The sequence below is a fragment of the Camponotus floridanus genome, unplaced genomic scaffold (genome assembly GCF_003227725.1).
Source record: "Camponotus floridanus strain SB8 unplaced genomic scaffold, Cflo_v7.5 scaffold301, whole genome shotgun sequence".
In the NCBI taxonomy this organism is placed as follows: Eukaryota; Metazoa; Arthropoda; class Insecta; order Hymenoptera; family Formicidae; genus Camponotus; species Camponotus floridanus.
The window spans coordinates 1-126,900 of NW_020229439.1; the positions used below are offsets into that span (position 1 = coordinate 1).

The window sequence follows — 126,900 nt, forward strand, 5'->3', positions numbered from 1 at the left end:
TTTTCAGGCCAGTTATCTCCACTTCTGGCCATTCATTCTGACGACTAATTTGTTTCAATAACGATCATGCGATATTATGATCGTTTCTTAACGCACGTTATTCAGTCGTCAAAAATTGCATATATTATTATCATTATATATTATCATGCTATATATTATCATGCATAAAAGATAAAAAGCATGCATTTTAACTCTCGGTTGGCAGATTGGGTTAGAAATATCTCTATTTTATAGATTAAATATTTATCGATTAAAAACTTATATTTTTATAAAATTGTTTTTTATAAAGAACGATATATAATAGAATTTTAGAATATTTCATGTATGTCCATCATACAATTGCAATAAAAATATTATCTATCTTTATTAAAAATATTTTTCCTTTACTTTTTCACTTTAATTTTTACTCGCGTATTGTCCCGCCAACGGAGAGTTAGAAGCAATAGATTTCTTCATGCATTTATAAATCCTTTGCTTCAAAATAAAAGGTTGTCACTTACCGGCACTGATGCGCAACAGCGGAATTGATATTGAAGCTACGTTGTCTGTAACATACAAATATAAAATGCAAATTACATCAATGTTTAAAATAATTAATATTTTAAGAAATTTATTATTAGATTCATTGAATTTTATGTCCGATGTGCGCAATTATAAATAGATATATAAATATAAAATAATTTTATAATTAATTAATTTTTTCAAGTAGAACCTTTAGAAAGAATTATATAGAAAGAAATATTACAAAAATTTTCCCAATTTTTTCTTGTTTAAATCATTCACATAAATCAAATTAATAAATTAATTAATTCATTTATATACAATTAATATAAATAATAATATTCACCATCAGGTTGTTCCGCTGGTGCAGGATGCCTCTCCTAGGCCTGCTCCTCCTCTCAGATCATCTGGGTTGTTGCGTCGATCTATAACATACAAATAGAAGATCTAAATTGTAATAATGTTCAAAATAATTAATATTTTAAAAATTATTGTATGCATTGAATTTTATATCCGACGCATATAATAATAGCAGATTAATAAAATAAAATTTACTAATAATTCTTGAATAACTTTATAAAACCTTTACAAGATTATAAATTTTATATAAAAATCTTTTTCTTTAAAATTCGTATTTAAATCATATGAATAAAAAATCAAATTACGATTAATTGCTTAATTTAAATTATAATAAATATATTCAATATTTAATTTATATATATATATATATATATATATATATATAATTGCAAATAAATAAACTATTTACCAGACGGTTGCTCTGCCGAAGCTCGATGCCTCTCCTAGGCCTCCTCCTCCTCTCAGTCTTAATCGCGCGATACTTTTAGCGGCACTCCCGCACTCACGTGCGATATTTTTATATCGCTATTTTCGCACTTTTACGCGCGATACTGAACGGCATTCCCACACAATTCGATTAAAAATCTGTTTTGTCGCGCGATGTATATATTTAATATATATATACTTTAAACGGCACTCCCGGTTTCGGTACGAGCGAAAATCCCGTTTCACTTTTACAAGAGTCATCTTCGAGTCAACAGGTCGGGAATTCAACGCATCTTACCTCCGAACAAGAGTTAAGTCCGAAACGGAAGAAAACTATGGATTGATGGAATCAACGCGAATGGAGTTCACTCGACTCTTGTCCGCGCTTAATATCCTATCTCAGACGGAACAAGAGAAGGGACCCATTAACGACGATTCCAAGCAATCGATCGAATCCTAACCGATCCGTACCGAACTGGAGCCAGAAGCAGAGCGTGACCTCAATCAGCCGGACTTTTGAGCAAAAGCTCAAAATCGCGCGCCCACATACACAGTACTGGCATCCGCATGCGCGCCGGAATCACCTAAATGCCGCGTTGCACCAGGCGTGAGACAAAGATCGTTGCAGCAACGACTCAATGAACATCCCAGTTAATTGACGTCGGAAGATGACAACTCGACATATAAATGAAATTGGGATTGCGAGAAAGTCCAACGCGAAAACGCGATGACGCGATGACGCGAAAAAGCTAAACGCGAAAACGCGGTAACGAGACGCCGCCATCCGCGACACGTTGACGGCACCGACGACGCGAAAGGGTACTTAGCTTCCTCTTCAGGCTCCTTGAGATTTATTCTAAATTAAAAAATTTAAAATAAACTTCAAGGCACCATCCAAGTACTAAGCCCTCCCACCGCGACAAGGTGTACCCCGTGGGAGGGTTATATTATATATAATTTTATAAATAATATAATATATAATTAATAGATATATAATTATAAATCTTCTTTATAAAACTCAAAATAATTCATTTTGTAAAACTAATTATTACGCGTAAACTAATTATTACGCGTGAATTTGTTATTTTCATTATTGATATATATATATGCAATACATATATATGCAATATATGTATATTAATACGATTATAGTCGAAAGTTTAATATAATTGAAAGTCACGATACAATAATCGTTTAATTAATAATTAATTTAAGAATATACGACGTATTTCGCACTACGATCTTTATTGCTCGAGTGTCGCTTTATGAATGATACGAAGGCCATACGTTGTATGACTAGCGCGCTTGTTTACGTCAAGATCGAATGCCGTGTTATTGTTCGTTCGTCATATCGAAATATATTGTATTATATTTTATATTACAATATAAGGTAATATAAATATGTTAACGTATGTAGGATATTTCGATGACAAACAGATAATAATATCAATCTTGGCGTAAACAATACGTATTTTTATTATATTATATTATATTATATCATATTATATTATATTTTACATATTTTAATACAGCAAATAATTTTTCGATATTGATCGCGATCGCGTCTAGAAAAGAATTTAACGGAGCGTCTTATACTACTACTTTACTCTTTGAGTGTCATCGCGCGAATGATAATAGAACCGAACAAATTAATCCAAAAGACCGTGTTATTATTATTTTTGTACCGAAACATTTTTCAAGACTATGGCATATAAACATATAAGAATATACGACATATTTCGTACTACGATCTTTACTGCTTGAGTGTCGCTTTGTGAATGATACTAAGACCGTATGACTAGCGCGCTATTGTTTACGTCAAGATCGAACGCCGTGTTATTGTTCGTTCGTCATATCGAAATATATTGTATTATATTATATTATATTATATTTTATATTATATTATATTTTATATTATAATATAATATAATAAATACAGCAAATAATTTTTCGATATTGATCGCGATCGCGTCTAGAAAAGGATTTAACGGAGCGTCTTGTATACCACTACTTTACTCCTTGAGTGTCGACGCGCGAATAATAATAGAACCGAAAAAGTTAATCCGAAAGACCGTGTTATTATTATTTTTTTATCGAAACATTTTTCAAGACTATAGCATATAAACATTAGCGCGCTATTACGGCACCAAGGTCGGTTATTGTTTGTTCGTCATCGAAATATTTTACGTATTTTAATATATACATATATGTATATATGGAATATATTTAAGTATATAACAGTATTTTAGATTACATAGATTTTTTAATTATAGGATTATTTATTAAAAGATTGATATATGGAGTCTTTCATTATGTTTAGATTCATGATTCAATTATTTTATTGTGCGTTCTCACAATTCAAAATATTTCAATGATTGAAAAATAAAGCATCGCAGATATATTGTATTTGACTCTATAAATATCTATAAATACTAAAGAAATAATTTCTGCTCGTAAAAATCGATTTCATATCGAAATAATAATTTATTATTTTAGATTTCTGTTACTATAATTCTTAGTTGATTAAATGAATAAATTACGATTAAATGCGATAGAGAATTTTTGTCGCGATTTGTATATAGATATTAATTATGTGTTATTTATAAAAGTTAATTAATCATATAGTTATAATAAATAATTTTCGGTGTTGATCGCGATCGCATCTAGAAAAGAAATTTAACGGCGTATCATTATATTACTCATTAAAAAATATTAGACAATAACATATAAAATTATAAATAATATATATATAAATATGAATAAATATGAAATTATATAAATATGAATAAATATGAAATTATATAAATCGTTTCATAATCGGCATGCAGATATTACAAATGCTATCTGCATCTGATTTATATAATATTTCATATGTCATTGTCTAATATTTTCGAATGTGTAATAATATATATTATTACACATTAATATTAATGTCACGTTGAAGGTAGATTAAAAGATAATCCGAAACGTTCGTATTTATTGTATGTATTGTGACGAGTAATTTGAAATATACTAATAATTTGAAATATAATAATAATTAAAAGAGAAAAAATTTTTCTTGTGCTCCAGTTATCGCGCTTTTTATTGGCTCTTAGTTATCAATTGTTTAGTTAATTTTTAATTATTATTATTTGAGCCAATTTTTAATTTTAATTTTAATACTTATATTATTTAATATTTAAAATAATATTTAAAAATAAACTAGAATATTTTTTGTGTTATAATTTATTTTCAATGATGAACCGTTGTGATAAAGATCACGTAAAAATGGCGGTGACGATGGTGATGATGGATGATGTGTGATTAATATATTTTATCAAGGAATATATTAATAATTAATTATATTATTAATACAGGGAGAGAAAGACCACCCAAAACTTTAGATTTGTATTAAAAATTTAGCGTTTTGCATTATCGATACTTGTGTTACTGACGGAACAATCCAAAATAATGTTACCTACTGAAAACATTCATGAATTAGCTTCGTAGTTCATGTCCACGTTTTTATTTCAGAGGGCGTATTGCCTTTAGGAATTACCCAAGTGATCTATGATGTTTCTTATTCTTCTTTCTGATTGAAATTAATTGAGGCAAATATTTTTTTAATTAAACGGTAGTATATATTAAATTACATATAATAATGCCGATGGTGGTGATAGATAATGAGTGATTAATATATAATATAATATAATATCGGGTAATATATTTTAATAATTATACTTCTCTCTACTTGATAGATAGATAGATAGATAGATAGATAAAAAGATAGAGAGAGAGAGAGAGATCACAAAACTTATTTATATTACAAATTTATTTAATATATACAAATGTTTTGCGTTTCTTATGTTATCGACATTTCGTGTACGAGGCATGGAATATACTCCGAAATTATGTTACCTATTGAAAACATTCGTAGATTTGACTACGTAGTTCATGTTTATATTTTTTTGTTTATAGGATGCATTGCTTTCAGAGATCGCTTAAAAGCAGATTATGACAAAACAGAGTGAAAACTATGAACAATTTTGTTGTTTGTTTTATAGATTTTAAAAATGGCTTGTCGTATGCTACATATTTGTAGAGTTGTAAATAATTTGATAAAAATGTTCAATCTGTAAACAATGGTAACGCAAATGAAATATATCATTGTCTCTAAATCATTATATGTAATTAACATATAATATGTATTTAAAATTAATTTATTAATTTAATTCTAATAAAATTATGAAATTTTTTTCAGGTATATATTATTGTTTAATATTGTTTAATTTATTGCTTGTCAGTCATTCACATTTATTAAAAATAGTCACTTTATTAAATAATGTGAGAAACTCTATGTTCTTTGCGAATAGTAAGTAGAACTTTCATGGATATAGCATTTTGATAATAGTTTATATTTACAGTAGAAAATAGTTTGTATTTCACTGTGCTTTTGTTCTATAGGACCTGAAGATGAATTATGAAAGAGTATGACAAGTATCAGTAATGCAGGAAGACACAGAGGCAGAGCAAGAAGAGTAGTGAAAAGAGAGACCTAAATAAGGAGCAAATTATTGACATGGGAAAAATTCCGATACAATTTCCTGGTCTAAACACTCCTGTGTTTAGAGGAAAAAAATTAATTCAACAGCAAAAACTGTTTGTAAATCTTGAAAGAAAGCAAAAACTTATGGAATTACCACAAAGTCAGACCAGATCAATGGAAATAAAATTATCGCCATTGGAATGTGGTTGGATGAGTGTTACAATGGATGGCAGAAGCATTGAATCAGATCTTATTGGAAAAGGTTAATATTTATGCTATTATTGGATTATAATGGTTAAATCATACACATACAAAAATCATGTGATACGATGTCTATTTTCAATTTTTTTTTTGATGTTTCTAAATATTAGAATCTTATATAATTAATATCTTTGTTTTCTGCAGATACATTTGAAAGTTTTGAAACCTGGATTTTGGAAAACAAAATGATAATTTGTATGACCAGTAATTTAGCACGTAAGACTAGAATCAGTTCATTTATAGTAACTGGAAATGGAAATGGATTAGCTGGATTTGCGTTATCAAAAGCCAAAGCATCCCTAAAGACGGTTAAAAATAGGATTGGTCAAAAACTAATGTATATTCCTACATATAAGGAATATACATTACTGGTAAGAAAATAATTGTCAATACTATATAATATAAAATTTATTTCTTCTCTTTTAATATCACTTTGTATTTTTCAGTGTTACATGATTTCTTTACACAGTTTGAGAATATAAAAATATTTGTAAAGAAAATTCATGAAGGATAATGGGCTTGTTTGTCATCATGCCATAAAAGCGTGTTGCGAGATAATTGATAAAGGATATGTATGCCAAAGTACAAGGAGGAATGTAAAAGCATTCTTTATTGGTTTATTGCAACAGGTATGTATATAAAGTATTTAAAGGCATATACTTTTTATTTAATTTATATTAGAAAGAAACATTTTTTACTTATAAAAATATATATACATATATATATATATGTTAGACATAAAGCTAAAAAAAAACGTGGATTGTGTTGATTAATTAATTAATTGTTTTGTTTAATTATCAATTTATATATGTATATTATTAACAATAATTTTTTGTTTACTTAAACTGTATAAGGTTGTACATAAGAAACAATCTTTTTTATTTAGTATTTCAAGCATATTTTCATAGAACTTTAATTTAATTATTATATTATTAAAAATATTGAACAAAATAAAGAATTAAAGCTGGCTTTCTCATGGCAGATTATATCAGAAATCATACTTTAATTATTGCAATATATCATGAAACAAATCATTCTCAAAATAATGGAAATATTTGCAGAAATATCAAATATGTAATGTAAATATTTTAATTTTTTTGTATGCGATCTATTTTTTATTCTATCGATGTTTTCATAGTGATGCACCTTGAGCACTTTACTTCATATGTTTGCAATAAAAATATATTAAAGCAAATTATTTTGCAAATTTATTATTCTAATTTTTATTTAGAAAGAGTAAGATTAAAAAAGACATATGCATTTTTTTCAGATATTTCTATTGAAAAAAACGCCTTTGTAATTACCTTTGTAAAATTCCACACACAGTATCATATTGTCTACGATATATGAAAAGCTTCATCGATGAAATATGATTGAGATATAAGAAAAGTAATATAGTACTTGTAATGAATAACGTTAATGTGGAATACATAAATATTTTATATTTTAATTTCATGTAATCGAGATGAGATAAGACACTCATGATTACTTTAAAAATGTGTCCACAAATATCATGTAACTTCAATAGCTGCACATTCGTCAAATTAATCCTATTACGTTAAATGAATCACAGCAGCTTGTTTTAATTTAATCTAACCTAACCAATTATATTATATGCTCCTCATTAAAATGTGTAAAACTGTACGTTGCACATTTAATACGATTAATATACTACGTAATAAAATGTAATACACTAATAAAATAATTAAATATTATTTTTGAAAGCATGATAAAATCCAGGGAGCATACGCTTATATTTACATTCGATATCCAAAGACATTGAGAGATTAGGTTAGGTTAGGTTAGATTAGATCAAACAAATTTATCGTTTAACAGTTGGCAGCCCTACGAGATAGGCTGTGCAGCACTGCGCGCACGTACAAAATAAATTTGAAATCGCTTCTAGCATAACCATCTTCACGCGATCGACTTTATTTGAATTGCACCGAATCGAATTATGATGCCGATTTGTCCGAATGTAATTCGGGACATCGCGATGCTGTATAAGCGTCGAATGAGCACAAATTATTACGCAAATGTGATAAATCAAATCTACTCACCGGCTGTTCCACAGGCCGCTCCTCCTCGGGACAGTTCGCTCGCCTCGGGACGTCCTATTCCGATCTTGATGCACACAAATCCACATGATATCATCAACGCGAATGCGCGACACTTTATTCGGCACTCCCGATACTCGCTCGCATCCGATAATCATCATCAAGGGCGCGAATAACGCGACGCAACTTCGCTCCATCTTCGCAATGACGCCATCACTGAATATCGTTAAAAATCGCTGTCGCGCGTTTCCATCGACACACTATAAAAGTCGCGCGATCATCCTTCGACACTCTCGACGCTCGTTCACTCGCGATATTCATTTAAAAACGGTTAAAAGATGCGAAAAATGCGGACGTACGACGATCCGTGTAACTGCGTATGACTCCGATTCACGCACAAACATGGCGGCCGTATGACGCGTTTGACGTAGCAGTGACGTAGCAGTGACGAAGCAGTCACGCGCCAACATGGCGGCCGAACCAGTGCGCATTCGTTTCTGCGTATGGCCATTCCTGCGCGCAACTTTGATTTCTGAATATTGTCTACGGCTTTAATTAATAGCACATAATGATAAATATATAAAGATGGAATCAATTAATCATATTGGTCATATATGTAGACTTGCCTGAAGGAAGAGTAAAAATTGAGAGATATTTTTAATTTTTTTTTTTAATAAAAAATGGAAATGTCTATTCATAGGCTTGTTCTTCTTTTTCTCTTTTGTGCAATTTCGATTCAATATATAACGTAGAAAATTCATAGTATATTGCATTTATTTTTATATATTCACAACTATAATATTCGCGCGATCATTTTTTGACATTTACAATACTCGTGTACCTTGTTCTCGATGTTCATTTTTTAAAGGAATAAAGAGAATTATATATAAATGTAAATAAATTGTCCGAAGAGAGAAAAAATTGAAGGATATTTTTAGTTTTTTTAGTAAAGGTTGGAAATGTCTATTCATGATAGAAATGCAAAGAAAGAAAATTATTATGTTTAAAATAATAATTTCATATGAAATACAAAATTAAAAGTTACATTATAGAACTTTATTTTCTAAAAGCGTAATAAAACAATCAAATAGTAGACAGAGAAAAGACTAATTGTAAAAGAAAAATAGTTGTTAACTTAACTAAACCATTTAACTAAATTATTATCTTTTTAACTGGAATATTTAACTATTATAAATCTAACATGACATTTATTTAACTTAAATATTTCAATATTTTAATTTAAAAAATAATAATTTAGTTAAACGGTTTAGTTGAATTAACAAAAACTTTTTTTTCTCAATGTACGTGTGTGTGTGAGACATTAAAAATATACTTGGATATAAATACACTTATATTATTAAACGATTAATACATCTCGTGAGGTTTAATAAATAATTAAATTGTGTACACTGAGAAAAAAAGTTGTTAACTTAACTAAGCCATTTAACTAAATTATTATCTTTTTAATTGGAATATTTAACTATTATAAATCTAACATAACATTTATTTAACTTAAATATTTCGATATTTCAATTAAAAAAAAAATAATTTAGTTAAACGGTTTAGTCGAGTTAACAACTTTTTTTCTCAGTGTACGTGAGAGTGTGTGTGTGTGTGTGTGTGTGTGTGTGTGTGTGTGTGTGTGTGTGTGTGACTTTAAAAATATACTTGTATATAAATACAATTCTCACATACGTCACAGTATGCGTTAAATATTTCGGCAGCGAGCTAACACGTCATTCGATCTTGTGACGTCATTTGGCCTTGTGACGTAGCGCGCTATTGTTTACATACGCGACGACCTCCCCTCATTCGCACGGCGACATTCCAACGGGAGAAAGTAGCGATACGGACCGCTCCGTATTATCGAATTCTTTTCCTAAAGGTACGATCGCGATTAGATCGAAATATAATAATTCGACTATTACAAATGACAAATAATTAACTCTTATAATAAATGCAATTGTGGCGACGATAAATTCATCGAAACGCGATCTTTCATTATTGCAAATAAAAATTGAAGCGAAAGGGGCAAAAATTACAAATTTTCTCGCAATATTCTCCGATTATCGAACTTTACGAATAATAATTATTTCTTTAACATTGCGTAGAATGAAATTCGATTTCGCCCGATGTTTTAAACTTTCCTAAACTGCATGCATATATATCATATTAATTAAACGATTGCTGTATCATCAATTTACATTACTTTAATATTTTAATCTTATGATTCGCGTTATTATGCATATATTATACATCAACAAATAGAAATAGTTAATTAGTGTAAGAATCGAATGGTGCATGATTTTGGCTTCGTTTAAAAATCGAGCGAATTATTGTAATTTTTGTGTTCCTCTCTTGCAATAATAATAAAATAATAATAATATTATAAAAATACGTATCTCGTATGATTATTTTGCGATCGGGAGTGTCGTGCAAAGTGTCTCGCGACCATTTCTGTATATGACCGAAATATAATTAACTGAAATATAATTGTTTGTTCACGAGTGAATACGTGACTGCTACGAGGAAACAACAAAGGATGAAACAACAAAAGAGAAGGACATCTGGAAAAGTATCGGACAGTCAGAAAGCAGGGAGAGAGCCTGAAGCAGCCAGAGACATGCGGTGAGTAATTTATAAAAATTATTTATTATTTATTATTTATATACACTATTTTTAAAATAGATATATTGCTTATTATTTTATTATCGTTTTATTTTTCGATCATTTAAATATATAATTCGGATTGAAATGCAGTAAAACAATCGAATCGTAGATCTAAATAATTAACTTAACAAAAAGATCCATGAAAGATATATTAGTTCTTTTAATAAATAATATCGTATACTTAATCGATATAAAAATGAAATATTATCTATTTATTTCTAAATATTAAATACTATAAATTTAATAGTTACATATTTTGTAAAATTTAATTAAAAAAATCTTTAAGATATTCCAAAAGAAACGAAGAACTTTTCTCAACGTAGAAAAAGTTAATTATAAACAAATTTATATTTAATTATTATAATTAATTTGTATTTAATTTTATTGGAATTTTATTATTAATTTTATTGCATTGTCAAACTCTACGCGATCTCTGTAATGATAGCTATTCACGAAATAGGTACAGTGACATAATCAATTATTATCGAAAAGAGGCAATAATATACTTTTAAATCTAATTTAAATTTTTGATAAACGATATAAAATTTTTTTATTATGATGAGAAATCTTTATTAAAGATCATAATTGCAAATAAAAATGGAAATAACTTCACGAAGTATATTAATCGTTTAATAAATAATTAATCCGTGTGTACGTGTACGTGTGTGTGTGACTTTAAAGATGTGTGTTTAATAAATTATTAATCCGTGTGTACGTGTACGTGTGTGTGTGACTTTAAAGATGTGTGTTTAATAAATTATTAATCCGTGTGTACGTGTACGTGTGTGTGTGACTTTAAAGATGTATGTTTAATAAATTATTAATCCGTGTGTACGTGTACGTGTGTGTGTGACTTTAAAGATGTGTGTTTAATAAATAATTAATCCGTGTGTACGTGTGTGTGTGTGTGTGTGTGTGTGTGTGTGTGTGTGTGTGTGTGTGACTTTAAAGATATACTTGTATATATAAATACATTTGTATATAACTTTAAAAATATATATTTCCGTTATGTTAATTATCCGATTTTTATTCGATCGTTTTATTGCGCGTTCTAAATCAAATTATATTTAGATCAAATGATATCAGAGAGAATATTTATTTATTATATTAGAATTCTAAATGTGTGTGTGTGTGTGTGTACACATATATATTAGGATAGAAACGAAATAGAAATAGAAGAATAATCATTGCTCGTAAAGATTGCAACAAAGTAATAATTTATAATTTTGATTCCTATCGTATAATCGAGTATCGTATTTCGAGAGCAATCAACTATTTATTAATAATAAAATTGTATATAACTTACGAATATATTCCACTTATTCTGGACGTTAATATCGCGACAACGACGAATAAACTTTTCAAAAAAGTTCAATTCAACTATTTCATATATGAGACAGTTCTACCAATCACTGATACAAAAAACTCGTCAATTGACCAGTTGGTGAAACTGTTTCAGTCCTGAGTATTTTCTTAAAAGAGCTGTTGGCGCACATACATGCGTGTATTATGTTTACGCGCGTCACGCGTTCGAACGAACCTTGACATTCTCGCGGGTAAAGTCACTAGATTAACAAAGGCCGGTATTCATAATCCGGTCTTATATTTAAGATCATCTTAAGAATTCATTCAACCAATCAAATAGCTACAATGCAGCCATTGATTGGTGGAATGAGAACTTAAGATGATCTTAAATGCAAAGGTGCAATTTCATTGACGCTAAAAAGTAGCGTCAATGAAATTGCACCTTAAGACCGGACTATGAATATCGGCCTATATGTCGATGGTAACAAAGGAGCTTTCATTCCAGTTAGTTCTATAGTTCAATGCGCATGCGCGATGAATGGAGCTATATTTTAATTGGTTCGACACTCGCACAATCTCACATGCTTTATATACATCGACTGGAGTAATACTGAACAGATTGGATAGTATTTGCAAATGCAAAGCTCTGCGAAAATATGGCAAGTTCATCACGGTAAGTTATGCAAAATTATTAATATTATTTTCGAGACATTTTTATCGATGATACAATTACTGTCAAACGAGTTGCGATTTTTAGATATTATTGATATTGAACTAAAGTAAAGGTTAAGATCGTGTATAATTGTACGAGACTTTTTTTATCTGTACCAAGTGTTTTTAATTAATATAAACATAAATTAATCGCTAGATAATACTTTAGACTAAATTTCCTTATAAAACTAAAAGGCCGTATTAATATATTAATGTTTATAACTGGACGTGAGGTCTCATTCAAGAAGTTATTTATTTGTTTACATTTGCACAATCAGACATTGTTTATCTAATTCCTGATTATGTAATTGTATTTAAACAGAATATTTATATGGATTAAAAGTCTCCAATTTTTAAATTGTTTTTTTACAGACATGATACAAACAAGATTTGTTGTTATGCACATCCAGATGCCCCACTTATAGAAGATTATAGAGCAGGAGATCAGATTTGTTCAGAATGTGGATTAGTTGTGGGAGATAGGTAAAAGTGCTGCAAATAAGAGCGTAAAATTAATTACAGTCAACATTACATTCTTCTTACACTTACTTTCTTGCTTCAAAGAGTGATAGATGTAGGTTCGGAATGGAGAACATTTAGCAATGAAAAATCAGGAATAGATCCATCGCGTGTTGGTGGGCCTGAGAATCCGCTTTTGAATGGCGCTGATTTATCCACTGTGATTGGACCTGGAACAGGTGCTGCATCTTTCGATGGCTTTGGTACTGCCAAATATCAAAATCGGCGTACGGTGAGTATTTATATTTTTTTCTCTTTAATACCTTATATAATGTGTGAATATTAAATTTAGCAAAAATGTATATTTTTTAGTTGAGCAGTTCTGACAGAGCTCTCCTCAATGCATTTCGCGAGATCAACGGTATGGCGGATCGTATCAATTTGCCAAAAACCATTGTGGACAGAGCTAATACATTGTTCAAACAAGTACATGATGGCAAAAACTTGAAGGGCCGTGCGAATGACGCAATCGCTTCTGCGTGTTTGTACATTGCTTGTCGACAGGAGGGAGTGCCACGTACATTCAAAGAGATTTGTGCCGTCAGCAAGATAAGCAAGAAAGAAATCGGTCGATGTTTCAAGTTGATTCTCAAGGCCCTTGAAACCAGTGTCGATCTCATCACTACGGGCGACTTTATGTCTAGATTTTGCTCAAATCTTGGTCTTCCCAATATGGTACAAAGAGCTGCTACGCATATTGCTAGAAAAGCTGTTGAGATTGACATTGTACCAGGCAGGTCACCTATTTCAGTTGCAGCTGCAGCGATTTATATGGCATCACAGGTATGCAACCGCGTTTTATAAAAACGCGGAAATAGTATTTTATAATCTGCATTATCATGCAATATTTTGTCTTACGATAGGCTTCAGAGGACAAAAGGTCACAAAAGGAAATTGGGGATATTGCTGGCGTCGCAGACGTTACAATCCGACAATCATACAAATTAATGTATCCACATGCGAGTAAGCTGTTCCCAGAAGACTTCAGATTTGCCACACCGATCGATCAATTGCCGCAGATGTAAAATTGGAAAAGTCTCGTTTTTTTTCCTTTATTCGATCATTATATTATATTTTAAAGGAATAATTTTTTATCACAAGTAAGCAAATATAGGTGATTCAGTCATTTTATTCATAAGGCACATTCCTAAATAATTTACATAGTTCAACATTTTTTTAAGTTACAGATAATGGCAAGCTAATTTTTTTCTTTTTTTTATTCTACTTTGTTTCTCAGAAATATATATTGGTGCCTGGATAGTATATATTTAATTATTACATTCTATTATATTCTATGTGTTTTGCTATATAAAAAACATTATCTAATATTATACACGTTTCTCATATATATTATATATGATACTTTCTGTTATTTTTTCTTTTACTTGCAAATTTATAATTTATAGAGTATTTGTAAAAAAAAATGTATTATTTATCAGGAACCTTTTTTTTTTGCAACACTGTAAGTAAAGAAATTCTTATAAAATGGCCTTGCAAGATTTGAAAACTACATAATGTAGTTAATATTATTATAATTAATTATGTAATTAATGTTGTGTGTAAAGTAGTAATAACATAAGAGTAATAATAAGAAACTAATAATAGGAATAATGCAGGTAGGCCTATGTCAAATCTTTATAACATAGAACGATAATATTTTATGATCCCACTATTTTAATGATGTTAAACAAACAATTTAGTCTAATATTTGGCATCTGCCCTGTATTTTGTTTGACCTAATTATTTTCAGATAGATTTTTTAGACTGAAAAAAATAACTTGGAAGGGGTCTTAGATTTTATATACTTAATTACACAATTATATAAAAAAAATTATATTGTATACAACTTTCCATAAATGTATATAATTAATATCATTAATATAATTATGTAATTAACATATAATATGAGTGATATAATGCCTGCATATATTTGCAAGTCTGGAAAATGTATAAGAAAGAGAGAGACAAAAAGTGACAGATAAAAATGATATTATGCTTAACTTTGTTTCCGTTTAGTTTTTTATTTAACATAACATTCGGAATTTCCATACATGCAAGCATTGTTTTATCATAACTGAAAACTCAAGTATATTGTATAATAAGAGTGTATAAAATTTATTCTGTGATATATTTAAAAAGTGAAAGAAGTAAAATTATATTACAGATAATTTCCTAATTTGTCAAGATTTGAGTTTATCAAAGATGATTTCAAAGCTGTTAAATGAAGCTGTAAAGTATTTTTAAATATATACAAATTATATATATATATATATATATATATATATATATATATATAATGACTATACATCTATCAAATTACATATTAATTCCTCCCTTTGTTCTTAAATCAGTGTAATCAATTTATATTTACCTATCATCTTCTATGTATTTTATCTATTTTGTATTGCTAATAATAAGCAAATTTAATAAAGTATAATTCTGGTAAAAACTACTATTTTTATCCAATATATATTTGTTTTCTAATTGTTGAATAATGTTATATAAAGCCGTAAAGTATTTTTAAATATATAAAAATTACATATATAAATTGATTGTGTGCATTATACATATTAATATCTCCTTTATTCTTAAATCTGATATGATAAATTTATATATTATTTTCCATATATTCTACTTATTTTGTATTAATACGTGATTTTAAAATAAAATATAATTTTGATAACTCTATTTTCATTTTTCTAATATATATTTGTTTTAACTGAGAAAGCTTTTTATACAAGTATATTGCAACTTTTCGAGTATTTATCTTGTATCTTTCATAACAGAGAAGCTTTCTCTCTGATTTACACTAGTAACGCAAAGTGCACTCGTTAAGTGCACTTTATTTAACTTGAAATACGAAAAGAGTAGAAAACACAGCTGACGAGAACGGAATTTTATCTCTTTATTCACTTCTTCTTTATTCCTTCAAGACTTAAATACATATATTTATTTCACTTTAAAGTGTGAAAAAGTGTGCACTTTAGAAAAATGACATCTTTTCAGACACAATAACTTAACCTAATGTAACGATTAAGCCGCAATTAAATCTAATGCGTACGTTTTATTTTTAGTATATATTAGAAATTTTGCAATTTAAATTGATTATGTAGTTTGGCATTCTTCTATATTTATATAATTTTATATAATTTTCTATAATTAATCTATAATAATAATTTTCTATAATAATCTTATATAATTTTTTATAAGAATTGTCGATAATGTAAATTATGAATTTTTGTAAACTCTACACACTCTTAATTCAAGTTTCTGATATATTTGCAAAGGTATTTTAATAATAATTTTTTTTATCTTTTAGAAGACTGCTCATATACATATATACAAGATGAATACAATACCTCCTGTTAAACCACCGCGTGGAATTAAACCGACAAAAGAAACGGCAAGTAAATTTTGAATTGAATCATTTTCTCTTCCTATATTTATAATTGGAAAAAAGGTATATATTAGATAGGTATTTACTTGTATCTTTTATATAAATCTCATTTTATAGAGCGGTCTATTAATTTCTGTGATTCGTGCTTTATCAGCAAGTGAGACAAACGAGCAACGAGAGATTGAGAAGGCTAAATTGGAAAAAGAGTACAAACGCAGTGATCAAAGATTGGAGGAATTAGTTTCATCGCATGATCAAGATCTCATGGAAGTTATGCAAGTAAATACAGATCTGAATGCAATGAAAAATACAAATACTTGTTTTAATTGTATATTATATCACATTACATTTTGTTTCAGATATTTAGTGCATTATCTGAAAAGGTTACATCATTGCGAGAAAAAATTCATGCTGTGAAGGAGAATTTAAATGCCTGCAAGCAATTGCTGAGATGTAAACGAGAGGAATTATTGAATTTGTGGCTAGAAGGAATAGAACACAAACAGGTTCTACATCTTCTGAAGGATGTGTAAGTTATGTATGCATATATTTTACATTTTTCTTTCTCTGAAAAAGAAAAAATTTTTCTTCAATTTGGTCAATTTTAGGTCGTCAAATTCATGCGGACGTATAATATCTTTAACAGAGCCTGAGCCATTATCTAATATATTACATGATCCCTTTGCAGATCAATAAAATATGTGTGTATATATGTTATTATATTTAATGATTTAAAAATTCTAAATTTTTAATTTTAGTTGTATATAGTATATAACAATATATCAAAAATAAAATTTTTTTAATAGATTTAAATAAAATAGTACAATAATTTATATACATGTCATATAAGGAAAAATAAAAGGTATGCTTATTCTTTTTTTTTCATTACAATAAATTTATAAGCGATCAAGTTTTCGTGTACTATTTTCCTCACTTGAAATGTAAGATTTATGATAGAAAGGAAAGTAAATATTTTTATTTTATTAAAAATCTGTTCTAAAAGTCTGTTATACATTTATGTACAATGAAAAAATTACAAAGATCTCAAGTAATGAAAAGAGAAAAAAATAAAGGTAGTGTTTCCTTCTCTCTCATTCGCGCCTGCGCGGTAACAATTCAAAGACACTTCACATTCAGTTAATTTCATGTGTAGCGGCCTTTAATCTACAATTATGATAGTTTTCCAGGAAAGAAAATACAGTATAATGTCACGCAATTGGCTGTTGAATGGAGAATTTTTCAAATCCCGAAAATTTTTCCATTTAATAGCCAATCATATGACATTATATGTTTCCTGCTATAAATATATGTATATATGTATAATTTTTTCATTAAACAGAAACAAAATACTGTGCTAGACGGAAAGTTGGAGAGAAGTAGATTTATATTTAAAAAAATAAAATAAAGAAAATAGCGCCTTAAATTTTGTATTCGTAGAAATACGAATAGGTATGCAATAACGTTGGATGCCATGTTGCTTTTCAGCACTCGATGAATACCGTTCCGACATCTATATATATATATATGAGCGAGGGAGAGCGCGTCATCGCATCGTATCCCATACCTTGTACATAGTCGCCTCACGCGCGACACAAGTGCGCATCTTCCACGGGAGTTTTGTATACCATTATCTCGCCTTACGTTTTTCCGGTATCATCATCATCATGGACGAATTCAATCGCGAAGGAATGGGACACTGGCGATTACGATTCCCAGCTCAGTGCGAACGATCGTGAATCTTTTCGTACACTTTTACGTTCTTGCGTGCGACGACAGTGGCAAACGACGAGGGGAAGTGGGGGAGAGAGACGGACGGACAGCCAGAGCGGAGAGGAACGGCTTCGGGGAAACGTTACAGTGTTACGTGTTTTTCTGTGAGCCTCGTCCGTGTTGTGCTCACGCCATGACGTTGATGTGAAATCGTATCTCAATAATATCAATCCCGATGTTGGTCATAGGATCGTGCCAATGTAACTTTCATGCTTTTAACGAGGAGGAGAGAATCCGGGGCGGCGGCAATTCGTGGATACCGAAGAAAGCTTCAAACGCGTTTGAAGCTTTCGAGGTCGCATTCATGGAACTATGAACCTGGACTCGTTGTCTTTTACTTTGTCACAAATCAGTTATTTGGTTGCGAATTTGAGTAAGAAAAATTACGAGGACAGCTGTCAAGAGATATCGGTCGTAAGTACTACGCATTTATCTTCGCGTTATCATCGAGTTTCGGGGGGGAGAGAGAGAGATCTATCTCTCTTTCTCCACCTAGGATAATCCTTTTCCGCAAATCCATTTCTTCTCCCCCTCCCTCCTTCCCCGACCACCCCTCTCCCCTTGCCATCCTTCCCTCGCGCTGTTTCCTCTCCGCGAAGCTTCCGTTCCCCGCGCCCCCTTCCGCTCTTCATCGGTACACTTTGTGAGATGCGTGTGTTCATTTCGCGGCTTCCCCCGCAATTTTATCGATGCGCGATACGTAGATCGCGAGGAACACTACGTCAGCTCGCGCGGGCCTTCACGCACCGTCCCGCAGGTATTTCGAGACCGATCCTCTCTCCTGCCTCCCTCCGGTTGCTGCCTGTATATTTTTTATTTATCTTCCTCGCCAACACGTCGTTTTCGAAACACCGACTTCGGGTTTTTTTTCCTCGTCGCTTATCGACGCGCTGTGTTTACTTCCGTATTCTGCCTTAACCTCGTGTAAACAAGCTCCTTTTGTTCTCTAATCACGATACGTACATCCGGTTCTTTATCGAGCTTCTCTCGAGCCATAGTTTTTAATACGAAGCTATAGATTATTTGTAATACACTGGTCACGTTACTCAATACGTTGGTCAATTTTTATTAATTTTGATGAAAATGTATAAGACCCATTCTACAATGGGAATCATAATCGTTAATCGTAAAAAATTGAGCAGCCACAATCGATTATTTCGAAAATATATTTCAATTTAATCAATTTCCTTACGGCTAATTAGCTTAGACTAATTTTCTTAGGCTAATGACTCATTGTAGAATAGTCCTAAGACAGTGTTGCTGATTGTTATTGTTATTGAAATTGTGAAAGGTCAAAAATCTTTAAACAATTGCGCTCTAATTCTAATTCCTTTGTAGTTGGTGCAGTGGCACGGTCTAGAAGCAGACCGACATTTCTTGCGCTGTCTGATCTCGTGCGTTGACTTTTCCAAGGGCGAACAGTCAGATTCGAGCGCGAAAGATTATTTCCAAGCAAAGTTGCTGAAACAAGAGTGCAACAGCTTACTGAGCAAACCTTGTTTTATATCTAACCTGTGCTTTGCTATAGATAATCCTTTACATCATCAAAAGGTATTTATGCACGATCATATATTACTGTTATTGCACATGAATCTTACAAGATAAATGTAAACGTAATCCTTTTATATGTTTCCTTTTAGTCGCTGAATCCCTCCCCAAAGTTTTTTGTCAATTTAAAAAAAACACTCGGTTTAACTTTGGTGCAGGAAGTTGCCTTTGCGATTGCTTTACAGCATTCAGAAAATACAGAACTCCGTTTGTTAGCTTTAGAGCATACTCAGAAGCAGTTGCCTGAATTAATAAAGAATTATATAAATTCCGAAACAAGCAATAAACATCACGAAGGTGGTCTGCACGATTCTTTGCCTGAAGTCCTTCAGTTGATACTTGGACAGGTTTTTCATACCAGCAATCCTTATAATATACCTGTCGAGGCAAAGGAAAAATTTCTTCAAAACCTTCGGCGCGACTTTCCCCGTGAACTGGTACCAGTGGTGCTAGCACCATTTTTGTACCCAGGAGACGGGGAAACATCACAGTTCAAAATCGAATTCAACATGGCTGTCAATCAGATGGTAAATCGATATCCATTTATCATTAATAATTTACATTAACGTCGCAAGATATTTATACTTTTCTTATTTCAGGATAACAGTACTCTGGTAGAGTTGATTATGGAATTAGGATATAGCTTTACCAGTAATGTGGATGAATGTCGATCATCATTGGCAGGTTTAGGCGCGAGAGAAATATCGCCGACATGCGTTGCTCGCGTGTTGGCGCATATGGCACGTAGCTGTAGCAATCTTGAGGATGCTGGAGGCTTGCAATCGTTTTGGGGCAATTCGGCTGCCTCTCAGGATTCGAGTAAAGAAAAACCATCAGACAATAGTATCCCCACGACATGGAACGTCGAAGTATTTATTCAAACTTTAAAAGAAATGGTAATTGTATGCTTCATGTTGTTATGTAAGTTTAGAATGGTTATGAAATCATTTCTTGGAAACTGATTGTAACTTTAACCGAAACATAAACTTGTTTACTTTCCGGGAATTATTATCTGATAGTTCGCCAAGAAGTGAATACAAATGATAGATAAATTTTCATCTAAAGTCTTTATTTTCTATATTTATAATTTATTAAATCATAATGCAGCTACAAATCTCGTGTTTATATTTCAGCAATCTACGTTATCATGGAATGATGTTATAGTAAAATTGGACCATGCAGAGTTTATTATCAAGGATAGGCAAGGATTAAGTTTATTGATTACAGGTCTCAAATTAGGCCTCCAACATCAGGGATATCCGCCTGATAGGTTTCCTGTCGAGTTATTCTATCGACATTGGGATAATGTAGAGGGTCAATTTTCTTTGATTCAACAAATTCTTAAATGTCCAGATATATTTTGTTTCGCCGATTATCCGTATCATTCGGTAACTGTCGATGTATTGAAAGCAGCCCCTGAGAGTGATAGCAAAGAAGGCCAAACGTGGCGATCACTGAATATAGTCGAATTGCTTCTACATATGGCCGAGAGAGGCTTGTATAATTCTGTACAGGAAATATTTAAGTGGCCAGTACAACACTGCCCGGACGTGCTTGTTTTGGCGTTATTACAAATAAATCCACCGCTCACGTTATTGAGACAGGAATTGTTTACCACACTATTGCCGATTTTCCTCGGCAATCATCCAAATTCTGCTGTGATACTGCACCACGCATGGCATTCCAATAATGCTAAGATAAAGACGATAATAATGCATGCCATGGCGGATTGGTATACACGCGGTGATCATGATCAAACGAGATTATCTCGAATTCTGGATGTTGCACAAGATTTAAAGGCTCTTTCTGCTTTGCTTAATTCACAATCTTTTCCATTCGTCATTGATCTCGCTTGTTTGGCGTCTCGACGAGAATATTTGAAATTAGAAAAATGGTTGACAGATAAAATTAGAGATCACGGAGAAGTTTTTGTTGCTGCCTGCGTTAAGTTCCTGCAACGACGATGTCCTCAAGTCATGGGGCCTGGTATAAAGGAAGACCCTACAATTCCTAAAGCAAGTCAATTACCACAGGAAACGCTTACTACAATATTGGCTTGTTTGCAAGTTTGCGCTGGGTATGTTTTTTTAAAACTTGTATAATTTATCATTGTTTTAAATATGCATGACAATTAATCTTTCTATTTTCACATATTATAGAAGTGTCTCTCAAGAACTTTCGGAATTAATAATGACAATGGTGCAGCATTGCAGTTTAATGTTGAGTAAAAGTACTATGAACAGACCACCACCACCTGGAGTTTTAAGACATCGAGGATTAGAACCATTTAATCCAGCAACTTTGGGAAGTCAGGTATTTTGGGGTGTTTTCTTCTTTTAGCTATTATTTTGTTCATGTTCTTCAAAATTTTCTCCAATTTTTTTTCATTATTTGTTTTACTTAAAATATGTATTACTATATACATTAATATACATTAATGTATGACTCATATGTATGACTATATACATTAATATTATTTTTAATTAATGTTACTTTTTATAGTTATTTTCCTCGAAACAAGTGGATCCTTTGGGGAATCTTAGTTCGAGTCTCGCTACTATGGGTCTCGGCACAGGTCTCGGACCCCCAAGTAGTTCCGCATTTAATTTGCCCGGCGCTTTGGGACCTCTAGTTTCGGCACCCGGCTCTCCCTCGCGACTCATGGGACCTTCTCCGAGTCCATTTCCTATGTTGCCCTTATCCTCGCAACTACATTCGGGTCCGGTTGGTACTCAAGGACCGTCCGTGCTTCCCGGTGGTACGATAGGTGGATTGAGTCGTCTCGGACCGCCAACCGGCATCGAGAAAGCAAGGATGCCGGAAACTTCAAGTCTATTCCCAGACATGAGTACAAATGTATCCAAAGAAGTCGAGGATGAGGCAAACAGCTATTTTCAACGAATATACAATCATCCGCCGCACCCAACTTTATCGATCGACGAAGTGCTCGATATGTTAAAAAAATTTCAAGATTCTGGTATTAGACGGGAAAGAGAAGTGTTTAATTGTATGTTGCGGAATCTATTCGAGGAGTATAGATTTTTCCCTCAGTATCCAGAGAAAGAACTACAAATAACAGCGCAATTGTTCGGTGGTATTATCGAGAGAGGCCTCGTCAACAGTTATATGACTCTCGGCTTGGCGTTAAGGTTTGTTCTCGATGCGCTCAAGAAACCAGAGGGTAGCAAAATGTACTATTTCGGCATAACGGCTCTAGATCGATTCAAGAGCCGTTTGAAAGATTATCAAACCTACTGTGAACATGTTAGAACAATTCCGCATTTCAACGAATTCCCGCCGCATCTGATAGAGTACATAGAGTACGGACTGCAAGGGCAGGAACCGCCGTCGAGACCTCAAGGTCCAGTTCTTCCGAAAACTTTGGCGGCTATGTTGGCTCCGGTTACGACTCCGTACAAGACCATGACTACGACTACCATCACAACAAGCACTACACAGGCGAAACCGTCCACAACTCCGACTACATCTCTTTCGGCCAGAGTAAGTTAAATAAACAAAATTTCTCGATATGTTCTTGATATGAATATTCTATTTAATAAATTATTTCTTTTACAGCCCTCTATGCCTTCAGTCGCTAATGCAACTAATATCGATACATTGCTTGTGGCGACGGACAAAGAAGAAAAAATTACGACGCCACCAGAAGCTTTGCAGGACAAGACAGCTTTCATTTTCAATAATCTCAGTCAATTGAATCTGCAACAGAAATGCGACGAAATTCGCGAGATTGTGACGGAGGAATATTGGCCATGGATGGCGCAATATCTAGTAATGAAACGCGCCAGTATAGAATTGAATTTTCATGCCCTATACTCGAATTTTTTGGATTGTATAAAATTACCTGAAGTCAATAAAATGGTCACCAGAGAGACATTTCGAAATATCAAGGTAAATAGAGTAATGTATTCTAATATGTATTTTTGTTCTAATAAATTTTTATAATAATGATAGTTGATAAGAAATAAATGAGTCTGATAAATGAATCTAAATTGTATTCAAACTAAGGAAATAAAAAATCAACATGGCTTTCTTAGTTTATTAATAGTTGAGGATTTCATAAATTTTCCTTGTATGTTTTTATATAAATTTTATTTTTTCTTAGGTTCTCTTACGAAGCGATAAGGGAATAGCTAATTTCTCAGATCGATCGCTATTAAAGAATCTAGGACACTGGCTCGGAATGTTAACGCTCGGCAGGAATAAGCCTATTTTACAAGTATATGATTATCAATGCAAACATTATATATGTATTATATTATCTTCACACTATGTATTGTATAAAAATTATATCGAATTTTAATTCAACAGATAGATATAGACCTAAAAAGTTTACTCGTTGAAGCATATCATAAAGGCCAGCAAGAATTACTTTATGTAGTGCCCTTCGTCGCAAAAGTACTTGAAAGTTGTGCGAAAAGTCGTGTCTTTCGACCACCAAATCCCTGGACGATGGCGATTATGAATGTTTTAGCTGAACTACATCAGGAACCTGATCTGAAATTGAATTTAAAGTTCGAAATAGAAGTGCTTTGCAAGAATCTGAGCATTGATGTTGGGGTAAGAGTGCAATGTGTTTGGTTTTGCAGCAGTATATAATTCTATTCGATTCAATACATAAAATTAAAATCGAATTTTGGTTTTGTGTAGGAATTAAAACCGGTCATTTATCTGAAAGATCCCGAAAAATTGCGTAATTTAGAGTATCAGTTATCGCATCCGAATAAAAAAGTGGAACCTACTACTAATCAACAGCAACCTCAGGGGCCTATAGAGGAATTGGTCGGATCTACAACGACCAGCGGTACCGTCATCAATCCTCAAACCGCACCACCTGCGAACACAACACCCTCGTTGCCAACCGGCGGCGCACCTGAACCACGATTTAGTTATATGGATATATCTGTGACAGGCATCGCTAATATATCGCAGCACATTAGCATCAACAATCAAGTATGGAAAAGTTCTTCTGTTGATATTTTATTATTACAATTCATTTCTTAGAATTGATTTCTCTTTTTCATTCTTTTCTCTTCTTTCGAAAAAATATTTCTTTTCAAATTACAATTTAAAAATTGCATAAATTACAAATTATCTCCTTATGAGAATGTATACTATTTTATTGTATGTATTAATTTCAGTTGCCCCTATTCCAAACACATCCTCATCTGAAGCAGTTTGTTCGCCCAGCAGTTGAAAGAGCTATTCAAGAATGGATTCATCCAGTCGTCGATAGATCTATTAAAATAGCTCTTACAACTAGTGAGCAGATAGTGAGGAAGGATTTTGCATTGGATCCCGAAGAAGTGCGGATACGAACAGCTGGACGTAACATGGTGCGCAATTTAACCGCTGGCATGGCTATGATCACATGTCGTGATCAGGTAAGTTTACACAAAATATTAAAAAACTGTAACTATATATAAGAGAAACATAGTTGATCTTGAAATATGAGAGAGTGATTGAAGAAATAATTTCAAATTTAAATTTACAAATCGGTATAAAAAATTTTAATGAGATTAAAATTAATAATATTAAAATTAACCTTTAAATTAATTATAAGAAATTTGTTTAAAAAAGTTTTTCATATATATCCAGTATAGTATAACACATAAGACGTAATTAATTATAATGTTTAAATCAAATAAACTATGTAACATCTTTTCTTATCTTTTATCCTTTTGCGTATAGATTTTGGCATCCATCAGCACAAATTTAAAACAAGCCTTACTCACGGCATTGATCGGTACGACTCCACAGCAAAAGGAACTTGCTGAACAAGCTGCAAATGTAGTTGCTGCTGATAACATGGAACTCGCGTGCGCATTTGTACAAAAGACTGCTATTGAAAAAGCACTACCTGAGATGGACAAACGGCTAATGAGCGAGACGGAACTGCGAAAAATTGCACGGCAAGAAGGTCGACGATACTGTGATCCTCTCGCCAAGTATCAGGCTGAGCGAATGCCAGAACAGATCCGATTGAAAGTTGGTGGTGTAACGCCACAACAGATGGCCGTTTATGAGGAATTTGCCAGAAATATACCAGGATTTTTACCGCTTTCCGAACGGGATACCCAAGCACTCTTCATGCCGAAACCTATCAATGTAAGAACTACGCTTTTTATGTACTTTTTATATACCTTCTCAAACTAAAAAAAAATATTCTCTCGTTCTTGAACTTTTTCTCATTTTTTTTTCCTTTTAACTTCATACTTTAAAGGAAACTCCCGTCACTGCATTCACACCTAATTCAGCCGTGACAGTCGCTACGGCGCAACAAGTAGCAGCTTACGCTGCGGCAGTTAGCAATGACGAAGTGGGTGCTATGTTGGAAAAATTAGCTGCAGAAGCGGAAGTTCTTTTGGGTGCTATGGGACCTGCGGCACCTCCACCGCAACACGCTGCTCTTCATAGCCTTTTGGAATCGATCATTTTGACTAGAAGGTCAAGAGATGCCGGTGCGGCTATGACGTTATTAAAAAAAGTTAGTTATTTAAAACATATGTATAAATTTGTGATATTTAGTCAATATTCAATGATACAAGACGAGACTTATCGATGATTTATGGCTGTTCCAGGCTGTTGAAGGTTTGCTAGATGGGCCTATCATTTCTGGTGTCATCGAATCGGAGAATCTTATACAACGCTATAGAGAATTGCATTTACGTATCTTAAAGTGTCTTCAGGATCCTCGTGCGTATGGTATGCAATGGACTAATAAGCACGTGACGCGTTGTCTAACTGAATGCAGAGAAGAATTTCGATATAATTTTGAAGCCGTGGATTACCTTATAAGGTATGGTCTGAAATTCTAATTATTAATTCATATTTGGAAGATTTTAATTAATTCAGAAGACTAATTAATTATGAATGCTATTTACAGGTCTCACTTGATCAGTCTTCCTCAATATGACGTAGCTCTAGCGCAAGCTATGGAAGCAGGAAATGCTATGGCAACAGCATTTGCCATGCAATTGGTTCAACTCTATTTAATTGATGAGAGACAAGCAACTCATGTTACCGAGACCGACTTATTTCATACAATTGAAATATTGGCTCGAATGGCACATCACAGAACACCACCAGAAGGGTATTTTTATAAACATTAAATTAAAAAAAAAAAACATTTGATAGCCATGATAAGATATATTTCCATTGAAATCAGATTTATTTAAATTCTTTTTTAACATAAATATCTATCTCTTTTTTGATGTATGATAATATTTTTTTCTGCCCTTTTATTCTTTTATATTTGTTTGAATTATTTTGTTTATTATCAACGATATAAGATATTTTAAGTGAACAAAGTGCTCATTCACGCACGTACATATTGAATATCTTTATTTTTTGGATAATATTTAAATGTTATCTAAAAAGAAATTCAGAATTCCATTCTTGACCTTATATATATTTCAAAAATTTCTTCAATTACTAAATTATAATAAATTATTAGAAACAAAATCATAGTATTGTATTTTCATTTTATATTCAAACATAAGATTTATATCATTTCAGAATCTTACTCTTTAGATTGACGAGTTTAGTAGATTCATTGCGTGCCAATCATGATTCTGGTGTATTGGTGGACAGAGCTCCAGCAGGACCTACGGCACACATTCATTCTGGAATCCTGCAGGTGAGAGTAAGTAGAATGTCCAGATTATTTAATCTAAATAGATTATTGCAACAATGGTATTCTATACTTTACGTTAACAAGATTATCGGAGGTTTCTTATTTATTTAAAAACGTATCGCGTCACGATGTAACAAGCAAAGTACATTTGCATGAATATTGCAGCTTCTAATTATTCAAAATATATAGAATCTGTCTTTGTAATTATCTAAAATAATATCTCTTCATGATTCATAAAACACCGATAATCATTAACAAAAGTTACAGAATATATTTCTTTTTATCTTTTTCATGATTAATGTATATCGCTCGCGATCATTTTTACAGGCTCGCGATTTCGATGATCCACCTGGATTAATGGAAAAGACAGAGTATCTATTGCGCGAATGGGTGCAGATGCATCACAGTCCACAGCACGCACGCGATCCCACCAAAGCGTTCAGCATATTTGTGCATCAGATGAACATTCATGGAATTCTCAAAACTGATGATCTTATTACAAGATTCTTCAAGCTGAGCACGCAGATGTGTGTCGATCTCTGCTATCGCGCTCTCTCGGAAACCGCGACAGCTCCCTCAATCATGCGTGCTAAGTGCTTCCATTCGTTGGACGCATTTGTACGTCTAGTAGCGCTCTTAGTGAAACACTCGGGCGACGCCACCAACACTCACACCAAGATCAATCTCTTGAACAAAGTGCTCGGTATCGTTGCCGGAGTGTTGCTGCAAGATCACGAAATACGCGGTACGGATTTCCAGCAGTTACCGTATCACAGAATCTTCATCATGCTCTTTCTGGAACTATGCGCGCCAGAACCAGTACTGGAAGCTGTCAATTTTCAAGTATTGACGGCTTTTTGCCACACCCTGCATATTCTGCGCCCGGCAAAGGCATCCGGCTTCTGTTACGCCTGGCTGGAACTAGTTTCGCACCGAGTTTTCATAGGGCGTATGCTTGCTATTACGCCTCAGCAAAAATGCTGGGGGATGTATGCGCAACTTCTCATCGATTTATTCAAATACCTCGCGCCCTATCTTCGTAACGCGGAGCTCGCGAAGCCGGTGACAAGCCTCTACAAGGGGACACTGCGAGTGTTGTTGGTACTATTGCACGACTTTCCTGAATTTCTCTGCGACTATCACTATGGATTTTGCGACGTGATACCGCCAAACTGCATACAAATGAGGAATCTAATATTGAGTGCTTTCCCAAGAAACATGCGGCTGCCCGATCCGTTCACGCCGAATTTGAAGGTCGACATGCTTCAGGAGATAGCGCACGCCCCACGCGTTCTTACCAATTTTGCATCCACGATACAGCCGTTGACCTTCAAGAAAGAGCTCGACTCTTATCTAAAAGCTCGCGCGCCGGTTACCTTCTTGTCCGAGTTACGCAGTAATTTGCAAGTGTCACAAGAAGCCGGCGTCCGTTACAACATTCAATTGATGAATGCCCTGGTGCTCTACGTGGGTACGCAAGCAATAGCGTTCATTCGCAGCAAAGGCCACGCTCCCAATATGTCTACGATCGCACACTCCGCACACATGGACATCTTTCAAAATTTGGCGGTCGATCTCGACACCGAGGGTCGTTATTTGTTCCTGAATGCTATTGCAAATCAGCTACGGTACCCCAACAGCCACACGCATTACTTCAGCTGTACGCTTCTCTACCTATTTGCCGAAGCGAACACGGAAGCGATACAGGAGCAAATCACCAGGGTTCTCCTCGAAAGACTGATTGTTAACAGACCACATCCATGGGGTCTTCTCATCACCTTCATCGAATTGATTAAGAATCCAACTTACAAATTTTGGTCGCATGAATTTGTACATTGTGCGCCAGAAATTGAAAAGTGAGTTTTAGTTTCTTTTAAAGATTTCGAATACCGAAATAGTAATTGTTACACTCGTGAATAATAATTTCTTTTCTTTAAAATTCGACGTTTATTATTGTTTCAGATTGTTCGAATCTGTAGCTAGATCGTGTATGGTGCAGAAACAGGTGCCTACCACGGAGACGGAGATCCCGGAGTGATAGAACGTTTCACTTTACACGATCGTTATGTGTACAGCAAGATGAGAATCAATGCTGATCGAATATTGCGTGTAAAAAGTTGTTGAAGAATGCGGATAAATGTATACTATTGAATTTAATTTCTCGTGATGGATAGATATCGTACATGAGTGTGTATTGATTTACATAGTGTGTAAGTGAGACAATTATTGCGTTGATATTTTAATAAAAAGAAACTTTGACTATACAGAAAGAAGAGAAAAAAGAGAAAGAGAAGAAGCCTCTTGCATATTTCACTTAATGTGTCTTTTGAGCAATGTATTTCACATGTGTATTATATATATATATACATATATATACGACGTGTTGTGTACACGCAACGTAAAAATGTCAGTATATACATGATAAAATATGTCGTGATGAGACAAGAGTTCACACGATTAAGAAATAGTGTTCAACAAATGCAAATGCAATTGCAACAGACATTTTTCGCGTGCGCACATATACGATTAATTATGATTGTGTCTTCGAATGAATACGAATACACGTGATACATATACAGAGTAATAACATGTTGCGCGTGATGCGAAATAGGTATTTATAGGAGGAATATACATTTTAGAAGAAATAATATTGTTTAAGTGTACACATTTCAAAACCTGTGACATAGTATAAGGTATTAGTATGTACATGAATGTGATTTTTTTAAGAACAAAAATAGTTACGTATAACAAGGGATGAAAGAGAGCTGGATAACGGACCCAATGTAATTTATTTACGCGATCCTTTGTCCCGAAGAGTCTCTATTGTGATCTCTAGATCTCTCGATGTAGTGATTTTTATGAGCGATTACTCGCATTATTAAACGATTTTATTAAATCCTTTGCTATATACATCGTTTGTACATATATTTGAGACATGTTTATCGTTCGGATCACAAAGAATGCTGATCGCGCGTAGCATGATAAGCGTCTCTTTCTTTATCGGGAAACTTGGTCGGTAGATTTGGACTGTGCAAGTGACACTTTGCGGGATACATGATGCCCGCGACGTCCACCTCGTAATCGCCCGATAACACGTATTCGTTCGTCACTTCTTGCGGCTGACCTTTCGAGTCCAAATTTTGCACAAATCCAAGACATACCTATTAATATTCGTAAGATTTATTTTTTTTCATTTTGAAAAAAGAAAGATAAGACGAAGAAAAAATCTGATCTACTTGTTTTTTAAAGGTGAATCCGTAACCCGTGGTTGTTGTTAACCCACAATATTTTCCGTTTCGATAAATAGGCTCGCCCCCCCAGCTCCAAGTATCAACTTCGGGATCGTGATCGTTCAATAATAATTGCACATATTTCCGCTGAACTCCTTCTTCGCGCTGTCTCAAAAGAGCGTCTCTGCCGATGAAATCGACTCCCTTCTGCAAAATAGAAAGATCTGATTAGAATAAGAGTTTACATATACATGTTTTCTTTTTTAAATAATTAAAGATCTTTATTAGAATAATATTTACATCAAATTTCACTCTCCACGATCTTCCGCATTCCAAAGGAGTAGTAAAGGTATCCAAGTCTTGTCCCCAAAATGCATAAAACTTTTCGACGCGTAAAGCCCTCGTCGCGTAATAACCAGCGTGCTTCAATCCGTACTTCGCTCCGGCCTCTATTAACCTCGTATAAACGTGCAGGGCAAACTGAAATTATAAGATCTAATATTTCGCGTAAACTTACTTTGTAAATTGGAAAGAAAAAAAAAACTATTTTTCTTTCAATAGGAAAAATTATAATTTGTAAGAGAACAAAGATTGTATTAGTTAATAGTTTAAAGAGATGTCTCTTGTATTACTTCGTTTGGAATATAGAGAACATAGCCAAGTTCTCCGGTATGCGTTAGATTCATCGTACGGATGCCATTGGCAAGTCCAACGTCCAATTCCTAATTAAAATAGATAATAAAACAGATATAAGTAATAGATAATAAAACAGATGTAAGTTAAATAATCTTAAAGTCTCTTATTTTTAAGTTTATTACCTTAAACGTGAAGAACGGAAAGTTTTTTGGATTTAAATCCACATCTGTTAATTCGGTTAACAGTTGCCTGGTAGCCGGTCCCATTATGCAAATTGCAGTGTATGCGGATGTAACGTCAGACACGGCAACAGAACCGTCTGCCGGCAAATGCCGTTGGATCCAGTTTTTGCAACGTGTTTGTTGAATAGTCGGGGCGATCATCATATAACTAAAAAAGAATTCAGAGAGAATTTCTAAGTATATACACACTCATTGTCCTTATGCGCACACAACAATCCGATGATACAGCGAAAGGCGCTCATTAATTTTTTAATTATCAGTTGTTCTTAAAAATAAAGTTTTATAAATTTATTTTATACATCTTCGATTTATTTTATCATGTAGAATTATGGCATTCTTAATTGTATCATCAATAACAATTAGCTTGTATATAATACAAGCTTATTCATTGCAACTTACTGATTTGGTGCGATTCGAGCTAAACTACAATCATTTTCATAACCGCCCTGATGATTTTGCATACCGGTATGAATAATACTTCCTACAGGCACATCAACGTCGTTCGAGCACAAGTATTGCAATAGATCCACGACTTCCATGTCGTTCGACTATGACATATAAAGATATAAGATATTATATGAGAATACATTTCGCAAGTTTGTATTAATTAAAGCAAGTGTCTTTAAATAATAATTACCCACAAATCGATCTTCGTAAAGGAGGAATAATCACTCAGACCGATCGCTTCTCTACAAGCGGCGTATTCTCGCGCAACCGCGTCGAACCAAGGAGGCTTGCCGAAGGTATTCGTGTAAGCTATTTTGTATCTTTGAAAACCATCGGGAAACTCCAGGTCTATTTAATATACAATAGAAACGAAGTATTAATTTTTATGGAATAACCATCATGTATATGAATCTTATGACTGAATATTACCACAGTCATCGTCCAATTGGAACCAGGACGGTCTTTCGTATCCCATGACCTGACCGAAAACTGCACCCGCGTCTCTGAGCTTCGGATAAATCGGCGACATTCTCAGGTTTCTCCCGCTTTTGAACTCTTGATGCGGATATTGCAACGCGTAATGCATCCCGGGCACCTCTCGCACTCGATCGCGTAAAAATTTACGATTGTTGTGTAGTCCGAGGAAACGCGAGACGTCCAATTCATACATGTCTAGCGAAGTCGATCCGTTGATTATCAGTTCCGCCGTAGCACGGCCGACTCCGCCAGCAGCGGATATTCCGACCTTCAAAAGACAAAAGACCCATTCAAGTGAAGAATCTCGCGAAGCCAATGTGAATGATTCAATTAGCTAATTAACTAACCGTTTTCATTCCGGCAGCGATGTAATAATTACGTATTTCCGGAGCCTCTCCTACGATCCACCTGCAATCCGGGGAAAATGCTTCGGGCCCATTGCAAAGTTTCTCCAAAACAGCATTTCCCAAACTAGGAATTCGATGTAACATCTGTTCTAGCAAAATGTGAAAGTGGTCCCAATCTTCTGGTAGATATCGCTTATCTGTGCTTTCTAAAAAAAATAAATAATAAAATTTTTCAATCAGACACACATAATTACATAAAGAATATATTTATTGCTGAAAAGTCTAAATAAAATAAGTTTGTAAGTTAATTTTGTGACATTAACTTAGACAATAATAATTAATTGTTTCAGCAGAAAAAGTAAATTTACATCTAACCAGGAATCATGCCATCCTCGAATGCTGGTTTTGCAACTGGCTCGAAACCACCGCCTAATAGTCGCCCGTTATTCTCCCGAAAATAGATAAATCCATCCAAGTCACGTATAACTGGTGTCATAGGATCTAAATTAGTAATAGGTTTAGTGTGTAAATAATAATGTTCTACTGGATGAAGTGGTACCTGTGTGCAAAATGCAAATGTAATTATTTTCTACCAACAAAAAAATTTCTTTTTAATCTCTTTTGTATAAATTACACAAATACCTTTACATATGGCTCACTTAGTTTACCCACATTCCGTGCCCAAAAACCAGCACAATTTACAAAATGTTGGCATGCAATGACACCATGTGTTGTCTCCACTGCTTTTACCTGGTTACTCTGATTAATAACTTTTGTGACTGCACAATTCTCAAATACTGTAACACCTAAATACAATGAGAAATATTTAATTTAAAAGTCAAATAATATCTTTGTAAATATTTTCAATTCTGAATTTTTTATTTTTTTTAAACACAATATACCTCCTTGCTGTGCTTCTTGAATCAATGTCAAACAAATCTGATATGGATCACCGACACCATCATTCGGAATCCATAATCCTCCAACTAGATCATCAACTTGTAATAATGGACATAGATTCTGAATTTCTTCTGGCGTAACTAAGTGACATTCGATATTGCGTGACCTTAATAAAATCAAAATATAAAATCGCAGTTTATCATAGTAATTATCACATCTGCTAAAATATTTACACAGATTGTGCTTTCATTCTCCTGAATGAGATCATACGATCTCTCGTTCGTGCCAAAGAAAGACTGCCACATTGCTTCCAGCCTGTTGGGAGACCTTTATTTTCCAATTCCTTATATAAAGCAATACTGTCTTGAGCAAGTTTCACTTGTGCTAGACTAGGCTTGAAGGCCCCTACTAATCCTGACGTATGCCATGTTGTTCCACCTCCTAGTCTAAAGACAAATGTGCATAAAATAGAGAAATATATTCTTACATACATATATGAGAAAAATTATAAAAATATATATTGATTTTTTTCCAAGAGATCTTTTTATTCAAAAGAAATATATTCAGGGAGGAGAATGATTCACACCTGCCATTTTCTATCAAAACAGTCTCTGGTCCCCATCCTAAAAGAGACAAGTAATACGCCACAGCACCACCCATAACTCCACCTCCACATATGACAACTCGCGCTTCTTTAGGAAGTACATGCTCGGGGTTTTCCGATGTTGCATTAGTGAGTTTTGTGATTACTTCTGCCGTTTTATGATTACGAGATAAAACTTTGCTCTTCTGCGACGCACATCTATTGTATAATAATTTGGATTGTTTCCACATTTTTATTCATTAAGTGATGAAAAATTTGCGTGTTCCTAATATTTTATCAGTCTTCTCGAACTACAAAAGAATACGATAAATGCGTTTGCACAATTTCTGCGTAATATACATTCTATTGAATGTTTGAAGTTTTTAATCACAACAATCATAAAATAAGGTTATAGCTGCTGTCAGATGTAGCATTCGCGTGGCGCTGACATTCACCCTTCTTCCCCCCCACGTCCCTATTCACGATCCATAGATGTATCGATGTTATTTCTGTGGAAAATTTTCGATGACTCGTTTAATATCTTCTCTAGTATTTTCAATTAATTTCGAGAAAAATTATCTTCGTTTTAAAACGTAACTTTAATTTCAATCATCAATTAATTTTATATAAATTAATCATCAATTAATTTTATATAAAAATACAATTTTATAAAAATACAGAAATGAAATAAAAAAATGCAATAGTTAATATATTATTAATTATTTTTATTGTAAAATATATAGTATATCCTATAAAATATTTTTGTTATGATATAATGCTCATATGCATAACTTTTAAATTATATATTATCAAACTGACATAAAATTTTCTTCCAATATATTATCCAAACCAATGATTGCCCATACAGTCTCTAGTCCATTCTGTCTGACACACCCAGCACCAATGATAACCACATCCTGCTCTTGTACATACCATATGCATGCAGCCTCCTAGAGATAAATGATTTATTATTAGTAAATATATATAAAAAAATAGTTGAAATATTAATAGTCTTAAAAAAACTTGAGAATCTCTGTCATTTAAAACAATGTTTAAAAAATGTATACACATATTCCATATTTGTGTAAATTTATAGAATAAGACTTTTATCCAAAGTTCAATTGTGTATTTTGATGAAAAGTTAATTCTTAAAAATTAATTTAAATGTACCATCTCTTTCAGTAGGAGTTCTGCATTTTGGACAAGGTTTCGTGGATGTTTGTATTGTTTTTTTACTTGCTTCATCCCATGTAGCCTAAAAAAATAGAAGATGTATTAAACCGATTTCTAAAAAAAAGGTGTATTTTTTATGTATATAAATTTAAACTAACTTGGTTAGCTTTAAGAGGATCCACTGAATAATAATTAGAAGAAAAAACACTTGTAGATGCGTCCGACATTTGCGACTCGCATTCTCCTACATGATATCCTTGTAAACAGATTCTACAAAAAACATACTGAAAAAAATGATTAAATTAAAAAATTACAATGATCTGATTGTTAATAAATATGATTGATCAATGATAGTCATACAATTAATAATCAAATAAATAAATTACAGTTTGGAAATAATAAGATATTAATAGTTAAAAAAATTATTTTACAAATAAAAAAATAAATATAAATAAAATCTGAATTTATATGAGAAATTACAATCAAGAGAAATGTGTTCTTTCAATATAACTTCTAATATAACTTACATAATTGTTAAGGGAGATGAGATATTTTTATATGAATTTTCTTTCTGCATAAAAAGACTACTCACGCCACATCCACCAATGCACTGGATTCTGCGACATTCTCTATCATCTTCTATAGAAGGTGGTATGATACCCATTCCACAATCTGGTCTTGGACATAAAATACCACCAGCACGTAAAACATGTTCTTCTGTGCTAAATCTCTGATATCTTTCATACTATAACATATAAAATACATCATAATTAAGAAAGTCAAGTTAAAATACAATAATAGTTTATTGTACCAAACCTGTTCCACACCAAGAAGATGAAAATGATGCACTTCACGAATATAAGAATTAGGACATCCAGCAGGACATGGTAAAGTATAATATTCCTCATCAAATTCAAATCGTCGCTCGTGTAAACGTACTGTACAATATTCACGAAAGCAATCAAGACAAGTTACATGACCAGCTTCACATGGAAATACTAACACAGTTTCTCTATACAGCAGGAAATATAATAGCATTAATAAGCTTTACAACTTATCTGTTATATGTCATCATATATATCAATACCTAATATCTGTGCATGCTAGACAAGGAATATTCCTTAAATTTGGCTTTACAAGATAAAGTGGTACAGCTTCGTCGTTTTCTCCTAAACTGGGATGTTTTGCGCATTTAAAGTAAAAATGTGCATAAGAGACTTGAGACTCTGTCTCATCTTTATGCATGCTTGAGGTTACAGGACAAAAATCACTCTCGCAGTTTACAGTTATTCTTCTTGGTTGCAATACATCTGGCCAGCATTGAGGATCTCTATCAACAGTGACAGCTCCACTGCCACATCTTGCACACTTGACTCTTAGTTTACCTGCTGTCACATTTTTACATGGTGCTGAACAATATACATAAAAATGCGCTCGATTTTCCTGCTGCTCTGTCAACAGTAATAATATAGAGAAAACTAATTAATCTCTTATTACTTAAATTATTTTGTTAAATTAATATATATCATTGTCACCTTTTAGGGATAAATTTTCAAGATTTGATTCATCCAAAGATAAATCCATAAGTGTCTCGTTCATAGGTTTGCTCCCACTACTGTCATTCAAGTCAGATGTTTCAGATATAGATTCTTCTATAAGGTCTGTATTCCTCGTTTTATTAACTATTTTATGTGGTGTCCGTACTGCGTGTAAAATACTTTGTTGACCTAAATCACATTCCTATAATGTAACATAATTAGTAATTAAATACATGGATGTACAAAAATATACATGTGTATATATAAGTAAGCTCACCTCTATTATAATTGAATTATGCAGTTCTTTACCTGCAAATATGATTTTAATATCTTCTGGCGCTATACCCATCTGAGGCGCAACAATTTCCTTCAAGTTTTTTATATCCCATTTTGGATCTAATTCGACCGAGAGTGTGCTCCCTGTATTCGTTTTAATATATATGCTTAAAGAGTTCGATATCTTTCGTCTGCTGAACGACAATAATTGCAACATTCTGAGAAATACGTCTTTCACTAAATTAAACCAGAAGCTCATAATTCGTACAGCGCTATCAGCTGATCAAGTTCACTATTGTGGCAATGACATTGAAGCCATTCGTGAAGTTTGAATTCGTGATGTCAAAAATATTCGATTATATTTGACTTATTTTTTTGTAAGAGTGTTTAACGTGGCATCAATCGATTTTATCTTTTGATATTATATTCGACTTAATTAATTTTCTAGGTTAGTTTATTTGTATTCTTAAAATTCATATTTCAGGAGTCAGCTGAAAGACACATCGATGCATTTTGTATATGTGTACTTTTTCTAATACAGATGTGTGTATGCAGCCGATTTTCTGTAGTTTAAACTTATGAAAATCGAAAATTTTTTGTATTTTAATATTTCTTTCTATCTGTTCTTCTAATATGACATTCTTTCATTATTATTATTTTCATTAGCATTATTATTGTTATTCTTTATTCTTATTATTCTCTATTATTATCATTATTTCTTCTCACTTTCGCACTCTGAATTCACGTGATCACGTGGCAAACGTCAAAAATAAGAGAATTTTAGTTTAGAGAAAAGCAAATGTCAAAAGTAAGAGAGAATTTTAGTTTAGAGGAAAACAGCTGATTTAAGATAGAAGAACAGTCAGAATATAAGAAATGAAAATGAATTATAATAAAAAAAAAAATGCAAACAATTTTGCGAGTTTTTGCATATTGTCACTTCAAATGCAATTCTCTATTCATTTATAATGGTACATAAATAGTTTTTACACATATATACATATATACACATGATACTACAGTTTTATTTTAAGAAATGACGTTCTATATATACTTTACAATTCCATATACAAGGTGATTCATGACAAGTATATCATATACTCTTCGCAAGTTCGTGATCGCAAAAGTGCATATTTTTATCCGATTTTAGACTAATAAATATTAATTTCTGAAACTGGTATATATTATATTTTATCTAAATTTTCTAAACTTTAAAGAAAATATCGTATAAAAATTTTTTTTTGTCGTAATCACAATTCACGTAAAGTATAATGTCGATTTATTATGAATTATCCTGTACCTATAGGAAGGAAGAATTACGTCCTACGACAGGCCCTCAATAATGGCGTCTCCTCGGCCCAAGTCACCACGGACTCCGATCACGAAGAAAGAGGACAAGGAGGAGAGCTTTTGGGATAAAATTGGAACGCTTGGACGAAAGAAACGTATTAAGGAAGGTACTGTTTAACTTTCGTTATATTCAAGTACATATATATAACACGAAATTTATTCGTTACATTTTTTGCTGTTCAACAAAACATACATCCTTATATGGAGCGAGATGTGTCATTTTACGAATTGAATTTGTTCAGAAATAAATAAATAAAGTTTCCATTTCACACAATATTTATTTTCTTTAAACTGATACTTCTATTCGAAATTTAATTCCAATATTGTATATTGTAATTGAATTTTATTGAATTTTAAATATTCGAAATTGAGAAAAATGTATAATAAGGATAATATTTTTAGTACAAGATGTCCAAGAAGAAGGAAAATATGCGATTGATTCACCTGGATATGCTGCTAATCCCGATATGCCACCAGAGGAATATGCTCTTGACGAGAACGAAGAACGTTCCATGATAGAACCAAAATCTTTGGAAGATCCCAAACTACAGGAGTTGATATCTGTTTTAATTGAATGGATCAATGATGAATTGGCTGACCAGCGAATTATTGTAAAGGATATTGTTGAAGATCTTTATGATGGACAAGTGCTGCAAAAGCTCTTAGGTATATGAATATGTATGATTTGAAACATAGAAAGATTCTAGAAAAGTTTGTTTGTAACAAAATAAAAGCAATTCTTTATTTATTTTTAAAAAATTTAGAAAAATTGACTGGAGAGAAACTGGATGTACCCGAAGTAACTCAATCTGAGGAAGGACAGAAGCAAAAACTCACTGTTGTCTTGTCTGCCGCTAATCGAGTATTAGGCCGATATCCTCCTTACAAATGGAGCGTCGAATCTGTACATTCGAAAAATATCGTTGCAATTTTGCACTTACTAGTTAGCCTAGCTCGGTTGTTCCGCGCTCCCGTTAGATTGCCAGAAAGAGTTACCGCTCAAGTGGTTGTGGTACGTAAAAAGGATGGCCAGCTTATACATAGAACAGTGAGAGAAGAATTAACAACAACGTATGATGATTTGGGAATGCGTTGCGAGCGCGACGCATTCGATACTCTTTTCGATCATGTACCTGATAAATTGGCTGTTGTGAAGAAAGTAAGCTTAACTTAGCCTCTTATGTTGCAATTTTAGCCATTTGTCTTTCCATTATTGTAATTACATTATATTGATTTTGTTACATTGTTAATCTTCTATTTTTTTAGTCTTTGGTAACATTTGTAAATAAACATTTGAGCAAGGTACATTTGGAAGTGACTGATCTGGACACTCAATTCCATGATGGTGTGTTCCTGATTCTGTTGCTTGGTCTTTTAGAAGGCTTTTTTGTTCCATTAGGTAGCTTTCATTTGACACCAAAGACTGTTGATCAGAAAGTTCACAATGTTTCATTTGCATTTGATATTATGCGAGACATTGGGCTGCCAAAACCCAAAGCTCGTCCTGAAGGTTTGTAATATCTATATGCATAAATAGATTGAGAAAAATTCTTTTAATATCTTTGTGACTTTTAAATCTCAAATTGCTTCTCTTACAGATATCGTAAATTTGGATCTGAAATCTACCCTTCGTGTTTTATACAATCTCTTCACAAAATATAAAGGGATAAATTAATAGGTATGTGTACATTTGATTTGATTTGATACACAAATCATGCTTTATTAAGGTTGATAATATAATTATTTTAATAATGTGCGACGTGACTGCCATTAAAAGTTATTTATACCATGTTTAATATAGATTGTTAATCGTGCTTTTTACACTTTATTACATTATTTTCTTATTTTCTGTTTCTTCTAAAATATAAATATATAGGAATATTTTATATATTTGTTTTAATCAAACGAGAAGCAAAAAGATAGAACTGCCCAGGTAAAAAGATTAAATAAAACAAAACATAGTGTAAATTTTAAATAAATAATAACGTGCCTTTTATATATATATATATATATATATATATATATATATACATATATAATATATTTTATAAATAATATTTATTTATCACATAATTTTTAACTTTAGATTGATGTTTGTAAAAACTTGTGAATATATTTTTATTAATAAATATTTTAACTATATATTACATATCTCTCTTGTGTATACAGGTCTACTCTGCTTACAGAATATGCGAAAGAATAACTGCATATGAGCATTCTCTAAAATATAATAAATTGTTTATTATATTTTAATAAATTAATTTTTTATCATGTGCAATATCGCAGAGAGAGAATATCGTGGAAGATTAAAATATATAAAAGTTGTGAATGAAATAGAGAGTAACTAGAAGTAAAAATATATTACTAAAATAGGTTCGCCGATAAATTGAGATTAATGTGTGAATGTAACATGAATGTTGACTGCTTATGGAATTGTGTCAACATGATCGTACCTGCCGCCGTCATTCCAAGATGATCGATCGGGCACCTACGTGACAGCTGTCTATCTATTGTCTTTCATTTTGTTCGACGAAAATGATCGTGCACGAGACGCAATTCGATATGAATGATTGAATATCGCCTGATATTATAATAAATACATATATATAAAACTGTATATCAATAATACACAAGGTAGAGATATTATTAGAGTCTCACATACTTTTTTCTTTTATTTTATTTTCCTTTCTCGTTATATCAATCGTAATAACTTGTTAAATTGACTACTCGTATCACGTTTCACTTGCAGTCTTTTTCTATGTTAATAATCTATATAAATTGAAATTAATAATACAATGAAATTAACTTGGTATCACATATAGAACATGAAAAGTTATTTGCGTTTTTACATTATTTTGTATTATTTTATTATATTATTATATTATATATTATATGCATTATATTTTTTTATATTTTTCAGTTATATATCATTTTCTTTTTTTTACGATAATATATATAAATATTATAAATTTAATTTTCCGCAGGATTTTAATTTGGTGCTAAAAATTATACGATATTAATTTATGTTTTTAATGAATTTTTTAAAATGTATAATTATAGAATAATAAAAGTAAAAAAAGGATATGTTATAGAATAATAAAAGTAAAAAAGAGAATATGTACACCGTTTCCTGGTAAAGGCATTTAAAATTCTCTAGCGCAATTAATATGTATTCTTTATTTTTTAACTATTACTCATTAAATTCGATTTTTTATCATTTCTCTGGACATAACTTTACTTAGTTTCGATAGTTGCGAAAGTTTGTAAAGTAGCAGACAAAAGTGCACTTGGTATATAACTACTTACTGAAAAAGTATCCGAGTCACTTCGCTGATGAGAGTCCAAGATGCAATTTCACGGGATACGCTTCGGAGACACGCGATGTCGAGCGACACGATTTCGTCTCCTCGGTGTCTTCAGTCTTCTCTTGACTCTCCGCCTCAACGATTGCCCGGCCACAGGAAAAACGACGGTCTCGTAAACGAATTTGCTGGCGCATGATTAAGTCGCCCAAACTCGCGAGTCGCGTGTCTCAGATGCGCATTAATCTCTTCCTCGATTTTACCTCTTGATTGACACTCTATTAATTATATTTTTCTTTACCTAAAGTGTTTTTTTCATTTTTGCTATATTATAATCTTTTCATATTTCGTTTTTTAAAACCATCGTCCCTCGTCGACTGACGGTTCCTGGAAGCGCAATGACAATCGGCGATCCGTCAGATCGGTCGTCGGAATCGGGAGGATCTTCCGGTGACGTCGAAATTAACGTCGATGCACGTAAAACTAGTATATTCACCCTTTATGCAAGAATATTTCGGCTGCTTCTCACATCGCAGACACCGAAGCTCAACGACGAGCTACATGAGAGGGAACTCGAAAAGTTGATTTTGCCAAGCAATGAAGAATGGCGTCACCGAGTTTATCACAGTCTCGTCGAATTACAGAGAGAAAAGGACTCTGAGACCGAGGATAAAAGGTAAAGAATTAAAAATAAAAAAGGTAAGAATTAAAAAATTAAAAATATCAGCGATATTATTTTCTACGGTACACATGAAATCGTATTAATATAAATCTAAATGGAGATGTTTAGATAGTACAAGCGATTTTGCTACGATTGATGGATATGTTATTGTAAATTTGATTAATTTGGGCAATCATGCATAATTGCCACACGATGACTTTCAAATTTAATAAATTTCTACAATTTTTATTCAATTTATCACATTTATTAATTATGGATCATCTCTAGTTCTTATTATAATTTTATGATGTAGGTATAATAAAATGTATTTTTTTCTGGAGAGTCTAATCATGTAAAATTATCGGTAAAGACTATTTTAATCAAATTCATTATATTAATCATTTATATTGTTTATTATGTGTTAATTATATATAATAATTAATTAATCAAACTTATGTTAACAGATATATAATTATGTTTGTGGAGAAAATATAAGACAAGTATAAGAATGGGAAGTGTGTATGTGGATTACAATAAAAAGAATAATTAATAAAATAATTAATCGGGAAGCGAATCGCAATTGCTGTGGAACAAAAAAATATTTTTTTAAATTTATGAACTGGCAAGATTCTCATATGTGTTATACTTCGCTTCGATCTTGAGGATGTTGATTGAAAGATGCTTGAATCACAAACTCAATCTATATTTAATAATTAATTTTACGTACAACGTCTTTGCGATTTTTTCACTTTATATTCATGTCTGAATCGCGAAAATGCATTTTTCAAAAATGAGCATTCTTCGTATTAAATCCGAAGTGATCGAGGTTACATATCCCGTAAAATGTCTAGAAGTATCGTAATCCTATTCGCTGCAGGATAGATTTAATTTGCTAGAGGATCATATGTGAATTTCTTGTTCGAGGTCGGAGGATTCTAAACGGCATATGAGCCGAAAGAATTCGCAGGATTGGGAGTGCTCCATAGAAAAAGGACATCTTCCCAAGGGAAGGAAAGACGAAAGTCAGGATATTGTTGCTTCCTTGAAGGCCATCTCGGGAAGTAGTGGCTCGATGACGGAAGCTTGCGTGGAACCGGGTTGGCGTGTCAACGACATCGTACTAGCTGCCCAGGTTCTCCAAAATGCTCAACCCTCTCCGAGTTATGCTAACGAAGCTGAAATGAGACGTGTCTTCGGTCTAGTATACGACGTTTTGAGATGTGAGATTGTTTTCGAATATAAACGTAGGCGAAAAGAGAAACTCTCTTCGAATCTCTCTCTTTCTCTTCAAGATCGAAAAATGTTTTTCTCATCTAATTCATCATCTGTAGTATTTTTTTATGATGTTTGCGTACGAAGAGAAAGCAAATACATCTATAAAATATCACAATGGCTTCATAATAATTGCATAACATGTACAATAATAATTACATAACCTGACATTTCAAATACGCAAACTTTACAGATAAGAACATTTTAAACCGTGCTCTCGAAGACAGTGGATTTTGGCAGGAAAATTCCGCCCTGAAACAACGAGAGAAGGTGGTCTGGTTATTATTGTACGATATGCAGGGGAGAAAATTTGCACGTCGACGCAATGGAAACGCACTTGAGACTCGAAACAGAATATTCAAGGTTTATTCGATATATGTTTGTTTCTCATCATTGAAGACCCAGTCTACTTTAGCAATATAAAAATTGATGACTTTTGAAGATTATTAAAAATTGATTTGTTTAGTATTTTACATATATTTTTATTAATCTTTAAACAGTTGGAGTAGGTAGTATTTTTAAACTTAGATATTTAGTTTTTTTTAATGTCAGCTCTCGCGCGTAGCGTGATTCGAAATTGCATAGTTCGACAGTGACATATTGCTTCTCGTGTAATTGTCTGAAATGAAAAGGTCTCAGTCTAATTTTATTCTATAGGATACTGAATCTAATTTCATTAAAGAAAATTGTATGAAAAATAACGAGGTAATGTCATTTTAAAATTAGATGTTTTAATTTTACTGAAATTTTTTCATTTCTTGAAAGTTAGAAAAATATTAAGTATTGATTTTATAAAATAGCTGATTAGATCCTTATAATATAATTATAAAATGTTTTTTATTTAAAAAAAATAAATTATTTGTTAATTTTGAAAGCAGTATTTCGAGAAAAATATATGCCATTTTATCCAAAGTCTTGCAACTCCATTAATTTTACAAAAATTTACCAATAAAATTTATATAATCGAATTGAAACATATTTTCAGAAAATGTACGAAAGTCGATTTTTTTTATTCTTTAAAGTAGACTGGGTCTTAAATTCTTTGTGCTCTTGGTCATTTTGATATTTGTGACACAACGCATCTCGTAATGTCAATACAATAAATGCATCATTTACACATTTAAAGATTTGTTTTAAAACACAAATAGATAATAATCTCGTTTAAATACAGAGTATAAAATACAGATATTCCTGATAAAGTTAAGTTTTCTAACATATGTCAAGAAAAGAGCGCAAAGAATCTTTAATAAAGAAAAGATTGACGTACAGTTGCGACAATTCTATCTATGCTTTTTCAGACTTTCGGACTAAAAGATATCGAAGATGCTCTTTTGATGTCAAAAACCCATCTGGCAGCAAGCATCTCGCGTCTCCGTATCGGCGGTTCGGCTCTCAGTCTTGGTTAATTCCAATTTTCAATTTATATAAATTTATTCCTTTCGTATAAAGCAACGTAAAAGACATCGAGCGCATTATCAATTAAATTGACGTTTCCCTATAATCAATCTTATTCTTTCAGACGAGCTTCTTCCGATGCACTTGCGTACCGCCGAGGGGATAAACTGGTCCGACGAAGGCGCGATTGCTTCCGGATGGATCAACACCATGAGAGTAGCTGATAGGGACGAGTTCATCAAGGACATGTCGCAGCTAAAACTCGAACTCTGCGACGATATTAAAGCCGCGGAGCTCAACGAGACCGACTACATCTTCGATCCAGTTTGCCCGAAGATGATCAACTTGCACGACAAGGCGCGAGAGAGACTCGCCGTGTCCGACCTGGTTCGCAGCCATCGGTTCGTCTTTCTGGTAAATATAATCGCCGCTGGAAGTTTCCAACTTGGAATTACCGATATCGAATGTAAAAAAATAAATTAGAGAGATAAGAGATATATTTAGGAAAGATCCTTGTGTCTCGGAGCGGCCATGCTGGCGCAGGCGATTCGCGTCGCGCGTCTTTGCGGACCTGTGATCCTCACGCATTCGATCGCTCCTCGTCATACGGGTTACTTGGCGGGACTCCTGGCTGACATCGAAGACGCCGGGAGGCTGTTGGTCTTCGGCGCCGGAGATCATCGCTGCGAGTACGAGGCTTATCTCGGGAGTCTGGGTGTTACTCTGCAACATTGTCGAGTTTTCTCCCAAAAGTAATGGAGGAAAAATGTTCCTTTTTTTTACGAATTTATATCATGATTACCCCAGGTATAGTTTCATAAACATTTGCTAAACTAATAATTGAAGGTAGGATATTAAAGGTATAGGAAATGTTTGTAAAACCGACATTACCTGGGATTATGAACCACCATACTACCTTGAAGGGATTAGTAGGAAAGTGCTGAGTTTTTTCGTCTTGTTCACCGTTAGATATGTCTCGCCACCAGCGTCTATCGAGTTAGAAAGAGCGACCGTCGTTCTAGCGACTCCTCCGTGTAGTTACACCGGCATCCGGGACATCGTAGACCTCGCTGTCGCACGTGACGGTGACATTAGTCTATTGGAATCGTTAACTAGCGATTTGGCCGGTGAAACCAAGCAACCCCGCGCTTTACTCGCTGAACAATTTTCCACCCTCAAATACGCGTTAACCAGGCCGAACATACAGTTCCTGATATATCAAGTGCATACAATTCTGCCGTCCGAAACTACGGAAATGATTCAACAGGTTGTCGAATATGCCAATCGGATAGCCACAGAGAAGTACATTCGCGAACATCCTGTAAGTGAAAATAATATAATATAATATGTGTTTCTCAGAAATTATTTCTTATAAATATAAGACTATTTTTAATAAAAAGTTGACTATCTAAACAATTATCTTCAATCGTTTGTATGATGATCGTTGAAGATGATCTCTTCAAATATCACATTTCGTTTCAAGTAGATGATATTCCTCGTCATTTCTTTTAGCCGAAAAGAAAGACTGTGTCAAAAGATGATAGCGGGAAAGGTTCGAAGATAGTCAGACAAGCCAGGCAGGAACAATTGAAGGAACAGTCGGAGGGTCAATTGCAGGTGCAACCCGAACAAACGATCTCGATCAAGCAGGAAGAGGAGGAAGAGGATGAAGTGTCGTTAGTTACGACTGACATTGTTGTAAGATCATTTATAAAAAAATATGCGCGCATAATTATCGCTATCATCTCGAGAATGACAATTACGCTCGTTAAAGATAATATTAATAAAAATCATCGTTAGATCCCCGATAGTGATTTGTTCGAAGTGGGAAGTATCGATGAAATTTACGGCGAGGATAGCGAACAGATGTTGGATCCGGGTTGCTTCGTCGCCATAATCAAACGAAAGGAGATGATGCAGTTTGATTCGCTTTTCATGATCAAAGTCGCGGAGTCCAAAGGACTGTTTGGCAATCCCGACAAGGAACGAAAGCAGAAAGCCGAGGTAACACCGGCAGCGCGTCAAATATCACGAACGAATCGCCGAGGTCTCAAGCGTGCCAAGGTACATTCTATATTCAAATGTCATCTTATTCGTATATAAAACATGATAATACGAATGTTTCATCGGTTTTCTGTAAAATCATTTTTAAAGGAAGATTTTGTACGTCTTATCAAAGCGTTGAATTTTTATAAGTCAATTTTCTATTTAAAAAATCTAGATTTTTTTTGTAAAAAAATCAAGATAAAGAGATATGCACGTGTAAATATCGAATTGTAATTATTTGATTAATCCTTTATGTTTCCATTTTTTATATTCTTGATTTTTATTCTTGATCAAAAAAATTTAATCACAATAATATATATCTAATTTTTTAATTTTAAATTTCTGATTTTATATTTATTATCAACAATTTCGAAAATTTCTAATATTATATTGATTTCTATTTTATAAGTGAAAGGTTTTACTATTTAAAAAATGAAATGTAAGAACTATTTTGATGAATTACCTTTATAGATTATTTTAAAAGTATTGTTTTTATAAGATTATTGAGATTGCTAAGAAATATCCAGAATATAGATAAACAAATTTTAAGAAATTTTGTTTGACAATTTCATAAAATATTTTTATTTTTCATTTTTGTTTTAAAAAAATTATAGAAATTAATCGAGATCTTTAAAATAAGCCGTCATCGCGATAATGATACATCATAGCAGAACCGACTGATCAATTTTTTAAGTATCGGGACATAAAAGTCCCACTGGGATGTAAGGGGTTAAAGTACTGATTTACAACGACCGTAACGAGTCCAATTTATCCCTGACAAGCAGCTCGAGATAGATCGCGTAGCAGCGCCCACGCATTCCTCGCTGTCGCGGAGCGCGAGCAAGCATGGTCAACCGTGTCCGCGTCACAGCCGATACATCGTGCGAGGTGAAAAGCTGTTGTCGATGCAAATGCACGAGACACGAAGACGAGACATGCGTCGATGGTGGCGGGACGCGATGACATTTCTCCTTCATTCGGAAGAATCTCATGAATTTCACACAACGCACTTGGATCCATTCACGCAGAAACCGCTGTATCCCTTTCACGTGAAGAAGATTGCGTTATTGAAACGACATCAACGTTAAGACAATCTTTCAGTCGATCCTGCTCAGAGTTTTATTTAATGATTTTAAAAAATTAGGCTCTCATTATATTATCCAATTAATGGAATTGATTATTGTTTTTTATGTATATTCGATTTAGAATGATTTTATCTGATGTAATCCAACTTGTATATGAATCGAATGGCTATGTTCGTGTAGAATATCGTAGCTTCTTATTCGCTTTATTTTTGTAAGAGAAGAGAGATTTATGAGAATAAAGCTCGTTTATTCTAGAATAAAAAATAAAAAAGATTGTAGTTTTACTCTTTAATCACATGCAATAACCGGGCCACTTACTGTTGGTTCGATAAATAGCAGCACATCTCTGTACATATCTTTTCCTTCTTCTTTTTCCTTTTTTCATATTAGATATTACGTCCGCTAAGATCGATAGCCTAATATTTCTTTACCTTTAATACGATTAATTTTCATTTACAGACATTCTTTCTCAAATTGAAACCTATTTTTAGAATTATTTCTTATGATAAAATTACTCTCCGTCCAACTTCCAGAGTCCAAATCGAAAGGATCATTTAAATTTAAATCGACACGATTGTCATTTCACTATTAATCGAATTGCGACAAATGCAATTCGTTAAAATTGTTTATTAATTTATTGGAAATTCAATCGGTTATTTTAGAGGAGGCTATTTTGCAGGCTTGAAATATGATGGATCAAGTTCTTTATAAGATAAATTTTTATTCACGCATAGATAGTAAATAATTAATGCAGCTTCCAGTAAAAAAAAAAGAAATAAACCAACGTGTATAAAATAATATAATTATATATCACACGAGAATCATCGATGTATCACGTTAATAATGTTGATTCGAAGATACTGACATCGGAACATCTTTTAATAAAATCAAGGAAATTATTCCACTTCCACTTCAACAATTTACACTTTAACAATATCGAGAAAAGAATCCAAGTATGTATTCAATATGGATGAAGCTAAGATTCTCGCCTTATTTCTGCGGTGCCAAGATGCGATGCAACTTGCTGCATCGTTGCAACTCTACCAAAGAAGCCATCGTAGAATCGGTATGCGATCTACAGAACGAAACTTTATTTTTTTTCCTTTCTAACTCGAGTTTTTCATTTTAGAAATACGATCTGTATCGACTCGATAAAGGGCCGACCGAGGAATCGACCCTAAATGTTGACGATGCCACGTACGCTCTCAAAAAAATGAACTACATACGTCGAATGGAGCACAAAGCCGCCGAATTGTACAGACAGCGGCTCATCAATGGTTTCTTACACTTATACGCCGGTCAGGTAGACCTAAGAATAACCAAGAACTCGCAATTGAAAACCGATAGGTAACCGGAAAGTGAACGTACGTTGCGCATTTTCTATTAGGAAGCTATAGCAGTGGGTCTGAGAATGGCCATGGCCGAGAAGGACACTGTCATCACGGCGTACAGGTGTCACGGTTTCGCCGTCGTGTTTGACATTCCGGTGCGCATGGTACACGCGGAAATCATGGGTCGTAAAACGGGCGCAGCCAAGGGTAAGGGCGGTTCGATGCACATGTACGCACCGAAATTTTACGGCGGCGACGGTATCGTCGGCGGACAGGTAGACGATCATTCGCGACTCTCTCCTCTGCTGGGAACCTAGCATCTAAATTTTTTTTTTAAATATTAGAAATTTATCCTTTTGACACTAAAAAAATTTTCATTATTAATCTTTTTAATTCTTAAATTCGCTTTATTTTGCGATTAGGTACCAATCGGCACTGGTATGGCCCTGGCCCATAAGTACAACGGTACAGGCGGCGTGGCTTTCACATTGTACGGCGATGGCGCGGCCTCGCAGGGCCAAGTCTTCGAGGCCTGGAATATGGCGAAGCTTTGGAATTTACCAGCGGTTTACATCTGCGAGAATAACCGATACGGCATGGGCACGGCCGTGCACCGGTCCTGCGCGAATACGCAGTTATATACACGCGGAGATCTTATACCGGGAATAAGGGTAAAACGCAGGTTGCTTTAGATGCATATTTTATATAAAGAAGAGACATCATCAACTGACATGAGTTTCTCCTAAATTAAACTTGTAATAAGTTCTAATATTAAGAATCCAGACTACTCTATTAAACTATGAAGTAGTAACTATAGCACATCAATTTTTTATAGTACTCTAGCACTATGAAAAATTGATGATTTTTATGAATTTTTTTTGAAGAAATTTACTTTTCTGGCTTCAGAAAAATATTAATTAATAATTTTTTAAATTCTATTTATTCAAAAAAGTATCTTTTGCATTTAAAAAATATTGAAGTTATTTAATCCATTATAATTTTCTAGATATTTATCACACCGATTTTGAAAATAGTGTTTTGAGAAAAATGCCTTTCTAGCAGATTCACTTGAAGGCACCAACCTATCCAAAGTTTTATAACTTTATCAATTTTGCAAATTTTTTAATAAACTGTAAAAAATATATTAACTGTAAAAAATATATTAGACATTCAGACATCATTCTTTAAAAAAAAATCGAATTTTTAATTCTCTAAAATAGACTTAAATTATTAATTTTATCTAATTTAATGTTCTCTATATTCATTATATCTAAAATAGCTAAATATATATTTTATACATAGGTCGACGGGATGAAGGTCGTGGATGTTCGAGAAGCTATACGTTTCGGCAGAGATTACGCACTCAGAAACGGACCAATCGTGATAGAGATGACAACCTATCGTTATTTTGGACATAGTATGAGCGATCCCGGCTTCTCATATCGCACTAGAGAAGAAATTAAGACTGTACAAACCGAGCAAGATCCAATCATGTTGTTGAACAAGGTCGTCGTAGGAAAAGGACTTATGACCGAGAAAGAAGTTGAGGTAACTTTCCCAATTTCGAAATATCTAATAGCTTAAAGTAATTAAAGTAAAATTGAGAAAGAGCATTACATATGTGAGACAGAAAATTATTAACACCTAGAATTTTAATATTAATATAATTTTAATCTATTGCAACGCGTAACGAAGTGACAATTATCCTTTAACTATGCGTTACATGCGTGCTAGGATATACGAAGTACAATGTACAAGAAGGTCGATGAGGAAATGGCGCAAGCCAAGGCCGATGAATGGCCGGAATTGTCGGAAATTTCGGCCAATATTTACGTCAAACCATTGGAAAAGGTTCGCGGTAAAGTTCCTTGGGAAACATACTAGAGAATAATCGTGTATATAATTTGCCATCGGTGAAAATTATTTGTTAATCCTGTGCTCAAAGATGTAAATGATTTCAAGAGCGATTTAAATTATATCATGTTGAATAATACTTTAGAAATGTATCGCTCTTGACATAATGCGGTTTTTTTTTTGAAAGATCAAAATGATCTAAAATTATTTTGAAAGCTGCTGTAAAATACAAAAGCAATTTCTCTTTGACATCCAAAAATATTTTATTAGTAATATATTAACGTAATATATATCTATTTTCGTATAAAATTAACATGTAAAATTAATATAATATAAAATATTATAATATAAAATAAAATAATATAATATAAAATAAAACTAGACTTTTACAATAATGTTATTTTGTGTTTCTTTAATATCTCATATTGAATCACAATTGCAAAGTCCACATTACGTGAGATATCTCGATCACTTTTAAAAGATATGCGCGCATATATTTAACAGGATCATTTATGCAACTAATTACGTTGTTTTTCTCTCTATTTTCCTGCGACGCAAAAATTGATTTTCAACAAATACGACAAGATTTTCCACAGCCTTAGGTCATCTATGAACCCAATAAGATGGAGCAAGAGGGAAAAGGAGGGAGTACAATTTCGTTGTTTACTTGGTCGGCAGAAACGATCAATTCCAACCGATGACCGTTCTAAACGAGAGGGCATGAAGGCGCAACGAAGGCCGGGGAAATGACAAGCAGGAGAGACGATGAATGAGTCAGATCATGAAAGAGGCGTAGGAGAAGCGAGGAGTCAACGCGGAGGGCGAGGACGAAGCTGCGCGAACGTCTCGGCGGGAGTCGCCTTATGTCTCTCGCACGTGTCACGTCGCGCTAATTGAATTCTAACGAGGCGACAGTCTAGTCTCGCTCGGAGATATCGGATCGGTCGATCATTTACACCGTTTATCTCTGTTCATCTCTCTCTTCGTCTTCCTTACAATACGTGACAGGCGACACGTTACTAAAAAAATCTCTTCGATCCGCGATCGTCGATTAAGTCTCGGACAATCAGCTTGAAATTCTCTGGCAGGTATCGTGTCCTTTTTTTTCCGCAAGGTGCCTCAGGATGTAATTTTGCTTCTGATTTCGATGTATTTAATTAAAAGTTTGACATTTAAAGATTAAACGTTGACGTGTTCTTCTTTCCAAGTTATAAAGACAAACTGGGAGGGGCGGTGCCGGAAAGTCGCGGACAAGTAATTTAAGGCAGACAAATGCTAACAAAGTTAATAAAATTCCGCGGGCGAACCTCGGCGACGCGTCATCCGTCAAGACACTCGAGAAATTCCTCGCCCGAGAAAATAGCAATAATTCAATCGAAGTGACTTTGATGACGCTGTGTCTTGATTATGCCGGGTATTTAGCACGGTGTAAAGTAGATCATACATATTCTCTATTTCTAAACACGCAAATGTCTCGCAAATTGTATTCTCTCTTCTCGCGATGCGAATCGTACTAGAATATAATCGTATTAAAAAATTAATCGACACACCGTTAAAAATAAAAATACAAATTCAATGATAAATTTGTAAAAAAAAATGGACTAGAAAGTAAGCAAAATTATTTTTTTGATCGAAAATATGTATACGCGAGATACTATAATTTGTAAGAATGAATAGTATTCAAATGTTTGATAAAGCTTTATCTGCAGCGACCGTATCTCATAATACATCCTGTAAGGATGTGACTATCGTCAACACTGAAGATATCAACCATCAATATTAAGCAAATAAATGCATACAGAGTGTTCAGAGTAATGGTCAGCACAATTTTTGAGATACTTCTGACAATTTAAAAAAGGCATAAGCTAAATTTTCTGTTTTATGCAGGATATACAACAAATACAAAAAAAATTTGAAAAAATTTTTTCATAAAATGCATTGCATTTATCTTCAAACCCCTATAATGAAAAAATTATGAAAAAAATTGTATAGTGTTATTTAAAAAATTCAAAATAATTGACTTCTTCACGAAAAATATTTTTGTTTTCAAACTTTTTTATTACATGTCGCAGCCAGATGAAAATTCACTTTATGACTTTTTTTTAAATTGCGGGAAGTATCTTGAAAATTGTGCGGATCGCTGAACATCCTGCATATATTTATTATAATTATAATTATGATATTCTAGAAAGAGGAGCCCGCGGAGAAATGATGGATAAATCGATCGAATTCGTATTGTAGATTCTCTCAATGGGAAATTTCAAACTTGTCCAAGTTGGCGCAAATTTTGCTCAGAAATAGCATCGAAATACACCAGCAATATGGAAATGGACACGAACATCAGCGACGTATTGCGCGGTACGTATCTCGACAAGAGACTCTAATATAAATGTAGAAACTGTTTATACTTCTCTTTACTTCAAATATATCATATATTTACCTGAATTCAGCTCTTATTCTTATAAAATGTTGTCTCGATAGAAGTGATAACATTTTTGGAATGCCTTCGCGACGCGCAACTTCCTCTTACGCTGGAGAGTCTGCGAGAGAAGCTGTTGGTGCGCTCGAGGGAGACTCTAAGTACCACAACGATGACTCGAGAGAGAGATTCTCCAGAACCTTATCTAGATATGAACTCCGGTCCGAAAAGTTTATTGTTAAGGAAGAGCGAAGGCGACTTGGAGGAATACGTAGGAATGGAAGAATCTCCCAAGAAGCAGAATCATCAAGATTATTACGAGACCTTCGAAAACGAAGGTCAAAGTGTCGATCAGAACGATTGTCCCGAGCAGAACGAAGACGAAACAGACGAGGGTCAAAAGTTAATCAAGATCTACAAGAACCTATCTGCGATACAGATCAAAAGTAAATGTCACAAGTGCGGTCCGCTTTACAAGAAGGAAGAGAGGAAGCTGTTTCTGTCGGAGAGCCGGGCTTGCTGGATCGCGCTCATCGGGTCGCATTTGCTCATCTACCGAAACGAACGGCAAAACCGACCCTACGTGATTTACCCGATTCGCGGATACATGGCCCGACCGGCGCCAAATTTGATACCCCGCGACCGACAGAAGAGCGAGTCCGCCTTCGAGATGTACCGTCCAGGGAACGAGACGTTACGCTTCATCGCGAGGACGCCGAAGGACATGGAGCAATGGATAGCCAAGATCTGTGAGGTGGGTTGCGCGAAGAGCACGAAGAGCAAAACGGAAGTTCACGAAAACCGAACCCTCGTCAACGAAGAAACCCCCATATCTCCCAACGAGGCCGCGATCCGATATCGAGACGCAGGAGAGTCGATTGTCGTCGACAAACCAACGATCAAGGCCGAATCGGCGAGTAAAGATGAAGAGGTCGAGCAAAAAAACAAGGTCGAGAACCCGCCTCCGTTACCTGCCCGGATACCGCGGAGATTACCCTCTTTACCTCCTGACGGCGACGCGATACCTTTATACAAAGCGGCCGTCGAGGATGACGATGACGACGATGACATTTATCACAAGATCGAAGATTTGAAGAACAAAACGTGTTATCAGAATATGGTGTTATCGAAGAAAAAACGGATCAATAAGAAGCAGGAAACTGTCGGATACGATGATATTTGCGCGAAAGAAGTAAGAGAAAATAATAACGAAGGACAAATGCAGGAAGAAAATGGACAGATACGGGAAAAACAGATCAGTCGCTCTCGTGACACGATACCATCCGAAGAAATGTACGATGATATCGTCGCCCTTTCGCGAATCAATGCTATCAATGCGAACAGCGAACGGCAGAATCACGATTGTTCCATCGGCAATGGTGAAGAACAAAAGGAAGAGCTTTATGATGATATAGAAGTAAGTCACTATGCTCTTCTATTATACAGAGTGTTCCTAAAGTGACTATCTATTTTGATGAAATTAGAGGTATTTTAAAAAATTGTATGTTCATTATTAATGAAAAAGGAAGAATAAATTAAAAAATTAAAAAATTATATAAAATAATTAAAAATTAAAAAGAAATAAGACAATCAAAAAATTAATGTTTTAATAATTAAAATTTCGATATGTCATTTTTGCAAATGCGAAGCAATTTTACCTTTTGTTCTTTATTTCATTTAAATGCACTTGTCATTATTACTAATTCGTCGTCGTTATACTAACATTTATTTACTGTTCATTGCAAATATAAATTCTCTCTTTTCCATCGAGTAATTTACGCTTGGAAAAATAATAATTTTTGATGAAAAATCGCGCAAATATATCAGTTATATTCCAATAATTAACTCAATAACTTTCTTTACTGTTTCGATGCAGAATTTAGTTCCATACGAGAAATTCGCCAAAGATCGTGCAAAGGATCAGACTGAAATATCGAGTAAATCTGCGCAAAAAAAATCCTTTCTGAATAGAGTCCTAAGTAGAAGAGAATCAAACAAGGATAAGAGATATAAGGGCAAAGCTTCATCGAGTCCACCGCCGTCCTCGACCAAGGAAGAAATGCCTACTTATGACGACGCGTCCGATTTGACCCCGAATTGTAAATCTTTAATGAACGAAGAACAAGAATTGTCGGAATACCACTGTCCTCCTCCACCTAAGCCAGTTTACATAAAATCGACAACTCCAAATGATCCCGAACAAGGCGAGGAATTTTACGATGATGTCAGTAGCTGTCGAGAACAATACAAAAATCAGGTATTACTTTCCCTTCTCGTAATACGTTAATTGGCAATTTCTTAATCGATCAACACTTAATTAGAATCTTCTTTTCATAGCAAGCGAGCCTGCGATCGATGCAGGAGTCGAGTGTGAAGACAAAAGAAACTATAAGTAATGCAAATACGAAATTGGAGACGAATGGCGATGACCCTCCCCAGGAAGAGATCGAGCATTATCAGTCGCCGAGGAGCGATCTGTGCATCCGCGACATCGCGGGGATGCAGAACGAAGATTTGTACGATGATATAGCATTGTGGGTGGATTTCACTACGCGACAAAGAGACATTAGCGAGAAAAAGGACACGAACGAGGACGCGTCGAAATCGACAATCAACTCCGACAAGAAATCGTGGAATCGGTTTGCTGTGAACAGAAAGTCGCGAGCAAGCGATTCCATCGAGACGAATAGACGAAGTAGCTCGAACGAGTGTGAGGAGATCGAGGATCCCTCTGAAGGAAACGGCGTAACCAAGAGGAATACTTTTCAGAAATTGATCAGTCGAATGGAAAATTCTCTTGCCAAAGTTTCCTCGAGAGGAATTCCGTCTTCCCTCCCAACAGGCAAATCGAGTACAGTAAATAATTTGTAAAAGCATTATCGGAATTTGTGCATATTTAAGTTTAAAGAATCTACAGCTACACCGAATTTTAATAATATTTAATTATTTCTTTGTATCTTTGTACCCTTCTCGCTTTCTTTATTTTTCTTTATTCTAGTTACGCATAATTGAAACAAATTTAATCAAAAAATTGAGGTCATAGCTGGTCTAAAATCGTGCATGATTTAGAAATAAACGCAAGAAAATTAGTATATTATTAACATGTACTTTTTCTTCTATTTAAGACTGCAACAATTAAGGAAAAGTGACAAAATAAAATAAAGGAGAGAGAATACAATAGAGAGAAAAAAATGTATTAAAACCAATATAGATCTCTTGATTCGATATATTCTGATTTTTTAACTATTAAATAGTATATATATATATATATATATATATATATATATATATATATATGTATATGCTGCATTTTACTAAACGATATAAACTTTTGATTATAATTACTTATAAGAATTTGTACATTCGTTATTCGTTTGTAAACTAAACCAATTTGTATAGAGAGTTTTTAAAGTTCGACAGATTTTTTCCTTTGGAGAATTATTATGTAATTTAATAGTAATAATATATATAGTGTAACATGTAGAGATGTAGGTAGAAAAAAATGTTTTTTCTTCATAAAATATGATTTTTGTGAAAAAAACACATACCTCGTTATTTTTAGGATTTTGTTTTTATATATGTTTTATTAAATATCTTTATTATTATTTAAAAATACCAAAATTTTTTACAATCGATTTCCTCTATCTATTCGTAATTCATAAATGTTTTATAAATTCAAAATTAATATATTATTATATTTATGCGAATGAATAGAGGAAGCCGATTGTAAGAGACTTCCCATACAACACAGACCATTGTTATTACATTGCAGCAATATTGCTGCAATGTAACAACACTGGTTTGCGCTGTATGGGTTTGGTATTTATTTTATTTTATTTTTTAATATAATTTTAATGGAACCTTCGCGTTTATCATGATTATCAAACATAATAAATCTAATAAACGGTTATCAAATATAACAAATCAGTTACTTTTCAATTAAAATGCATATTAAAATTTTTTGTTACACATTCAAAAATCGCTCGAATCATATTGTACTTGGCTGTAACTTGCCACAAAAGTTTAATTAATCCATTAAAATCATCTTCGGAAAAAGATAAATTAAAACGCAAGGACTTTAAAGAGAGAGAAAAGATTTCCTTTTGTTGTATTAGCAAAAAAAATGAAGAAAAGTAATGTTGCATTTAAAAAAATGATAAGAAAAAACGAAATTAATTTTTTTTCGATGAAAAAAAAACATTTTTTTTCATCAGAGAAAAAGAAAAAAGCGGTTTTTCTTTTAACATCTCTGCGGTAGCAGCGCAGTCTCGTTCGCGCGCTTCGGTCCCCCCCGCGCAGCTGCTGACAGTGCAGCGCAGCTGATGCGTAAAGATGGCCGGCACAACCGATACAAACGGATAGGCTCGCAGCGTTCGGTCCACACATACATATCGTGAGATTAGCGTACGAAGGTGAGAGCACTGAGAGCGTTGAAAGGGATTTGAAGTTGAGATCGTCCTCTTGTTCTGTATCGATCGTAATCGATTTACTCGTATCACTCATTTCGCAAGATAATCGCAGATTTCGCAGGCTCATCAGCATAATCTTTATCCGGCATGAAACGTAATCGCAGATAAGAAACATCATCCGATCGAGGTTTATACTCGGCTGACGATTGATCGGCGATGCCGATATATCTGCCTCGCCGGAGAAACGACGCGATGAGCATGATAAAAACAACGCAGCAGGATGCGATCATTTTTTCTACAATGATGTCCATCGTAAAGTAAGACGCACTTTTTTTCCAATGCTATCACATATATCATAGTGAGATTGTCGCCTTTTAACTTCTCGTTCTTTTTACTTTTACTTTCAAGGCGACCCTGTGGATGTTGTAAATACTACAGACACCATAGATATCGAACGAGCGACTAAAGTTTTGTAACGGATATATCAGGGCCTCTGCAACAGCTGTTTGCACAATATCATGGCTTACGATTCACGAAACGTGAAATATTCACCAAACACTCATGCCCATCAGCATACTCGACCCAGCATGACTGGATATACATACTCTGGTCATCAGCCACAACACTTTCAACAGACTGATGAGAATAGGAATGAAAACAACTTGTGCGGTACCAAAGAGCTTTGTCCGCAAATCTCACAGCAATCATCTGGCACACAAACTGTGCAGAAAGTTGATGCTGCGACCATGACAGATCCTCTACAGATTGATTTTAGGCTTACTTCTGAATACTTAGCACGTTGTTCTAGTACACTAGGTTTACCATACGTAACTAAATATGAAGACAACAGTAATAATTCTACGCATAGTTGTCAAGCAGTAAGACCAAAAATTGAATTTGAGATTGAACCGCAACATATTAATGGTGAGTTATGTTATATTAAGGCAATTTTCTTCATATCTTTTATAATAATATGATGGAATATTTATTGAAAAAAATCTTTGTGAGTCTCACACAATAAATTTCGATAATTTGATGAAATATACATATTTTTTTCTTGCAAGGTATGTTGATTTATCATTGCCCCGAGTGCGCCTATAGATTTGAAGATCGGGAGGCGCTTCACGAACATCTGGAAGATCATAAACAGAGACCACATATCTGTGATATTTGTGGGGCGAGCTTAAAACGAAAGGAGCACTTGGATCGTCACAAGCAAGGTCACAATAAAGATAGGCCTTATCAATGTAATATGTGTTGTAAAGCATTTAAACGTAACGAACACTTGGCGCGTCATATGATCACTCATTCAGGTAGCAAGAATCAAATTTGTACAGAGTGTGGCAAAGCTTTCTATCGAAAAGACCATTTGAAGAAGCATTTGCAAAGTCATAATAGCGGTCGAAGCAAGCATTTAAATATATCGCAAAACAATCAGAACGATCAACAACCGAGCGATGAAGGACTAAGTAGTTTTGCAATGATGATGAGACAGGCGGGACCTCCTCCATTTTCAATTTTGCGGACTTAGTTTTATTAGCTATAACGGCGTGTAACATATATTCTCATCTCCGTCTATAAACCGAGGTCTATTTCGATGATTTAATTCTTAATTAAGATTTAATACGAATTTAATGAGCTTTATCTAACATACTTAACTTTGCGGAATAATCGAAAATAATTGTTAATATAAGAATCCATGTTCCTAAGGGAGTGTATCTTATTACTATGTACTTTGTCAATAAGTAGGCAAGATTACGATAATGTTATCAATTTTATAATATCCTTTATAATACACTGTACGTGTACAAGGTTGATTAAGAATGTACCTGTTGAAATCTTTTGAATTTGCATAAGTTTGCGTTGAAATTCGGAATAATTATTATTATCAACAATCTTTTTTATATAGCATTATATATTTGAACAAAAAATTAGTTTTTTTGCATAAGATTGTAAATCCGATGATGAATGTTTTTATAAATCACGCATATGTATGACATAATCAGCCAGAACATAGATTATTTTATTAGACTGATCGTTTTAAATAGATTTAAGCTTTAATCTTGTTTCGAGATTGCTCTTCATTGCTGTTTGTTATCCAGAAATGATAGTCTCTTTGTTGCGTTGAGAAATATATAAATTTAACTAGGCGTTAGAAGACAATAGAAACTGATTATGACATCGTGAAGCGCGTTAGATCTTATATAATATTGGTGACAGTTGCATAACGAAAAAAAATTATAATACCAATATACTTGGCAATACAATGCAATAACACGATTCCCAAATTTTCTAGCTTTTTTTTCTTTTGCGTTTAAAATAGAGAAACAAAACAGTCTTCATCAAATTGAAAGACTAACAGTAATATTGTAAAGCGGTAATATTGTAGAAATAAAAATCTGCAATTTTTATATTTTTTTTGTGGATTATTAAACATTTCCATCGAATATACGGAATATAAATCCTGGCTAAATCTTTGTGCGGCGATTAATAATGTAATAAAACGCATTAGTAGTATTTGCAATTGTAACAAAATTAGAAGAGCATTATGAGAGAATATGCGATAGCAAGATATAAAGACATCTACATGGATTCACTGATGCATATCTGTAGAAATAATTTATTGTTACTTGAAAGGATGGTTTGTACCCCCCGTTTTAGCATCGTTGAAAAAAAATTGACGTGTATCGAAATCTCGTTAATGTATATGATTTCTGCATTTTTCGTTGCAGCAAATTTGCAGAAAAGATATTCAAATGTTGCGTCCTGTCCCGAAAAGGCACAAAATATACATAATGTCGATTCTTCCATTTCCAACACAATAATATACGTGCATTATAGGCGCGTGCATGAGTCGGGCTTTATATATATAAATTTGTTGTACTTGTTATGAAAATTCATGGTATTTTATTGGCATTCTCTTATTATACTGTCAAGTTGCGCTCTTGTACACACACACAAACAATGCGTGGAATATAAGAGTACGGTCTAAGATAAAAGAAAAAGTGAAAAGGATAGAGTATTGTGTGTTATCAACCGCAGTGAGTCTTAATTATAAATTAATAAATGATTATTATATATATAAAAATATCTACCTCGTTTATATGTATGATACAGTCATTGGAAATGCAAAAACGCATACTCAAGTTGATCGACAATCTCTCATTCTCTCGCAAGAATGGAGGAAAAGAAAAACAGAGAAGTGACACGCGGGATAGGGATAGAGAGAGAGAGTAGATTCTTTTTCGGGTAATAAACTCCGAACAAATGAAAGATCTTCCGATATATGTATGACTTTTCTTACAATTTATATAGATATTTAGATATATAAATAATTGTAAGAAAAGATATACGTCTCACCGCATTTTTGTGGATGCATATCTATGTATATAGGTATATGTGTATACATAGAATGTGGTATAACATATAGGATATATTATACATGAAGCATATTTTTTTTATCCGAAGTATCTTAGAAACGCGCGCAAATTGTAAATTTTCACTCTTCTCGCGGCCTAAGTTTATCAGCATCTAATACACATCTACGTCTCTCTAAATATTTTTCTCTTTTTTTTTTTGTTATTATTATTCACACTCGCTCTTTCACCTTTTGCTCATTCAATTTTCTCGTCTCGCGTTCTCAAAATCGACATCAGACATTTTAAGCGTTCTATATAAAAATAAAACGTTGACATCATCAGAGGGATCGCTTAATTATACACTTGTCTTTTTTTTAACACACATTTATCTCGTCCTTTTGTTTCTTCTCTTTCTATATGTCCTCTCACTGTGCTCTTTTATCAGTTTTTGATTCACGCACGACGAATAACCCGGTTATTTTTTGTACCTTGGAAGACTGCGGTACAAATTCAGCTGAAAACTGGAGATAATCGAAGAATATAAGCTTACAGATTATATAAATATAAACGAAAAAAATTGCTTGAATTAGGCAAAATGTGATGCAGCCGTCAGTGCTATGTAAATAATTTATCACCGGAAGCCCTCGAAATCGATCCGTACATTTAATTATAAAAAATTTCAGCGTCCATCTATAAACATACTTGTATATATAGAAAATAAAGTCTTTAATAAGTAATAAATAAATCTAAAAAAGACGAGACAATTTCTAATTGCATTTGAAATTTTTGTTTCAAAAACAGACTAAATGGAGGCACTGACTCCAACGTCTGGACATTATTGCACTTGTAGAAGACTCGCCTAGTCCAATTATATAAAATTATCATCCATCCCGATTTAATCCTAATCGCGCGATACAAATATACAAATCTCACGTCATCCGGAAAAGATTTGTCCCCGCGCAAAGACTACATTGAACGAGAAAGAATTCGAGGTCAGCCGGTTATTATTTCACTCTCATATATTAGTTACACACGCATCCCGTGCCACGCATTGCATTCTAATCTATCCGAAGGGAAAACAAGAAGAATCTGAGCGTTTGTACTATGTCGAGGAATTTGTATGTCTTTCCGTCATCAATCGCCTGTTAACGTATATTTGTCGAGAATTCTGTTAATCATACATATGTATGACACGTACATTCCTAGCACGCACGCGACAAGGTGTTGGATCGAAATTAAGGCAAAAAGAAAACAAAAAGACTAAATCATAGTCTCCCCGTTGGAGATTCTTCGCACGATAGCGACGTACGTTTTGGTTCATGCAAAATCTATGGATGAAGCTTGTACTCTGTATTCCGCAACAAATGTCGCAGACAAGGGAAAAAAAACGAAAGACAATTTTTATGATAAAAATAAAAGAAGAAATAACATACTTAACATATACAATAACATATTTAACTAACTTTTTCGTTTTGCATGAACCAATTGACAATTACATTCGCACTCGAGGTATACTTTTGCGTCTTGCGACAAGACATGGGTCAGATTCGCTTCTTCTTTTTTGCTCTACAGATTTAATACAGATAATGGAAAGTCCCGGGACACTGCGTATATAGAAAAATATGGTTTTCATTGCCATCACTGCTCCTGAGAGACCTCACATTCGTGTTACATCGAGGTGTCGAGCTCTCTTTAGATTTTTCCACTACCCTTTCGTCGAGTAGCCAACTTTGATGTCCGATTACAAATTTACAAAGTCGCCTTTACAGTATCTCTACCGTTCAACGGTATATTCGCTGCTCGGAACGAATGAGTAGATAAGAACAGAGGACATTGCCTTGCAAGTATAAGTACATTTGCAAAAAAAGTTTATCGTATAGAACCATTTTCATTTCGAGCAACGATTACAAAAGATTATTAAAGATAAAACGGAGCTTATTTATACTCTCTACTTCAAGGAATTATGAAATTATCATATATATAATTATAAAAACATAAAAAGAGAAAATCTACATATATATGATTCGTCGTCGAATGAAAGTCGTTGCCGACTCACAAAGTTGCTTACAGCTTTCTGGGGTTTCGCATAAAACTATATATATATATAAAGCGCGTCGTAAGAGAATCGGATCTTGTTTTCTCCGTGTTGCTTCTACTAATCTTATTGTTATCATTATTGTTATTAATATTATTATTATTATTATTATTAGCATTACTAATATTATTATTATTATTATTATTATTATTATTGTTGTTGTTGTTGCTGTTATTAATATTATTATTATTATGATTATTATTATTACTATGAATTATTATTAGTTATATTCTATATTATTATTAGTATATTTTCTATAAAATCCATATACTTTTAATTGATCGCTTCTAATTAATCAAGATGAAGGAGAATCAAGTTTAACCGATATCTCCAGTTTGATCGAAACCGAACGAGCGCGCCTGACACACTTCAGGAATAACGATATTCTTTAATTAGTCCCAATCATTTTCTCTGTTATGTCCAAAATAAATTCAATAAATTCAGTAAAATTATATACTTTCTAGAATACAACAAAAACATAAATGAAATAAGAATCATCCTCCTTAAAATATTATTCGAATATTTTATGTGACAAAAATAAATCCAATTTGTATATTTATATATACATATTTTTTGTCCCCCTAATCGAATCACTCTTCTGATTCTATCTCAAGAAATTAAACGAAATATTCTCCTTATCTTGAGAAAGAAACGTGTACTTTATCAAATCACAATATCATGGCATATCACTGAATATATATTCACTGAAATTATTTCGGATAAGATATTAAAATAATAAGAAAAGCGATATAAAAATAATGAAAAATGGCTGCTCGAACGACGTGAAGGCGGACAAGTGTACATACATGTAGTTTCGAAAACAGAGAGGCACAACGCGCCGCTCTTTAGATCTTAAACTTTACGATGGAAAACTATATAGGTGCGGAAAATCCAGCGCAATACAAAGGCACCGGAAAAGTATTTCTCTCTTCTTTAGAAACGCATCAACTATTATCTTTCCTTTTTCTACAGGAACATTACTACTCTATATAGCTCGACGACGAAACGGTCGGTTCTTTAACTCGTCAAGAATCAACTGTTCGCCTCGTCGAGGATGGTAATAGGTTCTTTTAATAGGTTCTTTTAGCTAGCCTTCAAAATAGATCTTCTTGAGCCACTCATTTGTTTGAACAGTCGAAGACATATGTCGAACTTTGGAAATATCTGCTGCTCTCTCTCTTTCAATATTCACATACTTTTTTCCATCCTTTCTCTTATAAATCTCGTAAAGCTATTCTTCTTATCTTTTACCATTATTTGCATAGTCCACCTACCACTGTAAAAAACAGATTACTTTCCTCAAGACTTATATCGACGTTTGCGTATATATTCTTTCTCTCCCATATAAAAGATGCATGAAAAATTTTGCACTTTCTCATAATTAGAACACCTTAAAAATTTACAAAATTAATCCGATATATCTCCTTAATCAATCTTTAACACCTTGAGAAATAAAGTCTACATTCAAAATATCGTTAAAATTTACATTATCTAGCATATATACTGAATAATAAATTCTAACATTAGATCTTTATTTCCTTTCAGTTACTTGCATCTCGAAAATTATCGTGAATATTTTTGCACTTCAGAAAATTGTATATCTCTTAAGGTTGTATCTGCATAAGAAGAAAGTGCGCGACATTCTTGATACATCTTGTATACAATTCTTTGCCTTTTTTTCTTTTTCTGCTCCTATCTTATGTTATAATATATTTTGTATACAAACTTATACACTAACGTATAATTTAAGACATATTCTCTGTCTCGATAGTTACAAGTATACATGACAATATGAAATATTTTAATATAAATTGATCTCTTACATATGGCTTTTATAGTATACATGTATATATATCCATGTATGTAATAATTTTAGTATATCATTATACTTGAGGTCTGACAAAACCTGAATTTTCTGTGTTACTCAAAACGTTTTATGCTAGAGATATGATGTGAAAAGATAAATAAAAATCTAGAGATAGAAAAAAAATTATTTTATAGTTATTATAATGAATATCTACGAGGGAAAAATAAGCGTAATATCTACGTTAACTGGACACTTGCCATAGAAAGAGTATTGTATGTTTTTAATAAGGAATGTAAAGCACAACATAACAATAGCAGAAAAGACGTAACACACATTTAATAAGATAAAATTATAAAAAATACATAAAAAATTATTTTTGTCACAATGTCCATCAATGTATGTAAGTGATAAAACAGTAATATTTATGTTTCAACAGATAAAAAATAGATAAAAATTCCTATCGAATAAATAAGAATGGATATTTGAAATTCCTACAATAAGATCTCATCATATTTCTAACATTTTACGTTGTAGTATGCATATTTATATAATATGTAGACATTATTTTATGATAATACTTACAGACATACGAGATAAATAATAATAATTATAATAATAACAATAATGATAATGCTGATAATAAAAAATGATGACACAACGATGAGATAGTACATGGTAATAATAAAAAAAATATATTTATTTCTATATATATATATATATATATATATTCACGACGGTATCTATATGACTATAAAACAAATACCTGTCAGTATGGCAAGAGAAAAATTGAGAAGGATGAGTTTAAAAAACGATGGCACGTACATTAAGACTAAAGAGATAAAAATCAAAGTATAAAACGCAGTCTGACCATTACAGCAAATATCCTCTCTCTGTCGAAAACAATCACAGTCTGTGAAGATTTGCGCGCGCCGCGATTATGGATAAATATAAACATTAAAAAAACTAGTTTATATAATCGAAAAAAAAATCATAATATACATATATATATATATATATATATATATATATATATATATATATATATGCCGAACCTATAAAATAAATCTTATATATATAATCAGTACTCAACGAATGTAACGAATATAAGAGGTCCAACGAAAATGTATAAAAACAATATAAAAAAAAGTCATCTAAAAAAATTATAAATCTAATTAAGCTTCCGTGACAAGTGTTCGGTATAAGTCGTAAAGGAAAGTAACGACGCGTTTGTCTCAAACCTATTGGTCAAGAACTCGCGTACATAAAATTGTGCATATGTATACATACAATATAAAAGTAAAAATTTAGAACACTATATCGTAAAATATAAAATACTGTCAACTAATATATAAAGGAAACAAAAAGTTTTAATAAAAACGAATAATTTTTGTCAATCGCGAAATATTGCTATGCTAATTTGCCACTTTTTTCATAGAGAGGGCATAACCAAAAATTTTTATTATAATTTAATATAAATTATACATCGATATACATGCATACTAAAAGATGCTTTAGATAACCTTTCGCAATATATATATATATATGCACACTAAAAAAATTCAGTATTTGTTTTTTCAATAAACGAAAGACTGTTTTCTAATCGGTGGGTCGATTTGTCGTCCACATTTATATGTATTAGGAATATAACTGCGTATGTAATTTCCATTCCCTTTACACTATTTGCACTTGTGTAATGTCATTTAACAAGAAATAATAAAAACATATTCACGACCATCGCGGAAATAATAATGATTAAAACACGATGATGCGAGAAAAGAAAAAACAAAGAAAGAAAAAGAGATTTAATTAAGAGATATTAAATTTCTCTCTCTCTCTCTCTCTCCCTTTTTTCATCAATCAGCTTAATATCTACGTTAACACTGACTTTTCATAAAAATATCTTCTTTTTCTCGTCGTACACAATGTATGGCAAGAATTTTTGACTTGTAGTCAAACTTGTCTACTCTAGAGTTTTTGTGGAAGATTAATATTTTTCTCCCACATGTGTACTTTTGTTTGTGCTATAAGGAGTGTATAGCTTCTATGTCTCTTTATTCCTTATATTAATATTTAAAAAAAAAACATTCTTTGTTCTAAAAAAGATACATTTTAGCAAATTGTTGCTATATTATATACATTGGGTGTCCAATTATAATCAATAAAGTTTCTTTAAAACTAAATTAATAATTGTACACCGTGTTATATTTGATACATTACTGTATTGATTGATATATAATTCTGTAGCGAGAACAATATTGGATCAATGAGCAAATTATAAATCATGAATAATGACAGAGCAAGTATAAGTGAAAAAAATTAAAATGAAAAAAAAAATAAATAAATAAAATAAAATCTCATCAAAGGAGTAATCATACATCTTTGTTGCATCAACAAGATGAGACATGGAAGCTTTGAAGCACGTAATAATATGAATATATATATGTTTATATAAAACTCACTAAATCCAAATCATGTGTCAGTCAGAACTACTCACGTCGACGACGAGACAGTGACAATCGGTTAGCATCTTGGTGTTACCTCTTTGTCGAGGTTCTCTCCTCGTCTCAGAAATCTTTAACGTGTCCCAAAAAGCTAAGCTCGTGCGACTGATAATGACCGGATGTAGCGAGTGGCGTGATGCTCGATTGATGCGCCACATTAACCGCTGTTAGATGATGATGATGCAGCGAATGATGTGAAGTATGCGTATGAAGAATATTGTTTGGATGGGGAACTTGAAAGTTCCCTGGTGGCGGGGCTCAGGACAGGAGAGAACCCGGATGCCCGCCCGGAAGAACAGAGGATGCCGAAACAGTTGTCGTTTGCATATTTGAAACGTTATTTTGCTGTTGATTTTGTTGTGTACCTGAAGCACAGAAAATTGACAATGTAATATGACAAAAAAATCATTATAAATTATATCATGTTCAGACTTTAACACGCATGACAGATTTCTTACTGGCGTTTTGACTTAGTTCAGCTTTCACTCTTCTCGCGATGTGACTTCTGGTATGTTTCCGTAAATGATCCTTCCGATAAAATCCTTTGCCGCATTCGGTACACACGTGTCGTTTCTCTCCAGAATGTATTACAAAATGTAACGTCAATTGTTCCTTTCTCTTAAAAGCCTTCAAGCAAACGGTGCAAACGTAAGGTCGCTCGGGATTGTGGCTTTGTTTATGACGCGTAAGATGATCTTTTCGTTTTAAGCCAGCGCCACATATGTCACAGACAAATCTTCTTTCTAAGGTATGACCTAAAAGATGCTGCTCCAACAATTCTCGTTCCGGATACGCCATATGGCATTCCGGACAGCAGTACAACGTCGAGCCGTCTAATGCTGTCGTTAAACGAATTTCGCCAGGCTTTGGACGCGGTTTCTTTTCCTTTGGCGTCTTCTTCTTTTTCTTCTTTTTATTATTCGGCGACATCATTATGTTGGGTGTCGTTGTAGTCGCCACAGCCACCGAAGTAGTTTGAGCCATCTCGGATTCCTTTTTAATACTTTCGGCAGAATATTTAAGAAAATGATGTAAACTCAGTGGTAAAGTACTAGCCGGCAAATGACTGAGATAATCAGCTACGGTGGATCCAGGAGTAGCAAGCGACTGCCACGTAGCGGGCATAGTGGCTGGTGTCTGAGTATGAGCATGTTGTTGATGATGTTGGTGCATCGTGTAATCCTGTTGCGTACCATTTGTGGTAGTCTCTCCATTGCGCTGTTCCTCAGCTTTTTTCTCTTTATTCTTATCTTTATCTTGAAGCAGATTACAAACATCTTGTTGATTTATAGTTTCCGTGGACTGCTGCAACAGAGGAAAATGTAAACAGTACATTACAATTTAGAGCGCTGTCTTTTTGTAGTGATAAATTAGGATATTTAATTAGCACCTTGCTTATTTTTTTATTTAAATTATTAAATTCAAAGATATTAATTGGATGAAAAATAACATTACCTGATGATACGAGCGTTTCTCTTGCATTCCAGGCGAATTGGCCGGCCGTTGTTGAACCGATTGGGCTTGAGAGTACGGCACATTTGGATAATGGTGAACATTACTGTTGGGATAGCTGGTTTTATTGTTCATCATCACTTGCGACTGAGCGGATTGTACGCCGTTGTTCTCGGGACGGTACTTTCCCATAACCGGCACTCCGATCGGAGGCTGGTTGGGAAAATGATTGGCGTAACGCGCGCCCGCACCGCTGGAGCTTTCGGTCGCGAACTGATGAATACTCGGTATAGTAGTAGGGAAGTGACCTCCGAACGGCGGGAAATTCATTGCAGATCGTCAGTGGAAATCATATACCTGGACAGGAGATGAAAAAAATCATTTATGAGAAAAAAGAACTTTTTTCTTCAATACAAGAGATGTGCGAAAGGTTACTTTAGGAAACATGTACGTTCTGCGGAGAAAATAACGAATTCATCATCGAGTTTGACAGTTCGAGTCTCGAGCGAGCCAAGAGACGGGATCGCCAAACTAGACGTTTCGCCGATCATCGAGCAGCCTCTCTCTTTCTCTAACGTTCTCTGCGCGAAAAGGATACATCGCGATGTATCTTTCAACACCGAGGGAGGCATCTCCGACTCGCTTGGCAGCTCGATCACAAGTCAAGTCGCGCCGAACGACATCGTCTACAACAGAGGTCCGGTAGAGGTATTTACTCACAACGATGTCCCTCTCCCCATGTTTCCTCGCCGTACCGGATCCTTTCCTCGGAGGGGGATCCCCGTGACAGACACACGAGAGAGAGTACGAGTGGTGCGGGGGCAGATTTTTCTCGCACGCGACAGACAGACGCACACAAGACACCGGATAGAGACAGAATCGAGGAGAGAAAGAGAGAGAGAGAGACAGAGAAGGAGAAAGAGAAGGAAAGAGCGAGAGACGGAAGCGCGATGGTAGACACGCCACCGCGCTGCGCGTCGACCACAAGCGTCTGTCACAACGGGATATCACGCAGCGAAATATATATCCGGACGATACGCCGGCTTGCTTCGTGACGTGTAAAACACGTCGCCGCGTAAGACACTCGCTAACGCTCGCTGAAACGGCGGATCGCCGCCGGCCAAGGACGCGCCACGGCTAGACGACTCACCCCCTTCGCGCGAGAACGCGCCGTGAAAAAAGGAAGGATATGGATGACGAGAAAAAAAACCACCGACGGAGATAGTCGCGGAGGGGTGGCCGATCGTCAGGGGGATGGGGGTCGCGCGACGCGGCGAGACGCAAACGCCACCCTTTCTCTCTCTCTCTCTCTCCCTCTCTCTTCCCCACCCCATCCCACTCCGTTCCATCGGATACTTAGTCGATACGTGGCGTGGGGCCGCCGCACCACCGCACCAGGCTCTCTCCATGGGAGAGAAAATGGCCGTTGGCGTGCGGCTCGTCGGCCTCTGCCGCGGGACATAGGGCGCGAGAGACGCCGGGAATCGGATGTAAAATGACGCTTACCGTCCGGGTGACCCGCGCTCGAGCGCTCGCCTGGATCGCCGTTCTTTTTTCCTTTCCGCGCGCAGCCGGCTGTCAAAAGGAAGGAGATCCCCCGTCGCGCGGTGTATCGTTGACACCTGTCCCTCAAGCCGGTGTCCCCATCCCACCCATCCGCCCTCTACTGTACCAGCCTCTTAACTATTTTTTCTCTCTCCCGGGTCTCCCGACGCGGCGCACCGAACCGCGTCCTCCCCCCTCGCCCCACCCTCTCCTCTCTTTCTCTCTCTCTCTCCCCCGGCGAAAATGCCCGAATGGGGCAACGGAATTTTAACCCGAAACTCTTCCCGCCGTCACATTCCTCCCCCTCCTTCTACCCTCGTCCCCTCGACTCACGTTTATCTACCCGGTATACGCGCAGTTTCGTCATCTTGCAACGTATCGCGAAATCGCCGACGAGATCTTGATCTACCTCATGCGATTTCCGTGAAACTTACACGAATTAGAGAGACGAGAATTACAATTTTTCTTTTTGTATTAAATGTTTTATTTTAGCTTGTAGCTCCTCCAATATTTATGTAAGTAACAATGAAAATTGCTTACGTACTATTTTATCCTAACTACGATAATGATATATCTATATTATGTGATAATAAAATAATAATATATTTCTTGTACAATTATACCCATTGCCTTTAATTGCAATACTTACAATAAGAAGTTTTTTTTGTGGTATACATACACCTTCATCGAAAAGCTTTTTTTTCTCGTAAATCATGATCGATCGATTTGGTTTACATCCAAAGATACCTAGCGTTTTTCTTTCCTTTTTTTACACATCGTGTGATCTAGAAGAGTATCGTAAACACTTCGTATCTTGTCATAATATTCGTTTTGCGCGACGTGTAATTTTTTTTTTTCGATATTAATATTCAATATTAAATTCAATATTCCAATATTAAATCAACCGAGTGAAAATACGAATCTTATTAGATCGTGATATAATTATCGCGTATAATTAAAATGTTTTTATAGCAACGTGCGTAAATGCGTATACTATAAAAATTTCCTCTATCGGAAAACATTTTTTTAACGCGATAAGCTAAATCTGTCTCTTGCTTCAGAAAAGATTTTTAATCGCGCGAAATTACTTCCAATCTGATTTTTATCCCACGATTTTAACATTCGGACTCTTCAAGCGCAGATTCGCCACAAATGCTTTTGCATCTTCTTTGAAAGTCACATATATATATATATATATATATATATTTATGCAATGATCTAAATTATAGAAAAAATGTATGCATGCTTCTGTCAATATAATGCTAATAAAATATAAATTGAATTCGATTCAGTGAATCAAGTTTCCAGTCGTAATGATAGTCGATTCTGTTATACAAGAGAAATAAATAAGATTCACTTCGCTGTAGTACTTATACGACATGATTTTCTCCCTTATTTGGGAATAAAGGATTGCGCTGTATTTACAAACTCTGTTCCATGTAATTAATTCTTTCGTTACGTATTTTTATATCATCGTCGTAAAAGCAAATTATGTATATATATATATATTTCAGCCCAAAACTCGATTGCCTTTTCACCTTCGGCGAATCCAGTTCGCGCTTTCAAAAATATATATTTTTTTTATATTTATATTTATTTATATTTATTTATATATTTATATAAACTTTTCATATTTATCTCTAACTTGCGTCATGGAACTGGATCAGCGACAAAAACATCTTGTCCGAAGAGCGAGCGGATACTGTCGCTTCTTTCCACGTACGCTATAACGTGTACGTAAAAGAGAAGAAATTCGTAAATATACACGAACTTTGTTCGTAGATTCAGCTCGGTGCGCTTTACAGAATAACTGTTACAGGATATTATTATAAACACGAATGCGAGCTTTTTTGTGCCGCTATTAAAGGTATAAGCCGATGGCGCGCAAAATTCAAGTTCCAACCGGCTTGGTGTCGATAAACATGGGTGTTCACATTTTTTTTTTTTTAATAAATGGAGGCATTTCACGAAACGGAGACTGCGAAATAATCAACTAGGCAACGATGAAGATTAAAGAAACTTCCTTTCGATAACATCAACTCGCTTATCAAATTACAAAATTTAATCAGCGAGTACGCTATGTCGTGCACGACCTCTAGCGTGCTGATGGTTGAAACGAAAGTACCGCCCAAGTTGATTCGGGGCGGTAGGCTGTTGCTAATGCTGCTGCTGCTGCGTCTGTTGCTGCTGCTGCTGTTGTTGCTGTTGCTGCTGCTGTTGATGATGCAGCATAGTCATAGCTCCAGTCTCGGCAGCTGTAGGTAAAACTACCGTAGATTGCTCGCTCACGGAAATCTGATGAATCTGCGCTTGAGATCCTTGCCCTACTTGTATCTGGATTTGCTGCAACTCGGGCACCGAAGATTGTTGTTGCATTTGTTCCACTTGCTGTTGCTGTTGGTCCGCCTGTTGTTGATTTTGCGCCGCGTCGCTCGTATTCAATGGATCTTCCTTGGCACGCTTAGCGAGGTGAGATCTCGCGTGCTTTCTAAGATGATCCTTCCGATAGAACGCTTTACCGCACTCGGTGCAGACTTCGGTCTTTTGTCCAGAATGTATAACAAAATGAAGATTTAAGTGTTCTTTTCGCTTAAAACCCTTCATGCAAACGGAACATATGAAAGGTCTGTCGGGATTATGACCCAATTTGTGTCGCTCCAAATGTTCTTTTCGTTTAAGACCAGCGCCGCAAATGTCGCATATGAACCTCCTCTCGATTTTGTGTCCAATCAAATGCTGTTCCAAACTTTCCTTCTCCGGATACGCCATATTACATTGAGGGCAGCAAAACAGGGTCGTACCATCGAGAGCGGTAACTATGCTTACTTGCCCTGGTTTTGGTTTCTTCGGTTTCGGAGGTTTCTTTTTGTATTTCTTTTTTCGCTTCGGTTTTGCTCCCGGTTCCTGTTCTTCGACAACGTCGGGAATGATCGCCGTTTCTCCTCCAGCGACTGTAATCTGAACCGCTTGCTCTCCCGAGGCTGTACTTCCGGAAGCATCAAGACCATCCGCTCCAAGCGGACTAGATTCGATAGTAGCTTCTCTCTTTATAGTCTCCGCCGAAAATTTGAGAAAGTGTTGCAAACTGAGAGGCAGAGTACTAGTGGGTAGTCTGGAGAGGTAATCAGCGACCGTAGATCCTGGAGTGGCCAGACTTTGCCAACTAGCGGGCATAGAAGTAATAAACTCTTCTCCGCTCTGATTACCTTGATTCTTGACACTGCCTCGCTTGATAAGGGCCACAGGTGTTGTACCCTCTTTTACATCTTCCTTAGATTCTTCTATGCTTTCCCGCAGAATCAAATCTTGAGGAATCTGGGCAACTACAGTCAGACCTTCGGGCGCTCCCGGAAGCTGTACCGTCTGTTGAATGGTCTGCTGAGATGTAGTGGTCACAGCGGTAGATGTGCTTTGCGTCGTTTGATCGGATCTACAATCGTAAAATTAAATAAAGAAATTAATATTCTCTTCGACTTTGTTCCATATGTAAAATGTAGTGTAAGATAAAATGCGAAATGTAGAAAATATGCATCGTGTACTTACGTTTGCGTAGTCGCCACAGTGTTTTGCGGCTGTACTTGTATTTGTACTCCATCCGCACCTTGCTGACTGTAGGCAACAGTGAGGACGGTGGCTGTCCCTTGTGGAAACTGACTCAGCGATATTGGCGCCAAATGATATTTCGGTTGATCACCGCTATTTCCGCTTTGAGATACGCTGGGATTGACAACTTGTATTTGAACAGTCTGCTGTTGTTGGGTGCCATCTTTTCCCGGTACAGTGATAGGCAGAGTAATAATCTGCTGTTGCTGACTGTTTCCGCCCTGAGCCACGGCAAAGCCATTTGGATCCACTGGCCTTAGATAATGCACACCACCTTCACCACCTGACAAAACTCCAACCACTTGTCCTCCTGTAGTAAGATTCTGCGCAAATTTTGCTGTAGCGAATTGATGAACAGTACCAGTCGGCAGTGAGCCGGTGAATCCAGGGAAAGGTGTGAAATTCATTTTTCAGAATTACACCTGTAAAAAGAGAAATCCATTTTTATTGCCTCAATAATAACAAAATATTTAATTTTTTTCAAATGGAACATTTTTACTCTTTAATAAAAGATGCAAGTATTATTATAAAACTGCATTTTTAAGGTGACATAAATAAGAGAATGCGTTGAATTTAAAATTGAATTAAGTATAAAAATAAAATATGCTCTCTCTCGCGCGATTACGAATAAACATAAATTTTCAAAATTAATTTATTTTATTTGAAATATTCAATATATATACGTCACTAAATGTAAAAATAAAATTGTTGCCGCAAATGCAGTTATAAATATAAATGTTATTTTTAGCAAATACCAAGATAAATATATAACACATGTTGATTCATGAACGTTTTCTAAATCTTAATATCATTAGATACATTTAGAAAACGTTCATGAAACCAACTTGTGTTACCTAGGTACAAAGTATATAAAAAAATTGTACTTTTAAACACAATAATAATTAATTGTATTTAAGAATCAAGCCTCGATGTCTCATCTTCTTACCCAAGATGTTCAATTGAAAAATTACAAATAGATGAGATGTGGATAAACATTTGCTTCCTGTGTTTTAGATTTATTAAATTGTACTATGTTATAAGAATGCATATTGAGATATGTCCATCTTTTTCACTCTCGTGACCTTTAAGAAATATACACAACATGAAAAATATCACAAGACCGTCATCTAGAGACAGGGATGAAATCGAATAAAATTCCTGGCGCGGGTGAAACGTAAATTCGCGGTCGAATCATCGCGCGATCCACAATGAACGATATCGTAATTAAAATCGCGCGACACACGAGATCAAAGTCGCCCTCCATCGTTGACGCACACGCGAAGGTGCTCGTGCTCCATCCCGGTAACTTAACCTAATCGAACCCGACTACCTCGCATCCTCCCTCCCACGTGCTTTTCCGCGAAAGCGACAAAATGAAAATCCCACGTTGGTTTAGCGACTCGCCGACGAGGCGAGTAACGTGCTCTTGACTCGGAGCCTTGATATCGCTCCGAGGGTGGGGTGAGGGCTCCCCCACTTCACCCCCTCCCCCTACCTAAAAGGGATCCGGGAGCAGGGAGGATAGTCGTCAAAGTGGCCCAGGATCCCACCCCACTCCATCAGGCGGTGATGGTGCCCCTACGGGTGCCGTAAGGGGTAGGAGCGCGATGAGGGTAGGGGGGGAGGTCCATAGGTGGGAACCTACCGCGAAATAGAGCTCGAGACTCCGTTCCCTCTTTCTCTCGCGCGCTACCTCGACGTGGCCGATGTACCGCGAGAAACGGCACGAGAAAGAAGGCGAACCGTAGGCAAGGGTAGGGGGAAACGTCAAGAAAGAAGGGAGTCGAACCTCGGGCGGCACACCGGCATTCCCCGGGGAAGGGGAACGCGAAAACGCGTCGGGGGCGAAGGCACCCGTCGTCGTCGCGGGCAGGCGGCCGCACGGACACACCGCCAGACGAATTGGGACAATGATGACAATGATAACGCGGGATGACGATGTATCCCCGCCCCGATCGCGGGAAAGAAACAGAGAGGTTAGAGATACCCGGGTATGCGTGCGTCTATCATGTGCGCGCGGGGGGATGCCTCTTCCCCCGAAGGAGGGCCAAAAGGGTGCTTTCTCGGTTCTGCCGTCCCGAACCAGGGGAAGAGGGAGAGAGAGGGAGAGAGAGAGAGAGAGAGAGAAAGAGAGAGAGTAGGGCCTGGAGACGTAATCTCGACGCGCGCCAGCTACTCCTCGTCCACGACGACGACAACACTACGCGACGTGTTTTTCGTCATACGCGGAATGGCGTACGCGACTGATCGGTCAGCTCCGCCTGTCGCTCGTGGCCTGCCGCCGCTGGACGCTCTCGCAAGACGCGCATGTCGTAATGGCGCAGAGATTCGCTCTGAAGGTTAACCGAGGCCAGGAGAGCTTTGCTCTCCTTCTCCCGCTCTCTATCCTTCTCTGTCGCTCGTACGTCTACGTATGTATGCGCGTGTACGTCTATCCTCGCGAAAGGCACATCTGTGGATTTTTCATGAAATCCATCGGGCGTCTCGTCGCGACTCGGACACGCTATGACATCACTGGGCATGGGGCGCCGCACGCTCGACGGATCGGCGCCTGTTGTGCAACCGCTTTCGTGCGTTCCACGCCTTCGATAAAAAAAAAAATAATGTCTCGTTGCTCCCCCGGAGAAGCGCGAGGACGTACGAGAGGAATGCTAAAGCGACGATAATCGAGGAGAAATTATTTCGACGGAGATGGAAATTCGATTTAATCCTGACGCTTCCCTCAGCGATTCGTGCAACGGCATCAATCGCACGAAACGCAGACGTACGCTCATCCGCCATGATGGAAAAATGATCCGCGTGAGAAAATGGCACGCGACTCCTTTTTTTCCTCTTCTTTTACATTTCCCTCTCTTCATCTCTCTCTCTCTCTCTCTTTCTCTTTCTCTCTCTCCCGCTCTCCCGAATGCATCGCGAAACCCCTTCTAACACGCCGTGAATATATTCCCTGTTTCTATCCCTACTTTTGTCCCCCTCGTCGCGCGTTTCCTACCTCGTCTCGACTCGTCTCGTTCGGGCTGTACCCGGGGGGCCAAGGACGGAAGTAGGAAAAAGATCGACGACGGCACGCGGCAAAAGACGCATCAGCTGACGAAGAGCAGGGCAGAGGCGAAACGAGGCGACGGAGGTACACGGGCAGGGCTGTTGTTTACACCCCCACCTCGATGGGTTAGAGGCAGCGAGATGCCACGGAGGGGCCTCCGAGACCTCGACGAACACCCACCACCACGCAATTTCCAACCCCACCAGCCTCTCAACCACTGTCCGCACCTCCAACCACCCCACCAAAGCCAGCTCGAGCCAAGCCGTGAGCCACGACGAGGGGCCCGCGACGATTTTAGTGTCTTGGGGTGGGTGCTCTCTGTGGCCACCGTTTCGCGGTTTCTCGTGCTCTTCGTGGTCTACGTCGTTGGGAGTGCAGCGCGACATGGCAACCACGGGGCGCGGTATCGTCGGCCCATCCGTCCGACTTTACGTAGTGCGATCGAGCCAGGATAACAAAGATATATATATATATATATACATAGAGAGAAAGAGTGAGTGAGAGAGAGAGAGAGCGCGAGAGAAAGAGAGAGAGGAGAGAGGAAGAGCGTGCACGCATATGGTCGTTGCATGCAAAAATATCGCGCTAGATAATATATACCTAGACGTATATCTATTCTAACGCGCAGGGACGAGAGAAGAAGACGAGACAGGTAGCTATTTCTCGCGGCCTTCCGCGTTCTACTTACTCGTAAGTACAGGCGGTGGACGAGCTGGCAAAACGAGAGATGTCGAGTCAGCCACCAGAGCAGCTCTCTCCAGTGCGCGCTCGGCTCCAACGTACCGCCGTTACTGTCGCCGCCTTCGTGTAACTCCGTACGCTTAGTACGGGAATCGTCCGTCTGGCTGGCTCGCCTGCGTCGTCGATCGTGGCCCGATCCTCAGCGCGGCGCCAACGACTTTCTCATTTCTACGGGTACGACGCTGACCGATCGACGTGTCGTGTATCGTCTCGCGAGACTCGCGGGGCTCGCACACGTCATATACGCACACGCAGAGAAACCCGTATGTGCCGAGAACGGGACACCCGCGCGCGCGCGCGCGCACACGTACGCTCGTCTCTAACGGAAGCCCGAGAGAGTGACTCGACGACGTGAATTCGCGCTCGCACACTGCCGCTCTTTCTCCGTCCGTCTGTCCGTCCGTCCGTCCGTCCTTCAGTCTATCTCTATCTCTCTCTCTCTCGTTTCAGCGCGCGAAAGAGATTCGGAGTCGCGCACACTTGGCGTTTCCGGGTTTACGACAGCCGATCGAATACGACTCGGTCTCCTCCTCGGTCGGTAGATAGGTAGGAAGCGTGAATTCTCCGCGAGAGAACCGGCCAACGGGAACGAAATGGAGCTAACGGTACATGACTGCCCCTACGGCACCACTACAACAACACGCTGGCCACGCGTTTCGACTCGACTCGTTCGGCTGGCCCGAGAGAGTCACGCTGCCGCGAATTGACACTCGGCCTCTCGCCTCCGAGACGTTCAACATCACCACCGATGCATCCTCGTTCTTCCAACGAGCCTCTCTCTATCTCTCTCTTTCGATCGAAACGACGCGCGTCGCACACACACGTACGCGCGCTATTAATATTCTCTATATATCGGCTGAAATATTAACTATGGCGGCGCGCGGTTACGTGCAGAGTGGGCGAGAGAAAGAGGGAAAGCGATATGGGATATTGCGATGGAACGCGGCGCCTGCGCGGTATCCGCCCGAATTGAAGTGGTCGAAGCGATGCGCCTTTATTCCCACGTACGTACCGCACTCGCGAAATTTTCGCGCCGAATTGCAAGTATCTCACCTCGCGCACGATATCGAGACACCTGTCACCTCGCTCTGTCTCCTCCCTCCCAATCGCTCGGACTCTGTTGTGCTCGCACGCCCGCGGAACGATTCCGGCGACTCGCGCGCCCCTGGTGGATGCTCGGCCAAGTTGGCGATATCTCGACGGTGCTGCCACCTCCCGCTCGCGCGCACTTTATAAAACGAGCGTTTCCGAAAATCCCATATGGCCTAACATAAATCGTTTAATATGCATCAAATAGTAAATAATTAATAAATTGATTTAATCATTGGCCAATCTGCTTAAATATGCTTGAAGAATGTCAAATGACACTGGTGTAAACTAAGCTTCTGAATAATTATTTATGTATATTACTATGTGTAAATATATACATGTATATTATTTTCAATTGAATTTACTGATTTTTATTTGTACCTCCCCGTCGTCCTAATCTTCTTTTACACAATTTTACAAAATTTCACGCACAAAAATTTTGCATATTAAATTACACATGATCAAGAATATATCTTGATATTATTGAAACATATAATAACATAATCAAATAATATAATCGAATTTCCGATTCCGTCGTAAATAATCCATAATATCAATTACATGCAAGTTTCATATACGCTAATTAAAAGTATCTACTTTTTTTACGCAATTGTACACAATTGGATGATATATCTAATCCCGATTCTTATACGAAAATTTGATTAATTTATTGGTCAATACGAATGAATGTATCTTGCTATTATCTACATGATTAATATAATGAGAAAAATGGAAAACTTCATTAAAATATGTCGCGTAGAAAAATATGGCAAAATAACAGGACTGGACGTCAAATGCCAAGAGGATATTTTATAGGATATAATGCAAGTAATGCATGCATTTATCAATACAGGTCCAATCTTCGCTGCATACGCTCCATATATAAGGAAAAGAGCAACTTGTTGCTCTCATAATAAAAAGGATTCTCCGTCGCATCTAGATCTGGTCTGTAATCGTTGGTAAAATTACTTTGGCTAGAACCACAGCTGCCCCTGGGCGATGAGTTTTGAGAGCAGCTCGGAGAAGACATAAAATTTCCACTTTCCCAATCGGTTTCCATGCTTTCCACTCTCTCTACCACACCGGCAGGTCTACTCTCTGGTAGACCTGATAAACTATTGATATGAAGATTGTTGATTCGTTTGCTTAATGGCATAAATTCGCTAGATTCCTCCTCTATGTTGCGATATCTCTTCCTAGAGGATTTAGAAAAAAAATAATGATAAAATCATCCCACAAAGCTATCAATTGAAAGAGACTGTATACTTTACTGTATACAATTCTTACATATAATTGTAAAATTAATATCATCTCAAACAAGCCTAAAGACAAAGAGACAAACCTGTTTGTTCGGATCATGACGTCGCTGATCTGATTTCCTCTACAGAATTTTCAACGAAGATATTTTCCTAGTCGATACATGTTGTATCAGCAATTGTCATAATCCTTGCAATATTATATTCGATTACGCGTATCTCCCGATCAGCGCCACGAGATATGAGTCGCAGCTGCTTCGATAAAAATGACTGTCGATCATTGCATTTCAATTGATACGTAATGGATAAATGAGAGAACTAACCTCTTCAAGATTCTTCAACCGTTAAACGAGAGATGACAATCGACACATGCAAATGTGGCTAATTTTTTTCAAGTATGGATATACACGATCATAGATATATATATAAAATACATAGACGCAACTTTTCTCGCGAAGGGAAATTTACGGTGAAAAATAAAACCAAACAGCCAATCGATTTACAACTGTTCGTAAGAAAGATTGATTGGTTTGCGTCTAGTATCTAGGATCGTAACTAGCTCTCTTTTGTAAACTTTATCTATAAATTTCACAAATCTATAACATAGATAATATTAAAAAGAAATTATAATATAAAAAAATATACACAATAATTTATATAAATGCTATATTATAATTTATATATATATATTATAAACAGTTTAGAACTGCGGTACCTTTGATATAGTGTCACATGTCACTTGTCACTATTTTGACAGTAGCACAAATGAGCTTAAGGTTGCGTTGCCAGTATTAGAAATTTTTAATATAAACTGGTCATATAAACTGTAAATTTTCAATATTGATAGATGATAAGAAATTTCCTTCTCAATAAACTGGAAAATTGATTATTATAACGCGATGATTGTATTTATTTTAATGCTTCCAATATTTACATTTAAGACGAATGCAACTGATTGGCGCAGCCATATCCTTAGCCAAATAACTGACGCATGTGCACTAGAAACTTGGTTATAGGGAACAATGAAATGTCACTATTACGGCAGCGTTCGTTTTAAATGCTGCAAATGATGAAAGCGTTTGATTGACCAATCAAGGTAAGGAAATCTTTGCCCCGATTGGTCGATCAAACGTTTTCAGAATCAAAACGAATGAATGCAACTTATGCATTTCCATTTAGTACCGCCATCTACGTCTATATTTTAGAGCGGGAATTATATAACTACATTTATTTGTATTGCTGATAAACTCATCGTTTGAAGTACGTATATAAAAATATTTTACTCTTTTTAAATATTTAATATTTTTATAAATTATAAATATTTATTTTTCTCCCGAAGTAGAGTCATTTATTATTTTTCATTTTTTATATTAATATATACGTATTTACCAAGCAATATATGTGTATGTGCGTGATCCACGATCGTTGACTTGTTAGCATGAGCTGAATTATTTAGAAAAAAACTAAAGACACATGTAAAAGGTAAGAGGCATGAGATAAAATTATATGGCTGATCGAAGGCCGAGTATATCGGATTCCCGTTATGTCGATTAATTCTTTACGTCACGTAATCCATTAAATATTTTCGTTCGCGTTGCAACGAATACCGCTCATTTTGTTCATTTCTTCCGTACTTTATGATTCATTATTAATGTTTGCGAATAATATAATAGGTCCTCCTAATCTTCCATACATTTATTATAAAATATTAATCACTATTTCATATTTAATCAGGATGAATAATCTCAGGATCTTGGAGTAAAAAGTAAATCCGCGAATTTAGAAAAATTAAAATTTGCCGATTTTAAATGTAAATTGCTCTCTGCGAATTGGCGCATTTTTCTCATGTTTATTATTCTCTCGGAATAAATCATTTTAAATCAGCACGATGTGGTACTATGATAAACACACATTTATCTCATTTAATTCGTCATTTCATATAGCTCATTTTTATAGCGTAACAATTTCGCCCAAAAAAGCAATTCACACGGAAACCCTGACACACATATTCGCATATAATGGAGAGATATTGAAACGTGCTCTTTATTTGGCTAGATGTAGTGTTGGATAGCGTGCAATTCTTTCGTGCATGCGACGAAGGAAAATTATTAAAGAAGTATCGCAATTACACGCATGTTTCAAGTCAAATTATACGCATGTAAGGATGATATATGTACATACAGCTTTCTGTCCGACAACAATTAACAGAGCGATTGCATTAACGGAATCTTAAAAAATATATGTCAAAATGTAAATATATAATAAGCAGATTAAAAGCTATAGAAAAATAAATTAATAAATATATATTTATATTATATACAGTAAATAATTTTACATATATTTATTAATGTAAGTTTGAATTTAAATTTTATTAAATTTATTAATATTAATTTCATATATATATTTTTTTAAATATATTAATAAATATATTTATTTATTATATTTTAAATAAATAGGTAAATATTTTTAATATCTATGATGAATTTACATTCGAAAAAAAATAACATGCATCTTTTGACTTGTAGAACACAAAATCTATATATGTATTTAAGTATTATTATGCATGTTACACTTGATATGTGAGTACGAACCCTCTCGTTAAGCAAGCTAATCGCTCCAATTGCATTGCGTTTCGCGCAAGTGTCTTGATGAGGCTAATTATTGTCTAGGAGGTATAAGTAAGCTTATATATAATACTGACAAAAGAATAGTAGAAAAATCCCATTTAGACTTTATCTCGAAGGATACCAACATCCGGAGGATATTGCCTTGGCGTGGCATCCTGCCACAGGAAGGGGAAACTCTGTGTTATATCCCGGAATTGAAATCAACCGGAGATGTCGCCTTTCTTGAGACTCTTCATTATGATTAGACCGCGACAGAGATAAATGAGAGAGAATCCTATATATTTTTAAATATTTTTAGACATAAAAAATACATATATGTATATATGAAAATGCAAGTATATAATAAGAAGATTAGAAGTTTTAGAAAAATAAATTTCTAAAAATGATACAGATGAGAAAATCTTTGCTTTTGCAAAACTTTGCTTTTGCAATTTTAACAACAAGAAACACAAACGATCCAAATTCAAAAACAATGTTAATTATAAAAAATATATACATTTATAATCGGAAATGAATTTTAAAAAAGCGTGGCTTTATAGCGTATCAAAATTGTATGATATTGATTTGAAAATTATTAATTATCTCTTCTTTTTTAAATATTAGTGAATGCAAGAATCAGTCTCATTTGACATACAAGATTTTTGCGGTTTTGTTCCTTGTTTAATCTCATCTGTATAAATGTGAAATCTCACAATAAAAATTTATCCGTATATTCTTATTAGAGTAAGAGTAAACTAATCTTTCTTATCGCAGGAATTGATTTGAGTCCGAAAAGCCTCTTGTTTGTGACTTGTTCCCAGAGCAACTCAAACGGCAGAGAAGATAGAAATGCTCGCGTTCACGCGACGTGCTACACGTTCAATCTCGTGTGTGAGATGCGTGTGCGTGCGGTGGCCTTGATTTCTGAAGCCGTGAAAACACCTCGCCGTCGCCTCGGGTCGCCAATTAAACCAAGCCACCAAGTCAGTGACTTTGTTAGCGCGGCCAATTTCTCCTCGACGATTTGCAATGCGGGAGAAACGAAATAAATCTCTCGTTTCGCCCATTGTTTAACGTTATGTTAATCTAGAAAGAAAGAGGATTAGAATTAACTATACGTAAGTAAGCATCATGGTTTTACTGTTAGAGAAAAATTCTGATTAACTCTAATATTATAAAAAAAGTGTCGCTTTATCTGTTAAATTATAAAATAAAAATTTTTTAAAGCAATAAAATTTGCACATCAAAGTGTCGAGATACTTGGATTTTATTCCATGATGATGACTGATCTAGTCCCCCTATTGTGGAGAGAAAAGAAAGATGGAAATGAAGTCCCTTTCGAAGTTGGATAGTTCATTGGGTTAGGTCATTTATAAATGTTATAGGTCGAAGTTGAAGAGATGCATTGTACGTCATTTTCGATGTGTAACGGCAACATTGAGCTGTTCCACGAGTCTCTGTATAGGGTTCGTCCCGGTGCACCTTCACCCTCCCTCGCTTTGGGCGTGGTGCCCGCTGCAGACGTCTCTCATCGATTTCTCCACGACCACCAAACACCATAAAGGTGAGACAAGACGACATTTCGTATCCTACATCTCGTAACCGCAGATTTATAATTACAATATAATTATCTATACACGGAGTAACGACTGTACAATTTTTTTCAATGAAAAAAAGCCAGCAATTACGTTGCCGACATTGAAACACTTATTTATCCTGTCGCCTTACATCATCGTTTTGCATTCCTATTGGGATACCTGTATATATGTAACGGAGGAGACAGGTGTCACGATGGAAGCAGGTTTTCTTCTGGGTCGATCCCCCTGACGGCCTCCTTCGACGCTATCTAAACCGTACCAATCCACTTTTTCGCGTATCTCCGAGAGAGGCAACCACTCGCCGAGAAATCATCGAGCGGATATTATTATCATATATCGAATATACATTCTAAATAATTTATATGCAACTAATGAGCTTCAGCTTTTGCGATCGCTCTCCGCTCCATTTTGAGCTAAATCTTAAAAGCGAAAAGAAATTTGAATAAGTTTTCATACATACAAATTTAAAACAAATCGTTAAATAAATGATATCATAAATAAATCAATTAAATAAATGATTTTATAAATAAATCAATAAATGATATCATAAACAATTTCCAAATAACACGTTATTATATTTTGAGTTATCACAGCCAACGAATGTTATGTCGAAAATTGAAAAACTCGTGATTCAAATTTCCTCGCTTTAATTTCAATGACATGTATGTACGCCGATTGCCGGATTCTCGTTTCCAATTCGCACATTATCACAAGTTCAGCGCACTTGTAATTACGCGAGATTTTAATTGTACATCATTAATTAACAGCATATATGAAGAGAAAGCGATGCAAATTTCCAGACAATTCTCCTAGTTTGGGAAATAAATTAAAAGCAGCTTATGCAGTAATAGTATAATTCATAAGAATTACTTGAATTATTTAAAAATTTTGAGATTATAGATATTTACTTTGAAAATTATCTCAAAGACGCAGAGAAAGAGAGAGGAAGGGATTCTGCGAACTTTCGTTACGCTCCTGCTCGCTATCGTGATTTTTTTTTCTTTCTCGTTTACCGACATCGACTCCGACACCGGCGACGAGGCTCCTTTCGCACGAGCTGCATGCACATTTGTAAAATATACTCGATATCTAGCCATTTATTTGACAATTTTTGCTCATCAGTTTTCATTTAAAATACTATATTGCAGCAACGGCAATCAGCTGATTATTTATCGGGTTATCCGTTATGAGTCTGAAACTCGACAAATAATGATAAATAATTGAAAACAAGTCACATAAATTCTCAATAGAAAACAATCTCCGATTTTCTCACCATTTTTAATCAAAAGCAACGAAATATGTTTCAAGAATGAATTTTTTTGCATACAACGAAAGATATATTTCCAAAATCTTTTCAATTTCTACAACTTATAAAAGTCGAGTACTTTTATTCTTTTTCTAAATTAAATGAGAGCATTCTGTATTGAAAATAAGATTAATATCGAACTTATCATTGCAGTTAGCGTCTATGCTAAATGTTAATTGCGCTTCAGGGAAGTGAAAAAAATATCTGCCTTTCTAAGCGCCATCGATTCCTAGATATATCTGGCCTACTTTATCATCGTATGCATCGAGGACACTAGACTCTACAGCTTAATCTTTGAAAAATTTGCGCTTGATATTAGCGGCTTGGGCGTTTGCGAGATTCGTATTTGTAAATTGCGAAAAATTAATGATACTGGCATAATGAAATAACGAGAAAAATAGCCATTTTTGGCTACGTATACACAGCTCATCGAACCGTGACCGCGTTTCGAATCCTTGAACGCAGCCTCTGAAAAGAGAGCCAAGAACGCCGATCGTGCGTACGAGCGCCGATTATTTATCGCTAAGTTCGTCTTCAGATTATATTATAGATGCAAGGTTGAGTCTCAAGAATCCTCGTCATAAAATCTCCTTCGAGATTCCTTATCGATTTTGCTCGCTATCGATTAAACAATATGCGTTATTCGTTCCACAACGCGATATCAAATTCAAGATAACAATCTAGATCGGTGAAACCGAACCAAATATGGTCATATATCCAAAAGTCTTCCGGTAAGGAATGCGCCGTGGCGTTCTCTCTCTCTCTCTCTTTCGCGCTAGTTGGGATTAAATTATATACTTGTTTTAATGTAACATTCTCATGCGCATTGCCGATACAGCTCGTTAGGCTCGTTAAGAAAGAAAAGCATTAGTCAACGACCCGCTTTGCGAATCTTAAATAGTCCGTATTAGTGGCATATTTTTATATAAGAGCGGATTCTTGAAAGACGACTGCTTCGCCATAACGTTCCACTCGCATGACGCGAAGCGACGTGAAGCCTGGGGCCCTAACAATGACTAATCCACGTGGATGTGTCATGTCACAAAGGCCGAGTGTCTGACTGATCGATCGCATCCAATGTTTTCCCCCTCCTCCCTCACGAGACATAAGCACTAAAATATTTTATCGCTTTCCATTAATTAATTATCGGTTTACGTCAGTTTCATTTCAAATATTTTCCTTGAAATGAGAATTATTGCATATACAGGGTGTTCCTAAATATGCCCGAAAAAATTTCGATGATTCCTTGAATAATTTTTAAAATGCAAAGTGTTAAAGTTTCAAAAATATATGAGTTGAGACATTCTCCCAATTTTGACCCTCCTTGATTCAAAATTGAATTTCTTGAATTTTTTCTTCATCTTAAATCTTTGGTTTATATTATCTTAAAAATCTTTAATATAAAAAATTAATCATTAATATTAATTTTATTATTAATTATTAATATATATTATTAATATTAATTATTAATATAAAATTATTTAATTTTATTATATTATTTCTAATTTAATAACAAATTAAGAAAAGATTAAATTAATAGAAGTCGCATTATGCAATTCTTTAAATTTTCTAATAATATATTTGATATTTTTGAACATATTGGTCAATTAATGAGGAGGAGATTAAATTCATATATCATAATTAAAAGTGATTATTCCAACAATTTCTATAATTTTGTTTTTTTTATCACAATATATTTCTTAAAATCTCACCTTTCGCTAAATAATCCCCCAACATTTTTCGCACACATTAGGAACATCCTGTATTGGAGTAAATTTTGTCACGACGCCGCGTACAATAAAGCGATCAAAACGATGTGATGATTATTTAGTCGCCGAGATACATATCAGATTCTTTCATTTTATAAATGAAATAAGTCAGCATTAAATATAGCAGTATCGAGTATTATTGAGCACAGTCGAGATTCCTCGCTTGGCGAACGATGGCGTCAACCGAGTGTACGACGGTACTGTTACGATAGTATCGGGTAGACGGCATCGTCCAAGAATCACATTAAGCTTATGTTGCATTATGCATGTACGCTCAACGACGTTTCTAAAATTTGCTTTAATAACGAAACTCCTCGTTAAATTGTTTATAACTTTCGTTTAACTTATATTTATCCCTTTATGTGCGCGCGCTCTTTCCTTTATACACATTTTTTTTTTTAACTTTTGCATAGAAACGGATACGTGCATCGTCGCATTTTGCTTACGCCACATGCAGATGATACCAGTGTTAACTTTGAGTTCCTCGAAGAAGGGTAAAGAACTACCTGAAGGCTCGACCTTTTTTCGCACGCGCCATCAGTTCCCTCGCTCTCACAAGTGAAAATCCTTAACGTAAATCCAGATCCTGAAAAGAGAAACCTGTCGTTTGATTTCAAATATTTTATTCCTCGAAATCATTCGGTTCGCGCGAATATTCGCAGCTCACGTTTATTCATCAAAAAAATGACGTGTCTCGCGCACGTTCGTGAGTCGTTTCAATCGCTATGATAACTCACGAAGAAACGTGCGTTACGTTTCGTCGAGGGAAGAGGAAGGGAGGGAACGTTGATGACTCGAATGTACAGATGATAGCGTAACTTTGGAGCCTTACACGAGGACCTTGATGCGGGGCCTTATTTGGTAGACAAGGTCGAGATGTCTCTATCTTTCTCTCTCTCTCTCTCTCTCTCAGGTCATTGGGTCTCTGGAACACACATAACAAGGTTAATTATTCGATTCGAAAGACAGAGATCGAGACGCTGGACGAGACTGTTGTTTTTATGACACGCACGTCATTGATTGACCAGCCAAATTCGATCGCTATGCATGTACCACGTGCGTGATAATTACATCAAGAGGAAACCGCTGCATTTAAATGACTCGAATGTATAATCGGGCGTCCGTAATGATCTCAGAACAGGCGTTCATTATGAATGAATCGACAATGATGTTCGGCGATGTATCGGGATGGAATCTTTATGGCGTGGCTCCGAATCGCCCGGCATCTCGCAGATCCACATCCGTTCTTTCATCTGCACATCCGTGGCCGGTCACGTGCTCGGCTACGCAAGCACGCGAGGCGAGACAGCTTCGAGGAGGAGCCGAGGGTATCGATTTTGAAGGGGGGCCTCTCTCCGTGGCTCTCCGCGCTTGCACCGCTTAGGTATCTGTATTAACACACACACACATATAAACACGCGAGCCCGTAAGGGCCAGGCATGACGTGGCGAAAGAGTGCAACGCACCCTTGCATCCCTGTCCTTGAATCTATTTTTACCGACTCCGGTGCGTTTATGAGAAACAGAAGATAAAAGACCGCGCACTCTCTCGTAATGATTTTTAATGATGTTCTCTCTCTCTTTCTCTCTCTCTCTATCTCTCTCTCTCTTGCTCGCTCGCGCATCTATATATTTTTAATTCGTCTCAAAGTGAATCTGAAAATGCGCGTTACGAAAAGAACGCTTATCGACTTTTATCTATTTACCGCGAAGCTTGCAGTTTTATCGCAACCGCAAGAGAGCTTTAGTATCAATTTTTGTAACGACAGCGTCAATAATAATAACTGAAACGTCTGGCGTTTCGCGTATTACATTTTTTAATTATAATTTTTTTTAAATTACATACGTTATTTGAAATTCATTTTTTAATCAATCTTATCTCTTTTTAATAAATCTTCCATTTCTCTCTCGCGCCGGCCTTTTATTATTCCTTTCAGATATTTTCGAGATAAGGAGTCTTTCTATTTACATGAATGATAATATTTATGTATTCTTTCCGGAACATTCGAAACCTACTCGACAATCCCGTGAAACTTTCAAAGATTGTTAGCAAGGCAACGGCTATTGTCGACGAAAGATAGAGAGAGAGAGAGAGAGAGAGAGAGAGAGAAAGATAAGATATATAATTTCATTTTGATAATCTCTATCACATGAATATATATATAAAAATCAATTTATCTCGATATATTAGAATTAAAATACGCCGAATAGAGAAGGAATCTTGGAACCTACGTTATCGTCGATAGCATGAGACGTCGCGAAATCACGCAGGCAGGTAGCCCGCGGACGAAAACTTACGCCTAGTGTATACTTCCAGGAGACATTACGCTCTCTCTATCGTACGATTTGAAGCGGCATTTGGAGAATCTAGCCGCTAGCCGGTCGGCGGACCAATCGCCGCGTCGCTTTCGTTTTATGCCCATATATGGCAAGAGCTGTGAATCCGCGCGGTGGGGGAAGCCGGGTGGACGAGTCCATCCGCGCTTAACCGAGGGGTGTGTCTCGCAGATCGGCATCTATGCGAATACGTCGATCCCCGCGAATAATAATATATGACGAGCGAGGTCGCGTCAGCTGACGCTCGGGAAAATTCCCCGTTGCTCGCGATCGCGAGCCCCTTTCCCGCGGTTTTCCTCGATCGGGGGGAAAAATGAGAAAAACGGAGACCCGTAAAAAATATGCCCGGTATGCCGACCATACCCCTCGCGGACGAGTCCACGTGGCGTGACGTGTGACAGCGAGGCAGGCGGCGCGCGCGAGAGTTACCGGCTTACGGTTGTCGCACGGCCACGATCTCGCTCGCGTCTCGCCGTTGTTCGCGGTAGTCAACCAGTTCACTTAGTGCCCGTTCTCCGTCGCCGCTCCGTCGACTCCGACTTCCCCCGAGATCGAGAATCTCGCTTCAACTGCGCGTTTAGAGAGAGAGAGAGGTAAGTGGGCATCGTCGACGCCGCGCGCGTGGCCGGCCGTCAGCTGTCATTGGCGTCGTTTTCGGGATTTTCGGGACTTTCGCGCTTCCCCGGAATAAAAGAGCGATCGGAATGTTCTCGCCCCGGTGGAGATAGTCGCCATGGCAGGGCGTTGCTCCGGATTTACGACAACGCGAGCGGGCGTTTCGTCTCTCTCTTTTCTCTTCTCCTCTTCGCCTCTCGAATTTCGAGTAACAAGATCATCGACAGGTTGCCATCAAGTGGTCGCGTATCACCAGACAGGTGGTTGAGGTTTATTAATAGACTACGCGCAGCCCGTTACTAACCTACGCGAACACGCGTTCCTTCCCGCTTCTCGTCGGCGTAATCGTTAATGCAGGTAAACGCGAGAGATTAATCGCGAGGCCGACTCGTCTAAATCATTAAAATAGGAGAGATAAATTGAAATCGTCCAAGTCAGAGATGTTCACCTGCGAATAAATATTTGGCGAATTTCAAAGCTCGTGATCGATTCGATCGCAAAGACCCTCGCGGAGTTCGATTCGGTCAATTTAGCGAGTGCATTCGCACACACCGGGTGTCGTGGGACCCGACCCGACCGGCTCCGAGCCGGGTACCAGACGGGGGCGGGGGATAGAGGGGGAGCGGAAGACCCCTCCGTGTCAGAGTACTTCCATATATGGTAAAGAAAGCCGGGATTGGTCGAGGGTGTCCCACCCTTATTGGCCGAGCGCCGCGCGTGGGGGGGATCGAGGAACAACGCATCTGTTCATATAATACACCGCGGCCCGATTGTCGGCTACACTCTGTGTTCGGTGCTAGAGATCGGCGGATTGTGCGGCCAGTGTCGCTGCAAACTTGGAACTTGTACATAACTTCTCTTTTTTACCCTCGAAACGTAAGTCGCCCAGTGATTCATCCGTAATCATCCAGAGATTTCTAGGATCGCGTTTTTAATTTTAGTAGTGAAAGAAAAAATCGGAGAGCAAAAAAAAGTGACGAGTATCGGATGTATAATAATATCGTGGTGCGAACGATAAAGTGATGGGTGTGCTGGGTGGCATCTCGAGTGCTTCGATGTGGAAGGACGCGAATGTAACGGTTAGATCCACGGCAGCATCCACGAGAAATTCGCAAAAAAAAAGAGAGATGTGAATCGAGATACGTCATACGATATACGCGATGACTCGTTTAAATCGATCCAACCGCCGCTAAATTCGCAAAATTTCGTCGCGAAATCTCCGAGAAATGTCACGCGAGAGAGAGAGAGAGAGAGAAAGAGAGGAAGAGAGGGAACGTCTGCCGTCGTCATCGGCTTGTGAAAGGGCGGGGCGGGGCAGGGTGCGGTTCCGATAATTAGCGTTGATAAGGTTGCTTTCTCGTCGAGTCGCCTTTCAACGCGTCTCTTTATTTCTTCCTGTATATTCCTGACAAATGCGGGTATTTTTCGCTTCGTCCTGAATAAAGTCTCGCGACTTTTTGCGATTGAATGGCTGGACTCTCGCCACGCATACTCGTGTCCTTTCGACGCCATTTTGAGTATATTTGGAGACCGGTTGCCGGCTCTAATGGATCTCCAATTTACTGATAGTCCGCTAATGTATTTCCACGCAAACAAGTTTTTTTTATCTTCCCGATAAATGCTATCTAGAATTATAATTGTCGCAATTAAATTGCTGTTTCTATCTATATGTAAAAAATTCCTGGACACGTATGATAGAATTGAGGGATAAGATATGTCTAAAGACCCATTTTTTAATCATCATTTCGCTATTTTGTTAAGAGATGATTACTTTGTTCTTGCAACGCTAATCTTGAAATTTCCTTTGCAGATAAATCAAGAGAGCAAACATGTGCGACGAAGAAGTTGCCGCGCTCGTAGTCGACAATGGATCCGGTATGTGCAAGGCCGGTTTCGCCGGGGATGACGCCCCCCGTGCCGTTTTCCCGTCGATCGTCGGCAGGCCGCGTCATCAGGGTGTCATGGTCGGTATGGGACAGAAGGACTCGTACGTCGGCGATGAGGCTCAATCGAAGAGAGGTATCTTGACGTTGAAGTATCCGATCGAGCATGGTATCGTTACCAACTGGGATGACATGGAAAAGATCTGGCATCACACGTTCTACAATGAATTGCGAGTAGCCCCGGAAGAGCATCCGGTCCTTCTTACCGAAGCTCCCTTGAACCCCAAGGCCAATCGCGAGAAGATGACTCAGATCATGTTCGAGACCTTCAACACCCCAGCCATGTATGTCGCGATCCAAGCTGTATTGTCACTGTACGCTTCCGGTCGTACCACTGGTATCGTACTGGATTCTGGTGACGGCGTTTCCCACACTGTACCGATCTACGAGGGATACGCCCTGCCGCACGCTATCCTCCGCTTGGACTTGGCCGGTCGCGACTTGACCGATTATCTCATGAAAATCCTTACGGAGAGAGGATACTCTTTCACGACTACGGCCGAACGAGAAATTGTCCGCGACATCAAGGAGAAGCTCTGCTACGTCGCACTGGACTTCGAACAGGAGATGGCCACAGCGGCCTCCTCCTCCAGCTTGGAGAAGAGCTACGAACTTCCCGATGGTCAAGTCATCACCATCGGTAACGAGCGATTCCGCTGTCCCGAGGCTCTCTTCCAACCCTCGTTCTTGGGTATGGAAGCTTGCGGCATTCACGAGACTACGTACAACTCGATCATGAAGTGCGACGTCGACATCCGTAAAGATCTGTACGCCAACACCGTTCTGTCCGGTGGTACCACCATGTACCCCGGTATAGCCGATAGGATGCAGAAGGAGATCACTGCCTTAGCCCCGTCTACCATGAAGATCAAGATCATCGCCCCGCCTGAGAGGAAATATTCCGTATGGATCGGTGGATCTATTCTCGCATCGCTCTCTACCTTCCAACAGATGTGGATCTCGAAGCAGGAATACGACGAATCCGGACCCTCCATCGTCCACAGGAAGTGCTTCTAAGCGCGCGTTCTCCATCGCATATTACCATTCCCCGATCCCTGAGACTTCGAGAGATAAAGAAGAAAGAGAGAGGAGGAAGAGAGAGAGAGAGAGAGAGAGAGAGAGGGGCTTCTGTCTCGTTTCGCAGGCGGACGTAACATCAACTTCCGCGACGATTGCCCTTTGGTTTCTCCGGGGCGAAGGTAGCTTCTTTCAATTCGGATGTACGTGTTTAAGATTAAACGAGAGAGGAGAGAGGAGCTTCCGACATCTCCTCCCCGCAGCGATTATTCTTCGATCTCGGCGGATCCAAAATAAATCGGCGGTTCATCATTCTTGCTCGTTTAGACGCGTTCATTGTTTTTCATCATTTCTCATCGATTCAATATAACAAATCTTAAACATGTGCCCCGATTCCTAAATACCTTTTTCTACCTTATCTTATAATCGAGTCCTTTGTATTATATATTTGAATAACTTGCGTCTACTACACGATAGCATTTAGCCAAACATTCCTCGCGAGACATCCTTCTCTCAACACGAGTAGAACGCTTCCTTTTCGTTAGACTCGTTCCGTTATCATGCTTCGATTGCCAGTTTTCTTCGAGGATCCGAGCAGGAAGAAACGTTTCATGCGAAGATAAACTCCGAGGTTTCTGTTTGCGGGAAAGATGACTCGATTACTCTTCCCGCGGAAGGAGACGATGGACGCGTGGCAATCAACGTCGGTCAATGCATTCCAATCAATGTGCGGTATTTTTAAGAGGCGCTTGCCTTGAAGCTAAACACATAAGTTGTACGTCATTCCGCGCGCAGAGAGATAAGCCTCCGACTTCTTATCGGTTTATTATTATTATTATTTTTTTTATTATTATTTGCCTATCGTTGAGGGAAAAAGATGGCCTTTTTTGTCTTCTTTCTTTCTTTTTTTTTTTTACACGATGGGGTAAACCGCAGATCTGGAGAAATGTCCGTTCGCTCAAACAAATGGAAAAAAAAAAGTAAGACCACCACCACGGTTTCGACCCCGTAAGCGTAGCCAAAGTATTATAATTTATTCCCATTGTATTGCGCAAGACCATTCACGTACACATCCTAAAGACTACTTTAGACTTATGGGATTATAAAATAAAAGTCTGAAAAATATGATTTGTGAGATCTATCGAATTCCTCGAGATCATCCTCCGCATCCTTGCGACGCACTCGCGTTTCCTTATTCATTTCTTTTTAATTAATATATATATTTGCGAATTTCTTTTTACGTATAATTTAGTTTTTACAACATTCGATATAATTAATGATATACAATTGTTCAAAGATCTAGAATTATTATACATACTTGCTCGAAAGTTAAAAATCTGTAGCATTTAAGAATTAAAAATTTTTTCATCGAAAAATTGAAGCGAGTTTAATTTTTTAGCGACAAAGAAATCTAAGAAATTAAAAACAGATTAAGATTAAATTAAAAGAATATTTTTTATAACTAAAATAAAATTCAAGTAGTAAAGTAAGAAAAGTTTTAGAGAGAGATCGCTGTCCTAGATGGCAGCACGGCAGAAGCTTCGTATTCAGAAAATTAAAAGAATTCATCGAATCGATTAGAAAATTCAATTATCGATGACATTTTAATTAGTCAGAAGCAAGAGAGAGATGAAACAGTCTGGAATAATCATTATTAGTCGCATGTCGTTTATCGCAATGATAACGTCTGCTCTGTATTTTTCCATGCGAGACCAGTCGACAATTGGTCGTCTGATCTGCCTCGCAGAAAAATCGATGACAGATCCAAATTGAAATGTTCAAGCCCCGAATTCGAGAAGAGATATGTAGGTGAAAGCTCATCACTATCCTCTCGTTCCAAATTAATTTTGACAAGTTGAACGTGGATATTCGACGAGAAATAATCAATCTTGTTATTGTCGAGCGAAAACGATAGTCGGCGATTGACAGGCGCGTATGTGACAGCGAGACGTAACGCGTATGTGACATCTCGCAGTGTCTGTCAGATACATCCTTCCCGAGTTTAGCGCTGACTCGACTCGAAATGCCCGAGCAGAATGTCAACGATCAATATACAACATGGGTAAGGAAACATCAGGCTTTGGATTATTAGTGCATCGATGACATGAATCATAACCTCAAACCGTAAACAAAACATTGGGAGAAATTCATAACATATGTCATAGGTCGGACTCACGTACATCTTCAATCTCATCGTTGGAACAGGCGCCCTGACTTTGCCCGGGGTATTCAGTCGAGCAGGATGGGCGTTAGGATTAAGCGTTATTTTAATATTAGCGTTCATCAGGTACGTAGGAAAGATCCTGTTACGAATCCTCAGGAAGCTTATTTCATCTCATTGAATTTTCTTTGTACGCACAGTTTCATCACAGTTACATTCGTGATAGAATCGATGGCATCGGCTAATGCCATAGTCACCTGGAGGCATATTCAGCATCGGAAACGTGTAAGCATCTCTGGATTTATCTTATTTGTCACAAATGACAGTAGAGTATTCTACAGATGTTTAAAGATAGAAAGTAAAGGTAATAGTGATAAACTATATACATTGCACTGTATGATTCAATATGTATGTCATAAATATAAAATTTAATTTGTAAGAAATATTTAAATTATACTTTTTTCAGGTTCTACAAACAATAGGTGAATCTGGTCCTTCCAATTCTGATTCAGAAGATACTCCATTGGTAGCACCTCCTTCGACTAGTCCGGAGCATTCAGATATGTCTTATAGATATTACGTAATTCGTGATAAAATAGAGATGGGCCAGATGGCATCTATCTTTTTTAACAGATTTGGCATTATTCTGTTCTATTTATGTTTTGCTATATATCTATATGGAGATTTAAGCATTTATGGGGCAGCAGTTGCAAAGTCATTAGCGGATGTTGCCTGTACTTATCTGCCAAAAAACCTTACATGCAATGACACCATACCAGATACTGAACTTTGCTGGGAAGGTTTTATGATCAATCGATTCGATGCATATAGAATATTTCTGGTATGTCACTGATCTGCAAAATCTCAATAGATTAATCAGTTTTGCCAAAATGATATAAAGTTGCACGAGTTATTGTGGTATCATTTCTGTTTGCAGACAATATTTGTACTGTCATTGGGGCCGTTTGTGTTTTTTAATGTTCAGAAGACCAAGTATCTTCAGCTGCTGACTTCGATAATGCGTTGGCTCGCATTCACTATAATGATTGTCTACGCTTTGAAAAGTCTTTTCATACACGGTCCTCGCGGCGAGCCACCTATCGCAAATTTAGCCGGTAAGTTAAGAAATGATGATAATCATATAATCTATAACTAATCTATAACTTTTCATTGATTAATACGTAATTGCAACTTCTATAAAAGACACGTCACTATTTTAGGAGTTCCCAGCCTCTTCGGCGCTTGCGTTTATTCCTTCATGTGTCATCATTCGTTACCAGCATTGGTTGCACCGATAGCGAATAAGTCTAAGTTAAATCAATTTTTAGCTCTCGATTACATACTAATCGCCTTCTTTTATTTACTGTTAGCTATGACAGGTATTTTTGCCTTTGAGCACTTGGATGATCTTTATACTTTAGACTTTGGACCACATGGCTCGGGTGATTGTTCCAAAAGTAACAATATTTTTATTCTTCTTATAGAATATTTTTTAGCGCTTTTCCCGGTATTTACCTTGAGTACCAGTTTTCCCATTATAGCAATTACTCTTCGGAATAATTTGCAGTCGCTCTTTTTAAACGAGGATAAGGCTTACAATTTATGTCTTCGGCAATTCGTCTTTCCACTTTTAGCAGTAATACCGCCGTATCTGATCGCAATGAGTACCACAAATCTGTCGATATTAGTTGGTATTACAGGATCGTATGCTGGGGCAGGGATTCAATATTTAATACCTACTTTCCTGGTTTATTATGCCAGACAAAAGACTAATAAGATCATCGGCCTTGGCGTCGTTAATAAATTCGCAAGTCCTTTTTCGGGCAAGTGTTGGTTGGTTTTTGTCATAGTATGGGCGATTGCATGTATGATTTTAGTGTCTGTCAATTTCATGGAAATACACTTACAATTCTCCTGGTTTAATCAACAATAAAATTAATGTTACATTTATATTATACAAAATCAAAAAAGAAAATAGAGCTTATGTTGCAAGCTCGATTACAAAAAAGATACAGTTAGGCAGTGAAAGTGTTGGTCATATATTACAAATGATACATTTTACAATGTATCAATAGTAAAATGTAGATGTTGCGCAGAGTCATTCAACAGTTTTAATTGATATTATATAGGCACTTGATACAAATGGAATGGATAATAATTAAAGTGAAAGGACAAAAATAGATTAAGAATGATTGATAATATGTGGCTGTTTGATAAAATGAGATTTCATAAATGAAATACTGTACGTCATTTATGGCAGTATACGTTCACGTGTATATATGGTGAACCGACAATACTTTAGCACAAGTCGGCATGTACAATTCAAATATCGAATAAGTTTAATATAAGGATATAACGTATGTGTAGAAAAAAACAATTCTCATTCTCTTTATATGTATGCTCTTATATGCATACTGTTTACTTTTGTAGAATTGCCCCGAGACAGAAAAATATGTGACGTTATCATAAGGATCTAACAATTTGTTATTGTATCTGTATTTTTTGTACGGTATATCATATCATTTCTCCATATTTTATGTATTTATTATGGAATAATGTTAGCGGTAGGTGATAGTAGCAATAGCTAAAGTATGATGTTGCGCTTTTTTTTGAGATCATATTTTTGTATAAGATATATGTATAAAACTGCCAAAAAATTATTCGCAGCATGTCCGTCATCTGTGTACCTGTGCCAGTGTAGCGTACAATGAAGAATATAAGTTGCGAATATATATATATATATATTTTCCAAAAGCAATTGAAATGGATGATAATAATAAATATAGTTGATTAGACAAGCCTCTTGCCGATTTATTCAAACCGGTATATGTACACACATATTTTTGCCTTATATTTATTTTGAATCGAGATCTCTGCATGAGACAGATTTTAACACAGATAGATTTCTCTTCAAGTTTCCAACGATAGAAGATAGCACGATAAAAGCGATAAAAGCTATTTTCGATAAAATTTTATGTCCCTGATCATATATATATGTATGTATGTGTATATATATATATATATATATATATATATATATATATATACACATACATACATATATACACATACATACATATATATATATATATATATATATATATATATATATTTATATTTATATACATATATATGAATTAGCGTGGAATGTGTTACGATCGCCTTTTTTGCATATAGGCACGGTATTTGTAAGATCTTGAATAACCAGTTGTATTTTTACATATATTCGTGATAACGAATCATAATAATAAGCATAGAAAAATAATAAAAAAAAGTTAAAATACTTATTACTTCACACTTATTCTGTGAGAAAAATTAGCTTATTTGAATAACCTTTCCTTGTTTTTGAATTCCCATACAGTAAGAATAAACATCCGTACAACACCATGTGATTAGCAAACAATTATGTTTAATTACATTAATTTATTAAATAATTAAAGCGAGAATTCGTGTTTTAAGTTTAAAATAAAAGCTCGATGCTGTTTTACATATGCGAAAAGTACCGGTGTATGAGATTGTCATACATAAAAAATATGTATATGTATGAATGTAAGTGAACACTTTGGAGTGAATAGACACTGTTAATTTATACACCCGCACAAAATGCGGGTATATATTTAATATTAATAATAAATAGCCACTTTTTCATACTTATATACGATTTGATTTTTCTCTTTGGTTTTCCGCGGACGAACTCTCTACTAGATTGGTGCCTACGGACCAGGATCACACGACGGATATCTCCCTATCCCAGCTAGTGGCACTCGGACGCTTGTACTAGGTTTCCTTTCTCACTCATCAGTCTTTAACACTACGAATACTGTAAATCTATCTATTATATCGCAAATCTCTGTACTCGCGTACAACTTTGATGAAGTTTCTTAAGTTTATCTCAATCGACAGTGCATGAATTTCATTCGGAGATTGATATTTCGAGATATGTCTGTTGTATGCTTCGGCATTGAATTCGGACTGATGTGTAATATATTATTTCTCTTTGTCAAAATTCGAAGGGTGCTTAAGCAGTTTTGTACAAGAACAAAATCGCCCGTTACAATTAGTATCGCGCGTGTGACAATTGAGCTTAATTTGTATGTAAAAACCTAGAGTGTAATTAACTAGATTTGATATAGTGTCTTGTAAATATTAGTGGTTCGTAGAAAACTTATGCTACGAATCAAAAAATCTGGTATGTATAAAGAAAGATCGGTGTATAGAGAGAATAATGACTTATAATTTAATAACTCGACGAAATGAGTTAATTTATACGTTAAATAATACTGATGCTCCGCTTTTTATCTCAACTTCCTAAAAGTAATTTACTCGTAATTATTTAAATAGGGACAATTCGTGTCTTCGTGACCTACGCACTCTATCACCGGATCATGCGTGCTGTCCCACATCCCTGGACCGCATTGCCGGCAGAGACCTGCTAACGTGCAAGGCAAGCGAACAAGTTGACGGAAATGATAAAGTAGGCCACGTGCCTTTCTAAGTATTACGTTCCCGTCCATGTACATGGCCAGTGAACTGAAATGCAATAACATTTCGTCCGTTCGCAGATCCTGGGCAATCACATCGTCCGCGTAAACGCACATTATAGCGAGGCAGAGAAATAAGTGGAAATGATCCGTTAAATAATTGACCCAGCAGGCCTCCCACATGACCAGGGCTATTTCAGTTGGAAATTCTCTTTTCAAGCACCTATAATGGAAAAGAGATAAAAGGAAGGGGAAAATAATACGATAAATATATATACGTCAAAATTGTGTAAAATTCATATACAGGGTATATCTGAAATGATGCACTAAACTTTAGGAGCGTATTCTACAGGTCAAAATAAGACTTTTTTTTCCTATGAACAATGAGGGGGATCCGCAAATGAATTCCCCTCCGAGCTAGAGGCCCCTAAAGTTTGGGGAAAAAATTGAAAATTGGCTGTATTTCAGAAAAAAAATGATAAAAGGTTGAAATTTGTTATAGCCCAGTAAATTATTAAGTAAAATAAGCCACTAAACATTTTCCACTCACACTTTCGAATTTTAGCTCGAGGGGGTTCATTGCAGACTCCCCTCATTGTTAGTAGGAAGTCTTATTTTGACTTCTAGAATACGCTCCCAAAGTTTAGTGCATCATTTCAGATACACCTTGTATATAAGAGCGCAGTGTTATTATGTGAAACATAATAGCTGTACTTACAGAAGTATCCAACGATGACAGAACAAAAGTTCCAAAGCATCCTCATGATTTTGAAGATGCGTGTAAAAGTCCGGCACCATTATTCTCACTAGCTCCCGTAGGTAGCATAGATTTCTATCCATGTCCGTGTCAGTCGGAGTGCACACAGCCACCGATCTTTGCATCAGACCCGCGAAACACCAGAAGGCCTCGATTTCGGAGTTAAGTTCGGCTAATAACGGAGCTAAGAGATCGGACATTCCTTGGGTGTAACCCAAGCGGCAGTTGTATACCGCGTAGTTGAGTAAAATATTCCTACAAGCATGGAAAACACAGATGATTAATAGGCAATGGTGATAATATCCAAAGAGCTGAAAGTCAGTTTGACGCTGTGTTGAAATAACTTACTTCATTACCTCGATGTTAGGATTACCCTCGCCGGCGTAATAAGGATTACCTCTGTCCGTGCGTACGACGTCTTTCTCCACTATGCACACTACGTTTCGCCAGAAACGCTCGGCGTGCTCCGGATTCATACTTAATCGACGTCTCTGTATTTCCTCGTATTCTTGTCGCCTAATGGCGTCGATCTGCTCTCTATCCTCGTACGTGCTTTGATAGGAATAGCAGTGTAGCAGGAAGGGCCAGACAATTTTTCGTAGCGCCGGCTCTAAGCCTCCGAAAAAGATTCCTTTGCGAAGAGCGAGATCATCTTCCATCTGACCACGTTCGTTCAACAAGTCCTTCCAAGCTAACGACGTGATCATTGGCACTTGGCCTTCCTCGGGATGCAATTCGTCCCGACTTACCTCAGGTCTGCATACCATAAAATGCCTGCGCAAAATGTTTACTGTGAATATTATGTAGGTCGAGCAAATTCGAACAATTTATATTCCAATCATGTCTGACCTGTATGGCAGAGTCTCCTCCGTGTCCGCGCTCAAGCGTGGATAGAGCAATTGATGCCATTGATGTAGAGTGGCGGCCAAGCGATCCAAGCCGCCGTGATGAAAGTGCAGGATCTTGTATTGGCTCTCTCTGCTCGCCACTACCAACTGGCCGCAGGTGCAAGCAGGATCGGCGAAGAACAGTCGTAAGGATCGCATCTCACCAAGATCCACCGAGAATCTTCTGCATCGATGCGCTCTGCGCAATGTCACGGGCGACGCAGTCGCGCTCTCGGGAAAGGCAAGATTGTGTTGAAGAGCCAAAAGTTCCGGAGATCTCATCCACGTCGGCATCTCCTCAGCTGTACAAACAATGTATCATTAATAAAAGACAATTATTCGATGAATGAAATAGCTTTAAATATTTTTTTACCTACCGTCAGCAGATATTGAGATTGACAAGCTGCAGGTCGAAGTTAATGACAAGCTACGACTCTTGATGCTTATATCATCGCGAAACGAGAAGCGCGGCTCCTCGTCGATACTCCTGACGTCGTTCTCATTAAAATTCCTCTCTTTCGAATCTTCGTCCTTCTCGTTTTTCCTCGAATCGGCGCAATCTGAAGATTCGCGATTCCCGGTCCTCTCGCCGCTGTTCTTCTCAAACTCGTCGCCTATATTTCGACGTGAAAAGTCATAGCCGGAACCGGAACAGACGCGTTCGCAGTCGCCGCAGCTGACTGGTTCCTTCGCCTCCAAGCACACGTCCAGCTTCCCGTTCCCGTTGTCATTCTCGACGTCGTTCTCATGCTCGTTCTCGTTCTCGAGCACGTGTCTTTCGTCGGCGCCACGTGCCTTCGGGATCTGGGAACGTGGGACAGTCGGATCATCGTCCCGATGATGATGCGCCGCGGCGTTCCTGGCGCTCAGGTTCTCCAACGCGGTCGGATGCTTGCGCAACGTACTGTTGGGTATCCAGCTGAGATGCAGGGTCGGCAGGTTCGAGTTCTTGTTCAGCTTGCACGTTACGGTCATGTACCCGGGATGATGCACCACGTCGGTGTTCTGCCTCATCAACGTCGGCGGATGCACACAAACGTTATTCTTGCAGAATAACGCCTCGCCGTCCTGGTAAATGACGCGTCGATTGTCCTGGCCGCAATCGCCGAGGATAAAGCTGCTCGCTTTCCGCAGGATATTTGGCAGAGGCATATTCGTTTCGTGATCACTCACGCTGTTTTCCTTCGATGAAACATGACATATCTCTGACGGAAGGCGACGATGATGCTCAGGTCACTCAAGTTTCTTAAGAGGAGTCTAAGCATTCGTTGGCACTGAAATCCGTTTACCGTTCGCGAGACAGTTTCTTCGCTTCTCCAGACTCGACCCGGACTGTCCTCGTCCAGGAAACGCTGGAACCAGGATCCGCATCGGGATCGCGAGCTGAACGCGATCGGTGAAAAATGCGAAACGAAAGGCAAACATAATCGGGCGGGAAGGTATCCGGGGTTGGATCCGCCAAGTCGAGTCCCACGTTGATTTGCCCTTTCACAGAACGCTTGCAACGTTATCGTTATCAATTAGCCTCGTTACATATAAAGCGATAACGCGTATCCGTGCCGCCAAGTTCCGTCAGAGATAACGCGGGCCATGCGTAATCGAGTCCCACTATTGGGGAGACTCCTCCCCGTCCTTCACCGAAGAGGGTGGACAACGATGTCTTGGAGGACTCTTGAATCTTCCAGCGTGTCAGTCGGCATCGCCGAAACGCGACGATCCTCGCGATGATCGAAGATCGCGAGAGACAATCCGGTGGGAGACGGTCATCAACTTCTTGCTTCTGAATCGTCGACGTAATCGCTGCTCGAGGTGCCTTCTCTTGCCGCGCAAGCACGCACGTCGACTTGGACAAGGTCCAGCTGAAATATCAGCAGTGTCACGCGCATACGCGACGCACTTTGCTCTCGAGATCGCAGGCTGATCCCCCTGACACGGTGTAACGATGATCGGTTACGCAACGACGCGAACTTGCGACAACGCGACGCGGCATCAAACGTGTACACAGAGACACTCTTCTTCTTATCCTAGATCAATATTTCCATCTGATCGCGGAAGTCGCTCTACCTACCTACAGTCTCTCCTACTACCCGACCCGCTGACATTTCGCTACTCCGTAGGCCGTTTTTATCGATTATCCACCGCCTCTCGTACGCTTATCACGTTTCGCGTTTCTTTCATTTGCGATCGATCATCTTCAGCTTCTACGTAATTGTGCGTACTTTCGCTTTTATCTAAAGTTGCGGTATGTTTTCACGTGCGCAACGCGATGACGTATTTGCCCGGTCATTGATTGAAACTTTATCGCGACTAAAATGTGGACGTTAATAATGAATTAAATTAGAATTCATAATTAATGAATTTCTTCGCGCTAATAATTTCAAGAATATAAATTGAAAAAAGAGAGAAAAGTATTTATAATATATTACAAACACACATCAGTGTAATCAATTGTTTTTATTGTTTAATTAATTTATGCTTCTACTTATCAATGTAACTCGTAATTGAAGAGTATCTTGTGATCGTTGTTGAGAGCTAATCCCGATTTAGGACCGCGTTTAAGGTACGATATCGTAGAATACGCTGAGAAATGAAAGTCCTCTTGCAAATAACCGTTCGCTAGCAAATGTCCTACGATAGCCTCCGCGGTTTCTCTCGCAAATCTTGGCACAGGCACGGTAGATACTCTCAACACTGAGGAACCTTTGCTGTACCAGGCGTCCACAAGCTTTAGAGCGGTCAATCGTGTTTCGTTTTGCACGGCCTTTGTCATAATTTGATACAGCTGTCTGCAATATTGCCCTATATCGACCTCTTTTCCAACATTCGGCTTCCTACAATGATCACACATTTCGACGCAATCGCTCGCGTTCCAAGTTTCCTCGAAATGAGTCGCTATTAAACTTCGTCTACAGGATGTTTGATCCAGGCAATACGTCAACACCTTGTACAAGTTTTGCAGCCCGACTCTATCTTGAAATACCATTGTACTCAACTTAAATATATCTGCTAATCTGTAAAGTACGAGACACACCGACTTCTTGCCATCCCTGCCTGCTCTACCGCTTTCCTGATAAAAGTTCTCCATCGATTTAGAAACGCAGTGATGTATCACGAATCGCACGTCCGGCTTGTCGATGCCTAATCCAAAGGCGATAGTCGCAATCACCGCTTGATACTTGCCTGATATCCATTTGGAGTACACTTCCGATCTGTACTCCGCCTCGAGCATCGCGTGATAGCATCCGACTTTAATACCTCTGGCCCTTAAATCCGTGGTCAATTGTTCGGCATCCTTAATCGTGGTCGTATAGATTATACCCGATTTGCCGGCGAATCGATTCTTCAAGAGATTTTCTATCATTGTGAGGCATGTTTCCTTATCCGCCGGTTTACGACGAACCTCGTAATATAAATTAGGTCTATTGAACGAAGCTCGTAAGACCAGGCAACCGCTGATGTCCAACATTTTCTGCACGTCTACGATGATCTTAGCCGGAGCCGTGGCGGTGAGACCTAGAATCGGTATGCCTTGGAACATGGATTTCAGCACACCTAGAAACTTGTAATCCGGTCTGAAGTCGTGACCCCATTGACTACAACAGTGTACCTCGTCTATGGCGAAACGCTCCAGATGTCCCAACTCGTACGCTTTCTGCAGCTTGCTCATAAAACGATTGGACTTTGCCATGTACTCTGGCGTTACGTAGATGAGCTTTAGATCCGACTTTTTATCCGCAAGTGCATTCATGGTCATCTTGACACTTTCTTTGTCTGCCTTTGCGCACAACATGGTAGCCTTTACGTTAAATTTATGCAAGCCATGTAATTGATCCTCCATCAAAGACACTAATGGCGAAACTACTATAGTTATACCTTTGCTGATTACAGCTGGCAACTGGTAACACAAGCTTTTACCACCACCTGTAGGCATAATTAATATGACATCTTCTTTGGACATAATTGCATTCATAGTTGGCAATTGTAACTCTCGCAACTTGTCAATCTTGAAGACGTCTTTTAAAGCTTTCTTGAGTTTTGCGGACCAATCAAACTCTTCATTGTTCCAATTTTTCTTGGACAAGGAGAAACTTTTCTTCAAAAGAGCGTCGTCGCGTAACTTTTCCTTGCGCTGAGTTAATATTTTCTTACGATCCTGGAGTTTCTGCAGTTCACTCTCTATTTGTTGTAGCTCGTAATCAATGGCAGCTATTTCATCATTTTCAGTAACTGAAATTTTAAAGAAAAACAGTAAAAGTAGAGCGTACAATTCTGTGAAAAATATAATGTAATCTTAATGATGAAAAATTTTTAAAAATAGCTCATAAGACTACAAGGCTGCAAAATAACGGTATCTAAATTTATTATAATAGATTCTTCCTCTACATGAGGTGAGATGAGATTAAAAACAAAATACTTTGCATCTCTACAAAATAGAATAATTCTGCCAATAAATAAATTTTAAGACTAGTTAATTATTTTTCGTCATATACATGTTGAGTTATAAGATGCAAAAATAAAAAAATAAAGAAATTTTGACGAATTTTATAATTTTTTCATTATACTCTCAACTAACCTTGATACTCGTCGTCTTCTATCATAACCACATCCTTCGTGTCATTAACAGACATTTTAATCAATTATTTAGATTTCCTTATTAGTTGTTAAAAGATTAATATATCTCGCTTATCATTAAATCACGTGAATGTCTCGTAATCTATTAGATGCATCGCATCCGATCATGCACGAGATAATTATACGCGCCGGTACTGATCAACAGCTGATCGACATCAGGTGACGCTAGGTACTGAATAATCCGCATGTATGAATGTGCGAGCGCATATGTTGTTTGTGAAAGACTCTTCTATCTATTATCTATTGGCAATACTGGCAGTTCATATCGAATGGGTGAATGATCGGCACCCAGTGGATGAATGATCAGTAGTGCTTCAATCGGTCTGATCTTTTGTTTCTTACCAATTCGACGCCTCTCTTTGATTCATTATCAGGCAAGTAGAGAGAAGCGACGACACTTAATGCGCACAAAATAAATGAGGTGCCAAGCAGTTTGAAACTTTCACCATCATGTTTCGTCAAGCTGCTCTTCGTGCATGTCCAACATGGCTCGAAAACAAACTCACGTCTATATATTTTAGGGGTATCTGTTTTATATTCGTCTCCTATATTCTGCATAAAGCTCTAAAGCTAACGTTATTACATCTTATTGCGGCGCAATAAAATTGTATCTTATTATTAGTAACTAGTTTTTCTAATTCTTATTAATAAGTATTTTTCCATATTTTTTGCGATTCACAGATAGTATGTAGTTTATAATCAATTCAGTTGTATATATGTATATATAAGTCTACTTTCTTCAACATTTTTTCAGCAAAGAGCATTTCTTCCAACGGATTTCGTGGATCGCACAGCCTTAGTACCACAGTAGATCATTCCAATATGAAGGTTCAAATATTACCAGCGCTTCAAGATAATTATATGTATTTGGTATCTATCATATGTTATTTACAATAACATTTATATAAATTTTTCTAAATCTTCATATTATAAAAATTTTTAATTCTTTTTATTAGTTATTAATATTAGTTTGTAGCAAAATAGTTTCTATACCTATCTAATATATCTTCAAGAATGTTATTATAAACTTGTATAAAATAATTAAAATTTTTAATATATTTTTTTGTAAGATTATTGATGAAGCAACACAGGAAGCTGCTGTTGTGGATCCTGTTGATCCAGAAACTGTAGCTGCAGCTGTTCAACAAAATAATGTCAAATTAACAAAAGTCTTAACTACCCATCATCATTGGGATCATGCTGGTGGAAATGCAAAATTATTAAAAAGCTTTAATGATCTTACCATATATGGTGGAGATGACAGGATAGAAGCCATTAATCACAAAATTACGCACAATGATACATTCAATATTGGCAATTTATCAGTCAAATGTTTAGCGACACCTTGCCATACGCGTGGACACATCTGTTACTATGTTACAGGAGAAGAACATCCGCCATCTGTATTTACAGGTAAAATAGGACATAATAAGGATGAAATATATCCAAATATCAAATATAAAGAGAAATTTAATTTACAGGAGATACACTCTTTGCTGGAGGATGTGGAAGATTTTTCGAAGGTACTGCTGATCAAATGTACAAGGCACTTATTGAAATCCTGGGCTCCTTACCTGAAGAAACGGTATGTTATTTTATACAAATTGTAATTCATCCTTTTCAAGACAATCAAATCATTTTTATGTTTCTATAGAAAGTTTACTGCGGCCATGAATATACAGCTAACAATCTCAAGTTTGGTTTACACGTGGAACCCGAGAATAAAGCAATTCAACAAAAATTGGATTGGTCACACGAACAACGTGCCAATAATCTTCCAACCGTGCCTAGCACTATTAAAGATGAAAAATTAACAAATCCATTTATGAGAGTACATGAACCAACTGTTATGAAACACGCACAACAAAATGATCCTATTCAGACAATGTCTTATTTAAGACGCGAAAAGGATAATTTTAAGGCTTAAGAAACTTTGAATAATACTGAAATATCTTTCTATTCATTGAGTATATATTTATTAATTAATATATTTAAAATGGGAAATATAAAATCGAGGTATAAGGGATGTAAAAAATATGTGAAATAAGGTATCTCGATAAATATTTGGTATTAAAATAAATATTTGAGTTTCTACTGCTTCTATTTTCAATCCAATAATAATCCAAATATAATAATCCAAATTTTTTTATAATTATATTTTATAAAAAAATTTTTAATCTTATAACAAAGTCCATTATATTGATAACATTTACAAAACAAAAATAATAAGAGAGGTACTCTTGTTTAGTAATAGATTTACATTAATATTAAATTGTATTAATAATATAATATAAATTATCTATAAACAATTAAGATATATTTAATCATTACTATCTATATAAAATACTTAATAACTTATGTAATCACAAGTTATTAATATTATGGAAAAAAATTATTAATATAATTATCAATATACTTATATTAATAATAATCTTGCACAGGAAATATATTGTTATTTATACATTGATTATGATATATTTAATGGCATTTGACATGGAGCATCTTCAGTCTTTTTGTTATATATTTGCATTTCGGCGACATATTTCTCCTTGGATCTTTCATACATGTCATAATAAACCTGAAAGAAGGTGATATTCCATATTCAATATTTATAATAATTATAAAAACTATGTTCACTTATATGTGATACATAATATTTGATCTTACTTTCTTATCCTCGGTGCTGAGAGATTTCCAAGTGGTTGCAAGTTGTCTAGTAAGCTCTTGTTTACTAGGTTCCGGTTCTCCAGCCAAGCGTTCCATCACACGAGGTCTCTGCTCTTGACAAAACTGGAAGAAAGGATTAGCAGGCCTCTTTGGTGCATTTGGATCAGCCTTTGTACCCTTTCTTTTTGTCCCTTTTCTAGGTTTCTCATCTTTAGCATTATGAGAGGCACCTTTCCCTCCTTTTTCCGATTTTGGAGTTGTTTCGAATACACTATTCTCTTCTAGTACACCCATTGGTGCCTCGCGCCAACGATCTCCATGTTGGTTCAATCGATCGATCAAAAATCTATGATCAATATTACGAATGACGAAACTTTGTAGAAATTTCAGGTTTTTAAATATATATTTCTATAATCTATGAAACTAACTTTTTCTCTTTCCTTGTGCGTCGAAGAAGCTTCCTTACCATCTGGATTCTATAGACCAATCTCTCATTTTCCTACAGTTGAAAGAAATATGTAGCTTGAAAAAATAGCTGAGGTAATAATCATCTTGTGGGATATATGCCACAAAAGTGATATTGTTTGAGACAGACAAGGAGAGACTTAACCTGTTGCAAGATGTCACATCTTTCTAACAGCAACTGATACTTTTTCTTATAGACATCAAACTCCTCTGGTTCTACGTCGTACTCAGATTCATCGGACATTGCAAATTGTAGATTTTTAATGGAATTTAACTAATTAAATATCGCTGAACTTGCCAACACTATCTCACGTCTCACACATGCAGAGAGAAGACTGAAAGATGTCATGGTCTGCTTTTAGATGATCACTATGATCACTGAAAGCGATACTCCCTCTATGGACATTGTAAACGTGGACATGAACTACAAAACCAAAGTCCATGAATGTTCTCAGAGGGTAATATAAAATGTGCACAATTTCAAGTTTTGTTCCATGCTATGTGCACGAAATGCCGGTAGCACCAGTGCTGTATAACAAGATACTTATGTATGTAAATTGATAGTAAATGAATTATTCAATCGCGAAAGATATTGTAATATTCAAAGATGAAATAAATATTTTTCTATATTCATTGTCAGATTTAAATCTTTTTATTTACAAAACACAAAATGCCTGCGGAATAAAAACATTTTTAATCATATTTCTATAAATCTCCTTAATTAGCAGTAAACAGATCTTTGATATTTATCAATCATTTTTTTAATTATTTAAAAATTTAATTATTAATACATGTGTAGAATTTGTCACATTAATCATTGATTCTTCTGAAGTTTTTATAATTAAGACTCGAAAAATATAGATGTTGCAATATATTTTAAATATCTCTTCCTTTATATAAAATATAAAGATTTCATATGTTCTATTCTAATATAGTCAACACTATTTGTATACTTTTATTATAATTTTCTTACCAGCATAATATTTTTATGCTTAATATTTTATATAATATAATGTACTAAATTATAAAATTTAATATACTAAATTATAAAATTTAATATAATTACAAAATAGTATTATTATTAATAAAAAGATTGCACACTGTCTTTTAGTTTCTAATTATTTTCAATCATTATGCATTTCTATCGAAAGGGTACTTAGCTTCCCTTTCAAGCATCTTAAGATTTATCATAAATAGAAAAATTTAAGATAAATCTCAAGACATCATCCAAGTACTAAGCCCTCCCACCGCGACAAGGTGTACCCCATGGGAGGGTTATATTATATATAATTTTATATATAATATAATATATACAATTGCAGCATTTATTTTGCAATATAGTATATAAATTTAAATTTGCATAACAAGATCGTAAAACAAAATCATTAGCACGGTTTTGTTTATGTCGGATATTATGTTATTCATTGTTGAAATTCATTATTAAAATATAATATAATTTGAAATGTAATACAACATAATTTAAAAATTTTTTTTTTTTTTTTTTTTACGTGGGGAAAATGCACCTTATGCACACCCCGCCGGGACTTATTTAGCGGTCCCGTCGGGGTAGTGTTGGGCTCTCCCCGCCGCCATATTAACGGCAGGGACTACCAACTAAAAACCCCACGCGCCTTTCCTTAGTCTTGCAACGCGCAAGTCACCGGAACCATGTGCATAAGGAGCATTATATGGAGTAGCCCTAACAAACTACTATCCTATTATATGTTCATAATATTCACTATATTCAATATTATATACATTCAATATATATTCACAAATATCTGAAAACAATAATTTTCTTAATATCTTCGATATTAAACTTTAATAATATAAGCTGTTTAGATAAATTTATATAAATAAAATTAATGAAATTATATATATCTCAAAATATATATAAATATATAAATTTTATAAAAATTATTATTTAAATTAAAATTTTAAATACATAAATGCACAAATATCTATATATAAGAAAATAAACATATAAATACATAAATGCACAAATATCTATATATAAGAAAATAAACATATAAATTTTATATAAAAATTATTATTTAAACTAAAACATTAAATGTATATATAAGTATATAAATATATAAATTTTGTAAAAATTATTATTTAAATTAAAACCATAAATATATAAATAAATGAATATATAAATTTTCGAAAAGATATTATTTAAAAATATTATTTAGATTAAAATTTTTTTTGAAATTTTAATAATAAATCTTTTCCTATAAATTCTATTCATTCTTTAATATCTATTCTTTAATATCATTCTTAATTCTATATTAAATCTTTCAATTTCTATATTTAAAAATAACTTATAAATTCATAAATATACAAAATTTGTTATTCATATTACTAAAAAATAGCTTAATATATAAATTTATATTTAAAATTTTTCATATAAAATTTCGTATTACATAAAAGTACATAAATTTCGTATTACATAAGTACATAAAATTTCGCAAAAGAATTCGTATTACTATACAAATTATTGAGTGTTAACAATTTAATTTTCATCCTTATATAAATAAAATACCTATCAAAAATACTCAAAAAATATTGATCCCTTAAAAATTCTTAATATTAATAATATATTTATTGAAATATTTATTAATTTGTTTTCCCTAATATTATTTAAACTTACATTTCCTGATTCCTTAAAAGATACATAATATAAAATCAGATAAATTAATCACATAATAGCACTAACAATCTTCTACTTTTTGAAAGGAAAATTGAAAGGAAAAAAACCTAATGATGACCTAATAGCATGACATAATAGAAAGGAATTTGAAAGGAAAAAAACCTAATGATCACCTAATAGCCCTAACAATCCTATTTCTCGATTAAGTGAAATTATTCGAGGAAAGCCTATCTCTAATCACGCATATTTTAATTACGTGCCCTAATTACATTCTCTAACCGCATGCCCTAACCGCGTGAATAAATGTCCGACATTACGTACTATTGTACGTAAAGCTTTTCTTCAGGCCAATTGAACTTACTTTTCGTTGATTCTGGCCACTTTCTCGCTCGATCTCTAATCAGAGATCGAAAAAGGAGATAAACACTCCTTCTTTTGCCGATTAATTACCGGCAAATGAGCGTAAATATTTCACGCTCATCGTAACGATCGCTCGATTTTACGATCGTTTCTTAAATATTTGAATATAACTTTATTTTAACGCAAATAAAGCCAAATTACTACAAATTTCTATATACTATATTTTCTAATAAAATATAAAATTCATGTACGTGTATAACTTTTATGATATTACAAATTATTTAATTAATTAATCGTTTGGCTTTATTTTAAGTTAAAGTAAAATTTAAAAACAATATCTACAAACAAATTCTACAATGGATGAGCTATGATATAAGAAATTAGAATAAAATAAGTGCGCGTTATAAGAATAAAGTAGTATCAAAAATTGATAAAATTGTTAAAATTATTAATGCGTGCTCTTGATTTAATAAACTAGTCAAGTCTTTGCAAAAAAAGTTTTCTTTTCTTGATTCTCTTTTTTAAATTAATACTTCAATATATTTTCGCAATAGATGCAAAGCATTTCGAAAGAATTTATTAAAAGTTATTTAATTTAATCTATCCTAGCTCATCCATTTTAAGGCAACGGACTTACTCTACAATTCACAATCTACAATCTACAATCTACAATCTACAATCTACAATCTACAATCTACAATCTACATCTACAATCTCTACGAATCCGTTACCTTAAAGTTAAATAAAAGTTTTTCTCACTCACCGGCACTGATGCGCAACAGCGGAGTTGTTGTTATCGAAGCTAGTTGTCTGTAACATACAAATATAAAATTCATTTATATTAATGCTCACAAAATGCAATCAATATTTCAAAAAATTTTTATCGCGCGAAAATTTTATATCCGATGTGTAAAATAATAAGCAGAGATAAACACGTGTGGAAAATTTTTATAAAATTTTAAAACTGTGTTTTAAGAAAGTTTTTTAAAAAGTTTTATATAACTTTTATAAAAATCTTTCTCTCTAATTTTCTCTTTAATTCATTTAAATAATAAGATCGAATTATTATGCGTACGATTTATAACAATTGATATACAAATAATAAATATTCACCATCAGGTTGCTCCGCCGATGCAAGATGCCTCTCCCAGGCCTCCTCCTCCTCTCATGTTGTTGACGCGCGATACTTTCAACGGCACTCCCGCACACACGAGCGATATTTTTATATCGCTATTTTCGTTATTTTACGCGCGATACTAAACGGCACTCCCGCACTAATTCGGTACGATTAAAAATTTTGTCGCGCGATGTATATATTTAATATATATATACTTTGTCCGACACTCCCGGTTTCGGTACGAGCGAAAATCCCATTTCATTTCGCGAGAATCAATTTCGAGCCAACAGGTCGGGAATGCAACGATACAACGAGCAAAGATTAGGCCCGAACCGGAAAGAAGACGAAACGATTGACGGAATAGAGGAAAATAAAGTTCACCAGCTCTTTTTCGCGCATAATTATCCTATCTCATATCGAACCTGGACCCGCTAAGCACGATTTCAAGTGACCCGCACGGATGCTATATCACTAGCGCAGTACACAAGGCTGATAGACGGTAAAAGAAGAGGATACCCACATTTTTTAAAAGCTAACATTCAGCAATTTAGAAAATGGGGAGGCAACCCCTTTTACCGAGCGAAAATCGTGCCTAGGGGAATCCACTCGACTCCTCGACAGGGTTAACACACGCTAGGCGTATGGCTGTAGAGTAGACGAGCAAAGAGAAGGGACCCATTGACGACCATTTCGAACAATCGATCGAGTTCTAACCGATTCGGGCCAAATCAATTGACGAAGCAGAGCGTGTTCATCACTAAGCCGATCGAGCGCGAAGCATCGAACCCGCGCGCCCATGTACATTTTGTACTGGACATACGTTCTGCGCGGCCGGCATCACCAAGTGCCACGTTGCACAAGGCGCGAGTACGTCGCAAAGCAACGACTCGATGAAACATCCCAGTTAGTTGGCGTCGGAAGGAGAGACTCGTTGATAAAAACGAAATTGGGATTTTGAAAACGCGAAAACGCGATAACGCGATAATACTATAACGCGAAAACGCGGTTACGAAGCGCAGCCGTCCGCGGCACGTTGACGGCACCGACGACGCGAAAGGGTACTTAGCTTCCCTTTTAGGTACCATAAGATTTATCGTAAAAAGAAAAATTTAAAATAAATCTCAAGGCACCATCCAAGTACTAAGCCCTCCCACCACGACAAGGTGTACCCCATGGGAGGGTTATATTATATATAATTTTATATATAATATAATATATACAATTGCAGCATTTATTTTGCAATATAGTATATAAATTTAAATTTGCATAACAAGACCGTAAAACAAAATCATTAGCACGGTATTGTTCATGTCGGATATTATGTTATTCATTGTTGAAATTCATTATTAAAATATAATATAATTGGAAATGTAATACAACATAATTTAACAATTTTTTTTTTTTTTTTTTTTACGTGGGGAAAATGCACCTTATGCACACCCCGCCGGGACCTATTTAACGGTCCCGTCGGGGTAGTGTTGGGCTCTCCCCGCCGCCATTTTAACGGCAGGGACTACCAACTAAAAACCCCACGCGCCTTTCCTTAGTCTTCCAACGCACAAGTCCCCGGAACCATGTGCATAAGGAGCATTATATGGAGTAGCCCTAACAAACTACTATCCTATTATATGTTCATAATATTCACTATGTTCATTATATTCAATATTATATACATTTAATATATATTCACAAATATCTGAAAAAAATAATTTTCTTAATATCTTCGATATTAAACTTTAATATTATAAGCTGTTTAGACAAATTTATATAAATAAAATTAATGAAATACAATTAATGAAATTATATATATCTCAAAATATATATAAATATATAAATTTTATAAAAATTATTATTTAAATTAAAATTTTAAAACATAAATATACAAACATCTATATATAAGAAAATAAACATATAAATTTTATATAAAAATTATTATTTAAATTAAAACTTTAAATACATAAATACACAAACATCTATAAGAAAATAAAGTTATAAATTTTATATAAAAATTATTATAATTTAAACGAAAACCTTAAATGTATATATAAGTATATAAATACATAAATTTTGTAAAAATTAGTATTTAAATTAAAACCATAAATATATAAATAAATGAATATATAAATTTTCGAAAAGTTATTATTTAAAAATATTATTTAGATTAAAATTTTTTTTGAAATTTTAATAATAAATCATTTCCTATAAATTCTATTCATTCTTTAATATCTATTCTTTAATATCATTCTTAATTCTATATTAAATCTTTCAATTTCTATATTTAAAAATAACTTATAAATTCATAAATATACGAAATTTATTATTCATATTATTAAAAAATAGCTTAATATATAAATTTGTATGTTAAATTTTTCATTTAAAATTTCGTATTACATATAAGTACATAAATTTCGTATTACATAAGTACATAAAATTTCGCAAAAAAATTCGTATTACTATACAAATTATTGAATGTTAACAAGTTAATTTTCATCCTTATATAAATAAAATACCTATAGAAAAACACTCAAAAAATATTGATCCCTTAAAAATTCTTAATATTAATAATATACGTGGATCGTTTGATAAATTTGGTAAATTTGGTAAATTTCCGTGAAATTCAACGAGTATTTTGCAAGTTTTGAGACAGTCTATTTTTTTGACGGTTAAAAAATTGGAATCTCGTTCGACCAAGTGTATAGACCTCAATGGAGACTATGTTGAAAAATAACGTAGATTTTTTCCAAAACAATATGTTTTACTTGCTTTTTTACCAAATTTATCAAACGACCCTCGTAATTATTGAAATATTTATTAATTTGATTTCCCTAATATTATTTAAACCTACATTTCCTGATTCCTTAAAAGATACATAATATAAAATCAGCTAAATTAATGACATAATAGCCCTAACAATCCTCTACTTTTTGAATGGAAAATTAAAAAATCTTAATGATCACCTAATAGCCCTAACAATCCTATTCCTCGATTATGTGAAATTATTCGAGGAAAGCCTATCTCTAATCACGCATATTTTAATTACGTGCCCTAATTACATTCTCTAACCGCATGCCCTAACCGCGTGAATAAATGTCCGACATTACGTACTATTGTACGTAAAGCTTTTCTTCAGGCCAATTGAACTTACTTTTCGTTGATTCTGGCCACTTTCTCGCTCGATCTCTAATCAGAGATCGAAAAAGGAGATAAACACTCCTTCTTTTGCCGATTAATTACCGGCAAATGAGCGTAAATATTTCACGCTCATCGTAACGATCGCTCGATTTTACGATCGTTTCTTAAATATTTGAATATAACTTTATTTTAACGCAAATAAAGCCAAATTACTACAAATTTCTATATACTATATTTTCTAATAAAATATAAAATTCATGTACGTGTATAACTTTTATGATATTACAAATTATTTAATTAATTAATCGTTTGGCTTTATTTTAAGTTAAAGTAAAATTTAAAAACAATATCTACAAACAAATTCTACAATGGATGAGCTATGATATAAGAAATTAGAATAAAATAAGTGCGCGTTATAAGAATAAAGTAGTATCAAAAATTGATAAAATTGTTAAAATTATTAATGCGTGCTCTTGATTTAATAAACTAGTCAAGTCTTTACAAAAAAAATTTTCTTTTCTTGATTCTCTTTTTTAAATTAATACTTCAATATATTTTCGCAATAGATGCAAAGCATTTCGAAAGAATTTATTAAAAGTTATTTAATTTAATCTATCCTAGCTCATCCATTTTAAGGCAACGGACTTACTCTACAATTCACAATCTACAATCTACAATCTACAATCTACAATCTACAATCTACAATCTACAATCTACATCTACAATCTCTACGAATCCGTTACCTTAAAGTTAAATAAAAGTTTTTCTCACTCACCGGCACTGATGCGCAACAGCGGAGTTGTTGTTATCGAAGCTAGTTGTCTGTAACATACAAATATAAAATTCATTTATATTAATGCTCACAAAATGCAATCAATATTTCAAAAAATTTTTATCGCGCGAAATTTTATATCCGATGTGTAAAATAATAAGCAGAGATAAACACGTGTGGAAAATTTTTATAAAATTTTAAAACTGTGTTTTAAGAAAGTTTTTTAAAAAGTTTTATATAACTTTTATAAAAATCTTTCTCTCTAATTTTTTCTTTAATTCATTTAAATAATAAGATCGAATTATTATGCGTACGATTTATAACAATTGATATACAAATAATAAATATTCACCATCAGGTTGCTCCGCCGATGCAAGATGCCTCTCCCAGGCCTCCTCCTCCTCTCATGTTGTTGACGCGCGATACTTTCAACGGCACTCCCGCACACACGAGCGATATTTTTATATCGCTATTTTCGTTATTTTACGCGCGATACTAAACGGCACTCCCGCACTAATTCGGTACGATTAAAAATTTTGTCGCGCGATGTATATATTTAATATATATATACTTTGTCCGACACTCCCGGTTTCGGTACGAGCGAAAATCCCATTTCATTTCGCGAGAATCAATTTCGAGCCAACAGGTCGGGAATGCAACGATACAACGAGCAAAGATTAGGCCCGAACCGGAAAGAAGACGAAACGATTGACGGAATAGAGGAAAATAAAGTTCACCAGCTCTTTTTCGCGCATAATTATCCTATCTCATATCGAACCTGGACCCGCTAAGCACGATTTCAAGTGACCCGCACGGATGCTATATCACTAGCGCAGTACACAAGGCTGATAGACGGTAAAAGAAGAGGATACCCACATTTTTTAAAAGCTAACATTCAGCAATTTAGAAAATGGGGAGGCAACCCCTTTTACCGAGCGAAAATCGTGCCTAGGGGAATCCACTCGACTCCTCGACAGGGTTAACACACGCTAGGCGTATGGCTGTAGAGTAGACGAGCAAAGAGAAGGGACCCATTAACGACCATTTCGAACAATCGATCGAGTTCTAACCGATTCGGGCCAAATCAATTGACGAAGCAGAGCGTGTTCATCACTAAGCCGATCGAGCGCGAAGCATCGAACCCGCGCGCCCATGTACATTTTGTACTGGACATACGTTCTGCGCGGCCGGCATCACCAAGTGCCACGTTGCACAAGGCGCGAGTACGTCGCAAAGCAACGACTCGATGAAACATCCCAGTTAGTTGGCGTCGGAAGGAGAGACTCGTTGATAAAAACGAAATTGGGATTTTGAAAACGCGAAAACGCGATAACGCGATAATACTATAACGCGAAAACGCGGTTACGAAGCGCAGCCGTCCGCGGCACGTTGACGGCACCGACGATGCGAAAGGGTACTTAGCTTCCCTTTCAGGTACCATAAGATTTATCGTAAATAGAAAAATTTAAAATAAATCTCAAGGCACCATCCAAGTACTAAGCCCTCCCACCACGACAAGGTGTACCCCATGGGAGGGTTATATTATATATAATTTTTTTTATATATAATATAATATAATATAATAATTGTAATTAATAAGCTCTCTATAAAAAATAATTAAAGGAAAATAATTAAAAAATAATTAAAAAATAATTAATTGGAGTGAGAGTAAAAGCTCTCAAATCCTTTACTCTCACTCCATTTAATAATATAATATATAATATATAATATAATATATATATAATTTGAAATTTATTTTGAAATATAGTATATAAATTTAAATTTACATAATAAAATTTCGATTAAATTGTGTATTTAATTAACAAAAATTGACAAAATTTAAAGCATTAGTTGAAATATATTTAATTCTAATATTATATTCTAATATTATAAAGAAATATTATAATAAGCATCGATTATCGAAATATCAAAAGATAATCTCTTATACTCTTTTATGCATAATCTCTTTCAATTTTTAATCGCAGTAATGAATGATTGCGATTCGATAAAAATTTATCGTTGCATTACAGTTTCATGTCGTTAATTAATTTTTAATTAATTAACATTTATTAATATTCATAACAAATTATGTTTCAAGAATAATCATAATCGTGTTTAACAAAAAAAATTATAATATACGAAGCGTTTCTCACCACTACTTTATTACTCGAGAGTTACTGTGCGAATGATGACAAAGCGGTAACGTATAGAGACTATTGTTTATATTTTATATTGTTAAAGTCGAACGTCGTGTTATCGAAAATTAGCTGAAATATTTTATTATAAAATATACATTGTAAAATATACATTAACGCAGAATATTAAGTTAATGAAGTATTTTAATTTACTGATTAAAATTGATTATTCATTCAAAATTTATCACGGAAAACTTTTGTTATGTTAATTATGTGCATCCAATTCGATTGTTTTACTTCGCGTTTTCTCACATCCCAAATTATATTTAGATTATCAAGTAGAACGATAAAGTAAACGGATGAAATATATTTGTGTGATTCTAAATATTAAAATAATAATTATTGTCCGTAGAAATCGCAATTATCAAAGTGATTATTTAATATTTTAAATCCCTTTAATTTCATTGATTTTCAATTAAATTGTGTATTTAGAAAAATTGAGAAAACTTAAAGCATCGAATCGAAATATATTTAATTCTAATATTATATTCTAATATTATAGAGAAGTATTGTAATAAGTATCGATGATCGAAATATCACAACATAATCTTTTATCCTCTTTTATTCATAACCTGCTTCAATTTTTAATCGCGGTAATCAATGATTGCAATGATAAAGATTTATCGTTCCTATAATGTTTCATGTCGTTAATTAATTTTTAGTTAATTAATTTTATTAAAATTTATAGTAAATTATGTTTCCATACTAATTGTAATCATGTTTAGTAAAAAAATTATAATATATAAAACGATTCTTACCGCTACTTTATTACTCGAGAGTCACCGTACGAATGATGACAAAGCGGCACCGTATAGCGCGCTACTGTTTATATTTTATATTGCCAAAATCAAACATCGTGATATCGATAATTCGTTACCGAAATATTTTATATATTATAAAATATACATTAACGTAAAATATTAAATTATTAAAGTATTTAATTTATTGATTAAAATTAATTATTAACGAACTATTCACACAGTCTTTTGTTATGCTAATTATTTGCTTCTATAAATCGATTGTTTTTCTTCGCGTTCTCTCACATGCCAAATTATATTTAAATTATCAAATAGAATGATAAAGTAAACGGATGAAATATATTTGTGATTCTAAATATTAAAATAATAATTATTGTCCGTAGAAATCGCAATTATCAAAGTGATTATTTAATATTTTAAATCCCTATAATTTCATTGATTTTCGATTAAATTGTGTATTTAGAAAGATTGAGAAAACTCAAAGCATCGAATCGATATATATTTGATTGTAACATTATATTCTAATATTATAGAGAAATATTATAATAAGTATCGATGATCAAATATCACAACATAATGTTTTTTCCTCTTTTATGCATAACTGCTTCAATTTTTAATCGCGGTAATCAATGATTGCAATGATAAAGATTTATCGTTGCTATACTGTTTCATGTCGCTAATTAATTTTTAGTTAAGAATTTTTATTAAAATTTATCGTAAATTATGTTTCCATACTAATTGTAATCATGTTTAGTAAAAAGATTATAGTATACAAAACGATTCTTACCGCTACTTTATTACTCGAGAGTTACTGTACGAATGATGACAAAGCGGCAGCGTATAGTTCGCTACTGTTTATATTTTATATTGCCAAAATCAAACATCGTGTTATCGATAATTCGTTACCGAAATATTTTATATATTATAAAATATGCGTTAACGTAAAATATTAATTATGAAAGTATTTAATTTATTGATTAAAATTAATTATTAACGAACTATTCACACAGTCTTTTGTTATGCTAATTATTTGCTTCTATAAATCGATTGTTTTACTTCGCGTTCTCTCACATCTCAAATTATATTTAAATTATCAAATAGAATGTTAACGTAAACGGATGAAATATATTTCTGATTCTAAACATTAAAATAATAATTATTGTCCGTAGAAATCGCAATTATCAAAGTGATTATTTAATATTTTAAATCCTTATAATTTCATTAATTTTCGATTAAATTGTGTATTTAGAGAGATTGAGAAAACTTAAAAATCAAATCGAAACATATTTAATTCTAATATTATATTCTAATATTATAGAGAATATTGTATATATAAGTATCGATGATCGAAATATCACAACATAATCTTTTATCCTTTTTATGTATAACCTGCTTCAATTTTTAATCGCGGTAATTAATGATTGCAATGATAAAGATTTATCGTTGCCATACTGTTTTATGTCGCTAATTAATTTTTAGTTAAGTAATTTTTATTAAAATTTATAGTAAATTATGTTTTCATACTAATTGTAATCATGTTTAGTAAAAAGATTATAATATACAAAACGATTCTTACCGCTACTTTATTACTCGAGAGTCACCGTACTAATGATGACAAAGCGGCACCGTATAGCGCGATACTGTTTATATTTTATATTGCCAAAATCAAACATTGTGATATCGATAATTCTTACCGAAATATTTTATATATTATAAAATATACATTAACGTAAAATATTAAATTATGAAAGTATTTAATTTATTGATTAAAATTAATTATTAACGAACTATTCACACAGTCTTTTGTTATGCTAATTATTTGCTTCTATAAATCGATTGTGTTACTTCGCGTTCTCTCACGTGCCAAATTATATTTAAATTATCAAGTAGAACGATAAAGTAACACGCATGAAATATATTTGTGATCCTAAATATTAAAATAATAATTATTCTTCGTAAAAATCGCAATTATCAAAGAGATTATTTAATATTTTAAATCCCTATAATTTCATCGATTTTCGATTAAATTATGTATTTAGAAAGATTGAGAAATCTCAAAGCATCGAATCGATATATATTTGATTGTAACATTATATTCTAATATTATAGAGAAATATTATAATAAGTATCGATGATCGAAATATCACAACATAATTTTTTTCCTCTTTTATGCATAACTTGCTTCAATTTTTAATCGCGGTAATGATTGCAATGATAAAGATTTATCGTTGCTATACTGTTTCATGTCGCTAATTAATTTTTAGTTAAGAAATTTTTATTAAAATTTATCGTAAATTATGTTTCCATACTAATTGTAATCATGTTTAGTAAAAAAATTATAATATATAAAACGATTCTTACCGCTACTTTATTACTCGAGAGTTACTGTACGAATGATGACAAAGCGGCAGCGTATAGTTCGCTACTGTTTATATTTTATATTGCCAAAATCAAACATCGTGTTATCGATAATTCGTTACCGAAATATTTTATATATTATAAAATATGCGTTAACGTAAAATATTTAATTATGAAAGTATTTAATTTATTGATTAAAATTAATTATTAACGAACTATTCACACAGTCTTTTGTTATGCTAGTTATTTGCTTCTATAAATCGATTGTTTTACTTCGCGTTCTCTCACATCTCAAATTATATTTAAATTATCAAATAGAATGTTAACGTAAACGGATGAAATATATTTCTGATTCTAAACATTAAAATAATAATTATTGTCCGTAGAAATCGCAATTATCAAAGTGATTATTTAATATTTTAAATACCTATAATTTCATTGATTTTCGATTAAATTGTGTATTTAGAAAGATTGAGAAAACTCAAAGCATCGAATCGATATATATTTGATTGTAACATTATATTCTAATATTATAGAGAAATATTATAATAAGTATCGATGATCGAAATATTTCAACATAATCTTTTATCCCTTTTATGTATAACCTGCTCCAATTTTTAATCGCGGTAATCAATGATTGCAATGATAAAGATTTACTGTTGCTATATTCTTTCATGTCGCTAATTAACTTTATTTAATTAATTTTTATTATAATTTATAGTAAATTATGTTTCCATACTAATTGTAATCATGTTTAGTAAAAAAATTATAATATATAAAACGATTCTTACCGCTACTTTATTACTCGAGAGTCACCGTACGAATGATGACAAAGCGGCACCGTATAGCGCGATACTGTTTATATTTTATATTGCCAAAATCAAACATCGTGATATCGATAATTCGTTACCGAAATCTTTTATATATTATACAATATACATTAACGTAAAATATTAAATTATGAAAGTATTTAATTCATTGATTAAAATTAATTATTAACGAACTATTCACACAGTCTTTTGTTATGCTAATTATTTGCTTCTATAAATCGATTGTTTTAGTTCGCGTTCTCTCACATCCCAAATTATATTTAAATTATCAAGTAGAACGATAAAGTAACACGCATGAAATATATTTGTGATTCTAAATATTAAAATAATAATTATTGTTCGTAAAAATCGCAATTATCGAAGTAATTATTTAATATTTTAAATCCCTATAATTTCATCGATTTTCAATTAAATTGTGTATTTAGAAAGATTGAGAAAACTCAAAGCATTGAATCGATATATATTTGATTGTAACATTATATTCTAATATTATAGAGAAATATTATAATAAGTATCGATGATCGAAATATTTCAACATAATCTTTTATCCCTTTTATGTATAACCTGCTTCAATTTTTAATCGCGGTAATCAATGATTGCATGATAAAGATTTATGTTGCTATACTCTTTCATGTCGCTAATTAATTTTTATTTAATTAATTTTTATTAAAATTTATAGTAAATTATGTTTCCATACTAATTGTAATCATGTTTAGTAAAAAGATTATAGTATACAAAACGATTCTTACCGCTACTTTATTACTCGAGAGTCACCGTACTAATGATGACAAAGCGGCACCGTATAGAGCGCTACTGTTTATATTTTATATTGCCAAAATCAAACATCGTGATATCGATAATTCGTTACCGAAATATTTTATATATTATAAGATACACATTAACGTAAAATATTAAATTATGAAAGTATTTAATTTAATGATTAAAATTAATTATTTATCATACAATTAACGGAGTCTTTTGTTATGCTAATTATTTGCTTCTATAAATCGATTGTTTTAGTTCGCGTTCTTCACATCCCAAATTATATTTAAATTTCAAGTAGAACGATAAAGTAACATGCATGAATATATTTGTGATTCTAAATATTAAAATAATAATTATTGTTCGTAAAAATCGCAATTATCGAAGTGATTATTTAATATTTTAAATCCCTATAATTTCATCGATTTTCAATTAAATTGTGTATTTAGAAAAATTGAGAAAACTTAAAGCATCGAATCGAAATATATTTAATTCCAATATTATATTCTAATATTATAGAGAAGTATTGTAATAAGTATCGATGATCGAAATATCAAAACATAATCTTTTATCTCCTTTTATTCATAACCTGCTTCAATTTTTAATCGCGTTAATCAATGATTGCAATGATAAAGATTTATTGTTGCTATACTGTTTCATGTCGCTAATTAATTTTTAGTTAATTAATTTTATTAAAATTTATCGTAAATTATGTTTCCATACTAATTGTAATCATGTTTAGTAAAAAAATATAATATATAAAACGATTCTTACCGCTACTTTATTACTCGAGAGTCACCGTACGAATGATGACAAAGCGGCACCGTATAGCGCGATACTGTTTATATTTTATATTGCCAAAATCAAACATCGTGATATCGATAATTCGTTACCGAAATATTTTATATGTTATAAAATATACATTAACGTAAAATATTAAATTATGAAAGTATTTAATTTATTGATTAAAATTGATTATTTATTAATCAATTCACGGAGTCTTTTGTTATGCTAATTATTTGCATGTATAATTCAATTGTTTTAGTTTCGTGTTCTCTCACAATCCAGATTATATTTAGATTTTCAAAAACGTTAAAATAACATGGATGATATATTTGTGACTCTAAGTATTGAAATATTAATTATTGTCCGTAAAGATCGCAATCATCGAAATGATTATTTAATATCTTGGATTACTATCATTTAATCGATTCTCAATTAAATTGTATATTGTTTAATTAACTAGGATTGAGAAAATTTAAAGCATTGATCGAAATATATTTAAGTTTAATATTATTAAAGAAATAATATAATAAGCATCGATGATCGAAAGATTATGTTTAATTCTTCTATCCCTTTTTATGTATTTTCTGTTTCAATTTTTAATCGCGGTAATGAATGATTACGATTCGATAAAGATTTAACTGTATCGTTGCGATACAGTTTCATGTCGTTAATTAATCTTTAATTAATTAATTTTTGTCAATATTTATAGCAAATTATGTTTCGATACTAACCGTAATTGTGTTTAGTAAAAAAATTACAGTATACGAAG

At 35.0% G+C, this 126,900-nt stretch overlaps 17 protein-coding genes and 1 long non-coding RNA gene across 42 annotated transcripts; 10 read left to right on the forward strand and 8 right to left on the reverse strand.

Moving 5' to 3' along the window:
• Positions 1 to 5,539: 5,539 nt before the first annotated feature.
• On the forward strand, positions 5,540 to 7,355 carry LOC112638463 (28S ribosomal protein S5, mitochondrial-like). Of its 2 annotated transcripts, XR_003123014.1 has the most exons (5): positions 5,540 to 5,638; positions 5,731 to 6,074; positions 6,218 to 6,444; positions 6,520 to 6,702; positions 7,344 to 7,355. XR_003123014.1 is itself a non-coding variant. In XM_025410288.1 (4 exons), exons 2-4 carry the CDS (start codon positions 5,846 to 5,848, stop codon positions 6,553 to 6,555), a joined length of 492 nt encoding a protein of 163 aa, XP_025266073.1. In that variant the 5' UTR covers positions 5,540 to 5,638; positions 5,731 to 5,845; the 3' UTR covers positions 6,556 to 6,724. The 2 variants fall into 2 exon arrangements, 1 of the variants encoding a protein (XP_025266073.1); XM_025410288.1 differs by lacking the exon at positions 7,344 to 7,355 and having other exon boundaries at positions 6,520 to 6,724.
• Positions 7,356 to 10,613: 3,258 nt separating this feature from the next.
• Positions 10,614 to 14,539, forward strand: LOC105251908 (transcription initiation factor IIB). The gene is made up of 6 exons (XM_025410291.1): positions 10,614 to 10,758; positions 12,611 to 12,778; positions 13,189 to 13,299; positions 13,381 to 13,567; positions 13,648 to 14,118; positions 14,199 to 14,539. The coding sequence occupies exons 2-6, from the start codon at positions 12,762 to 12,764 to the stop codon at positions 14,358 to 14,360; spliced, it is 948 nt and encodes a 315-aa protein (XP_025266076.1). The 5' UTR covers positions 10,614 to 10,758; positions 12,611 to 12,761; the 3' UTR covers positions 14,361 to 14,539.
• Positions 14,540 to 16,172: 1,633 nt separating this feature from the next.
• On the forward strand, positions 16,173 to 17,434 carry LOC105251909 (exocyst complex component 4). 2 transcript variants are annotated; one of them, XM_020027743.2, is made up of 5 exons: positions 16,173 to 16,392; positions 16,658 to 16,738; positions 16,850 to 17,011; positions 17,092 to 17,261; positions 17,341 to 17,434. In XM_020027743.2, exons 2-5 carry the CDS (start codon positions 16,682 to 16,684, stop codon positions 17,426 to 17,428), a joined length of 477 nt encoding a protein of 158 aa, XP_019883302.1. In that variant the 5' UTR covers positions 16,173 to 16,392; positions 16,658 to 16,681; the 3' UTR covers positions 17,429 to 17,434. The 2 variants fall into 2 exon arrangements, with proteins under 2 accessions (XP_019883302.1, XP_011257315.1); XM_011259013.3 differs by having other exon boundaries at positions 16,174 to 16,392; positions 16,655 to 16,738.
• Positions 17,435 to 18,268: 834 nt separating this feature from the next.
• LOC105251911 (CCR4-NOT transcription complex subunit 1) lies at positions 18,269 to 30,481 on the forward strand. Of its 2 annotated transcripts, none has more exons than XM_025410289.1 (19): positions 18,269 to 18,916; positions 19,841 to 20,053; positions 20,143 to 20,577; positions 20,650 to 20,946; positions 21,184 to 22,127; positions 22,210 to 22,363; positions 22,553 to 23,551; positions 23,627 to 23,959; positions 24,174 to 24,287; positions 24,380 to 24,628; positions 24,719 to 25,021; positions 25,210 to 25,452; positions 25,760 to 26,176; positions 26,292 to 26,555; positions 26,650 to 26,867; positions 26,955 to 27,161; positions 27,587 to 27,707; positions 28,032 to 29,560; positions 29,667 to 30,481. In XM_025410289.1, the coding sequence occupies exons 1-19, from the start codon at positions 18,815 to 18,817 to the stop codon at positions 29,740 to 29,742; spliced, it is 7,218 nt and encodes a 2,405-aa protein (XP_025266074.1). In that variant the 5' UTR covers positions 18,269 to 18,814; the 3' UTR covers positions 29,743 to 30,481. The 2 variants fall into 2 exon arrangements, with proteins under 2 accessions (XP_025266074.1, XP_011257319.1); XM_011259017.3 differs by having other exon boundaries at positions 18,815 to 18,916; positions 27,587 to 27,713.
• A 135-nt stretch (positions 30,482 to 30,616) lies between these two features.
• On the reverse strand, positions 30,617 to 35,028 carry LOC105251910 (pyruvate dehydrogenase phosphatase regulatory subunit, mitochondrial). 2 transcript variants are annotated; one of them, XM_011259016.3, is made up of 14 exons: positions 34,570 to 35,028; positions 34,217 to 34,429; positions 33,986 to 34,149; positions 33,726 to 33,889; positions 33,459 to 33,642; positions 33,084 to 33,289; positions 32,692 to 33,004; positions 32,450 to 32,607; positions 32,212 to 32,360; positions 31,753 to 31,960; positions 31,567 to 31,656; positions 31,235 to 31,414; positions 30,941 to 31,141; positions 30,617 to 30,865 (listed from the first exon to the last, which is right to left on the reverse strand). In XM_011259016.3, exons 1-14 carry the CDS (start codon positions 34,815 to 34,817, stop codon positions 30,656 to 30,658), a joined length of 2,688 nt encoding a protein of 895 aa, XP_011257318.1. In that variant the 5' UTR covers positions 34,818 to 35,028; the 3' UTR covers positions 30,617 to 30,655. The 2 variants fall into 2 exon arrangements, with proteins under 2 accessions (XP_011257318.1, XP_011257317.1); XM_011259015.3 differs by having other exon boundaries at positions 32,689 to 33,004; positions 34,570 to 35,027.
• Positions 35,029 to 35,324: 296 nt separating this feature from the next.
• On the reverse strand, positions 35,325 to 38,176 carry LOC105251913 (E3 ubiquitin-protein ligase parkin). The gene is made up of 8 exons (XM_011259021.3): positions 37,555 to 38,176; positions 37,275 to 37,479; positions 36,827 to 37,190; positions 36,556 to 36,751; positions 36,332 to 36,484; positions 35,898 to 36,023; positions 35,737 to 35,821; positions 35,325 to 35,516 (listed from the first exon to the last, which is right to left on the reverse strand). The coding sequence occupies exons 1-8, from the start codon at positions 37,810 to 37,812 to the stop codon at positions 35,407 to 35,409; spliced, it is 1,497 nt and encodes a 498-aa protein (XP_011257323.1). The 5' UTR covers positions 37,813 to 38,176; the 3' UTR covers positions 35,325 to 35,406.
• Positions 38,177 to 38,506: 330 nt separating this feature from the next.
• Positions 38,507 to 40,755, forward strand: LOC105251912 (beta-parvin). Of its 2 annotated transcripts, none has more exons than XM_025410290.1 (6): positions 38,507 to 38,524; positions 38,860 to 39,010; positions 39,306 to 39,569; positions 39,668 to 40,062; positions 40,170 to 40,413; positions 40,502 to 40,755. In XM_025410290.1, exons 1-6 carry the CDS (start codon positions 38,522 to 38,524, stop codon positions 40,576 to 40,578), a joined length of 1,134 nt encoding a protein of 377 aa, XP_025266075.1. In that variant the 5' UTR covers positions 38,507 to 38,521; the 3' UTR covers positions 40,579 to 40,755. The 2 variants fall into 2 exon arrangements, with proteins under 2 accessions (XP_025266075.1, XP_011257321.1); XM_011259019.3 differs by lacking the exon at positions 38,507 to 38,524 and adding an exon at positions 38,715 to 38,730 and having other exon boundaries at positions 40,502 to 40,754.
• Positions 40,756 to 42,113: 1,358 nt separating this feature from the next.
• On the forward strand, positions 42,114 to 51,947 carry LOC105251914. The gene is made up of 14 exons (XM_025410284.1): positions 42,114 to 42,881; positions 43,791 to 44,086; positions 44,332 to 44,501; positions 45,437 to 45,539; positions 45,658 to 45,947; positions 46,038 to 46,285; positions 46,503 to 46,854; positions 47,046 to 47,231; positions 47,334 to 47,597; positions 49,794 to 49,967; positions 50,052 to 50,270; positions 50,418 to 50,666; positions 51,298 to 51,543; positions 51,730 to 51,947. Exons 1-14 carry the CDS (start codon positions 42,604 to 42,606, stop codon positions 51,877 to 51,879), a joined length of 3,225 nt encoding a protein of 1,074 aa, XP_025266069.1. The 5' UTR covers positions 42,114 to 42,603; the 3' UTR covers positions 51,880 to 51,947.
• A 740-nt stretch (positions 51,948 to 52,687) lies between these two features.
• On the forward strand, positions 52,688 to 57,480 carry LOC105251916. Of its 6 annotated transcripts, none has more exons than XM_025410281.1 (6): positions 52,688 to 52,937; positions 53,559 to 53,666; positions 54,038 to 54,207; positions 54,331 to 55,685; positions 56,145 to 56,525; positions 56,606 to 57,480. In XM_025410281.1, exons 3-6 carry the CDS (start codon positions 54,171 to 54,173, stop codon positions 57,137 to 57,139), a joined length of 2,307 nt encoding a protein of 768 aa, XP_025266066.1. In that variant the 5' UTR covers positions 52,688 to 52,937; positions 53,559 to 53,666; positions 54,038 to 54,170; the 3' UTR covers positions 57,140 to 57,480. The 6 variants fall into 6 exon arrangements, with proteins under 6 accessions (XP_025266066.1, XP_011257328.1, XP_025266065.1 ...); XM_011259026.2 differs by having other exon boundaries at positions 54,091 to 54,207; XM_025410280.1 differs by lacking the exon at positions 53,559 to 53,666.
• A 1,108-nt stretch (positions 57,481 to 58,588) lies between these two features.
• LOC105251919 (RB-associated KRAB zinc finger protein) lies at positions 58,589 to 60,501 on the forward strand. 2 transcript variants are annotated; one of them, XM_011259034.3, is made up of 4 exons: positions 58,592 to 58,680; positions 58,799 to 58,994; positions 59,086 to 59,601; positions 59,742 to 60,501. In XM_011259034.3, the coding sequence occupies exons 3-4, from the start codon at positions 59,196 to 59,198 to the stop codon at positions 60,206 to 60,208; spliced, it is 873 nt and encodes a 290-aa protein (XP_011257336.1). In that variant the 5' UTR covers positions 58,592 to 58,680; positions 58,799 to 58,994; positions 59,086 to 59,195; the 3' UTR covers positions 60,209 to 60,501. The 2 variants fall into 2 exon arrangements, with proteins under 2 accessions (XP_011257335.1, XP_011257336.1); XM_011259033.3 differs by having other exon boundaries at positions 58,589 to 58,994.
• Positions 60,502 to 64,684: 4,183 nt separating this feature from the next.
• Positions 64,685 to 71,574, reverse strand: LOC105251918 (zinc finger and BTB domain-containing protein 49-like). 6 transcript variants are annotated; one of them, XR_003123013.1, is made up of 5 exons: positions 70,612 to 71,159; positions 69,895 to 70,248; positions 68,898 to 69,744; positions 68,433 to 68,804; positions 64,685 to 65,407 (listed from the first exon to the last, which is right to left on the reverse strand). XR_003123013.1 is itself a non-coding variant. In XM_020027744.2 (4 exons), exons 2-4 carry the CDS (start codon positions 70,219 to 70,221, stop codon positions 68,698 to 68,700), a joined length of 1,281 nt encoding a protein of 426 aa, XP_019883303.1. In that variant the 5' UTR covers positions 70,222 to 70,248; positions 70,327 to 70,556; the 3' UTR covers positions 68,276 to 68,697. The 6 variants fall into 6 exon arrangements, 4 of the variants coding, with proteins under 4 accessions (XP_019883303.1, XP_011257333.1, XP_011257332.1 ...); XR_003123012.1 differs by having other exon boundaries at positions 68,398 to 68,804; XM_020027744.2 differs by lacking the exons at positions 64,685 to 65,407; positions 70,612 to 71,159 and adding an exon at positions 70,327 to 70,556 and having other exon boundaries at positions 68,276 to 68,804.
• Positions 71,575 to 73,395: 1,821 nt separating this feature from the next.
• On the reverse strand, positions 73,396 to 79,961 carry LOC105251920 (zinc finger protein 1). 2 transcript variants are annotated; one of them, XM_011259035.3, is made up of 3 exons: positions 78,771 to 79,961; positions 74,980 to 75,461; positions 73,396 to 74,866 (listed from the first exon to the last, which is right to left on the reverse strand). In XM_011259035.3, the coding sequence occupies exons 2-3, from the start codon at positions 75,444 to 75,446 to the stop codon at positions 73,594 to 73,596; spliced, it is 1,740 nt and encodes a 579-aa protein (XP_011257337.1). In that variant the 5' UTR covers positions 75,447 to 75,461; positions 78,771 to 79,961; the 3' UTR covers positions 73,396 to 73,593. The 2 variants fall into 2 exon arrangements, with proteins under 2 accessions (XP_011257337.1, XP_011257339.1); XM_011259037.3 differs by lacking the exon at positions 78,771 to 79,961 and adding an exon at positions 75,986 to 77,293.
• Positions 79,962 to 80,702: 741 nt separating this feature from the next.
• Positions 80,703 to 81,752, reverse strand: LOC105251921. 2 transcript variants are annotated; one of them, XM_011259039.3, is made up of 3 exons: positions 81,492 to 81,752; positions 81,255 to 81,420; positions 80,703 to 81,108 (listed from the first exon to the last, which is right to left on the reverse strand). In XM_011259039.3, the coding sequence occupies exons 2-3, from the start codon at positions 81,269 to 81,271 to the stop codon at positions 80,757 to 80,759; spliced, it is 369 nt and encodes a 122-aa protein (XP_011257341.2). In that variant the 5' UTR covers positions 81,272 to 81,420; positions 81,492 to 81,752; the 3' UTR covers positions 80,703 to 80,756. The 2 variants fall into 2 exon arrangements, with proteins under 2 accessions (XP_011257341.2, XP_025266072.1); XM_025410287.1 differs by having other exon boundaries at positions 81,255 to 81,752.
• Positions 81,753 to 88,370: 6,618 nt separating this feature from the next.
• Positions 88,371 to 90,751, reverse strand: LOC105251922. 4 transcript variants are annotated; one of them, XR_889249.3, is made up of 4 exons: positions 90,679 to 90,751; positions 89,519 to 89,835; positions 89,280 to 89,372; positions 88,371 to 89,033 (listed from the first exon to the last, which is right to left on the reverse strand). It is a non-coding gene; the product is annotated as an uncharacterized LOC105251922 (long non-coding RNA). The 4 variants fall into 4 exon arrangements; XR_889250.3 differs by lacking the exon at positions 90,679 to 90,751 and adding an exon at positions 89,914 to 90,022; XR_002192583.2 differs by lacking the exon at positions 90,679 to 90,751 and having other exon boundaries at positions 89,519 to 90,022.
• Positions 90,752 to 91,176: 425 nt separating this feature from the next.
• On the forward strand, positions 91,177 to 95,483 carry LOC105251923 (actin-5C). 2 transcript variants are annotated; one of them, XM_011259041.3, is made up of 2 exons: positions 91,177 to 91,376; positions 93,209 to 95,483. In XM_011259041.3, the coding sequence occupies exon 2, from the start codon at positions 93,228 to 93,230 to the stop codon at positions 94,356 to 94,358; it is 1,131 nt and encodes a 376-aa protein (XP_011257343.1). In that variant the 5' UTR covers positions 91,177 to 91,376; positions 93,209 to 93,227; the 3' UTR covers positions 94,359 to 95,483. The 2 variants fall into 2 exon arrangements, with proteins under 2 accessions (XP_011257343.1, XP_011257342.1); XM_011259040.3 differs by lacking the exon at positions 91,177 to 91,376 and adding an exon at positions 92,114 to 92,274.
• A 547-nt stretch (positions 95,484 to 96,030) lies between these two features.
• LOC105251924 (hydroxyacylglutathione hydrolase, mitochondrial) lies at positions 96,031 to 109,288 on the forward strand. 3 transcript variants are annotated; one of them, XM_011259042.3, is made up of 10 exons: positions 96,031 to 96,420; positions 96,524 to 96,645; positions 96,720 to 96,804; positions 96,986 to 97,360; positions 97,457 to 97,634; positions 97,740 to 97,976; positions 108,031 to 108,146; positions 108,347 to 108,689; positions 108,758 to 108,861; positions 108,931 to 109,288. In XM_011259042.3, exons 1-10 carry the CDS (start codon positions 96,382 to 96,384, stop codon positions 109,201 to 109,203), a joined length of 1,872 nt encoding a protein of 623 aa, XP_011257344.2. In that variant the 5' UTR covers positions 96,031 to 96,381; the 3' UTR covers positions 109,204 to 109,288. The 3 variants fall into 3 exon arrangements, with proteins under 3 accessions (XP_011257344.2, XP_011257345.1, XP_011257346.1); XM_011259043.3 differs by lacking the exons at positions 96,031 to 96,420; positions 96,524 to 96,645; positions 96,720 to 96,804; ... (1 more) ...; positions 97,457 to 97,634; positions 97,740 to 97,976 and adding an exon at positions 107,423 to 107,799 and having other exon boundaries at positions 108,931 to 109,279; XM_011259044.3 differs by lacking the exons at positions 96,031 to 96,420; positions 96,524 to 96,645; positions 96,720 to 96,804; ... (1 more) ...; positions 97,457 to 97,634; positions 97,740 to 97,976 and adding an exon at positions 107,467 to 107,650 and having other exon boundaries at positions 108,931 to 109,277.
• On the reverse strand, positions 99,956 to 107,403 carry LOC105251927 (TBC1 domain family member 16). The gene is made up of 8 exons (XM_025410285.1): positions 107,218 to 107,403; positions 105,140 to 106,871; positions 103,934 to 104,027; positions 103,022 to 103,871; positions 102,607 to 102,946; positions 102,106 to 102,531; positions 101,719 to 102,012; positions 99,956 to 101,223 (listed from the first exon to the last, which is right to left on the reverse strand). Exons 1-8 carry the CDS (start codon positions 107,270 to 107,272, stop codon positions 100,839 to 100,841), a joined length of 4,176 nt encoding a protein of 1,391 aa, XP_025266070.1. The 5' UTR covers positions 107,273 to 107,403; the 3' UTR covers positions 99,956 to 100,838.
• A 420-nt stretch (positions 109,289 to 109,708) lies between the features above and the next one.
• On the reverse strand, positions 109,709 to 110,743 carry LOC105251928 (non-histone protein 10). Its single transcript, XM_011259049.3, has 4 exons — positions 110,554 to 110,743; positions 110,372 to 110,442; positions 109,944 to 110,289; positions 109,709 to 109,854 (listed from the first exon to the last, which is right to left on the reverse strand). Exons 1-4 carry the CDS (start codon positions 110,650 to 110,652, stop codon positions 109,744 to 109,746), a joined length of 627 nt encoding a protein of 208 aa, XP_011257351.1. The 5' UTR covers positions 110,653 to 110,743; the 3' UTR covers positions 109,709 to 109,743.
• Between the last annotated feature and the right edge of the window lie 16,157 nt (positions 110,744 to 126,900).

Coding starts and splice junctions, on each gene's coding strand:
- LOC112638463 (XM_025410288.1), top strand. CDS start 5,846: ATGGGAAAAATTCCGATACAATTTCCTGGTCTAAACACTCCTGTGTTT. Junction 6,075..6,217: donor ATCAGATCTTATTGGAAAAG/GTTAATATTTAT, acceptor TGTTTTCTGCAG/ATACATTTGAAAGTTTTGAA. Junction 6,445..6,519: donor ATAAGGAATATACATTACTG/GTAAGAAAATAA, acceptor TGTATTTTTCAG/TGTTACATGATTTCTTTACA.
- LOC105251908 (XM_025410291.1), top strand. Junction 13,300..13,380: donor GGATTAGTTGTGGGAGATAG/GTAAAAGTGCTG, acceptor CTTGCTTCAAAG/AGTGATAGATGTAGGTTCGG. Junction 14,119..14,198: donor CGATTTATATGGCATCACAG/GTATGCAACCGC, acceptor GTCTTACGATAG/GCTTCAGAGGACAAAAGGTC.
- LOC105251909 (XM_020027743.2), top strand. CDS start 16,682: ATGAATACAATACCTCCTGTTAAACCACCGCGTGGAATTAAACCGACA. Junction 17,012..17,091: donor ATCTCATGGAAGTTATGCAA/GTAAATACAGAT, acceptor ATTTTGTTTCAG/ATATTTAGTGCATTATCTGA. Junction 17,262..17,340: donor CTACATCTTCTGAAGGATGT/GTAAGTTATGTA, acceptor GGTCAATTTTAG/GTCGTCAAATTCATGCGGAC.
- LOC105251911 (XM_011259017.3), top strand. CDS start 18,815: ATGAACCTGGACTCGTTGTCTTTTACTTTGTCACAAATCAGTTATTTG. Junction 18,917..19,840: donor GCTGTCAAGAGATATCGGTC/GTAAGTACTACG, acceptor ATTCCTTTGTAG/TTGGTGCAGTGGCACGGTCT. Junction 22,128..22,209: donor TGTTTGCAAGTTTGCGCTGG/GTATGTTTTTTT, acceptor CACATATTATAG/AAGTGTCTCTCAAGAACTTT.
- LOC105251910 (XM_011259015.3), bottom strand. CDS start 34,817: ATGTGGAAACAATCCAAATTATTATACAATAGATGTGCGTCGCAGAAG. Junction 31,961..32,211: donor GCTCGAATCGCACCAAATCA/GTAAGTTGCAAT, acceptor ATTCTTTTTTAG/TTATATGATGATCGCCCCGA. Junction 31,415..31,566: donor TTCTCTATATTCCAAACGAA/GTAATACAAGAG, acceptor TTATAATTTCAG/TTTGCCCTGCACGTTTATAC.
- LOC105251913 (XM_011259021.3), bottom strand. CDS start 37,812: ATGAGCTTCTGGTTTAATTTAGTGAAAGACGTATTTCTCAGAATGTTG. Junction 37,480..37,554: donor ATAATTCAATTATAATAGAG/GTGAGCTTACTT, acceptor GTTACATTATAG/GAATGTGATTTAGGTCAACA. Junction 35,517..35,736: donor AACTCCTACTGAAAGAGATG/GTACATTTAAAT, acceptor ATTTATCTCTAG/GAGGCTGCATGCATATGGTA.
- LOC105251912 (XM_025410290.1), top strand. Junction 39,011..39,305: donor AAAGAAACGTATTAAGGAAG/GTACTGTTTAAC, acceptor TAATATTTTTAG/TACAAGATGTCCAAGAAGAA. Junction 40,063..40,169: donor AATTGGCTGTTGTGAAGAAA/GTAAGCTTAACT, acceptor CTATTTTTTTAG/TCTTTGGTAACATTTGTAAA.
- LOC105251914 (XM_025410284.1), top strand. CDS start 42,604: ATGACAATCGGCGATCCGTCAGATCGGTCGTCGGAATCGGGAGGATCT. Junction 44,087..44,331: donor AGTATACGACGTTTTGAGAT/GTGAGATTGTTT, acceptor CAAACTTTACAG/ATAAGAACATTTTAAACCGT. Junction 51,544..51,729: donor TGACCGAGAAAGAAGTTGAG/GTAACTTTCCCA, acceptor CATGCGTGCTAG/GATATACGAAGTACAATGTA.
- LOC105251916 (XM_025410281.1), top strand. CDS start 54,171: ATGGAAATGGACACGAACATCAGCGACGTATTGCGCG. Junction 54,208..54,330: donor CATCAGCGACGTATTGCGCG/GTACGTATCTCG, acceptor TTGTCTCGATAG/AAGTGATAACATTTTTGGAA. Junction 55,686..56,144: donor AGCTTTATGATGATATAGAA/GTAAGTCACTAT, acceptor GTTTCGATGCAG/AATTTAGTTCCATACGAGAA.
- LOC105251919 (XM_011259033.3), top strand. CDS start 59,196: ATGGCTTACGATTCACGAAACGTGAAATATTCACCAAACACTCATGCC. Junction 59,602..59,741: donor TGAACCGCAACATATTAATG/GTGAGTTATGTT, acceptor TTTTCTTGCAAG/GTATGTTGATTTATCATTGC.
- LOC105251918 (XM_020027744.2), bottom strand. CDS start 70,221: ATGAATTTCCCGCCGTTCGGAGGTCACTTCCCTACTACTATACCGAGT. Junction 69,745..69,894: donor AGAAACGCTCGTATCATCAG/GTAATGTTATTT, acceptor CCTCTGTTGCAG/CAGTCCACGGAAACTATAAA. Junction 68,805..68,897: donor TGAACTAAGTCAAAACGCCA/GTAAGAAATCTG, acceptor TCTGTGCTTCAG/GTACACAACAAAATCAACAG.
- LOC105251920 (XM_011259035.3), bottom strand. CDS start 75,446: ATGAATTTCACACCTTTCCCTGGATTCACCGGCTCACTGCCGACTGGT. Junction 74,867..74,979: donor ACTGTGGCGACTACGCAAAC/GTAAGTACACGA, acceptor TTACGATTGTAG/ATCCGATCAAACGACGCAAA.
- LOC105251923 (XM_011259041.3), top strand. CDS start 93,228: ATGTGCGACGAAGAAGTTGCCGCGCTCGTAGTCGACAATGGATCCGGT.
- LOC105251924 (XM_011259042.3), top strand. CDS start 96,382: ATGCCCGAGCAGAATGTCAACGATCAATATACAACATGG. Junction 96,805..96,985: donor ATATTCAGCATCGGAAACGT/GTAAGCATCTCT, acceptor TACTTTTTTCAG/GTTCTACAAACAATAGGTGA. Junction 97,361..97,456: donor ATGCATATAGAATATTTCTG/GTATGTCACTGA, acceptor TTCTGTTTGCAG/ACAATATTTGTACTGTCATT.
- LOC105251927 (XM_025410285.1), bottom strand. CDS start 107,272: ATGTCTGTTAATGACACGAAGGATGTGGTTATGATAGAAGACGACGAG. Junction 102,532..102,606: donor GAGGAGACTCTGCCATACAG/GTCAGACATGAT, acceptor CATTTTGCGCAG/GCATTTTATGGTATGCAGAC. Junction 101,224..101,718: donor TGTCATCGTTGGATACTTCT/GTAAGTACAGCT, acceptor TTTCCATTATAG/GTGCTTGAAAAGAGAATTTC.
- LOC105251928 (XM_011259049.3), bottom strand. CDS start 110,652: ATGTCCGATGAATCTGAGTACGACGTAGAACCAGAGGAGTTTGATGTC. Junction 110,290..110,371: donor CGCACAAGGAAAGAGAAAAA/GTTAGTTTCATA, acceptor TATTGATCATAG/ATTTTTGATCGATCGATTGA. Junction 109,855..109,943: donor TCAGCACCGAGGATAAGAAA/GTAAGATCAAAT, acceptor ACCTTCTTTCAG/GTTTATTATGACATGTATGA.